The sequence below is a fragment of the Heloderma suspectum genome, chromosome 1 (genome assembly GCF_057233095.1).
Source record: "Heloderma suspectum isolate Gila_16-S chromosome 1, 16-S_ref, whole genome shotgun sequence".
Lineage (NCBI taxonomy): Eukaryota > Metazoa > Chordata > Lepidosauria > Squamata > Helodermatidae > Heloderma > Heloderma suspectum.
In genome coordinates, this window is record NC_139458.1 from 318,398,710 (window position 1) to 318,542,888 (window position 144,179).

The following is a 144,179-nucleotide window of genomic DNA, read 5'->3' on the forward strand; positions in this document are numbered from 1 at the left end:
TGTACTCGAGCTCCCCACCACTTGCCAAGCCACCTGCACTCACCCAGGAACTGTCGAGTGCCACGCTCTCCATTTTGCAAAAAAAAAAAAAAAAAAAGGGCAATCGCAATATGCGCACATCTAGTTGTATGCAAAATGGCACTGTGAATAGCTCATATACACAAGATTACAGGTGTAAATGGGCCATTTAAGCCTGTTATCTTGCATACATGGGCTATTCACGGCGCCATTTTGCATACAGTTAGATGTCTGTATATCACGATTGCCATTTTTTTCCGCGAAGTGGCAAGTGTGGCGGGGGGTGTCAAGCGGTGTCAGAGGTTTAGCGGGCATGGCTCAGGGGCGTGGGGCACAAGACTCCCAGACCAAATTGGGTGCCTGCAACATCCCTAGGTGCCAGGTCAGAAATCCTTAAGCTAGTCACACTACACAGCATTAGCAATCTGCCAGGACATGTCAAGTGCTCAGGCTAATAATGGCCAAGATATGTGGAACAAGTCTGAGGAAATCTTGTTTTCATATATGATCTCCCAGCCACCGCCACCGCCACCACACACACATACACACACACACCACACCCCTTTTGAAGGGCAGGGTTGAAGTATGCCCTCAGTTTCAGTCCAGAAAGAGCATGCCACAGGTATCTGCATTGGGGGATGGGTATAAGAAGCTTAAGAATCCATTTGCTGCCATGAATTACACCAGGGGTGCACAACATGTGGCCCTCCAGATGTAGTTGGACTGCAACTCCCATCACCCCTCACTATTGTCTATGTTGGCTACAGCTGTTGGGAGTTTCAGACCAGCAACATCTGGGGGTCACAGGTTGCCCACCTTTGAATTACACTGATGCTTTGGATACCTAGAAGCCTCAGAAGCATGTTCCTTAGAAGGTCCACTAAGACCCATAAACCCTGAACTGGGCCTACTTGAAACAAACATGCAGATTCCTTGTGAATGGATTCACATCAGCTTTCAGGCAGATAAACAATAAATACAATTGATACCAGTGTTAAGAACAGAGGAAACTTACATGGAATATCGATAACTCCATGATTAGTAACAGAGCCGCTCTGTTAATGGCAGCCTGGGAACAGATTCCCGGCTCAATCCCCAGCTTCAACTATACATGCAGACACCTTCTGACCACTTTACCTCTCCCCGCCACCCTCCCCGCTGCCACAAAGCCAATCTATCCACAAGACACAAACATTCAGTGTTAACAGACACCTCTTTATGTTCCATTGGCAGCACATTCCATGGCAGAAAGGGTGGGAAACTGGAGTCGCAGAAGCCTTCACTCTATATGCAAATACCAACCCGTCAGGAAGATCATTATACATGCCAGAGATGAGCAGTTTAATTTTCTGTAAAAGAAGTAAACAAGGCTCAGATGTTCATGCATGTGCCGCACTTGCCTAGATAGGAGAGAGAGCATCCCTTTTGCTGTGATCATCAATAGGTGCCTATGTATAAGGGATGGATTTGAGGAAATATGTAAAAGGGAGGGATCTGAGGAAATTGGTCACATTTTTCCCCCTAATAAAAAAGGCAAGCCAATACAGAACGGGAGAAATGTAAGGATCTTAAAGCTGCCACAGGCAAAGAACAAACTTTCCAACGCCATCCTTCAACCAGCACCTCTCAAAAAGTTGACTCCATTCATTTTTACATATGAAATATGCTTCCATATTCTTCTTTACCATTTCCACTGATGTGGTACTCTTCACATATCAAAAACATCATGTGTGAAACAAGAACAAAGGATTGTGATCAGTGTATATTGGACCTCTATTTTCACTTCTTCGGTAATTTTTTTTAATCCATTGTGGAGACACTAAAAATGAATCAAGCTGAGAACAAAAACAAAAGGCCCTTTCAGTTGTTGTCTTTCTTTACATGTGAACACATGGAAGATGGAGTGGAACTGCACTGGCTGGCCTGGCCTCTGATGCCGCTGTGCCCTACCAATCCCGCCATCCCCTGCAAACTCCAAGCGTTAGCCAGATTGTGCATACAGCTGTGGGCGCCCTGGGAACCCTGTGCCTTCACGGTTTCCCAGTTGCATGGAGTACCTACGTGCCTCCAGGCACCTCTTTCAGACTTCCCACTAATACAAAGAGGTCCAAGGCAAGGCCAGTGGGGCACAGCCCATAGGACACAGCGACATCAAGGAAAGGGACTGTAGATGCCATTCCATTGTTCCTTCCACGCTTTCACTGTACATACAGAGCAAATGACTGAAAGGAAGTAAATAGAAGGCATAGCACCAATTTGGGGATTATTGTATCTCCTACAGAATCAGAAGGGACCTCAGAGATCATTTAGTCCAGCCTGCTGCTCAAGGCAGGCTCTGCACTGCAGAATGCAGCTACAACATCCCTGTCTGATGGCCATCCTGCCTCAGCTTAAATATCTCTGGCAAAGGAGAGCCTTCTGCCACCCAATAAAGTCTGTTCCACTGTTGAACAGCTCCTACTGTTGTTAGTGCTTTCCTCCCAGTGTTTTCCCTGCTAAATCTATTTCCCCGAAATTTCCACCCATCCTGATATCCTTTAACGGAAGACAACCTTTTTTTTTCCCCCTTAAAAGCTTTTGATAATGCATTAGAACAGAGTGGCCACATTACTGTAATGTAAAAACTTCTAGAAAATTGGTTTCCATTTTTATCTTATGTAAATAGCTACCAATTTCTAAATGTCTATCAGTTGCTCCATCTTCTTTCTACATAGAATGCAAAACAATTGTAAACCATTGCTCATTGGAAAATTGTGCCTCCTCTGATTATTAGTGTGTGTACCTCCTTTTCAGCATGTGAAAAATGTTGATGTTAATTATACACGATAGTCCTCTTTGGAAAGTCAATTTTACGATTGAAAAAAAATGAATACAAGGTACCAAAGAATGTATAAAAGTTAGTTTATTAATAAATTGACTGCATTTAGCCTTTCTTAGAACGACCTATTTGCAGGCCTATGTTAGACTGTATGCATTATTCTCTAGGAATGATGATTTGCGATTTTTAAATTGTGCTCTCTCACTTAATTTAGGGTTGTCCATTTAAAGTACAGAAAAACAGATGAATCAGTTTATTTCCAGTCTAAGAATGGGTTCAGACAACATGATAACCCACACTCAAGGGTTGAGTATGGGTTGAGTGTCGGTTGTCGTTGATCCGTGGTTTGTTGTTGAACCATGAGTAATCATGTTGTCTGAACCCGGCTGCACTAACAAACCATGGTTTGTTAATCATGAACAACCCATGAAGAGAACCCATGGTTTGTTGTTGGGTTGTGAACTGTGGGTTGTTCATGGTTAACAAACCATGGTTTGTTAGTGCAGCCGGGTTCAGACAACATGATAAATCATGTTTCAACAACAACCCATGTTTCAATGACAACCCACTATCAACCCATACTCAACCTTTGAGTGTGGGTTATCTTGTTGTCTGAACCCAGCCTATGTCACTTTTGCGTGTGTTCACTCATAAACCTGTTCCATCCCCTTACTGCATTAATTTGTAGATTATTTTCTAAAAGGCATTTAAATACTTTTAAAAATATTTTTTCTCTTAAAATATACATTTCTAAACATATTTAAATCTCAAAAATACACATTCCTAAATGTATTCTCTCTCAAACTACACATTTTAAAACACGTATCTTCACTGATATCATCCAGAATAGTCCATATTGAATTGTAAAGGGGGAAGGATGTTATTCAAGTACTTGAGCCTATTCTTAAAGACATTTCAAAAGACATTTGAAGTTTTCACAGTAACACTCCTGATTTATTTTCTCTCACCCACACACATGTATTATCTTATTTTATATATGAACCTTTGAGGGAAAAAAGCCAGCTTTAAGATGAGAGAAAGCAAATAAATTACATCTTGTATGCAAATTGTTATCTCCACTGCTCTCCGATTGCTGCTATATTCCCTTGTATTTGTTATCTGAGTAAAAATGATATTCTACTCAGTCTTTGAAAAACAAAAATATCCTCCACTTTTTAGTTCTCACTTTTCACCCTGACAGCAGTCTTTTGTTTGATTATGTTATTAACTTCCCCACCACCATGGAAAACAATTACTTTTTATTACAGTAACAAAGGGTTCTGTATTTCAGACAGTACTAAGATGGATACCTACTAAGACAGTAAATATATCATAGTATTTTTCCTCCGCAGCTTGTACAGGCAAAACAATATTTCCTCACAGCTATTCAGACCAAGCTAAGGAAGCCAAAATCTGCACCACCAACTCTTAAATATTATGTGCTCAAAATGTGCGCGCACACAAAAATCAACATGATACATTACGCTTTGTGTAATTTCCCCTATGGGCCTGGCTTATTTTTTTTAAAAAATCTACTTTGGGCACATACTATTTTATTTATTCATTAAAATTTCTGCCCTGCCTTTCAACCCTTTAAACAGGCCCCAAAGTGGCTTCCCAATTAAAATCATAAAAATACAATAAAAACAAGATTAACAATGCATTGATTAAATAATTAAAACAGCAGCAAGACATATGAAACAATAGGTTTAAATTAAACAAATCAGTTTAAATATATTTTGCCAAAGCAAGAGGTGGGTAGATCAACCCTATGGCTCCTAGACAGCATCTGGAGTGCCATAGGATGCTGTGGATCTCCTCCTCCGCACCCATAGACAGAGCTAAGAGCACGGAGGAGATTTGACTATGGATCTCCCCCCCTCCCCGCCCAGCTGCTGCAGAAACCTCTGCAGAGGCTCTGCTTGCATCCTTGGAAGAGATTGGGAGGATGGAAAGGGGGTATTCTGTTGGGTGGGAAGGAAAAGTGGAGAGGGAGGCATGGATCTGCAAGACCCAGAAGCTTCTCCATCACCTGCCCCTGTGTCGAGTGCCAGGCCTCGGATCGTCTTTGTAGTCACACAGTAGGCTGACCATACTGTCCATTTTAAACTGGACAGTACTGTTTTTTTCATATTTCCCAACTGTCCCGTCATTTTAATATAAATGTCAATTTTGTCCCATTTTTAATTTATTGTAAAAAAAACTGAACGTGTTTATCATAAGGCTCTATGCTAATCAATGCGTGCAGTAAACTACTAGTGTGACGAAAGAGAAAGTTCCATTTCCTTTATCCAGCCAGGGCCAGGCTTCTTGAGCTAGCGACGATCAGGTGCCGCCCCCCTTGCTTGTCTGCTGTGGCAGGGAATTCAAGAGGCAGTCGCTAAGCCCCATTCAGTGTGTGGGAGCCAGGAGGATGAGTCTTACTGTTTTTTCTACCATCATTCCACTGATATTCTTTCTGCCCTAAATTCAGTTTGATTCGGAATTTACAGTCTCATATTTCGGTTCAACAGGCTGTTAGCTATTTTTTTATTACAGCAGAACCCTCTGGTGGGACATTAGCATATACCGGCTTATGATAGCAGTCGGGGTGTTCATTCCTTTTTCTTTTTCTTTTTGGTGTATGTTTATGATTTTTTGCAGTCTGGCCACTGCAGTCCTGCATTAGAGTGTTCAGTGTGGTATGCCATACAGATTTGTTTACTGCGCATGTGATATTTTATAAGTATTTTATATATGTATATTTATGAGTGGGGCGGTTTTGCGTATATGCAATAAATTAGTGTTATTCATTTGCGCCCCTTTCCATGTTCTTTTGCAGTGAGTTTAGGTTGTTTTTTAGGTATCTTATAGCCTGAGAGACCACAAAGGGAGCTGCAGTTGTTTTGTTTTATTGTGTAGTACACAATAGGAAGTACAGCACCTGTTGAGAGAATATTTTCTGTTATGAACAGTATATGGTCAAAGGAGAAATCTAGATTAAGTGTTGAGACAATGAGGGCTATGTTAGTTGTAAAACAAAATTGTGTCATGGAGTGTGAGAAGTTTTATGATAAGGTGTTGAAAGACCGAAATTTGCTGCGTTAAGATTACTTCATCGGAGAAATATTCATGGTACGATCGTGATGAAATACAGTCCCCCTCTACGTCTACCTAAATTTTTGTATGAGTTCTGTCACTGAAGAATAATTGTTAGCTCAATATGTTCATGTAATAAAACTTTTATCATCTTGCTTTTTCATGAATGTCAAATATTATTTAACCCCGCCCCGTTCTTGTCATCCCAATATCCCGTTTTTGTCTCAAGGAAATATGGTCAGCCTATCACACAGTGAAGATGATATCTTAGTAAATAGCTTTTGTTATGCAAGCCAGAGCCAGATCAGCCACGCTTCAGGTTACAGAGGTAATCCTCATACAGCAACACCGAACTAAGTTCTCTAGTCAGCTCTAGTCATAATACTAATTAGACTACAAGATTCAACCTTTGCAGAATACACTATGATAGGACATTGCCACGAAACTGGTACCAGCCAACAGTACAAAACCTGAGTAGCTTTTCCAGCCCCACCCTCAGGGAGGGTCTTCCCCAGGGACTGCTTTTGAGCAGCCAACCTTTTAGAATGCCTCACGTCCTGAACTTACTCCTCCCTCCTCACCTGATATCTGATTCTTGGGTCCGTCGCTCCAACTCCTCCACCATAAGATCTTGCATTCCCATGGATGGAGAGGTCTCTGGCTGGCTTTGATCCAGCTGACTAGCCGGCATCTGGAAAGACTCCTCTCTGCCACTGTTACTGTGCCCTATCTCTTGCGACCTTAGTATTTCCACCACCCTTTCTCCCTCTTCCTCATCTGACTCTGAATCTGTTCCTACACCTTCTTAGAGTGTTTCTGCAGAGATGTTGGCCCAATCTCTACACCTGACCCATGGGGAGATAGGGAAGCTAGAAGGGCCAAGAGTCCTGTATAGTTCAAAACAATGAAATTGGAGGAACAGGAGGCTGCAAAGACCGCCATCCTACTTCCACCCTGCCTGGCTATTGCTGGCAGGTCTTTTGATAGACAGAGAACTCCAATCTCGGAAGCCCTCTGTCTATTGAGATAGCAATCCATGGAATTGCTGTCTAAGAGAGATTAAAAGCATAGCAAAAATTTTAAAAAGTCTTCACTGCCTTTCTTGTTGGTGACCACCCAAACGTCATGGAATGGAGTCCAAGTCAGAAGGGATGAGAATGATTTTATTGGCAAGGGGTGGAATCCACCATCATTTGAGCAGAGGTCTGCTCATATAATGGGACTATCTCCTTCTCTCCTCTGCCCGGTAGCCCAGTACACTCCTTGAAAATTTGCTTTGGAGGGTCCAACAACCACCTGAAGCAGATGCTGAGGGCATGTGAGTGGCTGCAGAGGGGAGGAGAAATCGTTCCCCTTCCACTTCTGTTGATGGAAGCCGTTCCATCAGTGAAAAAACTTCATTGGATTCCACCCCAAGTGTTTAACAAATTGATCCCTCAGGGGGGCACTGAGGGTGTCTTCTCTCCATCCTTTGAATTTAGATGTTAACATGTTCCTTCACTATTCGAAAGCACTCCACTGGCCAACAGCAAGTCAATGCAATGGCACAGGCAAAGTGAGATTTGTTTGCCCCCATCATTACCACAGGGTAGAGCTTGGTATACCCATTAGAATTGGTTGCCTTGCTCCTTTGAAGAGATGGCATCTGTACTATACCCACAAATGGACTTTTGAAAACCCCTTCAGCTTGCCATGTTGCAAAGAAGACTGCTGGATCAAAAAACACATGTTCTACATTCACTTGAGTGTGTGTGGACCTAGTCACATGGTATCTTGGATCCAAGCTAAAATGCATACATATGCACAGTCCAATTTATCTAAAAACCCAACATTTGATGGGAGTGTGGGCTGGGCTTTTGGACAAGGATTCAAAACAAGCATCTATATGGCCAGTCAGACCAGCCCCAGGTGATAGCCCAAGGGGTAATTCTGTCTCCATTAATCAGATGTGATGCTTCAAAGGCCTAGATTTAAAGTTCAATCCATAATATTTCTACCACACAGTTTTCCAAATGAAGTCATTGACACTAGTGACTAGCTGAAAATGAAGAGTGAAGGTTGCCTTCCACAAGCAATAGATTTGTCAAATTGTGGCCGTCAAGAGGCTCCTGTTGTTTAGAAGCAATGCAGAAGGGGAAAGCATTTAAAAGTTTGATTAATAATGCTACAGCAGTCTGATTGCACCCCACATATCTGCTCTAAATATAATATTCTACACTGTGTGGCAAACTAGAGTTTCTGGTAGGGCTCCTACCTTTTAAAGTTGTTTAACAAACAGAAATACAGCTGGTACAGGTTTTCCCAGCAGAGAGATGTAATGGTGGTGAAAGCTTCACCAGCTGAACTTCTACTTATCACACAGCTTTTAAAGACACAGGTCAAGACCCTGCCAGAAACCCTAAAACCAAACCTACTCAAATCATGACCCACCAAGGTACTGGGCTATAGGGCGAGAAACACAAGCCATAAATCACATGTTGTGGCCTGCCCTGAGTCAGATTGATAAACATCTCCATTTTTTATGCCTGGATTGGCAGGCCGCCGTACATGGAGAGGGGGCTGTGTTTGGCTTAATAAACCACAAGCCAAACAGGCCTGTAGTGCACCTGCAGACCCCTTCCCTTCTCCACAGAGATGTTCAAACAGGGATTGGAGCCCACGTCCAGAGCTTTAGCCATCTTTTAAGGCAGCCTGCCCCACCTTGTTGCCCTTCACAACTCCCTGAGCTAGCTAGCTGAGGATGATGAGAGTTGTAGTCCAACACAGCTGGAGGGTAACAGGTTGGGGGAGGCTCTTTTAAGGACTGTCAGCCCAGTCATGCATCTCCATGCATGAGGAGGTGAGCAGATTCCAAACCCATTGACTGTGGCATCCTTTGTAACTATAACCTAATGTCCTACCATGGTGCTAAAAGGAACTGAGGTGACAGTCCTGACCAGCAGTATGGTTGCTCTTCTGAAAGGCATCCATTCTTATGTGGCCCTGATTAAAATGACTTAAAGCAGCTCCTACATGCCTAGAAACCCCAGCCCACACAGATGCCTTGGGCTCCTCCAGGGAGTGGGGCTTGGCCTCCTGGAGGAATCCCCCACTTCCTGGAGGAATCCCTTCCCCTGGAGGAATCCCCACTGTCATCACTGATCTGAGATTGGAGATAGCAGCAGGGATGCAGGTGGTGGGAGACTCAGCCGGCGCTGGGAGGAGTGGCTGAGTCATCCTTTGCCGGCCTCTTGCCACCCCCGGTGGGAATGGCGAAACACTGCAGAGGAGGCGCCTGGTTCCGCCCGCCCTGAAAGGAGGAGCTGCTTTTCCCAGCACTGACTGAGTCATCCTTCACACACCTCTTGTCATATGGCCCGTAGAGGGGCCGGGGTGGGGGGTGGGGGGGCAATTTGGCTTCTCCTCTGGATTTAGTTCTGCACTCCTGCTATAAACCTATGAACATTTACCTATTCAAACCTGCATTTTAGGAAGGGCTGGCTGTTTGGGGGATTTTAACTGATCATTTCAGGATTTTAAGCAATGCCGGCCTATTGCAGCAGTCAATTGTATATGCTAAAGTGTAACTTTCAACAAGTGTCTTTCAAAAGGCTCCAATACCCATCCTATCACCTCATAGGTGTGATGAAACTAGAAATGCTAAAGAGGAGTGGAAATTGCACTGAAAATGATAGTAATGAAGCAGTAGGAAAACAGTTTCTTCCGCAATTATGTGCAGAAAGGCTGTCAGCAAGAGTGACCTCTTTAAGTTGTCATGTGAAAAGCCTGATTATGGCTGTTTTCCCTGTTCTACCATTGATGAGAGACAAAGCTGTCAAGCATCATTTCTTTATTATTGTCATTTGCCATGGATTCAACCACTTTGCAGAGTGAGTAAAGATTAACAAACAAACAGCTGGGCTTGTTTCATCACTTTGTTGAAGGTTAAAAGAATTGCAACCTTGATCAAACTTTGTTTTACTACTCAGAAGAAAGCAAGTCAGCTAACAAAGGGTTGTATCCGATGCTAGTTCTTCTAATGGTAGACCCATTGAAAACAATGGGAATTAACTTAAGTCCCATTCATTTCAATGCATCTCCTCGAAGAAAGACTAATACCGGATACAACCCAAAAGGCAGTTTCCTATACTACCACTGTGCTACCGCTCATTCTGTTACAACACCAGGACCCACCATTAGCAGAATGGGGAGACAGCGCTTCATAAAGGAACCCCAGAAACAAGTGAAAACCCTCTTTTCACGATCGGGACAGGTCAGCAGCACTCCTTCTGCAAGCTCTGCTGACCTGCCCCATTCTGGGAAGGAGCATTACCGCTTACCGAGTGCTAGCTCTCCATTGCACGAATGGTGGGTTCTGCTGGCCAACAGGCAGCACAGAATACCTCCCAAAGCTCTTAACTGATATGGAAGGGCCTATGCCTACCATAAGCTCCATACAGTCAGTAAAAACAAGACCTGGAGCTGACTGTGGCTCAGATCATGAGCTGCTTCTTGCAAAATTTCGGCTTAAATTGAAGAACGTAGGGAAAACCACTAAACCTTTCAGGTATGACCTAAATCATATCCCTGATGAATATACAGTGGAGGTGAGGAATAGATTTCAGGGATTAGACCTGATAGACAGAGTGCCTGAGGAACTATGGACGGAGGTCTGTAACATTGTTCAGGAGGCAGCAACGAAATCCGTCCCAAAGAAAAAGAAATGCAAGAAAGCCAAGTGGCTGTCTGATGAGGCTTTACAAGTAGCTCACGAAAGAAGGGAAGCGAAAAGCAAAGGAGAAAGGGGAAGATATACCCAACTGAATGCAGAGTTCCAGAGAATAGCAAGGAGAGACAAGAAGGCCTTCTTAAATGAACAATGCAAAGAAATCGAGGAAAACAACAGAATGGGAAAGACTAGAGATCTCTTCAAGAAAATTGGAGATCTCAAGGGAACGTTTTGTGCAAAGACGGGCATGATAAAGGACAAAGAAGGCAGGGACCTAACAGAAGCAGATGAGATTAAGAAGAGGTGGCAAGAATACACAGAAGAACTATACAGGAAAGATCTGAATGTCCCTGATAGCCATGATAGTGCGGTCACTGAACTTGAGCCAGACATCCTTGAGAGTGAAGTCAAGTGGGCCTTAGGAAGCATTAGTAACAACAAAGCTAGCGGAGATGACAGTATTCCAGCCGAGCTATTTAAAATCCTAAAAGATGATGCTGTTAAAGTGCTGCATTCAATATGCCAACAAATCTGGAACACTCAACAGTGGCCACAAGACTGGAAAAGGTCAGTTTACATTCCAATTCCAAAGAAGGGCAACGCCAAAGAGTGTTCAAACTACCGCACCATTGCACTCATTTCACATGCCAGCAAGGTGATGCTCAAAATCCTACAAGCTAGGCTTCAGCAGTATGCGAACCGAGAACTACCGGAAGTACAAGCTGGGTTTCGAAGAGGCAGAGGAACTAGAGATCAAATCGCCAACATTCGCTGCATCATGGAGAAAGCAAGAGAATTCCAGAAAAACGTCTATTTCTGCTTCATTGACTACGCTAAAGCCTTTGATTGTGTGGATCACAACAAACTGTGGCAAATTCTTAAAGTGATGGGAGTACCAGACCACCTTACCTGTCTCCTGAGAAACCTGTACGAGGGTCAAGAAGCAACAGTAAGAACCAGACATGGAACAACCGATTGGTTCAAAATTGGGAAAGGAGTACGACAAGGCTGCATATTGTCACCCTGCTTATTTAACTTATATGCAGAGTACATCATGAGAAATGCCAGGTTGGATGAATCAGAGGTCGGAATTAAGATTGCCGGGAGAATTATCAACAACCTCCGATATGCAGACGATACCACCCTAATGGCAGAAAGCGAAGAGGATCTCAAGAGCCTCTTGTTGAGGGTGAAAGAGGAGAGTGCAAAAGCTGGTTTGAAACTCAACATTAAAAAAACTAAGATCATGTCATCTGGCCCTATCACTTCCTGGCATATAGAAGGGGAAGAAATGGAAGCAGTGACAGATTTTACTTTCTTGGGCTCCAAGATCACCGCAGACGGTGACTGTAGCCATGAAATTAAAAGACGCTTGCTCCTTGGGAGGAAAGCTATGGCAAACCTAGACAGCATAGTAAGAAGCAGAGACATCACCTTGCCGACAAAGGTCCGTCTAATCAAAGCTATGGTTTTCCCAGTAGTAATGTATGGCTGTGAGAGCTGGACTCTAAGGAAGGCTGAGCGCCGAAGAATTGATGCTTTCGAACTGTGGTGCTGGAGAAGACTCTTACGAGTCCCCTGGACTGCAAGGAGGTCAAATCAGTCCATCCTAAAGGAAATCAACCCTGAGTGCTCATTGGAAGGACAGATAATGAAGCTGAAGCTCCAATATTTTGGCCACCTAATGCGAAGAGAAAACTCCCTGGAAAAGACCCTGATGCTGGGAAAGACTGAAGGCAAAAGGAGAAGGGGACGGCAGAGGATGAGATGGCTAGATAGCATCACGGATGCAATGAATATGAACTTCAGCACGCTCCGGGAGAGAGCGCAGGACAGGAAGGCCTGGCGTGCTATGGTCCATGGGGTCACGAAGAGTCGGACACGACTGAACGACTGAACAACAACAACAACATGCCTACCATAGAAGGAAGCAATTTTATAAGGTTATGACGTTTAAACTACAGGGAAGAAAACATCAGGAGGAACTTACATCTCTTAGGCTGCAATGCTATGCATGTTTATACAGAAAAAAGTGCCACAATCCCACGCTAGGCATGCTAGGAATTGTAGGACTTTTTTCTGTCTAAACGTGCATAACATGTGGCCTAAGATGAGTTTAGCAAGCAAACTATCTGTATAAAGAGCTGTGGGATCTCATTCCTTTGATGTTTCAAGAAGAAAATTGAAAGCTTACCCAGGATATTTTAGCGGTAAGCCAGACCATTGCACACAAGTGGCTCGACTGCTAGATAACCCACAGGGCTCCTTCTAATTCACATATGCATGTTCATAACTTGAAGACTGCAGCATCAACTGTGACCTGCATTTCTCAAGCGAAGAGTGGCGAGCTGAGTTCCGCCTGTGGCATGTTTTCTCTTCAATCACTCAGCCGTGAGATATCAGTAAGTGTTAGTAATTAAGATATGAGAGATCAAGTGACATACATAATGTATGTTCTGGCCTTATTCTATGAAACACTGGTGGCAGATTTGCCTTGAGCTTCTCATAGCCCAGGAGAAGTCAGCTGATTTCACAGCACAGTTCCAGGTGGATCCCATTGTTTGGGACTGCAAAACAAAAAAACACCCAGGGCGTGTTTCCACGTTATCAGCTTCACTTTTTTTACAACTTTGTTCCAATGTTTCCCCAATCACATCTTCTCCTTTTCCTGTTTCCACAGCCCTTAAAGACCCAGCTTATCATCACTGTAGCCTGGGGCTCTGTGCTGTTTCCACTGAGCTCTAATCAAATTATTTTCTTGATGCCTGGGTGAAGCCTGGGTTGGGTCTGATTACCACATCAGTGTTCCCACCTCCTCGGCCATGTTTCCAGGACAATGGAAGGAGAAGCTAATGGAGGAGTACCGGATTTTTTTAAAAGAATCAGCTTTGCTGTGACAAGGCTTTCCCCTAAAGTCCAGATGCACATGCATTTCAAGAGCAAGCCTCATTGAGCACAATGGGAGTTACTTCCAAGTAGACACACATATGCTTGTGCTGGGAAAGGGGGGGGAGAACACAAAGAGGGAAACCAGCCCCCATTTTAACCCAGAGGACCTCATTGACCACAATGGAAGTTACTTCTGACTTGACAGTAATGGGTTTGTTGGGGGAAAGAGAGCAGCAAACACAAAGACAGAAACCGGCCCCTGTTGTAACCCGCAGAATATCTATAACGAAGCTGTGGAGTACTTTCTTCACAAATTCATCAGCACCTTGTAACCGCTTGGTCACTTAATTACACTTAAGGAATTGGCCTTAAAAGTGTGCCATTTCAACTGAGGGGGAATTTCTGCAAGTTCTGATGTGGGCATTCAAAGGCAAGCCTCATTCAGCACAATGGGAGTTACTTATGAGACATTAATGGGTTTGTTGTAGGAAAGAGACTGAAACCACCCCCCATTTTAATGCACAGGATCTCTATATGGAAGCTGTGAAGGAGTTACCTCCTAAGGCAATGGACCGGAACCTCAAGATCGCTCTTAATTGCATTGAAGGAATTAAGGGCTTTAATATGAGCCGTGTCAATTGAGGGGCTTCTCTGTTATTTCTGTGGTCATTGAGAGGGCAAGCCTCACACAGCACAACGGGAGAAAACACCCCTTGACTGGTGTCATGGGTTGTGTTCTAGTGCTTATTTTCAATGATGTTTTAAAAGTTGCTCCCTTGGCATCCTGCTCCAAAATGGCAATGAAACTTCTGGAAAACAGGGAGGGAAAGAGTTGGGTCACTGAGATCAGAGTGACACACCCACAAGGGCCGGGCTACACACCCCATGGGCAGGACTAAGATACCAACCCCAGTGCAGTTGTGGAAACAGGTCAGTAATAGAGCCGAAGTAAGCTGGAAAAGTCAGACTATAACCATTCTCAGAAAAAGCGGTTTTTCAGCGATAAAACGCAGAGCTGGTGCTGAATGGCCCCAACATCATGGGAACACAGAGGCCTCATCAGGTTGGAGTAAATCGCTGGTGAAACTTCTGAATTCTGTTTATCTAGTGCCCTTTTGTTTCAGGAAAGAATTTACCACAAATAAAAGCCTCTGTTTAAAAAAATGATGGCGTCAAACAGCATAGACAAAGCAACTCATTTTATGACCAGTAATAGTGTTTGCAGTCAGGATGGCTGCCTTAGATTCTAGGGCATCCCTGACAGATTTTTACAACCTGTTTCCAGGAACAAAACAGCCATTTCACTGTTTAGAAGATAAGATCCAAAGAACTCTGCAGGCTGACTCTATTGTAGCCCATTACTGCCATGCTGTGTGCTGTTAAGAGCGCAGTGGGCAAAAACAAGTCAAAAAGGAGATCAGGGGCGGGGGGTTTAAGTAGAAGTAACATTACTAGGACCAGCTAAATAGACCCACCAAAATTAATACATATCTGTATTCAGGATTTCAGCTCTTCTTGGATATCGATCTTCAAGCACGTTACTATGCCCAAAACAACCTTTCACTCTCTGGATCTTGAGAGAAGTAGGCAGTTTAACAGCAGCTTCCACTGGTACTTTGGCAGGTTGTTTCATCTTCACCCTTTCCCCACTACTCCCTTACCAGAGCCTTAGTAAATCCTGTTCTGTTTGTAAGACTGTTATATCTACCAAACATTATTTTTCTATTATTGCTATTGACGGATGGCGATTTTTCTGGAAATAGGGTTTGAATGTGCTCACATACTACTAGTAGTAAACAAAATACAGTTATAAAAAACTGGAATGTGGATTTGAAGGGATATCAGATCAGGCAATGGCTAGGAAACAATCAACAACTGTTAGCTATTGTTCCATTTCAAGTTGGCAAATAAATGATTTGGGTCAAATCAACTGACCACAGAAAGACCAGTAGAGTGAGTTCTACATTATAAAAAAAGGATAAACAAGTACTGATTAAGTTTGCACAGTAGCTAGTCAGGTCGACCAGTGTTTGTAAACATATAAAGTATTGTAATGAGTTTTCCTATGAGATTTCTGTGAATAAGACTACCACTGTGGATTGCCTGAAGGAAAAAAAAACCTCAGGTAGGCAACCCGGTGCCCTCTAAATGCTTTGGCCTACAACTCCTATAATCTCTGATCATTGGCCATGCTGGCTTGGAGTTATGGGAGTTGTAGTCCAAAACATCTGGAAGGCACCAGATTGCCTACCCCAGCCTTAAGGAAATACCTGGCCAGAGTCTTGAACTTGACAAAGGAGTGTTAATAGCTTGGGATATTCAGGTGATGTGTCTCCTTGGGAGATGATCTTCCTTACATCTTCTGAATGGCTAGGAAATATCTGAAAGGGGGCATGCCTTTCTCCCTCCACTCCCAGCTAAGGATGACGTAATCTAGGTGCGTGTCCAGGGAAAAGAACAAAGGTAACAGCTTCCATTTTTTTTCAAATAGAATAGGGAATTGGGGAAAGGCTGAGTTTTGAGGTTATGTAAGCCAATAGCATTTTGGGGTGCTGGCTAGCTCTTTTTGAGATACAATATGGATTTGGCTGTCTGTTGGAGCATTCAACCTGTGCCATCACTTCTGTGCAACCTGCATATTTGTAAATAAAAACAAATTTTACAAAATGCCATAAGCCTCTCATGACCCCTCCTAAAGGATACCAATCCTGGGTAAAAGATTCACCTGGAGCTTCTCACTGCTCAGAGAAATGGGAAAAACAAAAAAGTATGAAGGTCAGTACATGTCTCCAAACTCACCATGAGCAAGAAGCAAATGACCAATTATTATGACTCTGAATATGTTCTCAAGTGTTTAGTGATCAGAACTTACATGAATTTTTACCCACAAACCTTTTTTTATTAAGTATTATAATCTCATATCAATGAGATTATAATACACTCCAATATTCGGTACCTGTATCTGACACCCAATTACATATAATTTCAGTGCTTGATATCCAATATTTCACAGTATTTGATAGCTGACATACAATGGTATTCAGTATTTGATCATATAAGGTACAAACAGGCAACTGCTAAGGCACCACTCTGCGGTGGATCCTAGATGGTGGAATGCTCTTCTAGGTGAGATCTGTCGGGTCTCTTAACACTATGCTCTTTTAGGCACTTGGTTAAAAAGATGGCTGTTCAAGAAAACATTTAGCTGAATGTTCTCCTGGCTTATTATTTTAATACTGTTCCCTTTATGGTTGAGTTTTATGTTATGTCTGTAATTTGATTATTTTTCTGTTATTATTATGTGGCTGTATTTTGTAAGCCACCTTGAGTTCACCTAGTTAAAAAAAGTGGTGTATAAGGGTTTTTTAAAAAATCCAATGAAAGCCACGGCAAGGAAAAAACAGCATTGTCACCATCTCAGGCCTTGTCTAGCAGATGAACTCATGACTTCCCATATTCAAAAGAGGAATCACACACTCAGATGTCATTGTTACATCAGTGTCACAGCTTCGTTGCTTTACACATTTTGCTGGAGTGTCCTTCTCACCCCTCTGTGAACATTTGCTTCAAGTATTCTGAATACCTATGGGTAAAAGCTTTTTCCTAAACCTTAACAGAGCCAGATGTTTGGCATATATATCCACCTGGCTAACCTACTGAATGATTCTGCTAGCTCCCAGCTGAAGACACCGAAGTTCCTTTTCGCAGGTAATTTGCTGCCGCCTATAACTTATATTTTCCCATGAATGAGCAAAAGTCTTCCTGACCTTGTCAGAGTTTTGATGGCTCTAGAGGAAAGAGGAGCATCTTACATTTTCCAACTACCTAGCAAGACTGCCGTTATCTCCTCCAAAGCTGAAAGTCAGAGAGATTCTGAAAGGCTTCTTTCTAATGCTATAGCTGGTGAATAACGTGTCTCCGATCAGATTGGTACTTGAAGGAATGAACATATATCACAGGTTTTGAAATAGCTGCTCCATTTGCTTACTATTGACATTTAAATACGAGTATGTGGAAGGAGTTCTATTCCTGTGTTTTATCCACAAAATTAAATGTATTAAGAACAGGATGCTATGTTTTATATTAGGGTTGGAATTAAAGTGTCTGTGTTGTACACCCTGTTGTACTTCTCCAAATATACGGCATTTTAAAAGTGTTACATGTGTATTAAAAAGAGGATTTTGCTCTGCAAAAGGGATATGCAAATGAATGTAAATGTTCTTTCCATCACTCATTGCAGAGATAGAACTACATACATACCTAGGAGCTTGGTGAGTCCACCAAATTCCTTAATGAGTTTATACATAATAAAAGCCACAGAGCTATAGTTTTTAGTGCCTTTTGCAGTCTAGTAAGAAAATGCAAAGTTATTGGATAATAAATCCAGTCTTTTTCCCTACTATGTATATGACCATGCAGGGCTGAAGATCTATTATTAATATAATATTGCACTGAATAGCCTAAATGTAATAAATAATAATAAATCAAACCACAGTATTAAGGCAAAATCTGACAGTGGATTTGAAAATCATAAATTTCATTATAACATTATCACAATTAATACACAAATATTATTTCCAACCACTTTACTTTGGATAACACAGTCATACAATATCCTAGCAGTGCTGAATTAAAAGACAACCACCTCCCCCCAAAAAAACAAAACATTTCATCTAGGTTATTGTGCCACGATCAATACCACCAGAATATTTTCAAGGAGACGAAGATTCTAATAATATCCATATTAAGGTCAATTTCCATTAAGGGCACAATCCTATGCATGGTTAGATAGAAAAAAGTCCTACAACTTCAAGCATTCCCCAGCCAGCCATACTTGCTGGGGAGTGCTGGGGGTTGTAGGACTTTTGTCTGCATAAAAATGCATAGGATTGCACTCTAAGGGAGCAATCCTATGAGATGAGGTGGCCACCTCCAAACTTGGGGGCGGCCACCTATCCAACACACGGTGGGAGGAGCACAGAGGGGATCCTCCCCTCCATGCTCCAGCCACCCTGCATTCATGGCTTGAGGGGTCTAGCCGTGGGACCTCAGAGTGTGGGGTTGGTAGGCTGGATGATGCATAGGAAATACTGTACCAGCATGTCCACACTCCCCCCCCCCCGGGAACCCCCCCCCTTTGCCTCACTCCATGCTGCTCTTACGAGCCCAGAGATGATCTGCACCGCCTATGAAGCAGTGTGGGTGGGGGTGGGGAGGCAGTTCTCCAGGAACTGACCCTGCAGTGCAGGCTCTGAGGTCGATTCCCGGAAAATGACCAATCCTATGGCCATCTAGCTGCTGATTAGCAGCCATAGGATCGCACTCTTAATTAATTAAAAGAAATTAATATATGTTTGACTTTAAAATATTTAAGCTTGGGGCTCTGAATGTGAATTATGCAGAAAGATTCAGAATAGATTCACTCCTCCTTCCAGTCAGGGCAGAGTCATAGAATCATAGAATAGTAGGGCTGGAAGGGGCCGACAAGGCCATCGAGTCCAGCCCCCTGCTCAATGCAGGAATCCAAGTCAGAGCATCCCTGACAGATGGCTGTCCAGCCTCGTCTTGAAGGCCTCCAGTGTGGGAGAGCCCACCACCTCCCCAGGTAATTGGTTCCATTGTCGTATTGCTCTTACAGTCAGGAAGTTTTTCCTGATGTTCAGCCGGAATCTGGCTTCCTGTAACTTGAGCCCATTATTCCGTGTCCTGCACTCTGGGATGATCAAGAAGAGATCCTGGCCTTCTTCTCTGTGACAACCTTTCAAGTACTTGAAGAGTGCTATCATATCTCCCCTCAGTCTTCTCTTCTCAAGGCTAAACATGCCCAGTTCTTTCAGTCTCTCTTCATAGGGCTTTGTTTCCAGTCCCCTGATCATCTTTGTTGCCCTCCTCTGAACCCTCTCCAGTTTGTCTGCATCCTTCTTAAAGTGTGGTGCCCAGAACTGGACACAGTACTCCAGATGAGGCCTAACCAGTGCTGAGTAGAGGGGAACTAGTACTTCCCGGGATTTGGAAGCGATGCTTCTATGAATGCAGCCCAAAACAGCATTTGCCTTTTTTGCAGCCACATCACATTGTTGGCTCATATTCAGCTTGTGATCTACAACAATTCCAAGATCCTTCTCGCTTGTAGTGTGGTTGAGCCACGTATCCCCCATCTTGTAACTGTGCATTTGGTTTCTTTTTCCTAGGTGCAGAACTTGGCATTTGTCCCTATTAAATGTCATTCTGTTGTTTTCTGCCCAGCGCTCCAGTCTATCCAGATCACTTTGAATTTTGTTTCTGTCTTCCAAAGTATTAGCTATCCCTCCCAATTTTGTGTCATCTGCAAATTTGATCAGCATTCCCTGCACCTCCTCCTCCAAGTCATTAATAAAAACGTTGAAGAGCACTGGGCCCAGGACTGAGCCCTGCGGTACCCCACTCGTTACCTCTCCCCAGTTTGAGAAGGTCCCATTGAGAAGCACTCTTTGAGTCCGATTCTGTAGCCAACTGTGGATCCACCGGATCATTGTTTCATCTAGCCCACTTTGAGCTAGTTTGCTCATCAGGATATCATGGGGCACTTTGTGGAAAGCTTTGCTGAAGTTGAGGTATATGATGTCTACAGCATTCCCATGGTCTACAAGGGAGGTTACTTGATCAAAAAATGAGATCAGATTTGTCTGGCAGGACTTGTTTTTGACAAATCCATGTTGGCTTCGAGTAATCACGGCATTGTTGTCAAGGTGCTTCCAGATGGATTGCTTTATGATCTGCTCCAGAATTTTCCCAGGGATTGATGTCAGACTGACTGGTCTGTAGTTCCCAGGTTCCTCCTTTTTACCCTTTTTGAAGATAGGGACAACATTAGCCCTCCTCCAGTCATCTGGCACTTCCCCCATCCTCCATGATTTCTCAAAGAGAATAGACAGCGGTTCTGAGAGTTCTTCTGCCAGTTCCTTTATGACTCTAGGATGCAGTTCATCTGGCCCTGGAGATTTGAACTCATTCAAAGTAATGAGGTGTTCCTTGACCATATGCCTGTCGATCTCAAGCTGCAATCCTGCCCCTTCAGCCTGTACTTCGCCTTTGCCAGGGGGGTCATAGACCCTCTTTGGGGAGAAGACTGAGCCAAAGTAGGAATTGAGCACCTCTGCCTTTTCTTTGTCATCTGTTATTGTTTTGCCATCCTTATTTAATAGCTGAACCACCATTTCTTTCCTCTGCCTTTTACTATGCACGCAGCTGAAGAAAGCCTTTTTGTTGTTTTTAACATCCCTCGCTAACCTCAGCTCATTCTCAGCTTTAGCCTTCCTGACGCCATCCCTGCAATTCTGTGCTATCTGCCTGTACTCTTCCTTTGTTACTTGGCCATCTTTCCACTTCCTATATGTGTCCTTTTTTGTTTTCAGGTCATCCCTAAGCTTATTGTGAAGCCACACTGGCTTCTTCTGTTGTCTTCCACCTTTTCTTCTTGTTGGAATTGCTTGTGATTGTGCCTTGAGAATTTCCTTTTTTAAAAGCTCCCACCCATCTTGGACTCCTTTTCTCGCTAGCATTGCTTGCCATGGGACCTTACTGATCATTGTTCTGAGTTTATGAAAATCAGCTTTCCTAAAATCCAGGGTACGCATTTGACTACACTCGGCTTTTGCTTCCCTTAGAACCAAGAACTCAAGTACAACATGGTCGCTTTCCCCCAGAGTTCCTGTAACTGCTACTTTATCCACTAAGTCATCTCTGTTGGTTAGGATCAAGTCAAGGATAGCCGATCCTCTAGTTCCTTCCTCTACTTTCTGTAGGAGGAAGTTATCCGTCGCACAAGTCAGGAATTTCCTGGAGGGGCCATGTTTTGCAGAATTTGTCTCCCAACAAATATCGGGGAAATTGAAGTCCCCCATTACTACTACATCATGCTTCCTTAAAACATTGGCTATTTGCTTTTCAAAAGTTTCATCCTTGTCTTCTCCTTGATTGGGTGGCCGGTAGTAGACTCCGACCACCAGGTTCCTTTTATTCTTTGCTCCATTTATTTCAACCCAGATGCTCTCGATGGGGCTACCAAGCTCCTCCTCCTGTATTTCTGTGCAGAGATATGTATTTTTCACATACAGTGCAACCCCACCTCCCTTTCTGTTCCTCCTGTTCTTTTTGAATGAGTTATATCCTTCAATTGCTGTATTCCAGTCATGAGAGTCATCCCACCAAGTCTCAGTTATACCTATCAGGTCATAATTTCCCTCTTGTATTAAGAGTTCAAGTTCGTTCTGTTTGTTTCCCATACTCTGGGCATTAGTATATAGACATCGAAGACCATGTGCTTCATAGTCTGGCTTTCTTCCTACATGTGTCTGAAGACTATTATTGGGTGCTATCAGAGCTGTTCTCTCCATTGCAGTGCATGCGCCTATGTCCACTGTTACCCCCAACATTACATCTCCCTTCCCCGTAGGATTCAGTTTAAAGCCCTCCTGATGAAGTTCTTCATGCTGTGGCCAAACACATTCTTCCCATCCTTTGTGAGGTGCAACCCATCCCTAGCCAACAGCCCATCTTCCAGGAAGTATAGCCCGTGGTCCCAGAATCCAAATCTCTCTCGTCGGCACCACCTTTATAGCCAGTCATTCACCCGGAGTATTTTTCGTTCCCTTTCTATCCCTCTTCTAACTACTGGAAGGATGGATGAGAAAACTATCTGGGCCCCAAAGTTCTTGAGTTTCCTTCCCAAAGCTTCAAAGTCTGACGTGATCTCTTCGTAGCTCCGCTTGGCGGTATCATTTGTTCCCACATGGATGAGAAGAAAGGGATACCTGTCAGTGGGCTTTATGAGTGCAGGCAACCTTTCAGTCACGTCTCTAATCTGTCCTCCCGGGAGACAACATACCTGGCGAGTCCATGGGTCTTCGCGACATACTTGGGTCTCGACCCCACGCAGCAAGGAGTCTCCCACTACTACCACTCTTCTCTTCTTCTTCTTGTAGGCCTGGGTTTCATCGCCTCTGTTTGACTGACCTTTAGCCTCTTGCTCATTCTCATGCAGGTTCCCCTGTGATTCTTCCTCTGCAGGCTGTCCTCCAGTCTCATCTGCAAGTACCTGGAATCGGTTCCACAGCTCCACTGCTTCCACCAGTGCAGAGTGGCGTCTAGTTCTTCTTCTCCTAACTGTCACCCTTTTCCAAGGAGTATCCTCTATTCCATTTTTCTTCACCTCAGCATTTCCCACTGCCTCATCTTGCTGTTGCTCTTCAAGCTTCTGGTCTGCCCTTTGCTGCTGTAGTTCCCCCATTCTGTCCAAGAACTCTTCGTGTTCTCTTATTCCCTGGAGGGTCGACAGTCGCTGCTCCAGTCCACTTACTTTTTCCTCCAGCAGCGTGATCAACTTGCACTTGTTGCAGGTGTAGGCCATGTTGTTCTCCGGCAAGAAAACAAACATTGCACACACCTTGCAGGTCACCACCACTGGAGAGTCTTGTCCTTCCATAGCCTCTTTTCCCTTTTTGTGTCTAGGTTTGTGATTGTTCTAGACTAGCCTGTGCCTGCTCCTCTACTCAGTAGAGGTTAAAAGCAGAGTCCCACTGGCGTGGAAGTGTGTGTTACAAGACAAATAAATGGAAAAAAGTTAGTTAAAATAAAAAATTAAAATAATTTTAAAAAAATGTTAGGGGCCTCCCCCTTGACCTCCCTTGGCCAACTCCTGTTTGCTCCCCTGGTCGCTCGCTCTGTTCGCTCACTCTCTGGGAGCTTGCCTGCTTCTGTAGTCCCTGGACCAGCTGGAGCAGCTTGCTCTGCTCTGCTCAGCTGGGAGGCGGGAAACAGACTGAAGCTTCCCGCCCAGTCAGCTGCTGGGAGTACTCAGGCCACACCCCTCTAATTCAGTTGGAGCTCTCAGAAGCACCTGGTGAGCTCACAGCCAATCAGAAGGATAAAGGGCAGCCCCCTGGGCTTTCTGCAATCCACTTACCTCTTAGCCTCTGTCTCCTTTGTCTCTTCAACCCCTGTAACTCCCCTGGCCAACTCCTGTTTGCTCCCCCTGTTCGCTCTGTTCGCTCGCTCTCTGGGAGCTTGCCTGCTTCTGTAGTCCCTGGACCAGCTGGAGCAGCTTGCTCTGCTCTGCTCAGCTGGGAGGCGGGAAACAGACAGAGTCCCTCAACAGAGTACAAAAATCAATACATATTACACCTATATGTGATGTGTCTATGAGTCTCCTATAAGGCCTCAGTCCCAGATGTCACTGACTTTCCCTAGGAATCCTCAAAAGATGAGCTGCCGCCACCTACTGACTGACAAAGAGCAGAAGACTCCCTCTTTAGATCCTTGGCTGGGTAATTCAAAGTCAGAACATAGGGTGAGCTAAGTCAACCTTGAAAATCTGCCTATACCAAACCCTGAAATTTTAAACAATAAACATCCATTTATTTATGTAATGGATTAACATTCAGATAACTGATAAATAGTAATAATGGCTCTAAAAACCCAACTCCAGATCTCTGATCTCAATAACTCCTCTCCCTCTCTTCTCATCCACACCCTCTGATTCTACTCACTAAGGGCACAATCCTATGTGTGTGCTGGCTGGGGAATGCTGGGAGTTGTAGGCCTTTCTCTGTCTAAACATGCATAGGATTGTGCCCTAACTAACTTAACTAGCTCTGGCCCCTAATTCCTCTCGCTGTCTCCCTCCATCCTAACTCTACTAACTAACTCTCTCTCTCTCTCTCTCTCTCTCTCTCTCTCTCTCTCTCTGACCTCTCACTAACTCTCTCTGTCCTACTTCTGGCTTTCTCCAACTGACACTAACTCCACCCATTATGCCATGCTTGCCTCTGCTGTCAATCATTCATCCACTTCTGTAGGAGAAAGATCTACCTTAGAAATAACTAGGTATGATGAAGGCTGCTGCCCCAAACAGAAATTGATGGTTAAGTTCTTTCTCTTCTTCCTCATAAGTTCTAGTAATGGAAAGCCAGGATGTCTAATGTTTTGTCATTCTCCATCCACTGGCAGAAAGCAGCAGTAAAGTTTCTAGGTAATCTGAGAGACAGTAACAACAAAGCTAGAAGCTCTTTTCCAGTTGGCTGCAACATGAAGCTTTTTGCATCAGCAACCACATTTTAACTATTACTGCGCAAGCCTCCAATTATACGACACCAGCTAAAGCAGAGATACCTGCTTTACTTCTGAGCCAGAATACACAATTCCAATCACCCAGAAGCAATTTCCATCAGCTGACTTAAGCAGCCACAGATCTAACATGCAGCATTACAATACATGAGCAAACTAGCCCTAAGACTCTCTTGCTTGGGTGGACTTTAAGGGTGGTGTTAAGCATGTGGGTTACTTTTAGTTTCTTTTTAGTATTCTATATAATCTAATGGATTTTTAAAATCTCAAACTGTTTTATCAGTTTCAACATATGGCTGTATCCAATACTGTCTTTCCTTCCATTCATGGATGGCTGCCTGATCTAGCAGGGGCTTCCATAAACAGAAGGGGGAAGGAGGCAATTTTCACTAATTCCCACTTCCCTATGCAACCCCCTGTGCGCGCGCACACACCCCATCTGATCCATTCGAACAGCATGAGAGGGGGCATAGGGGCTGCAGGAGAAAGAGGCAAGTTGCGAAAATTGCCTCTCACTTCCATTCACAGAAGCCTCTGCAGGATCAAACAGCCTTCCATGAACAGAAGGACAGCACTGTCTACAACTCAAAGTTATCCACACTGAACTATTATGGTGGTACAGATTATACACCAAAATCAATAAAGTTCTTCCATAATAATGAACCGTTTATTTAAAAAAACATTCTTAAAAAAACAATACTACAATATTTGCATAACTCTATATACACACATTCACACATAAATTTGTGCTGAATGATTATCATATGTTACTATTCAATCAATTTACTTTCCAACCCCATATAATTTGGTACTGTGGTTTTATATACCAAACAGTTCTAGGGTTCTTTTTCCTTCCTGTGAAGTGTTTAAAATTCAACCAGACAGTAGCAATTTTCTTTTAATCTAAGCAAACTGATGTGTCAAAGGCAATCAGTATACTGAACGTACCCCCAGAGAATCCTAATAATCCTGATGAATAGCTGTGCTCTCCAGAAAACTCAGCCACTGAACTCTTGGCATTGAATGTCACAAGTACTTAAAGAGGAGAAGGGCAGAGCAGCACAGGTCTCTTGCATACAAACTGCAGAGCCCACCATATATCAATTAAAATATTATAGAGGGTTGCCCCAGAGGGGCATACCATCTAGATCTCAGATTAAGTTTTTGGGATTCTGGATTGAGCAGACTATTTTGTAGAATGAAGGTACAGAGGCCTAGGGCACTTTCTCATATTCCACACCACAAACATAAGCTGCCATACCACATCTTTTCCCTGTACTGCACAGGTAACACCAGATGTGTTGGGCCTGTCAAGGGCTCCTTGGAGGCCTCTCTCAGTCTAATCCAGTAGCCAAGTCCAGACACAGACAAAGGGATTATTTTCAAAGCTTCATTCCTCTTTTACAAGTTAACAATTCTACTGTTAGCAACTAGATATGAGCAGCAGAGTACCTATGCCCTAAGTTGGAATAGTTGGTCCCCATTTGAAAGGAAAGCACTGGCAGACCCTGAACTTAAGGGCTAGGGAGAGTCCCTCCCCTTTTCCCTTGGATCCTCTGGGCACAACTGTTGTTTACGCGCCAACCAGGCACTACGCCTCCTTTCCGCGCCCTCCATTTGGTGCCGCTCCCTGCGTCAGCGTCGCGCATCCAGCAAGTCTGCTTCCCGCGCTCTGTCACTCCCAGGACTGCTATCTAAGCTAGGAATGCCAGTGGGAGGAATCTCTGTCAGCTGTTGGCCCTGGGAAAAATGAGTGCGCTCCTCTCCCAGGAGCGACTCCTCTTCCTCAGAATCAGAACTACTCTGGGATTCTATGGGCTCAGTGTCCACCCTGACAGGGCCACAGGGAAGAAGCACACTTTACAGCTCTGCCTGGTGCCACCATCACTTATCCTGGAGACATGGACCATGTTAGCAAGGGAAGGAAACCCAGTGTGGCCTCCTTTCATGCAGGAAAGTCTGAACCCAGGTAACCCATGCTTCAGCAGCCTCCATGTGAGATAGGACCCATAATTAATTAATTTCATTTCTACACTGCTCAATAGCTGAAGCTCTCTGGACAGTTCATAAAAATTAATGGAATCTACACAAGTTCACATTGCCCCACAAATGTCTGTGGCCTGATTGTGGGGATCAGGCCCTCTGACATCATTCAGTGCATATTCTCAAAGCCATGCAGTTAGCTTATGACTCAACCAGGATTTGAAATGACTCAAGAGTCCCAGCATTCTATCCAGTGAACCACACTGGATATTTTCTTTCCTTTTTTACTAGAATATTCTAGCCAAAGTACTAACCAATAGATACCATGAAACTGGAATGCTGGAGATCAGGCCCCAGATTACTGCACTGTCCAAGTCTTGATTCCTGCTATGGCATGTAGAACATAAGTCATTAGGCTATAGTGGTTTGGCAACATTAGATGCACATAGTTTTCAGAACTTAACAAAATGTTGATAACATTTTAATAAAGACAAGAAAAATTAATTCGTAATCATGATTTATGAACTAACAAGACATTTCTTTCTTTTCTTAGATAAGACACAGAGGAAAACAAAACTATAGTAACCAATCATTCTGAATAATAAGCTATATATTATGTTTTCTCAACAGGCTTGTTGTCCTTGGTTGCTAATAGGATGCAGGTGTTCTAAGATAGCCTTTTCAACATCTTATATCCCAATTTCATCATGTGTCAATATCCTAATACACGCCTGTTTCTGCATGGCTATTAAATTACCAAAAAAGCTTCACTGATAATGTATATTTGTTTGAAATTCTAAAGACTACAGAGGAAATCTGGGTTGCCTAACCTCTATTTTCTAGTTTGTATTTAGATAAGTCTTTGTAGGTGGGAATAAAATACCGATTTATGGGGAAAAATCTCACCTGAATTAATTCTCAGGGAGGTTCATGCATCCACTGTACGAGCAGACAGCTGGGAATAGGATCTCCTGATGTACACATCATTTGTGCTTCTCATCTGCTTCTCATAGGAAAAGATTCTGCATTCCTTTTGAAAAGGAACAAATCAGGGACTTCCCCAAACGCAGTATTTTCCCCCATCAGTGCAGCACTAGCTTTCTGCAAAAGTCTAACACAAAGCCAAGGGGAAGGTGGGAGGAGCCCACCCCTCTTTTCACCAAAGTTTTCAGTAATTCATAAAAAACATGGGGGAAAGGCTGGTTTCTCTTCCTGCCCCATGGGCAAAAACAGCACCACATTGTTCTGATCTTTGCAGTGAGGCAAAGGCAAAAAAACCCTACCTCCTTTCCGTTCCTAAATTCTCTATGTATGCTGGTGGCAGCCACAAATTGCTGGCTAGTAAGCTAACCCAAAATGGTAGATGGCTGCCTGGTAAGTCCCAGTGTTTCCCAGAACACAAAATGCCGAGGGAAAAGAACATGCAAGGATAGTGTGTCACTCTTAGCGTATGTTCACACTCTGTGTATGTTCATTAAAATAGTTATGAGAATCTAGCCCTATTCAGTTATTCTCATCATGAGTAAACTCTACATGTGAGGAAGGGAAGCAGGGATGAGCTTGCTAGCTCCACCTCCTTTCTCGCCATTATCATCATTTTTACATGTGTAGGGCAACTGTCTGCAGAGGACAGCCTCCTCAAATCTGGGGAAGTTCTCCTGATTCCTGAAATTAAATCATGATTACCACTAGTAAAGAATTTATAATCCCATTTATTATATAGGTAAATTTGCAAGAAAGCAGATTCAAATACATTGGGGAAAGGGTAGGATTGCCAAGACTATAATTATAAATTCCCTTTTCAAAAACCAGGGAAATTGAATGATCAAAATCTTGCCCGTTTAAGACCAGAGTACTAAGCCAGGATATTGGAAGCAAAGGTTCATGTCTTAACTGACATACCTCGTGATCGGTGATGATGTTGTGCAGTATCACATATTGTACTCACTTACAACTTACCCTCCATGCACCCACATTTTTCCTTGGACAGCAAAGATGCCCCATGCTGTCCTGGTCCTGTATTGCCTTATGAAACATCTAACCTTACTGCTAGAAGAAAGCTCCATCTCACTGTTTAACCCATCCTGCCAGCTACTGGTTTGAGCAACAAACTGGCATGAATCAACTTGCTGCCATTCTGGGCCAGAGGATCATGGCTCATGCAGCTACCCTCTCCCCTCCCCGGGATGCTGCAATGCATAGATGGGAAGGCAGACATCATTACATGATTTTTTTAAAAAAGTAATTTTAACAAGTGCTTGGCTTACTTTCTCAAACCATAGGGATGTACGAAAGTCACTTACCTTTTCGCGGATTCTGTTCATGGTGGGGGTGAGGTGTTATGTCCCTCCCCCCGGAATCCTCGACGGGGGGGGGGGAGGCGATCCGGTCCTCCCACACGGAATCCTCGACGGCCGGCTGTGCTCTGCGGCGGCTCCGCAAAGTAGCCAACCAGACCCAGGCCAGGGCCGTCCGCAGCCAGATTTCCGGCCGTGGAGGGCTCTGGGTAAAAAAAAAAAAAGTGTGTGCAAATGGCAGCGGCTATGGCCGCCGCCATTTGCGTTCCTTATTTTTCGCCGTCTTAGTCCACGTAAATATTTACGTAGACTAAGACGAAGAAAAGAAAGGGGAATGCAAATAGCGTAGCGGGCGCTATTTGCGTTCCCCTTTCTTTTCACCGTCTTAGTCTATGTAAAGATATGTTTTATATGTAATATGTTTACGTAGACTAAGACGGCCAAAAATAAAGAACACAAATGGCGGCGGCCATAGCCGCCGCCATTTGCATACATGTTGTTTCTTTGTTTTTAACCCAGCCGTGATAGGCTACGTAAGTCTTTACATAGCCTATCACATCTATGTAAAAAAAAAAAAAGACGAGACTGCAAACGACGGCGGCGGCAGCCGTTCGGAAGACCAGCCACCGCCACCGAAGCCGCCGCTGGAGCCCCTGCCGTCCGGAACATCCGCCCCAGGTAAGTCTCATCCTGGAGGGGATCCGCGGGGGGTGGGGGAGGTGGCTGGCCATTCCACCATGGATTTCGGGGGGCTGAATGCACTGGCATTCGGCCTCACCGAGATCCATGGCATAATTCTCTGACATCCCTATCAAACCATCCCCATTCCCAATGGTAAGGACATAAGGAATGTCCTGCTGGATCAGACCGAAGGGTGATCTAGTCCAGCACTGTCTTTCCAGCACTAGCCAGTAAATTCCTCTGGAAACTCAAAAGCATGGGATAGTAATGTATGTTTTTTTTGTTTTTTTCCTAATAATTTTTAACATAGGATTTGCCTCTTGCACTATACAAAGAGTTGGCTTTTTCTCTGAGAAGTTCTAAGAACTCCTGCCTAGTTAGTCCCAGCCCTCATCCCAGTGATCCTGCACAAGATCACTGGGGTGCAGGGGAGGCTGCTTCAGGGTTGCTGAGGGAGGGGGAGGTTAAAGCTGCCTCCTCTTCCAGAGACCCTGACGGGCATTGCTGCTTCCACACAGACAGAATGAGCATGGAAAAAAGATTGACAAACACAACTGATCAGTAATAAGTTACAGTAAAATATTTAACTTTAATGCATACTTTTCACACAGCTCAGGCATGAGAAAATGCATCCCCTAAATAAAGGTTCTATTCCTTTAAAACATATACAAGCTTTGAAGGGGCATGAAGTCACAAATACTTCAGTGGCACTTGAATTGGATGTACATTTGAAATGTATAATATAAATTATCTCATTTTTTTCTAGAAGTTTACTTCTTTACTGACAAAAGAATGCACTATTTAAAAGGTTTAGATATTAAAATACTATAAAGATAAAAAAGCTCTTTGTAATTTTTTCAGTCAGGTAAGCAAGGAAAAAAATACATCACATTTGGTATTTTGCATACTAATTTTGAGCTGTCTGTACAATGCTCCCAGGAGGAAAAAATAAATGGCACTTTTTGCATGCAAGGTAAACCCGTGGTTAAAGGCAGTGGCTGCAATCTTGCACCAGTTTCCGAAGCTTAGTATTATCTTCATTTCAATGGAATAGATGGGGCTTAACACAGTGGCTCTCCAACTGCTCTTTAACTGTGGCTGCAGGCAAGGCCATAGGTCATGCATATTCCATACGAATCAACAGAGCAAACTAATGATTCTGCTCTGCGGTGGCACAAGTTCCTGGTGGCCATGTTCAAGAAACCCTGACTCAATGGGTGTTACAGTGTAATTGTCCTTTGTGTGGGAAGGCAAGCACAAAGTTGCAGATCTCTTTAAATAAAAACAGCTAGAGTCATACTGGGGGGAAAATCCTCTAATTAGAGGATAAGAATAACGTATGCCATGTTTAATACAAAACCACCATTTTAAAAACTGAAGTTACAATGTACTTTGAATTTATACCATGAAACAGTATCTCATACTCAGGATGACATACAGGAAGAGGAAACAGTGGATCCTTCATAACTTGTGAAAATCAATCCTACCTGAGGACTACAAAATCAAGACTATTTTCCAGTCACAACCACCCTACTATTGACAGGTTGCTAAATTACTTCTGCCACTTGGAATTGCACATCAGTAATCAGAGGCATCTTCTGACTTCATTATGCCATTGTATAACCATAGCTCCCACAGTGTAATGCCACAAGAAGCCTGTCCTTAAGGATTTCTTTTTGGGGGTATTCAGGCAGCTTCAGCATGTTGATACTGAAATGGAGAAAAAAATGTATCCGCATTAAAAAACATGGTATCTGGGAGTAAAAATTTGTTTTGTGCAATGTAATTAATGTGAAACCATACTCTCAAATCTGCATTCAGATTCAAAATGCTTGAAAATGAAATATACAGGGAGAAAATGTGTTGCTGCATTGCAGTTCCCTTTAGTATTCAGATGTTCTCCAGAAAAATACATTTCTTTTCGCTTTAAGAAAGCAATATAGCAATTTAACATGAAGTGTCCTTTACTGATACTGTACTGCTGCCCATTAAAACTATACTATAGTATTTAGAACTCTTTCTTCAACGCTATGGAAGAAATAATTGAAGTACCTATAGAGTGTGACTAGAACAGCCTTCCCAATCCTGGTGCCCTCCAGATATTTCAGACTAAACTCCCATAATTTCGTCTCCATTGGCCATGTTGTCTGGAACTGATGGGAACTGCAGTCCAAAACATCTGGAGGGTACCTGGTGGGAGAAGGCTATGCTAGACCAACAAATCCAGCATTGGCCAATGATACTGACCAAAGGCGTTTCTCCAATGAGGTTTATGCAATGGTGTGCCAGTGATCTTAAAGAACTCTTGCCTTCTCCCCCAAAGAAGAACAATGAAATGAATTATTAATGCATTTAAAATGAGGTTAGTTAACCTACCATGTGCTTGAAGTGGGTAGAAGATTTGGTGTATATGGCACTGCAGCAACTGTAAAATTTTGCAATCCACTACCACCCATTATGTGGGCAAAGCCACCATGGGGTACCCTGGAACTGAAAACATGCACAAGTAAGGCATTAAAGGGGAGGTTACAAACGCTGTTAAGGCAGTAATTAGCATAACCTGTCAGTCTTCCTCCTACTGATTAACGGATTTCATCAGGATATACCAATTTCCAGTGTTAAAAATTCCACTGAAACTAGATCATCTTCATTTACATTAGAACAAAACTAGAAATTTTCAAATGCATTGTGTACTCAGCTGAACTCTATACCAACCAGTAAGTGTTTATACTATCACTTCTACTTTGTAGAATCAGTCATTTATGACCAATGTCAAATTATGATTGCTGCATAAAGGAAAGGCAGAAACAAAAGCTAAATGGTTACATGTACAGAGTTTTGTACTAAAATCTACTCATGTTACAAAAGCAGAGAATACACTTGGATAAGTCACTGTCTTGGCCTCAGTTTTCCAAACTGGAAATAATGCCCTTCCACCACACAGAATTGTGGTGAAAAATGACCTGTAAGTTACTTTCACCCCAGAGAAGTGCTTCAATCATCATCACTAAGACTTTTTTCTGCAAGATTCAAATGAGTACTTGGAGTTTTTCCAAAGGCAGTGAATTTAACTCTGTACTGGGGGGGGGGGGGGTAATGCAGAGCCAATGTTCACTCCCAGCCTTCCTCTTCCCTTTCCCCACAGCTATGCAGGACCAACTTAACAGCTTCTGAATGCAACCTATTTCAACAAATGAATTAAAGTGCCTGGACCAGAACAACTAATAACAGAACTAGAGTTCCAGATCAAAACAGCAACCCCATCTCTAGTTTCCTCTCATCTTTCCCATTAATGTGCAGTAGTTACAGAAGAATGTGATGCTGTATCACATTGTGTGTTTTACCATCCCTTACAATATTGCTGAAAGGGGGGTGGGCTGGGAAACACCAATGTGACAGTGTTATGTCACACTTTCCCATAACAAATTGTTTCAGCAGAGAGAAGGGGAAATGTCACAAGATGGCTATTTTTGTTGACAACCTTGTGTTCCTTATCACATCTAGGTCATTACCCCATTACACAGATGCTATTCAGTAGTTTTCTAAATTGTATAAATGTCAGAGAATCTTAGACAGGAAATTACTACTCTGTAAAGACCTCTGTAGCAAAGTTTTATATAGAGCTAGAATTTAGCTTCTAGTGAAACTATTTAAAGAAGTGAAACATACAACTATCCTTTGCAAACAAGGAATGAAGTGATGCATTAAAATACTACCCAAGAGAAGCAGTAACTAGTAAGCCACATCCAATACAATTGCTTTATATGCAATACGTATCAAGATTTTAAAGATTTCCAGATTTCTAATCCAAATGGGCTTTGAACTGCAAAGATGTTTGAAATTGCAACATCTTTAAACAGTGATAGCAACAAATACTCTCACTTGCAAAGCTTCATTTAGGAACATGCCATATATTAAATATCACTACTTGGTATTGGTTTTTGTCAGTATTCAGGAATGTTTGCATATATAAAGAATAGAGTAACTTATTTTTCAAAAGACAGAACACATGCTACTTTATCCACCATGGAATCATCAGACATTATACTCTCAAGTTAAAAGGAAGGGAAGCACAAGATATGCTTAGACAACTTCTGCAAAATAACACCTACCATAGTTTTTGTTTTACTAGATCAATAAAATTAATTTGATGGTGTCTGCCTGAAAAAGGAATATTTGATTTTTCACTCAAGTGGCACTAAACATTTGTCCATATTTTAGAAGAAACGTATGATCAAAATTCTGAAAATACAGAGCCAAGCAGCTAATACCGAATCTGAACACAATTCCTTATTACATACACACAGCTTTTACAGAGCAATTTAACTGGGTTATAGAAAGGCAGATTTGACAAACATCAAGCAAGAGGTTTTATATGAAAATGAACGTATGGGATTTACAAATAGGACTCAAGCACAATTTAAAATTACATTTAAATAAAGAAGTCTAATCTCTGCTTAGACAATTCTGCCAGTCCACAGTAATGGTGGCTTAAAATATTTTTAGATTACTGAGAGGTTGTAATTTTATTTATCAGTTATCAAGACATCATAAATTAAATATATGCCTATTTAAAAACAGACATCCAGTAGTGACTTCACAACCTCATCAAGACTGATCAGATGTAACTTTCATATCTGAAACAGAAAATAAGACCCCCAGACCCCCTTTTGATCTCTTAATCTTTGTCTTTAAAAAGAACAATAAATAATGAATTTACGATTGTCTGGCTCCAAACTTCAATAGTTATTTCATTTTCAGTGGATCTAAGGTCCAGTGAGTTCTCATTCCAGTTAAATCTAGCTGGTCTTTATTCATCTCTAGTCTTTTTCTTTGAATGTAATGAAGAGCTTTGTGTCACCAAAGAAAGATTTTAACATGGTTTTAGGTTAGCAAGTAGGAAACTGACCCCCACCCGCAAAAGAGGAGTTATATCATAAAAAATAGATATAACTCCTCTTTTGGATTCATCCAAGATGATAAAGGCAACATGTATAAGGCCTGATGAAAGGATATAAATAATGTAGGTTATAAAGAGCCACTGGACCTGAGCATCACCTTTAAAACTTTATCACAAGCCAGGACACTCTGGTGGCAAAATACAAGAGCTTACGTTTTTGCTACGTCATAAAAATGATGCAGGGAAGCCTCAGACTATGTTCAGGGCATAGTCTGTGGGCCCACAATGCAGCCATTTTACTGTAAGCAGCTCTGGGTCTGATTAGCACTTGGATGGGAGACTGCCTAGGAACCTCATGTAAGCTGTCTTGGATCGCATCCATGATGGAATTAAGGCAAGATAAAAACATACTTGTCAAGAAAGCTGTTATGTTTGTTAAGATTTAGCTGCCTGGAAGGAAGCTCCATTTCGTGAGGAGGGGCCTGCATGCAGCTGCGTGTGTTATCACATGTTGTTCTAGTCTCCAGGCCTGCCAAGGCCAGAGTGGAACTCTTGCCAAAGTAGATCGAACAATGACGGCGGGGCTGTGGTAAGAGCTTTTCACTCCTGCCTCCTCTCCTGGAGGCTGAGGAAGTTATCCAGCCCATTAGTAATTGGCCAAAGGGCCTTGACTCTGAGGAAACTATTATGCTAGCCAGGGATTGGCTAAGGAGGCTCACTTCACATCTCTCAAGGGCCAGCGAGGTATAAAGCATGGGGGCTACTGCTGGTCTTTGGACTTCATCTTTGTCCTGTATTTGTCTGCCTATGTGAGCTGGCTTTTGGGCCTGTGAGCTTTTGGATCTTGAATCAGGCATTGTCCTATTGGAAGACCCTTACTTAGGTAACGTATAACATAGGGTTAGGTATTGCTTTGTTATTTTTGCCTGCAGCATTGTTCCAAAAGGCTTCCCGGGTTTATTTGATTTCTGTACACCTTTTTAATTCCCCCCCCCCCGTTCCCTACGTAAATAAACTTAATCTCTACCTTTATTGTTGTGTGTGGTTTCTTCCAGGTAAAACCTTAGCACTAATTCCAGAGCTTTCTCTTTGGTCTTGCTACCATTTAAAGTTTTAGGCCTAGAGCTTAATAGAGGGTGTTGACCCTTATTTCTGAAGCCCTAGGAAGGTCCTGTACAGTCTGAAAGTCCTCTGGCTCAAGCTGAGGTGGACGTAGAGGGGTGGTGGCAGTCTATCAGGTAACTGCTTGCCCACTACCTACACTGCAGGGAGTTTGGGCACCCCCCCCTTCACTGTACTAATGTAACTCTCCACCCACCTGCAAAAAAAGACAGTTTGAATCCCCTACTAATGGGAATACTCTTTCACAGGGTGATGAACATTCCAGCAAATCTTCTCCACCCCCAACCTAATGGTTTTATCTGGCTTCCAGTAGCTCCTTTATGGTATATTAACCTGCTTGCAGCTAAGAGCCACCTGAGGAGAGGGTTTCAAGGAAGATGTCCGGAGGCATGGTAGCCCCTTCCCACCCCTGACAAATCTCTCAGGGCACAGAAGTCTTCAACCCCCACCCCTCTCAGATCAGTAGTGTTTCAGAACACCTAGGTTCCTGGGAAGTGAGATGCATACTAGTATAAAGCACTTGAATATAGGAAAATATTAACACAAAGATAAAGAAAGCACTGAACACAAGAAAGAGATAAAAAAGCATCAAAGACAGGCAATTGCTTTAAAAAACTATTAAAAATGCATCTATATACAGACTTGTCTGAGTGATAGTATAAGCCAGCCTTACGTTACTACTAAGCAGTCATACTCCTGTCTACAGACAAACAGAACTTCCTCAGGAATCTGACACTTTTTCTATAGGCAGCCATGAGATTTTGAAAAGGGTCCTAGGGAAGGTGAGGTTTAGTTTCTGGGGCACTGGTCATATCCTATGGATACTAATTTAGGATCAGCCAAAGTTAACAAGATTCTTACAGACAAGTACATCAACAGTAGTTCTTTTGAAGCTTGATTTCACTTAATATGCTAAAACGGTTTTCCAGCTGGTTTCCTTAGATTACAGAGTCTAGACTTGCAGACTTCAAAAACGTACCTATGAGGGGCCCAAGATAAAGGTAGTGGAAATGTGTTTGGCAAGGGACAATCAGTTACAACTGATTTCAAGACCAAAAGATAAGATAATAATTACTGGGGAAATCTGACACTTGAACAGGCATATTTACAAAACCATGTATGTGATTCTATCAGCCTGCCCTTATGGAAGCAGTTTGGTTTTAAAGATTTTTTTTTAAATGAAAAACAGATCCCTAAATGAAATACCTCCACCCTCCTAGATTGGATCAAATACAATGGGATTTTGAAGTATGGAAATGTTTCAAAGTATTATGGCTGTCAAAATCAGTTAACATTTGATGTTCAAGTTGTTGTTTCTTTTCCAGACTTTGCCAATTTATGTAGCAAAAGATGATGCAAAACTTTCACTGAGGAAAAAGGTGGATCTATAAAAAGTGTTTCCATTACATGGTATATTTAAAAAACATGCCTTTGAATCATACTGTAGACACTCACATGGAAGGGATAACCTATTTGTTGTATTCTAGCTCATTGATGTAGTAAGCTAGTCATTTCAACCCAAAGAATGGGAGATCTCATGGTATTTTAACAACAAAAAACACCTAGCCCCTGCTTCAGCTAGGGGCCCTGCTGTGCCCAGTGCTGGGCAACGAGAAGAAGAACAGGGCTACCGAACATGGCTGATGACACTCTTGTTGTGTTACGTTGGCCATGCGGCAAAAGCCAAGGCTCCATTTATTTGTCAGTGTGCATGCAAGTTGGCCCTTTAGAGGGTGGGACCTTGGGGTGGAATGGAGGGAGAACCTTGTCCATTTGGTCAGCTCTGGGGCTATAACTTCAGGGCCCCGCCTGGACATAAGCCAATGTTTTCCTTGCCTGTCCTCCCTAAGATTCAGCTGCTTTATTTATTGCTTGCTTCCTCTGCTATGAGTAATCAGTAGTTGCTGGTTGAGAGGACTAGGAAGGAATTCTACTGCTTTCTGATAGGCTACTCACTTCTGGGGTTTATGCTTTTCTCTTAGGAAACATCCACTGGTTCTTGTCCCTCCTTTGATTTTACAATTTTACAATTTTCTTATCAGTACCCATCACAACTTGCTTTGATCTGGTACTGAGGCACAGGGCAGGGAACAGGGAACAAAGGGAAGATTGAACGGTGCACTGCCGGTAGTATTATCGATGATATGCTAGCGCAATGGGTTTCCCGAGCTATTGACATTGCACAGACGTCAGTTTCTGCTAGTGCAATGTCAATAGTGCTAGCAGCAGCGCACCACTGGATCCTTCCCATATCCTGGGAGCAAGCAGCAAGCAAACTTCGTCTACTGAATCTGGCATAGGTTGCACAGGTTTCTCATGTCCCATCTTGCTACCAACCAAATCATGTTATCAAACAAATTTAAATAAATGAATAAATTGTACACCAAGAAAGAGGCTCTAGAGCACTTTTTTCCCCAAGCTGCCATAATACTACAACTATGACATGGTTTTGTTAAGAGAAACAGCATCGGTTAGAAGCCCAAAACTAAAGACGCCATATGATCCAGAATTAATCTATGGGAACCACAAAAACTGATAAGTGAAAAGATATATCCACTTGGCCAACGACTAACCAGTCCCTGAGGCTGACATAATAAGGGTAAGGTTTTTACACTTAAAGGCAGCCTAAAAATAATTTTAAAACTAAATTAAATAAAGGTAGTGGACATTTCAGACTTTACTCACTCAAATGAGATACTGACTGTATATCTAGGTAGATGATATGACAGATTTTGTATTACAACCATCAGTATTGGTACAACGTTTGCACTGAATTACTATCTTCACTGTTACAAATACATACCACAAACAAAATAAAACAAAAAATACTCACCTCCCAGTAACAAACTGCAATAATAGCACTCTTTCTTCCTGAGTCAATTCTTCTACAACTTCCCAAAACCACTAGAAGAAAAATAAATCAGCTTACATTTTAGCTGAATTTTCTTTCACTAAATACTAACCAAAAGATATACATGTGATTGAAGTTATGGAAATTAATTTCCACTCGATTCAAACAGCTCTGTTGTGCCTCATTCCCATGATACAAGAGTACTGAAACAATACTGGTCATATTTTAAGCCTAGACGAAGTGAAACTCTAAAATACTTATTCAGCTGCACCCATCCCATACAGCAGCATTTTGTCCAGCCTGGTGCCCTCCAGATGTTTTGAACTACAACTCCTAGAATTTCTGACCATGTGCCATGCTGGCTGGGGCTGATGGGAGCTGAAGCCCAAAACATTTGGAGAGCACCAGGTAGGGTAAGTCTACCATAGAAAGATTACCTGAATAACTGGGTCATCTCTTTCATAACCGCTTGTGTATTCTGTATTTTTTATCCAGTCACTCACATCAATTTCTGGCATGCCTGAAAGCAGCAGTTCCTTCAAAAAAGAAGACAGCAAACCAAGATTGTGAAGATGACACATACACTATTCACAATTTTAAACCTGTTGGTGTTGATCTGATGTAATACTAAACAAGGTAGGACTTTGTTTTTTAAAAACAAAAACAAAATCAACTTCACCACTATTTCAACAATTGTTACCATGACCCCAAACAATAGGAAGTATAAATCAAAATGGTGCCTGCCCATCGTTCAATACAGAAAATTGAGAGTCACCTGCAGTCAACCAGCTCTTGGGTGTTTAGATTGAAAACTGAGTCACCCAGAACATCCTACCCACCGCCAACAAAATAAAATGAAAAACTTTCCCGAATTAACCCCAGAAGTTGAAAATCACTGGCTTCCATACCACCTAATTATAGGAATTAATGACTGTTGTATCACACTGAATGCTATCTAACATAACTGAGGCAAACTATTTTACTTACCAGTTCATATTCATCAAATAGCTGTATCAGAGAAGGTGGAATGAACATATGGAAGCCTTGTAGAAAAGCATTTATCTGAGGCTGAATGGCTCTCGTCATTCGAAGCTCAGTAACAAGTTGGACATATTCAGCCTGAAAAGATATTGTTATATCACACACTCACATCCAGTTTGACTGGGGTTTAAAGCTTTATTCAGGGTTTCAATGATTTATTCACTTATTTAAAACTATTTCTAGTCAAATTGGAACCCAAAAGGTAGGAATTTTAGAAGCAAAGAAAGAAATTGTATGGTACGGGGTTTCTAAGAAAGATCACAAAATACTTTGGGGCTAATGAAGTATTATTAAGCCCACCTCCCTGGTGTGTGTGTGTGTTTTCAAACTGATTTTTATATGGATATTTTTGTGAGTACACACTAATTTAAGAATACTAACAGTGAAGTAACTACTATGGCTATTATTCATTCATCCAGGAATTGAAGGGAAAGTTCTTTGTGTGTTGTGGTAGGCAACCTGGTGCCAACAACCTGGTGCTTTCCAGATGTTTTGGACTACTACTCCCATAAGCCCCAGCCAGCAAAACCCATGGTGAGGGCTTACTGGAATTGTATTCAAAAATATCTGGAGGGCACCAGGTTGCTGTGTGTGTGTGTGTGTGTGAGAGAGAGAGAGAGACAGAGAGAGACAGAGAGAGAGAACACGCGCACACGCACACACAGAACCAGGTTATAATTAAACACCAAAACGGCAGTTATACACAAAATGCTTTTCAATGGAAGAAAGCTTTAAAAATTATTCTAGCAATATACAATAAAAACAAAGAACAATGACCAAAAAACCTATGATTAAGTAAATTGGTATCATTAGAAACAAGAGTTTTGAAACCCACTAATGCTATGTCTGTACCAGTGTTCCCGTGATTCTTAGCATATTCTCCATCTCCCAGTGCTATTTTTCATGTTTCCTGTACATATGGGCTTCCTTACTCTATAACTGAGGGCAACACTTCATTTTACTTTTAATAAAAAGATAATTGAATATGCATACATAAACGTGGAATGAATATTTAAAACAGAAAAAGAGTTGGAAGGTGAGGAGAGGCTTCCCTGTGGAGCATCTGCTTCACATAGCAATGTCATTTCTCCAAGAGAAACAGATGACATATCTAGAAATACATGGTATAAAAAGATACTACAACATCGTAACAAAATTATCACTGGTCTGTACCACTTTATAAGACAATTATAATGTTCATCTATATAAAAAGAGATTCCTTCTGGATAAAACATTTGCATGAGAGAAGGATAAAACAGAACATTTCTCTCCAGCATGTTTTCTTTTGTGCAAGGTGTTCTTCATAACTTGATTATATTATCATCATCTACCTGCAGTCTGAATCAGTAGAGTCTATAAATAGTTTTAATATATCATCTCCAGTTTGTCCATAGCAACTCTCTTACACAAAGAAAGAAGCAGCCTAGGTCATGATACAATCTGGATGAGTTGCCCCAGTTATTCAAAACTGCAACTGCAGATATAGCCTATACAAGCCATACTATTATAGGGAGCAGGTTATCAGATGAAAATATTAGTGTTCACGTTGATTTTATATATAAATGGAATTAAGTAATTTTGTAAGCACTTTGCATTCATCACTCAGTGATGGAACAGCAGCATGTGGTGTTTATGGCATTTCCTTTTCAAGTTTGTGAAGAACTGCCACACTATGAAAATGGCTGGCCAGAAGCCACTAAGATGAATCCTTCCACCTGTGCCCTTTAACGAAGGCTGATTTTATGGCCATTACAAGAAGCATACAACTGACATGTGAGCATACCAGATTATCTTGTGTACTGAGCAGAAATTGGTTCCTGAAAGGCAACTATAAGAACTTGACAGGAGATCACATGACTTTCCTTGCTATTCAGATACTGGAGGATGAAACTGGCATATGCCTGCATTGGTGCAAAGCTTTTTCCTCCTCACCTTGATACACACTGTCAATTATGTTAGTATAACCTCTTCTACATGGGGACATGATCCTTGGCTAAGTTTTCTTTTTTAATTCAGAATGTGAAGTAACCTTATCGAAGTTTTAATTTCCAATGGGGCATGATTGCTAAAATGCATTCCCACACCAATAAGCCTGGTTTAAATGAGCTCTTAGTATTTGTCGCCTCAGAACAACCATCGCTGGGGCTTGTTCTGGTTTTTAGTAGTATTGTCCATAGGATTTTTTAAAGTCTACCTCTGACTCTAGATTTTGTCACTGCTCTCCACCTAGTCCTGCTTCTGCTATTCCCTGTTCAATCTTTGTTGTTGTTCAGTCATTAAGTCACGTCCAACTCTTCGTGACCCCATGGACCATAGCACGCCAGGCCTTCCTGTCCTCCACTCTCTCCCAGAGTGTGCTCAAATTCATATTCACTGCATCAGTGATGCTATCTAGCCATCTCATCCTCTGCCGTCCCCTTCTCCTTTTGCCTTCAGTCTTTCCCAGCATCAGGGTCTTTTCCAGGGAGTTTTCTCTTCGCATTAGGTGGCCAAAATATTGGAGCTTCAGCTTCAGTATGTGTCCTTCCAATGAGCACTCAGGGTTGATTTCCTTTAGGATTGACTGATTTGACCTCCTTGCAGTCCAGGGGACTCATAAGAGTCTTCTCCAGCAACACAGTTCGAAGGCATCGATTCTTCGGCGCTCAGCCTTCCTTATAGTCCAGCTCTCACAGCCATACGTTGCTATTGGGAAAACCACAGCTTTGATTATACGAATCTTTGTCGGCAAGGTGACATCTCTGCTTCTTACTATGCTGTCTAGGTTTGCCATAGCTTTCCTCCCATGGAGCGTCTTTTAATTTCATGGCTACAGTCACCGTCTGTGGTGATCTTGGAGCCCAAGAAAATAAAATCTGTCACTGCTTCCATTTCTTCCCCTTCTATTCAATCTTACCTAACCCTATTCTCAAAATTGACACCATTACATGAAGGGGCTGAGACAAACAAGCCTCTCAATGCTCCCTCAAAATTCAGCACTCAGGTCTAGCCTAATATGGGCAGACTGGCCACCTCTGCCTAATGAATTTGCGATTTCAATTCCATCTAGAACACTACTTATTGCCAAAGAAACGGAAAGATACTTGATTTGCAGCAAGCAATATACCAATTTGCGGAGCTTCACTGTGCTTTTAATAAACATCCTGTATACCGAAAACCCTTGCTATGAAGAACAGTAACTTCATAGTTCACTTTACAAGTGCTAAGGGCAAGATGTGCTTAATATACAATAAGGCCCTTCATTTTCAGAGAAGCAGATGTCCATCCAATGCATATTTAACCTCCATAGTCCAGATGTGTCCACAGTGTTATCCTGTACTAGTCCCCTGCCTGTAGCTGCCCTTCCATACTGCAGTCAAGGACAGTTATAAGGACAGTGCAATGTCCATGGGGAGTCATAATTTCAAGCTGCATAAAAATAAAAAACCTGCCAGACTCAGTCCCACATACTACCTTTCTGGTTAGACTACAAAGAGAAACTCCTAAGGTAGAGAAACTGCTATATAGACATGCCTTTCAATGCCTCAAGCTATTCAAGTCTTGCTTGCTATCAGAACTGAGCATGCACCATCTGAGTGTCAACAGCATCTCCACAGTCCCCAGACCAAATCCTCTGTTGATATGCAAGATGCATCTACTTTAGGAAAAAATGCTATGAAAGGAAACCTTAATAAAATACACAGCACTGCAGTGTCTTCATTAGAGTTCCAAATACTGAATTATGCAGTGCATTTTCTATACTTTTCTTCTCAAAAACCTGAGGCATGTAAAGTTACAATATGTTCTTGTCCACACGTGTTTTGTGTGCCTCTGTACTAAAGTCATGGTATGCTGCAGCAGGAACTGGGATGCCCAAGTGGGGAAGAGCAATCGACCTAAACCTGGGGCCTCTAAAGTGGGGAATTAGCAATGAGCCCAGAGCCAATGAGTAGAATAATCAAATATAGCTTATTATAAACAAAGAAAGAGTGTGCACATTTTGAGTAGCACCAGCCACCATTTAGTAAACTGTATGAAGGGGTCTAGGGGTGGAGAAAATGAGTAAGATAGATGGAGCAGCATGTGAGGGGTTTTGAGGCTGCTCCAAATAAGGAGACAGGAGGGCACAAGCAGTTTGATAGCGTCTAATTGGGATGGTGATATAGAAATGAATGCAAATAATCTGACCCATGGGGACACGAGTAAACCTTATTGGCACTAGTAAGGAGAAGGAAGAAAAGTTTAAAGGAAGAAAAAGGATTGAAATACAGATATTACCTATGCTAAAGCAAAGAGAACAGAAGGGGACTTTTCCTACATCGTCTACTGTGATTTAGGAGTTCGTTACTTAAACATTATGGATCACTACATATCCTAGCCTTCAAAGTACACTCTGTTGAACAAGGGTGGGAAACCTATTTTGGGCCGGGGGGGGGGGGAGATCGCTCCCATAGACCAAGATGGCTGGCTGGATGCCGTCAAGCGGGTAGGGGTCAGCCCCAATGTCCCTCCCTCTCCCATAATGTAATCTGGCCTCACCTTGCCCATTTTTTTCCTTTCTCCAGGCCTTTTTCTTCATGGAGAAAGGAACTCAGATGGCACTTGCAGGAGCCAGTCCTGCAACAGCCTGCTGAGTCCCTTTCCTTCATACGCTACTCACATCAGAATTGGGGCATGAGCAGCACATGAAGGGACTGGGAGGCACTTGCAGGACCAACCTCCCCCACAGGAATCTGTGATCAAACATAAAGAAATTCCCCTGCGTGTTGCTCATCCTCCGCTGGGAGCAGGAGTGGTGCACAGGGGAATCCCCTTGTTATTTCCAGTCACAGATTGGCGATAACAAGGGGATTCTTCTCCCTGCCTTCTCCCCTAGCATCTGGTAGCCACTAGGCCAGGGGAAGCTTGGGGAGGGGGATAGGCCCCAAAAGGGTGCCCAACCCTCTGCAGGCTGGTCTGGGAACCTTCATGGGCCGGAGGTTCCCCACCCCTATGTTAAAAGAACTGAGGCGATAACTGGGGACCAAAGACTGGTAGTCCCTTGAGCCATAATTTGCCAAGTACAAAATAAAAAAAACATCTGGAGTGGGGAGGAAAACTAGGGAAGGTAGGAAGGAAGATTGTGGAACAAGCTGACTATGGGGAATCAACTCTCTCAAAGGGGTAACCTGAACTGAACATTTACTGGAAATTATTCCTTTTTAAGACCTTGCTTTAGAGGTGGGTTCCTCCCCCCAGATCAAAGAAGAGTAAGGGCATATCTAGGGTTCACCAAGCGTGATGGGTAAAAGTATAGAGTATAAAGGGTGAGGTCCATGTGCATATACTGGGTGTAGATCCCTAACCTTCACAGATGCTAATGAATCTAAGGAAGCAATCCTCAGCCACCTCCAAATTTGAAGGCAACCACCTACCCAATGCATGGCAGGAGGAGAGCAGAGAGGATCGTCTCCTCCATGCTCCAACTGCCCTGCATTCATGGCTAGACAGCCAATTTCGACTGTCTAGCCATGGGACATCAGAGCGCAGGGTGGGGAGGCCAGACAACACATGGGAAGTGTCATACCGGTACTTCCACACTCCCCACCCCACCCCCAGGACAACCCCTTTTGCTCCACTCTGCACTGCCCTTACAAGCGCAGAGTGCAGGGACAATCCGCGCCTACAAAGCCGCAGTGGAGGAGGTAGGGATGCAGTTCTCCAGGAACCAACCAATCCTATGGCTGTCTAGCTGCTGTCTAGTGGCCATAGGTTTGTGCCCTTAATATGTTTATTGGCAGTGGCAATTCTTTGACATGGAAGTTTCCTTCTTTAGGGGTCTGGATAGTCAGTCAGGAGTATGAAAATGGATTAGGGACTGGGCAAGAGGAAGGCCTCTGCATATTCTGGAGGTTCCATGCCCATTGCATAGGAGTGAAAAATCCATCTCTGGTGTATACCAGAAGAAGACAACCATCTGCTTTATTGCTCTTTATGTCCAAACATTTACTGACATACCTTGCTCAGTTCCTAGAGTCAAGGCATTAGGAATATACTTAAAAGAGCACCACTGCAATAACCAGGGGTCCACAAATTATGTCTGGGTTTAGTAGTCAAAAATTATTTTTACTAGCCAGCAAGAATATAGCATAAATGCCTGAATACAAGCAGCATGCATGTGTTCCTTTTCCATCTAGCAAGTGACAGCCTGCCCCTCCCACAGAATTGAGGAAAAGGGCTAGTAGCACCAATGGCCTTGTTCCTCAGAAGCCTGAGTACTCTTCAGTTCTTTTTCTGAAAATTAAATTACAACTAAAACCAGCAAGCCACAGCACAGGAATGTTTTCCAAACCAGAATTCCAAAGGCTAGTACACAGTCTTTCCCTCTCTCCTAAAGTATTCCAGATTTTCTTCATTCCCTGCGGCAGCTCCCCCTCACAACATTTTTAAAAAATCTTATCATAAATCAGCCTTTCATCTTTCTGTGGAATAGGGGAGTGAGAGCCAGTTACAAGTTGGGCTTGGGAATGGGAAAAGGCTGAGAGAAGTAAGAGGTGGTTTTGAAATTGTTCTCTGTCTTCTATTCAGATAATATGAAGAGAATATTCATTTTTCTTCCTATTCTGAAACTATCTATTAGCAAGAGGAATGAAATGGCAGGAATGTGTTGACTGAAAGGTATTTGGAAGGAACATATTCTCAGAGTGAGCGGTGGAGGATGGGACTGCAAATGTTCTTTAGGAAGAGGGCAATGTTGAGGGAGGGAGGCAAAAGCGACTGTGTAGGGGAAGCAGCTTTGCACATGGAGGGAGAGAAACTAAAACACAATACTGGACAGCACCAGAGAGAGACTGAACATAGTATGGCCACTCTTCTCCCCCTTAGCCCACCAATCAGGTCTGCAGTGTTCCTAGAAAAGGAACGGTGGGGAAATGGAAGAGACCCTTGCCAATACCACTCAGATCTAGTCTCTCTCTCAAAATTCTATTCCTGGTTTTTCTGACAGCCTAATTTAATTGCTATAATGCATCCTCCTTCCTTCTCTAAGCATTCTTGCTCATCAAGATCAAAGACTTTCTCACCTCTTCCCTGTTGAAGGCTGGCAATAACAATACCAAAAACAAATCACAGTATCAACACTTCTGGAAGACAGCTTTCATACCCATGCCTTCATACAAAGCAGGAATACAAATTACATTGTAATAAGATGCAGTTTATTTTATTTATTTACCCATGCCCATAAATGTACTTGGTGGGCCAAGGGCACATGTACATGCACGCACGCACACACACTTTTGTGTGTCCATAAGACTCAGTCCCCTTCATGGATCACTGCCTTGTTGTGGCGAAGGGGCTTGCGTAACTCAGTGAAGCCATAAGCTATGCTGTGCAGGGCCACCCAAGACGGACAGGTCATGGCAGAGAGTTCTGACAAAATGTGGTCCACTGGAGAAGGAAATGGCAACCCACTCCAGTATTCTTGCCAAGAAAACCCCATGGAACGTATCACAAGGCTAAAAGAGATGACGCCGGAAGATGAGCCCCTCAGGTCGGAAGGTGTCCAATATGCTACTGGGGAAGAGCAGAGGGTATTTCCAAGTAGCGCCAGAAAGAGTGAAGCGGCTGGGCCAAACCAGAGAGGACACTCAGCTGTGGATGTGTCTGGTGGTGAAAAGAAAATCCGATGCTATAAAGAACAATATTGTTTAGGAACCTGGAATGTCAGATCAATTAATCAAGGTAAGCTGGAGGTGGTCAAACATGAGATGGCAAGATTGAACATCGACATCTTGGGAATCAGCGAACTAAAATGGACAGGCATGGGCGTATTTAATTCAGGTGACCATCATATCTACTATTGTGGGCAAGAATCCCTTAGAAGAAATGGAGTAGCACTCATAGTCAACAAAAGGGTGGGAAAAGCAGTACTGGGGTACAATCTTAAAAACGATAGAATGATCTCAGTACGAATCCAAGGCAAACCATTCACCATCACAGTAATTCAAGTCTGTGCCCCAACCACTGAGGCCGAAGAAGCTGAGGTTGATCGGTTCTATGAAGACCTGCAACACCTTCTAGAACTAACACCAAAAAAAGATGTCCTCTTCATCATAGGGGATTGGAATGCTAAAGTAGGAAATCAAGAAATCACCGGGATAACAGGCAGGCATGGCCTTGGTGTACAAAATGAAGCAGGACAAAAGCTAATAGAGTTTTGCCAAGAGAACATGCTGATCATAGCAAACACTCTTTTCCAACAGCACAAGAGGCGACTCTACACATGGACGTCACCAGATGGTCAATATCGAAATCAGATTGATTATGTCCTTTGCAGCCAAAGATGGAGAAGCTCCATACAGTCAGTAAAAACAAGACCTGGAGCTGACTGTGGCTCAGATCATGAGCTCCTTCTTGCAAAATTTCGTCTTAAATTGAAGAACGTAGGGAAAACCACTAAACCGTTCAGGTATGACCTAAATCATATCCCTGATGAATATACAGTGGAGGTGAGGAATAGATTTAAGGGATTAGACCTGATAGACAGAGTGCCTGAGGAACTATGGACGGAGGTCCGTAACATTGTTCAGGAGGCAGCAACGAAATCCATCCCAAAGAAAAAGAAATGCAAGAAAGCAAAGTGGCTGTCTGATGAGGCTTTACAAGTAGCTCACGAAAGAAGGGAAGCGAAAAGCAAGGGAGAAAGGGGAAGATATACCCAACTGAACGCAGAGTTCCAGAGAATAGCAAGGAGAGACAAGAAGGCCTTCTTAAATGAACAATGTAAAGAAATCGAGGAAAACAACAGAATGGGAAAGACTAGAGATCTCTTCAAGAAAATTGGAGATCTCAAGGGAACGTTTTGTGCAAAGACGGGCATGATAAAGGACAAAGAAGGCAGGGACCTAACAGAAGCAGATGAGATTAAGAAGAGGTGGCAAGAATACACAGAAGAACTATACAGGAAAGATCTGAATGTCCCTGATAGCCATGATAGTGCGGTCATTGAACTTGAGCCAGACATCCTAGAGAGTGAAGTCAAGTGGGCCTTAGGAAGCATTAGTAACAACAAAGCTAGCGGAGATGACAGTATTCCAGCCGAACTATTTAAAATCCTAAAAGATGATGCTGTTAAAGTGCTGCATTCAATATGTCAACAAATCTGGAACACTCAACAGTGGCCACAAGACTGGAAAAGGTCAGTTTACATTCCAATTCCAAAGAACGGCAATGCCAAAGAGTGTTCAAACTACCGCACAATTGCGCTCATTTCACATGCCAGCAAGGTGATGCTCAAAATCCTACAAGCTAGGCTTCAGCAGTATGCGAACCGAGAACTACCGGAAGTACAAGCTGGGTTTCGAAGAGGCAGAGGAACTAGAGATCAAATCGCCAACATTCGCTGCATCATGGAGAAAGCAAGAGAATTCCAGAAAAACGTCTATTTCTGCTTCATTGACTACGCTAAAGCCTTTGATTGTGTGGATCACAACAAACTGTGGCAAATTCTTAAAGTGATGGGAGTACCAGACCACCTTACCTGTCTCCTGAGAAACCTGTATGAGGGTCAAGAAGCAACAGTAAGAACCAGACATGGAACAACCGATTGGTTCAAAATTGGGAAAGGAGTACGACAAGGCTGCATATTGTCACCCTGCTTATTTAACTTATATGCAGAGTACATCATGAGAAATGCCAGGTTGGATGAATCAGAGGTCGGAATTAAGATTGCTGGGAGAATTATCAACAACCTCCGATATGCAGACGATACGACCCTCATGGCAGAAAGCGAAGAGGATCTCAAGAGCCTCTTGTTGAGGGTGAAAGAGGAGAGTGCAAAAGCTGGTTTGAAACTCAACATTAACAAAACGAAGATCATGGCATCTGGCCCCATCACTTCCTGGCATATAGAAGGGGAAGAAATGGAAGCAGTGACAGATTTTACTTTCTTGGGCTCCAAGATCACCGCAGACGGTGACTGTAGCCATGAAATTAAAAGACGCTTGCTCCTGGGGAGGAAAGCTATGGCCAACCTAGACAGCATAGTGAGAAGCAGAGATGTCACCTTGCCGACAAAGGTCCGTCTAATCAAAGCTATGGTTTTCCCAGTAGTAATGTATGGCTGTGAGAGCTGGACTATAAGGAAGGCTGAGCGCCGAAGAATTGATGCTTTCGAACTATGGTGCTGGAGAAGACTCTTACGAGTCCCCTGGACTGCAAGGAGGTCAAATCAGTCCATCCTAAAGGAAATCAACCCTGAGTGCTCATTGGAAGGACAGATAATGAAGCTGAAGCTCCAATATTTTGGCCACCTAATGTGAAGAGAAAACTCCCTGGAAAAGACCCTGATGCTGGGAAAGACTGAAGGCAAAAGGAGAAGGGGACGGCAGAGGATGAGATGGCTAGATAGCATCACCGATGCAATGAATATGAACTTGAGCACACTCCGGGAGAGAGCGCAGGACAGGAAGGCCTGGCGTGCTATGGTCCATGGGGTCACGAAGAGTCGGACACGACTGAACGACTGAACAACAACAAAGACTCAATCACATCTTTTGTTTTGACATAAAAACAAACCACATTCTGAACACATTTGGAAATCCCCAGAGGCCCACTTCCATAATCAACAGGGTGTTCACATTTGAAAAACATCTGTATTTCAAAGCTGTTTGCAAAGTGTGTATGACACCTCTGCTTCTTATTCAGGCTTCACAGATAACTACAATTTAAAATTTCTCAACCACTGTGAATAGAGCTACTGCTCCCGTCAGACAATGACATAACAACAGCCACCACATTGGGAAAATTCAGTGGTTAATTTCAAATGAGCATGGGGGGTCTTTGTACAGACGTTGCCCCTCCTAAGATGGATACAGCATATTTATAACTACATATGTTTAATAAACAGACTGAACATTATATAGATCTAGCTAGCCTACAACTATCACATCAGTTCTCACAGATCGAATGACCACCCAAGTTATTCTAGGATTCCACCAACTACCTGCCCTTGACCCTAAGCGCTAAACCAATGACCCAAAAGGAAAGTAGGCAGACATGTGAAGAACAAGAGATTAATTTTCAAATCTGCCATGAGACTAAAGTATATGGGAGTAGATAAAGGCAATTCCTTGTTATCTTTTAATGCCGAGAGTCCCCCTACTAACATATCCTAACAAGTACATGTAGATAGACATTCAGAATTTAAGCACACCTTTGAATTCTAGTTGTTGCAGGATGCATTGCTTCTGCTGTTCCTCCCAAACATTCATATAAAAAATTGGAAGCAAGGATAATATTTTCATATTCTCTCACAGGCCTGGTACAATACAATTCTTCAACAATCTGAACTTTTATTTTCATGCAGAATGTGCTATTATCTACCTTAAAATGTTACAACTATCAAGATCAAGTCACAGATTACACACATTTGTTATCCATAAAAAATATTCTACATTCTACATTCTGAAAGTACTAAAAGTGAAGCAAAAAAATAAAGTGACACCAAGTGGCCAATGGCTAACATGACAGGTTGTTATTCTCCTAACAAGATTCAGTACATACATGATAGACCAAAAAGGACATCCATGAATAGGGATCTTCCTGAAAAGACATTTAATGAGAGTGGACTATGAAGGAGACCTCACCAGCATTCTGTGCCAATTTCTATGTCAGTGCAAACTGCATTGCCATAAAGCTCAAATAAATACGACTATGGGTATTTAACTTCCTATCTACAATTCATTCACTTCCTTTCCACAATTCCACACTTCATAATGGCAAATTTAAAAATTAAGTTCATATATGCTAGATGATTTACCCTTACAGATCATAATACTGGGAAAGTTAGGGTGCAATCCTATCCCGATGCTTGTAAGCCTCCAAACTTGGAGGCTGATAGGCATCCAATGAAGAGCAGGAGGACGGGCAGAGGTGATCTTCACCTCCACACTCCTCTCACCCTGCATTTTCACTAGACCAGCTTTTTCGCCCATTTAGCTGGGGTGCTGTGGAGCGGAAGAGAAGGAGGATGGAGAGGCCTGTGGATACTTTGTAAACCATTCCAGACCTCTCCCCCTCCCACAGAAACGCCCTCTTTACCTCCTCTCTGAACTTTTGCAACCTCAGAGAGGCAGCCAGCATGGTTATTTCCATGCCAGCTGTGAGGCAGGGCATTGTGGTGTTGGAGCACAGTTCTGGATCCATGGTTGGAGCACAGTCTCTGACCTCAGATCCAGGAATCTGAAATATCCTATCCCCACCCCCCACCCAATACAGTTTAGGGGCCATAGGATTGCTCCCTTATACTTGGTTGGATTCAGACTTAACCATGCTTAGAGTAGACCTATTGAAACAATGGGACAAGGTAATCATGAATAACTTAAGTCCCATTGATGGCAATGGGTCTATTCTAACCATGACTAAGTCTGGATCCAACCTACTCTGTTCTCAGTTTATGTTACACAGATGTTACTGCTAGAAATGCAATGGTATCACCAGAAATAAAAGTAGACAGACATGAACTTCTATTTATTTATTTATTTATTTATTATTAAATTTATTAATCGCCCATCTGGCTGGTCACCCAGCCACTCTGGGCAATGTACAGCATATAATAAAACAGTTTAAAACAATAAAATTCTACAATAAAAACGTTTTCTAAAATACCCTAACCCACCCCAAATGCCTGCCTGAACAACCACGTTTTTAATGCACAGCGGAAGCTCATTAAAGAGGGGGCATGGCGGAGTTCCCTAGGGATAGAGTTCCACAGAGTGGGGGCCACCACAGAAAAGGCCCTCTCCCTCGTCCCCACCAGTCTAGCTGTCCTGGCTGATGGGACAGAGCGAAGGCTAATTCTACATTTGATAATAAAATATTGAAAACTGGATATGGTCTAACGTCCTTAGCCTTACCACTCAGGCTGCATGGAGACAGCAGAATCTTGTGCTCGTGCTTCAGTGTTTGTATGTGAATGCAGAAACCAAAGTACTGAGTGTGATCAAACTGTAGAAACCTCACAGCTCAAGTTCTGATGTGTGGACTGGATGCCCTGTGCTGATCATTTTTATTTAATCTATTTTAAGATTTATATCCTACCAAATATACTACCAAGGAGCCCTCAAGTTTGGTTAACAATATAACACAGCAATAGGTAAACACAGAAGCACACTAGGTTCATGCAACACAACAACCCACGCTCAAGGCTGAGTATGGGCTGAGTATTGGTTGTTATTGAACTGTGGGTTGTTGTGTGAATCTAGCCCCCAGCCATTGTCTCTTGCAGCAAAGACAAGCAGAGAACATGAGCACAATATAGAGCCAGTGGTAAGGATGGAGAATAATGGCTGCATTTTATTTTTATTTATGTTACATATTGCTTACCATTTTTTTTTTTAATCTCTTGAACACACCTGTTTTCCTTCAGAATTGTTGTCTGAATACAACTTCAGTCTTAGCTGGAATATGAACACAACCACTCAAGCAGCTAGTATTAAGGCCTGTTCATATGCTACCTCCATGACATAACTGCTGCTTCTGTCCGATTACATCCCACATTGCTTTATTAATATCTATAACAGGAAATTGCTATAACAGTGAGCGAGCGAGCGAGCGAAAGAAAGAACGAAAGAACGAACGAACTCGTGTGAAAGGGATACTGGCCCCGGCAAACACCCACCACCAAGATGTGGCCCCTAAAGCACTGCCTATTGCTGTATGCAGCCCTCAGGGGCAAAAAGGCTGCCCATCCCTGCCTTACATCACACAAGTACATGCTGCTCTTCATTTTGCAACTGAGAAACACTAGTATTCAAGTCTGCCCAGGATGGAACTGTTTGACCTGCAATCTCTATGCCTTAATCCTATAGGTATGAATGTGTGTTATGGTTATTCAATAGCAAGGGAAAAAGACTCTGCATATGCTTATAGGTCCTTAGTTTACATTAAGCTCGTGAACAGGATCCCCAAATAAACCCTGGCTGAATTTAAGCCCTTTATAGTGGCAACTGCTACAGGCTCTGCTGGTCAACTTGCTGCAAGAAGATTAGACCTTATTTAGTACAGGTATGACCAGGTTCTTCAGATGTCACTTTATTTTGCTTCGTTTTCAGAAAGGCAGGTCAAAATAAGAGATCGACAGAATTGTTGTCCCAGGGCCTGTTCTGCTGGTGTCTCATTTCACCTTGTGGACAACAAGGCTACTGCCAGAGGTCTCTGTTGGAAGGGGTTATCAGAATTATAACATGCAAATATATTCCAAATGACTCACCTTGTTTTCCTGTGTGACAATTATACTTGCACCCCCTGGTTTCAAAGGCACTTCCTCCATTGCTCCAAATACATCTGTCTCAACTGAGAAGGTCAGCTCTAGCCCTAAATCACTGATATCATTATCTAGAATCCACTGCAAGTTCTTTGCATACTCTGGATCAATAGATGCCACATCCTGATAGTTTACAGGAATACCTTGGAGGAAAAACGAAACAAAAATATTTCACGCATATTAGTTCAGGAATTGTTTTGCCTTCTGCTTTATTTGTAGTAAAGGACTGCCCTCTACAGATACAATGAAATAATGCAGGGGGAAGGGGGAAACTATCATGGCAACCCACAAGCATGTATTTTCAAGAAAGCAGTGATTTGTTATGAGGTGCTCTATTGCCACAAAATGATGTGTGTCTTACAGAACCCTAAAGCTACACTCATAAAGCTTTGTATGCTGTGGTTGCGAACATGAGTTATGCCCACAGGGAGGTCCCCACTTCAAATCGTAGCTAAGCCATCAAGTCAGGGTGGCCTTTAGAGCAATTCATTCACTCTCAGCTTCCACAGCTATCCGTAATATCGAAGTCATACTGGTCTGCCTTACAGAGTTGCTGTAACATCTACATGAATGTGTTCTATGTGAATGCTTTAAGCACTCTGTAAAAGCACTATATTAACGCTAACTTGCAGTGTCAGAAGGTTTGGTTACGCTGTAGATATACTGAAAGACTGAACTTTTTTTCGTTTTTGAATAATGCTTTGGTTCCTGCTTTGCTCAGGAACAGAGTAGGAAACAAATTTAAATAATATAATGCAAATAAACTTCTGAACTAGAGCCCATGATATACTACACATCTTAACAGAACAGATTAAAGCCTTTATGGAAACTTACCAAGGATATGTTTGTAGAATGACCTTGTGAAGTAAATATTGACCAGCTGTCTGTGATTCAGTGCTAAACCCAAGATCTGTCCAGCAAATCTAAAGTAGTTCAAGTGATCAGGATTTACAGAAGAGTTGCTATTTGGCTGGAAAGTTGTTCCTACAAAAACAAGTAATATTATCTTTTACTTCTTGGCTTTCAAAACTGTTTAGAACATTAACCTTCGATAACTTTTCTGTGATTCAGTGTCAGAAACAAAATAGAAAGTGGCAAATATTCCAATTTTCCCACAAAAAATGAAGTTAAAAAGGAAGCAAAATACATCTTAGAGGTATAACTTATAATAAAAATGAATCTTCCTCTGAAGAGACTTTTTATTATAAGAAAAGGATGCTAATTGCTAACATTTAATTCCACTTCTATACTGTCATTTTCACACTCAAAAATCTGACTTTAGAATAGCTCAAGCAAAATTCTCTTCCAAATGTCTAATTCATATTATTTGCTATTGCTTTCTGTTCTGTTTACATTACTGAAATATTTGTCAGATCCACACACAAAAATGCCAACATGCAGAAAGAGAAATAAAGGGGTAGATTGGCACTTCCAAAGTTTACATTCTTGGCTTGGAACTGCAATGGCAGAAACCATATAGGGGGAAAATAAACCTGGCACCACTTACAATGTGTGAATACTATGGGCAGTATCCAGCACCCTCGCTGATTCTGTTATGCATTCACTGATTCAGTTCCACAAGCAGCCGTCCCAATCATTACATTGTGGCGACCTGCCACTAGCACAACAGAGATTTAAAGGCATCCTAGAGGAAGCCCCAAAATGAGCGGAAATGCTCCACTGACCTGCTCCATTCCAGAAATGAGTGTTTCTGGTTGTTTCCAGTTGCTCCCGGAAGCACTAGATCTCTGTTACACAAATGGTGGGCACTGCTTGCAGAATGGAATTGGTAGTGCACAATGGAATTCGTAGGGGCATAACCCCCATTGGATACTGCCCAATGAAAGAGTATCACCTTCCATGGCTTTTTTTTTAATACAGTTTACATCTTTTTCAGAGTAGAACAAAAAAAATATTAAGACTGCAGTTCTAAAAGAACATAGCTGGGAGTAAGCTCTATTGGACAGAGTAGGACTTACTTCCAAGTAAACATGCCTAAGACTGCTGTGTAAATATGTAATATGTGAAAATAACTGGATTTCTATAGTTTCCAGAGGGGAAGCTATATTCGTCTGCTGTAGCAAAACCAATGAAGACCAACCCATTTATTATAGCATAAGCTTTCATGGATAAAAATACATTCTGTAAGAGTCTCACCACAATAATTCACACAACAAATAAACAGACTTACTTTATTAGTTGTGTGGATTATATTTATTTGTTGTGTGGATTATATAAGCTTTTGTGGAATTTACTCCACTTCATCAGAAGCATGTTATGTCATCCTGAGTTGGCTGGTACATACACACATAACAGTATAGGGAAAAGAAAAAAATATTAGCAATGAGATCAGGAGAAATGAGATGCAAGAAATACAGACACTGATAATTATGTTAAAGCTTAGATGTATACAAAATGATTACAGTGACAACAGACAAACTAGTGTTGATAAACTTCCTGGCACTGGTAAACTAATTAACAGCTGTACTGGGATAAAAATCTGTAATCTCAGTTCAAACTACAGGTGATAGAATCAGAAAGTTCAAGACTTGAAGGTCCCACAAGACTCTTTGTTGGCTTTTAATAATTTCAGTTTATAAATTATATTGTTCCACCTCAAAGCTGCTTCCAAGTACTTGCAAAGCAGCTGCAGTTTGCCTGCCTCCTCCTATGCAATCCCAAAGTTTAAAAGACTAATGGGTGAGAGAAGAACTTTTTTTTTTCCTTTGGAAAATTCAGTATTCTGGCCTTATATAAGGGAATCACAGCTGGTCTCTCATGCATCTTCAGACTGAAAAGACATAGGCCAGGACAGTTCCATGAGCTAAATGGAGTTTTGGGCTTGCTGCGTGGCAACTTGGTTTTGAAACTGAAGGGCAATAAAAGCAGCAATTTTCAGTATAAGATGGTGGTTTGCCATTTAAAGAAAAAAAAAGGCCAGACATCTAATTGAGTTCCTGCAATAGTTTGAAAATACAGGTCTAGCACAGCAGAATTTTAAATCTCAGAACACTTTCTTTTATGCACCAGGAACTGAACTCTTTTAAAAAGCTCACACTTGCACTTTGAGAGCCAACGTAATTTTTTGTACAGATTCTATTTACTGTTCTAGATTAATTCCAAAACCACTATTCATTCCAAAGCTATTATAAGATAAAAGGCGATAACGTACCATCAGCTGACTGAGTAAAAAGGGCATAGTCTGGGTTAACTATCTCATTGGATAGGATATCAAACCATTCCCGTACCACACCTTGACCCTAGGTGCAAAAAGCAAAGAGATACAAAACTATAACTGAAGAATTTCATGTTGTATATTCTTTTTTTTTTCAGTCCTACGCAGGTAACTGTAAACTACAATAGATATCAATTCCTATTATAAAACAAACAAATTTCATGAGAAGTCAGGTGATCTTTCCTAAGAAGGCATATCCCAAGCCTTATCTATACACAGTACTTTTTTCTGCCCAGCATGTTTCTGTCTGTCTGGGGATAGTAAACAGAATATCAATACTCCATTGTGAAGTAGAACACTTTGACAAGAACAATGCTGAGGCTCATCATCAACAGCAAAAGGCCTTAAGGTGACACACTAGTCTCGCAGGCCTTTCGCTCCAGCAGTGGGTCTCCACCATCAGAAACATTTGTTTTAGTCTAACTGCCTCAGGAACTGGTATAAGAGGGAGCCAAGTGGCCCAGGCAGGTTTTTCTTCTCAGATTATTATTATTATTTATTATACTTATTTATACCCCGCCTTTTTCCCAGTACTGGGGACACAGTACTGGGGACACAAGGCGGCTTACAAAAATTAAAACATACACAATTAAAACATATAAAAATATACAAAAGTTAAAATATAAATTAAACAATATAATTAAAATTATATTAAAACATTAAAACAGCATTTTAAAACGTTTAGCAGCTTGCCCCCAGGTGCCAACTATGTCCCGAAGCCCTGCTGAAACAAGAATGTTTTAGTCTGCCTCCGGAAACACATCAAGGAGGGAGCCATCCTAGCCTCCCTGGGAAGGGTGTTCCACAGCTGTGGGGCAGCCACCGAGAAGGCCTTTTCCCAAGTTCCCACCAAACGTGCCAGTGACAGAGGTGGGACTGGGAGAAAGGCCTCCCCAGAAGATCTCAGGACACGGGCAGGTTCATAAGGGAGGATACGGTCTTTCAGATAACCTGGACCAGAGCCGTATAGGGCTTTATAGGTCATAGCCAGCACTTTGAATTGTGCCCGGAAACAGACTGGAAGCCAGTGAAGCTGTTTTAACAAGGGAGTTGTAAGTTTAGAGAGGCTTGCTATGACAGTTTCAGAACTTCTGTCCTACAGAGACTATTTTTATATGCATCTCATAAAACTACGTTTTACACATTAGGCAATATGTAATTACTCACCATGCCTTCTTCACCATGGAAACGCACAGCAATTCCCTGTTTCAGCTTTGCACAATTTGCTTTAGACACAACTTCACAGCTGCTCCTAAAAATAGAATCTAAACATGAAAACCAATTAATTTCTTAAGTTTGTCAACACTGAAGAGCTTCATGTGAAAAGAATGGATCAGGTGAAGTTCCTTACCTCTGTGGACCAAGAGAATGTCATTTTCATTGACCGGCCTATGAACCATGTCCGAGTCCGGCTGTCCTGAATGCAAGTGCTCATAAAACCATTCACAGCGATCTTTAAAAGGCTAAGGGGAGGGAAAACGTACACAAGACCAACTGTGTCATATGTATTATGAGCCAGGTTTGAAATGTGTTTGCAAATTCAGTTCAGGGCTAGCATGAATACACGTGAAAGATTACACCATGGTTAAAGTGAGAAAGGTAAAGGAAAGAGTACATTCATTCAGTACATTCAGAGCCAGTGGGGTCTAGCGATCCGTGCCAGATTCGGACTGAGGAGATCACAGATTTAAAATCACTGTCAATGTATGGCCTTGGGTCAGTCACTATGGGCCGGTTCACATGACACGGCAGGCTCAGCGTGGGTTATTTAACCGACAATGAGCCACAGCACGTGCCAGGTGCGTGCACCTGCCGTTTTGAATATGTAACTGCCGATTGGGGCGATCAGGGTTGTGGCATGTCATGTAAACCCAACCATTCTGGGTTTTTTGAGCATTCAACAACAATGGCCATGTTCGCATGACATGCCACAATTCCCGAATGCCCCCACAGGTGGTTACATATTCAAAACTGCACTTCTGTTTCCAGGCCCTCCTGCTGAGCAGTAAAACAGTCAGAGACTCCATTTACAATCCACACTCTTTTACTGAGCTAACAGCTGCTCTTCAAACCATTAGAGTCAGTAAAGGCTAGGGGCTGCCCTCAGGGTCTAAGTAGTTAAGCTGATAGAAAAACTTCAGTAGGGAAGATTGCTGCTGCTAAACAAACTCTGCGCTACTACACAGTACTGGAATGGCTTTGAGCCCCTCTTTCAGGGTGGGTCCTCTCTTCCTTGCCTCTGGGAGGGGTGGTAGCCAGACTAGCAGAGCGCCTCCCTCCTCTCATAACGTCTGCCCTCATGGATCAATGGCAGACTCTGCCTGCCAATTCATGTCCTTCCTCTCCCTCTGAAAGAGGCTGATTTTCCATGGGGGGAGGGAAGGTAGTATCTGTCCCTAAGCCTCCTGACCGATATGCCCTTGGGAAGGTTCTTTTCTGGTTCCTGGAGTCATGGGGAATTTCCTCCCCTGCCCTCTGTCCCAGTTGTTCTTCTCCTAGCCCCACCTCTGAATCTGAATCTTCAGACTCAACAGGGAGGTTGGGCCCAATCCTGACACAGCAGCCGGAAACAGCTGGCATACACTACAGCTCATCATGGATGAAACAACCCACAATGACCTGGCTGTGCTGTGGAAACCAGATCTATATCTCAGTCTAACCTACCTCACAGGGTTGTTGGAAATATCAAAGGGGGGGTAGCAAAAGGGTGCCTTCTGGTCTTTGAAAGAAAGATGTGATATATGGAACAAATCAAAGGGAAGAAAGATTGAGAAAGCTTATAAACATTATATTTGCACCAAACCAGTGTAGGACTCTACCACTGTGCACTAACCCAAAAGTGTATGCACTCCTCAAAATTATTTGAGAAAAAGCAAGACCAAGCATACATGTTTTCTAGAATGTATTTACATTTACAATATACCACTGATAAGACAAACAATGAGTCTAGGTCAAGTATTACTGAATTAGAAAACAAGAACGACTGCATTTAGTTTACTTCTGAGTTTTATACAATACAACCCTATTCTTTGATCCCCTCTTATCTTACAAACAATGGAGTTATATGAGAAAAGATTCTCCCTTTGGAAGAGATAGAACAGGAGAAAAACAAGTTATGTGTCTACCTTCACACTTCACTTAGCTGTTTTAATCAAGAGACCATTTATAAGATCTTCTAAGGCTATTTTGTCTATAGTTAGCCAAGGTCTACACTGCAGTAAATAGTCATTTTGATCAAGGGGCCCTGGTGCACATTTGAGTGTGGTCTGATATGCATCCAAACCTGCAATGATAGTACCACACTCACTTCACCATGAATGAATTTTACACATATGCAGTAGGATTTTAATGACTTGAGGGATAACATCCCAATACATCAGGCAAGTAATCAGAGACCAAAGAATGAAACATCATGACAAGTGATTTAGCATACCATTAACACATAGAAGAGTGGATTACACTATACTGCTTTGGCCTCAAATCTATTGATTTAAGAGATAAGACAATATTGTCAGAGACAGCATTATGTATGAGTGATGGATATGTTTATATTAAATTAAGACCTCCTAGAGAGAAAGTCACATCAGGCCAAAATATATCTGACACAGATAAATGAGTGCTTATTATTTTTAAGTTCTCCTAGAGTTATGGTCACAGGCATTTAAGATATGGAGCATTTTACAGACACCTCTTAAAAAAGAGTTTGAAGTTACATAGGTGAGGAAGAGGAGTTTATTTGTTAAAGTTTTGAGGGGCCTCCATGAATGACATATCAGTCCACCAGCTGTCTTCATGTACATGAACATGCATTAAATTTCAGCACACATACACTTATGACCACAGGCACACCAGTAACTCAGACTTTAAAATAAGCCCAAAGTGCTCAAAGATTTCAAAGTTCATATAATGAGACAATTGTTAAGAGCTTTGTCTTGACTGTCAGTGAATTAAGTTTTTGTGTCTTTTACACTATGATTCCATATTGCTTAGATAGTATTTAGCAGAGGAGAGCAATATGGTGTGAGAGAAATCACAAACTTTTGAATAATACAGATAGAGAACAGCCATGCTTACTCATGGTGTTGGATCCAGATTTACATGCATGCAACTAGATTAGGGAAAGCTGACTTCCTCCCCACAGCTTCCCCTCCAGCCCCCTAAAAATGCTACACAGAGCATCAGGGAACTTGGATGAATGGGTGAGCTGTGATGCAGGAGGAAGGGGTTCCAAAAAACCAGGTGGAGGCACCTTCTATGAGCGGACCCCTTCCATCTACAGAAGGCAGATCCTGGATTCAACCCATGGAGCACAGGCCACCAGGCACAACCAAGCATGGTCCAATACAAAGAGAGTGCTATATTCAGGATTAGAGATTTTAGCTGAAATCCCCACTTAGTCATGGGTATATTGGACAGTGGACTAGGTGAACAAATAAATCTAAATTATGACAAGGACCATAATTTGCAAACTTGACGCAAAGGTTTCTGTAACATACTTGTTTTAGCAAACTCCATTATGTATTCTAATTATTTCTAGGAAGCCTATGAAACTTAAATATATACTTTAGAAATAGTGTATGCTTGAGCCACATATTGGGCCAGTTCACATGACATGACAGCCCATTGTGGGTTCATTAATCCTTGGGGCATCATGGCATGTACTGTCCACCCTTATGAATATGCAAGCCCCAGCCAGGGACTGAGGCAGCAGGAGTCCTTTGGGTTTGGATGACACAACAAGCCATGGGGACCCCCAGCCAGGGGTTGCATATTCATAAGAACAGACAGCACATGCCACAGCACCCTGAAGTGTAATTAATCCACAGTGGGCTGTCATGTCGTCTGAACCAGGTCAATATATCAAACATTCGAGTAGGTTTTCAACACTCACCTGTGCTTTTATGATGTGCATGAATCTGGACATAAGCTCGGGACATTCAAGAAGAAAGTGGAAGTGATCAAATATAATTTTTGGATTTCTGGAAGGAAATACAATGCAAGATTAAATTACAAACACACTGTTTGATTCAGGCAGTATACATGACCAAACTTTGAATCTTGTATACAAATAGGATGTGCAAGTATCACATGTATTGACTCCTCTATTTTCAAAGGGGTAACATCTCACAAATGAAGTAGTATCATACAAAGAGAATGAAGTGTTTTGACCACATTATATGGTTTGCTGAATATAAGTAGCTGTTCAAATATAACAAGATATATCCAACAACAACAAAACAGATATGACCGCTAATGTTGGTATGCGTACTCCAAACACGATGGCTCCCACATTCAGAGCTGCCATATGCTGGGCTATAATGTACGAAATAGCAGGGGAATGTGATGTATGGCATTTTATACATCATGTCAAGTTTATTTTATTAATAAGAGTACTTCTAACTGTAGGGATTAGGCCCAGCACCTCTGCAGATGTGCCCCAAGAAGACATGGGAGCTAATTCTGAGTCAGAGAGGTGGAAGGAGCTGTTGAGGCATCAAGGTTGCAGCCAGGGTGGCCCAGTGAGAATATCAGTGCCAAAGAGGGCAAAGCCCAGCTGCAGTCTAAGCAGCTGGATGACAGGCTGGCCGGAACCTCCCCTGAACCCGTGGGAATGCAGGCTCCTAACAAGAGGAGGAAGGGGTGGGAATAAGAGACCCCAGGGTGAGACATCAGATGAAAAGGGAGGAGCAACACAAGCAAGGGGGGAAACCCCATGGAAAGATCCACCTTGAGGGCGGGATCCAGTAGGCCACTGGGTCTGAGAAGGGGGTCTGTAGCAGCAGCGGCAGTTTAGTAGCAACTCTCATTCATGGTAACCCAGGCAGTTACCTGAAGGCTACTGTATTATATAAAGCCTGCTAGGAACACTTGCTGTCAATTGCTGCATAAGGATGCTGTCTGTAGCCTGAAGCAAGGCCTGCTTGTAGTTTGCTTAATAAAAGTAACTGACTGGAAACACAGCTTGACAGCTTGACTACAAAGTAAGCCATTGGCTGGGCACCTGACACTCACCCCCCTTTTGTTTAACAAGGACACCGAAACTGGTGTACAACTGTACACTAAAATAAAAATAACAATCACTAAAACAAGTTTAGACATTTTAACGAAACTAGCGGGGATAGAGATGACAGAACTTCAACATCAGACTTAACCACCATTAAGAGCCAGATGAAATAAAAAGGTTTTTACTTTTTATTTTTACCCACTGAAAAACCATTAACAGATAGCTTAGGCCAGAGATAGGCAACCTGGTGCCCTCCAGATGTTTTGCACTCCAACTCCCAGAAGGTCCAGCCATCATGGCCAATGGGAATTGTAGTCCAAAACATCTGGAAGGCACCAGGTTGCCTAACCCTAAATTAGGCCATACTTTACTGAACATGGAACAATTTTTTTTAAAGGGTGACAAGACTCTTCTGGATGAAAGAGGGCTTTGAATTCCAGAATTTACTCAAAGACACCTTTGTGAAAGCACAAAGGATCAGTTTAGATATCATGCCAAGCCATGGTTTGTGCTAACCATAGTTTAGAACAGGCTTCACCAACCTGGTGCCCTCCAGATGTTTTGGACTTTAACTCCCATCAGCTGTAGCCAGCATAACAAATGGTCAGAAATTCTTGTAATTGTAGGTCAAAACACATGGAGGGCAGTAGGTTGGGAAAGGCTGGTTTAGAATCGAAAAGAGGGTTGAACTTTCAGACATATAACTTAGTTTAGAACTGCTTGCCTGCTTTTGTTTTCTGTCCATTCAGCATTTTGCTTAATAAGTTCACTTCTGCTTCCATGATGCAATTGCTAGAAGTGGAGTGATCACTGGAATTACGATTTCTCAAGTCAGACCTCAAGCTAGACTATAGTTTGTCATGAACCACGGTACAATTTTAATTTTCCAGTGAGTCACAAACCATGTTTGTCAATTAAGACATCCATGTCAAACCATAGTTTGTTTTCTTAAAGATTTACTTTCTTAACCTATTTTATGAGTTTATATGCTCCTCCTCTAATAAAAATATTTTCAGGTTTACCCAAATAAAATAATACACAAAATATATAACCATGAAATCAAAAGACTGCAGTTACAACCAACATAAAACAGAATAAATACAAGTAAGTTAGAAGGTATTTGCCTGAAAGAAGGTATCAGAGTAGGCACCAGCCAAGATTCCCTGATGAGAGCATTCCACAAGTGGGACACCACCACTGAGAAGGCCTTTTCCCCATCACTACCCATCTCCAAATATGATCTGTATGTACAGGTAGGTGATTTTGATATGGCATGAAGTCTGACGTGGGCAGCTACAAGTTTAAGCACACTCTCCCTAACCTTACATACATTCTTAGCTAGATGCCTGTGAACACTTGCCATTAATTTCAACTGTTATATCCAATTAAGCCTCAGATAAGTTTACTGGCTAGATAGCTGCTTCATCTGACACCACACACTGAAGTTAACAGTGTTAACAAGAAACATTACGTAAAATATGTTAATTTCCAGTGACATACCGGTTAACAAAGCATTTAAGAACATTGTCGTGTTTGCAGACAAACTCTATGAAGCGAGGAGATGTCATTCTGCAATAAAACATTCAGTCAGATTAACGAGGTCTGCAAATCTAAAGGCAATAGCTCACTACTGGTGTTCTCTTTCCTAGGAGGCAACCCCAAAAATTTACACTGGAGTAGCTTCATTAAAAACACTCCAGATTAAATGATCTGCGCTTAGTGTAGGCCTACCACTACTTCCATTCCGTGAGTGGACAGCCCTGCCAATTCCATCACGTAGGTGGCACCCACTGCTTGCGCAATGGAGATTTAGCACTTCTAGGGGCAAGCCCCGAAATGAGCGGAAATGCTCATTTCTGGAATAAAGCAAGTCAGCAGAGCTCCCTCGCGTGAGCTCCGCTGACCTATCCCTTTACAGAAATGAGCATTTCCACTAGTTGTAGGTTGTCCCCGGAAGCACTAAATCTCCATTACACAACCAGTGGGTGCCACCTAGACAACGGAACAGGCTGGGCTGGCCACTCGCAGGCGGTCACCATTGGATACTGGCCCTAGTGCCTAAAATAGGATACCAAAAAATGTGTGTGCATGATCAAACATCACAATGTAGAGGTTGCAAAGGACTGCAATAGCACTCAAGTATGGAAACTGAGCAACGCTCAACCACGTGCAACAATATAATGCAAGTTATAAGTTGAACAGGCACCAGACCATGGGCCAGTCCGGTGCCTATAGAATTACTGCTGTACCCTGCTTACTGGGCATCCTCAGTATCAGTTTCCCTTAGTACACAGCTTGCAAGTTTACAGCAGTGTTCCCTTTTGTTTTGTTTTAAAGGAAAGCACAAATTTAAAACTTTGTGACTGACAGCATATTTTATTTATTTCTATACCACCCACTAGCCAAAGCAATCTACTGAAAGAAGCCATATGCTATGTAATTTATGATGGCAATATTGCTACGTATACCACACTATCTCGTCAGGAAGATTTAGCTAGAGGCTTTTCAAAGACGAAACTTTCATTCCCATTGTACATACTTATTCTAAGACAAAATCATCTTCTTGATTTGTTGCTTTATTAGTATGATTGCTCTCGAAGACTGCCATTTCAAAATATATATAAATACTGGATATGAATACAACCCATTAGCAAACATGGATTTTAAATGCTCATCCGCACTGTTGCCAAATTATATATATATGTGTGTGTGTGTGTGTGTGTGTGTAAGAATGATCTGGAAGGCAGAAATGAAAGGGTCAAAAAGTTAGATCCACCTTACCCCTGAGGCATCTGACAGGAACAACACATATAAAATGCTTGAATGACAGCACTCAACCGGTTTGCCGTCACAGAAATAACATCCTGACAATCTGCATAAGTTTCCTGTGTGCTGCCAACTTCATACATTTTAGAGTCCCCTGTGTCTGAAGATAGTGTTCTGCTCTTCTCAGATGGAACAACGTCAAATATATGTGTAGGAGTGCCATCTTGTTGACTGGGTGCTTTTTGCTTCAGTAAAATGGAAGTGATATTGGCAGAGCTCTGTTTGTTTTTCATCAGTTCTGCTGATATTAAAGCTAACCATTCATCTAATGAGTGCCAGAGTAATTCCAGAGGCTGCAAAGCACAAGAAAAACAAAGAAGGGGGGGGATCCTTAGCTGAAGATGTAGCAAACTATTAGATGTATTTATAGATGACAAGATTGAAATTATTACAATTCTAATGTTATCTAAATGAAACAAGATAGGCCTTTTCTCCTATTTCCCATTCCCTCTAGCACATACAGTTATACATGAAAACAGCCTATTTGATTAAAAGCATAAACACAGGAATGCTGACAGAGCAGTTGTGCCAAATTTTAATTTCATTTTGTTCTTAAAAGTTACTATGCAGACACCCACAGAAGAAAAGGGCTGCAGTGGCCCCCAAAGATATATAAATCAAGTCCTTCGCTCTAGGGCCATGGTGCTACAGTGTTTTAGGAGAACCCCCGCTTGCACTATAAGGCACCCAGGTTCTAGTTATTGACTCTCCCACTGCTCTACTCCATTTTTTGTATTAAAAAGTGTAGTGCTACAGAACGGTTAAGGGATGGGCCAAGGAGCAGCACTTTAAGTTAGCACAAGAAAAAGAGTGACTGTAACTTTGTACTGCAGTGTCCCACAGCACAAGCTTCAGCTCCTAGCATTTAGCAGGTAGAGTATCCAAGATTTCCCTTTCCTTCTGCGAATAGGTTTGAGGTTTCACATCAAGAATGCCAGATCAAAATTTCAGAAGAGGTTATTTTAAAGGAAGTGATGAAGTAAGCAAGCTGCCAATTAAATATGGAACATGCATAACTATTATATACCTCAAATTTTTTAGCAATTTGTTCGTGAACAAAATTCAAATCCTTCTCTTCAGTTTAGTTTCCACAAGCCATGTAAGTCAGAATTTACTTTTGCTTCTTAGTTACCATAAAGAATACTGCTGAATAACAAATCTCCTTCCCTTTCATCTCTTAACAATTGGCCCTATGGTCTAGAGATGGGTAGGAGAAGCAGCTAGAGAAATCAGAACTATGCAACTTCATAACGCCAAAGTGGTCAGATATGACCACAGGAATTGTGCAGGAGCCCCCGGTGGTTCCTCAGCTGCCAGTTACATACCTGCCAGTTTCATCTATTTGTTCCAGCACTGCATAGATGTTTAACGCCATCCATTATCAGCCTACGAACGTTTTCTAGACATGTGTAAATAATTTAGGAAGACCTTCAGTCTTCACTGGCTAGGGATGCAAGACATCCGACTAAATCCTTGCTTGCATCATCACACTAAGAATATAGCAAGCTAGCTGACAAGTCTTTTAGGTCTTAAAAAGATAACAGGCAGAAAAATCACTCAATACATAGGAATAGTAGTGCCATGACAAATGACTAAGAACAAAATGAGAATGGTCTAAATGGTCAAGAATGGTCAAGCACTGATGGAATCTCTAGTAAGTTTAGCCACCTAAAAAAAAGTTGTTCAGCAACATTTTTTCAGTGTCATACTTAAGTACCTGTAAAACAACACAACTTTGGATAATCAGAACAAAACATTTAACTGTACACACTCAACGAAACTCACAGAAACAAGATACATTTCAATACAGTGTGAATGCCTACCATTTTTTGCAGCGATTTCTACAAGAATATAATCTTGACAATAGCAATGCTAAATCTGAGTTATTTAATGGCTGGTCAGAAAAGCTATTTTCCATATCCCATTTATAGGAGAGATAACTCTATATTTTCCATTAATACACCACCATGACACAAATTTGTGATCTCTGACAAGTCAAACACTCTGAAACTCATCTTCCCATTTGGCATATAAGAGTAATTATGACCTTGTATTGGAGGAAAATGTGAAAAAGACTATAAACAACTTTTATTTAATCAAAGACGTTGTAAAAATACCAAATATCATCATCATAATGAGCCAAAGAAATCTAACAGTGTACTGTGTATTACTCGGAACCATAATTATGCCTCAAAGTGGGAAATTCCATTGGCATTTCTAAACTTAGCCTGAGGAAATCATTTAAAATTGAAATGAAATGCAACAGTTAAATATCGTCAAAGCTAGTGGAACCAAAGTCAACCGGGCTAGCTGTATGAAGATTACTAAATGATGACTATAGGAGCAGTATACTGCAACCACAGCCAATGGTTGAAAAATACGCCCATGTAAGTGATTGTACCATTCAAGGACATTGCGCCCTTAGGTAGCCATGCCCAATGGAAGACTGCCTGTCTCAAAAGTGCTCTGTCAGATATCTATTCAATACAGTCTGCTATATCTTTTGAAGATGTCTCATGATGCTCTTGTTTTTCCGTATTTTTTAAAACCAAGCTTTGATTTTGTGCAGTGTAACCTCTCCTGTTTCTCTTTTCCTTTCTCTCGCCCTAGCTGAGGATTTTTTAAATATATATTATAAACAAGGACTTTTTATTTTAGATTTGTTTTTCACAGTTCCTAGGCTCTTAGGCACTCAAGAAGCAACAACTATTATGAGGATGGATACTGCAGTCTACCTCAAATGGGGTTTCTATTATCTGGTCTAGAAATCACTCTAAATGAAATCAGTATAAGCGAAATATTATATCACTCCAATATTTCAAGGTATTACGCAACCTTGCTGACTTGATGACAAGCTTTATTTCTCCTATAAAAGACTAACCGGACATAAACAGTTGTTTGGCATAACAAGCCTTGATAGAGGGTAATTAAAAAAACCCTCCAGTCTACATTGTCAAATTTGGCAATTCATTTTAGAGTCAGGAGACTCTAATAGCCACTTTAGTAGGCAACAGTGGGTATTATTATATCCTATAATAATACCATACGATACGCAATCATAATGGTTGTATGAAGGATTGTTATGGTTGCCATAGTTGTACATTATTATGTGTCATTAAATGTAACAGAAGAAATGGGCAAAAGAGGGTTGATTTACAACATAGCCAACAGTGGTAAAGTATCTGAATCCTTTTAGGTATTAAGACACATGTCTGTCCCACCCATGCAGTTGTGATAACTTCACACTTTCCAGCAGCATGAGACTGCATCAAGAAGCAGTTCTCATGCCATTATGCATGTGTGTGCGCGCATGTGTATGCATGCACACACATGTATGAGAACATTTTGTTCAAAAGGGAGAGAACGATCCATAACTAGAAAGGCCAAGAGCTTGGCACCAAGGTTTCATCCCCAATAGACCCAGTGTGCTTGTTCACTCCTAACAATATGCCAGAGTTGTTGTGAATTCTGGCTTATTGGTAACAACCAGCATGCTACCCAATCGCTTGCTGCTTGGTTCCTCCTGCCACCAGGAGTGACAAAAAAAACCCAGGAAAACTCCAGTGCTGGTTTGTTTAGCATTATGTCTAAACAGGAATTCCTGGCTTGTTGCTCTCTTTACAAGCCAGAACCTGAAGCCAGGGTTTGTTCTTGGCTTCTGATTCCTGGCTTGTTAGGAGACCAACAATTACTTGGATGCAATGTTGAACAAACCAGCACTGGAGGTTTCCTGGTTTGTTTAGTGACTGCAGCTGGAAGAAGGAGCCAAGTGGGAACAATCAGGCAACAAACATGAATACACTGCTCATAAACAGTAAGCCAGAATTCACAGCAATTCTGGCTCACCATATGTGTAAACCAGGCCACTATCTCAGTCTCTGTAAGCCCAACATAGGAGTTTTCCTGAAAATCAAGGACACAGAATTCTCACAATATTTCCAAAAATATAGCTATCGTGCCAGCTATAGTTAGGTAGAAGTGATGAAATTAATAGAAGACTTGGGTACGCAGTCTTTAACAACTCATCTTCATACTAGACAGGATGAACTTGAGAAATAAAAGAAAAACATTTTGAAAGATAGGTAATCTTATGTTAGAATTGATTATAAAGAGAGGGATAAAAAGATGGTCCCAACTTAAAAGGGGTATCAACCAAACTTACGTCCTCCTCATGAGATGCCTGATTAATGAATGCATGCTTTGTGAGATTCATCTCTTTAAGGTCTATCTTCCTAATTACGTCAATTACTTTTCTGACCTTGAACACTTGACTTCTTGGAGTTTTATTTCCATTGTACCCCATGTCATTTCCATTATTGGGAGTGGATGGGCCAAGGCGAAAGACATGACAAAAAATCCTTATGATCCTCAAGAGACTCTTCATTTGAGCTTCATAATTACTTGATAAGCTGGAAGGTACAGAACATTAAATGGTTAATGTAGCAGGAGACTATCCTATGGCCTGGGTTTCAATTTATGCAGATTTTGATTTTTTTAAACCAAAGATCCATACAGTCCATTCTCTGATGGATCTGTGCTGTTCAGCTGGCCATAGCCCAGACATCCATTTTTGTCATCTTACCACTGAATTGCACACTTTCCAGCAGATAATTTAGACCATGGGTGCAGGCCACCCAATCAACTGCTATGCCCTGTTCCCCTTACAAATGATGGGGATGGGCAGAGAATATGTCATGTAACTGTGCACATCAGGGGTGTTGAACCTCTTTCAGCCCAAGGGATGGATTCCATTTCAGAGAAGCCCTTGGAGGTCACATTCCAGTGGTGGGTGGGGTCAAAGGCAAAAGGGATGGGGCCAAAAATATCAGCATATTTTAGCTTAAAGCTCTTACTGCTAGTAACCTTAGGAGAGTCTTTTCAACATGTTAGAATGAGTGGAAACTGCATAAAAATCAGGAAAGTACCATACAATCAGTGGTCAGAAGAAAGGGGTGGTGGCACTAGGCGAAGGGGGTATGGTCATCTGGGAAACCCCTAGAAGGCTGGATCAGGATCCCAGGCAGGCTGGATTTGGCCCCAGGTCTCAGATTCTGCACACCAATAAATCAATGCTACCAATATAATTGCATATTCAACTCATTTAGCTCAACTTTGTTTCTTCCGGCAACTGTAGCAGTCTCTCTTTCACATAGAGTTAAGGGGGGAAGTCTTGCCATCTTAGCTAGCTACCTTCAAATTTATTTTAGAGCAAGTTTATTTTGATGGCAGGTTTCTATTCCAAGAGAAAATCAACAAGAACAAAGGAAACCTAAAGAACAAATATCTGTGGTGATGTCTCAGTTACCTGAGCAGTTTATGACCATTTGTTGTAGCCACCTCAGCAAGACTAGTCAAGATTTTAAGGTACTGGTTTTCATTCTGCTGAGATAAGTGTTCTAGGACTTGCCGCAACTAAACAGAGAAAAGGCAGTTACCAAATTTTGACCACACCACATACAAATATAAAATGTTAAACTCATGACTAACAATATTTAACACAAGTAAGGCTTTCACCAGATTTTTTAAAACTGTTATTACATTTATATCCTGCCTTTGTCCTCACAATGAACGCAAGGTGGATTACGTGACTCTCCTCTCCATTTTATCCTCACAACAACCCTGTGAAATAGGTTAGGCTGAGAGTCAGTGACTGGCCCAAAGTCACCAAATGAGCTCCTGGCTGAGTAGGGACTAGAACCTGGATCTCCCAAGTTCCAGTCCAGCCTAAAGCTACAAACACTGCATCCTTAGTTGGGTCTAAGTCATTGTGACTTACTTCCAGGTAAACATGCAGAGGGTCAAGCTATAAACATGGTCCACTTCAGAGATTTGTGGAAGAAGAAACACATCTGTTCGTAAGGAAAGCACTGGTTTTGAGGTTTATTATTAACATTTAATAAGAAAATAACTTACCATATTTTCTCTGAGATCTTCATTTTGTGTCATTTGAATAATTGTTTGGAAAAGTCTAGGATGATGCTGTATTAGAACTTCACAAGTCTCTCCATAGCCACCCTGAAAAGGAGAGTATTTTTTATGTGAGCAGCCATTCTAAACTTATCAAAAATGGTTTACTGAGAGCATTCTGGCTCATGTGGACAGCCTCCATGGATACGGGAGGCTCTGCTCTTCAGACAACTGGCCTCCATGCATTGAGGGCAACAGCAATGCACAAGGAAGGAGAAAAGCCAGAGCACGTCTTCACCTTGCATGTTCAGTAAAAACAAAAATGGAATGCCTGAGTAGGGCTAAAGTCATCAATGGGACTCATTAACATGTAAATTAATGCTCTATGTAAATTAATGCTCTAGCTCAGATCTCAAAGTAAAATTTGAAGTCTCCTTTTACAATTCTTAAATTTAGATAAATTCATTTGTAAAAGAGAATACGGAGGCCCAGAATAAAGTATTTCACACAGGAGAGGGGAGGCAGGACCCACTGTGGGTAATTTGCTCTGGTACTTATGTGATCTGGCTTTGAATCTGAACCTTATGCTTGCACTATTGTGAAAAGTTTAGTTAACGTAAGTGCATTGAACTTCACCCCCAGCATGGCATTTTAAAATTAGCTGATGCATTAGTGGCTTGAACATAGGTTAAAAAAAAAAAATGCTGGTCTACATGTAATAATTTCTTTCACAGACTAGGATTAGGTGAAATATAATTGAAGGCAGAACAGTATGTACAATTAACATTTATCTACAACTGTACAGATCCAAGTTCTAAGACTTGCTACCATACAAATTTAAGATTTTTCAGATTCAGTAATATTCTAGGTGCCCAGAAGATAAAAGCCCCTGTCCAGAGGCCTTTCATCTAATTGTGGCTTTGTATATTACAGCGAAACCGTAACAGATGATACAGAAGTGATACCGAACACTCTTTTCCATGCTTTCGAACTAACATAGGAGAGAAGAAGTCATGCATCTTCCTGTGGTACAATGCAGTGTCCTTGCATCAGAAACACCACACATTTTGTCTGGGCAAATGCGAAAGCAGAGGAGATGCACAGAAAGAGGATACAATAGTCACTCATGTATCTTCCACCAGCACCTGCATACGATGGAAGATGACACCTTCAGTCAGATGGGCAAAGATGATAATCACACTAGACAGCACTTTTAAGCAACACATGTAAAACTGAAGCCAGTTTGTACCTGTACACAGAGATCAAGTGGAGTGACTCCATTTTTGTCTGGCAAATATTTGGCTCCTCTCATCAGAAGGATTTGTGCAGTGTCTCTTTGGCCATGGCTATATGGAATACAGAGTGGTTATAAGACCTGTTCAGTACATGTTCTGCCATCAGCCAACTCCTTCCGGAATCCATAAACAGAACAAGTTGTTCTTTATAAACAGAACAAGTTGTCCCTTAGGGTGTTCTTAACACAGAAGTAGGAAGATGGGAAGGGTGCATGACTCATGCTCTTTTTCCACACTTCCAAATCTGACATGAAGTAGATCATGCTTCGTAACCAATACAGTAAAAGCATGTTCTTCTATCTGCTTTGTGCAAAATCTTGAAGCATAGCTCAGTCATGCTTCCTCTCTTGCTACTTCTGTAGAATGTGTGAAGTAGCCTTGAAGAGGGTGTCTACTCTATTCCCATTGTTGTTTAAGTCATAGGACAACTAAATTGTGCTGAGGTTACTGCATTATAAAATAAAAAGTTTTGAGGCACCTTAAATACTAACAAATTTATTATGACAAAAGCTTAAATTTACTATGGCATACTTTCATCCACTTCACAAAAGCTTATGCCATAATAAATTTGTTAGCCTTTCAGGTGCCACAAGAGTCTTCCTTGGTTTTGCTACAACAAAAACATAGCTACCCGTCTGGAAATTGGTGCACTATAAAACTGTTCTCACCACTACTTAAGTGGGGAGATATGCAAGAAGAAATTTATCATGTTTAATGCAATTACAAGTAAAAGCAGAGGAAAGAAGTGACTTAGATTCAAACAAGAACAGATTTCCTTCTTCCAGTTTTATGACTTGCATAATTAGCACATCTTTCATCATAGGTAAGAAACCTCAGCACTGATCAAAAGAGACTCTCTCACCATTTCTATCAGGCCACTGCATAACCCTATCAGCCTTACTAATTGGCTATCCATCCTGACTTTGGTCTGGGTTCCATCACACCTCCATTGGCAGAGAAGTGAAGGAATGTGAGAAAGCATGCATGTATGCATACATAAGGAAGTGTATTTTATTGGGGAAAGCCTAAACAACAAACTTTTTTAATTCTTGGTCATTAAACCATATTTAACCAGAAATGTGTGCCATGCAGATGAGTCCTTATAAAACACACTGCCTTGTGTACCTGTATATATACTCCAAAGAGAGGCAGCATTGTGTAGTGACCACACCATTGGCTTGTCTGGGCCAGATTCCCTCAACATAGTTCAACTCACAAAGCTATCATGAAGAATGAATCTATGTACATTGATCTAAACTCCTCGGAGGAAGAATGGAATACAAATCTGACAAATAAAACCCAGAAACAAACCCCTACCACAGCAGGCAATATTTGGATCAGCAGACAGAAGCAAACTGTTTATAAGTTTTGTCTAGCTTTCACAGATAAAGACTATTGTTATTGTAAAGTAACTTGTCTACACGAAATAAAAGTCATTTTGCACTAACCTCAATTATAAAAACTCAAGTTGTAAAAAAGATTTTTTTAAAAAGAAGTCTTCAAGATGTCATGGATATGGCATTATTGGAATACTAGTACTTTTGATTGCTGGAAAGAAAGCCACCCACACACCCCTTTGGGCATTTGAAGAGAGTTTAATGAAAAATACTAAATGAGCACAGATATCCACTGAAGTACTTGCTTTGCTAATTCAACATTTCCAGTGTTTACAAATCCTCAATCCTGTTGAAGGTTCCTTGTTACACTTTCTGTTTATAGCATCAAATAAAAATTAAGTTTCAGCCAGGAAAGGCCACATTTCAGTTTCTTTGACATTGGCTTATGGCACAAATATCAACTTATTCTGAAGGATGACGAGAAAGGGCCATAGCTCAGTGGCAGAATACCTGCTTCACATTCAGAAGGCCCTGGCAGCAATCCCTGGCATTACAAGTTGAAAGAAACCCAGTTGGCAGGGCCAGGAAAGATTTCTGCCTCAGAAAACCACTGTGAACTACAGCACATAGTACTGGCCTATCTGGGCTAATGGTCTGAATTAGTGTAAGGTAGTTCATATGTTCAAGCAAACAGAGATTTTTCTCCAAGGTTATCCAGTGAGTTTTGTGGTTAAGACCTAAACCAACATTTTTCCCATTTCCTAATATGATTATGAATTTAACATTTAATACATTTCATATAGTAGTTCAAAAATGAAACAAGCCATACCTGCAAGCAAAGTAGAGTGGAGTTGCTCCTGAAACATTGGGCCTGTTAATGTCTGCACCACTGTCTAAAAGACACTGAACTGTCTTTTGGGAAGAAAAAAAACTGAATCAAGTAAACCTACAAATATGTATGCCTTCAGCTGCAACTCACCTGGGACTAAGACCCACTGAACTCAAGGAAACTTACTTTTGACTGGGCACGTACAGAACTGTATTGTCAGCCTCTCTTTAGTTACCAAAAAAGTTTCATATACTGAGAAATGATTTAAAAAGAACAACAGCTAAGCTTATGTACTTAGACAGTGTCTGGGGGACATAAGATTGTTTGGTTTCTGGGATCCAAGATCAGAAACAGGGCTCCCCCTCATAGCCAGTGCATTTCTGGCTTTGTCTCCATGCTCGGAGCACAGAGACAGGGAAAAGGAGGTGGTCCCGGGGTAGGGCAGGGAGGGGACAGGGGAAGCTGCATTACACAGCTTCCTATGCTCACCCCAGTCTCCTTCCCTCCTGGGAAGTGCCACAGCTAGACAGGCAAAATCGCCCATCTAGCAAAAATGCAGGGCGGCTGGAGCACAGGGGCAAGGATCGCCTCCATGCTCCAGCTGCCCTGCTTTGGATACTCAGCAGCCTCCATCTTCAGAAGCTCCCACTATCTCTGTAGGACTGCAGCCTAAATGAATTCTGAAGAAGCAACAGATAAACTATGCCCCACATGTTCAATAAGGTCCATTGCAGGATATGTATGTGTATAAATATATCATATTTAGGTTCAGTTCGAAACTAAACTATATATTCCTGATATAATCTAAGATCAGTCTCAATTGATTAACTTTTGCAAAATGCATGCATTGCAGAAAAACATATAGTCTCCTGTGTGATTCATAAGTCTACTACTGAATCAGATACACTATTAAGCCCTTCGTTTCAAGTCGCTTTCTGTTAGGTATTAGGCACTGTTTTACATGGGCTGAAAATAGTTTTAACTGTGCTTATTATGCTGTGTTGTAATTGTTATTGAAAATGTTATTGTAAACAACATGTTTTATGGTATGTTTTGATATGCTTTTCACCTTGTTGATGGGTAGTGTTTCATAAACTGGAAGATGCCTTGTGAGGGCATAGCCCTAAAGGCATCCCATACCCTACCCCCCAAAGATCTATTAAGTAAGTTCCTAAGTAGAACTGAAAGTTACATCATTCCCCCAAGAACAAGCAACTATTCCTTGATAGTTGAGATTCAATCATACATCAAAACTCTTGATGTTTCCTGTTAACGGGCTTCTTTATCACAAAATGCTTACAGATTTATTACTATTAAAAGCCTTAGCATCCATGATCAAAGTCCGTTATGTTTATTAGCCTACCGTCTTGTGGCCATTTTGGCATGCCACATGAAGCGCTGTCTGCCCCATTGCATCTTCTACATCTACATTGGTAACATGCTGTACAAGATCATGAAGCAATTCTGTTCGCCCATTAACAGCAAGCCAGTGGATCTGAGTACAGAAAGCGACAGGGAAAAAAACACATTCAGCAAGCAAATTCAGTAAATAATTAAATGTTGTGGGTTACTGCTCAATGTGAGAAACTGCTGATTGGAAAGTGGGACCATTCTCTCACAGGTTTCCATATGTGCATTTCATTGGTTAGCAGTCATGACTTTAAAAGGTAGAAAGAAAATGCAAATTCAGGTGGCAAGACTCGTGATGAATGGGAAAATTCTGCTGCTCAGCTAGTGCTCATGCCAAAACTACTATTAAACTCTTATATTTGAGATAACACACTGGACAACTAAGTGGAAAAGTAAGGAAAGGCAGATTTTAAAAACATTAAGACCTGTGATGTTTGGATGGTGCATAACTGCTACACCAATGTATCGTAACGGATCATGTTACTCTCGTATCACCTGCCAGATCAAATGTTTAGTCAAAGCCACTACATTATACTGCATTTTAACAGTAAAATCCAGTGTGTAAAAACGTATTACATTATACAGCAATTCAACATCTCAATCTAGTACTACGGCCATTCAGAATCACTAGCCAGTACAATTTCCAGAAGGCAAAATGTGTTGTTTCCATTAAATATTGAGGACTACCAGAAAAAGACAAAGCAGCAAAATATGAAAATGTAGGGGTGTTCATACAATAGCATTGTTTAAGTGCAGGGTGATAAAAACAAAACTGCAGGACTTACTGCTGTCAGGCCTTCATTATTACAAATGTTGACATCAGCGCTATATTCCAGCAGCTTGCTCATACATTTCTTCTGGCTGTGTAGAAAATAAATTAAGTATCTGTCTTGAGTCCAACAAAACAAGACTTCCTCAGCTTCTCTGTTGGCTTCTTAGGGTTGGCTCATACTATTATTAAGCAGGAAATCCTCTCTGTGAGGTGTAGTACACAAGAGTTCTTCCAGCACACATAGTAATCTGCTAGTTAGGCACTCTACATTGTGGTCTGCACACATGAAGGCTTAATTTACATGATCATTTTCCATTTAAAAATATTACACTAATTGAACTTCTGCATATCATTCTCTGTATGCAGTACCTGCCTCACATGTACATTCCATGTATGACTACCTCACCATGCAAAGAGATGCATGTCTGCACAGAAGCACAGACACTCCCAGGTAAGTGTGTATATAATTGTAGGCTAAGGACGCAATCCTATGGATGTTTAGACAGAAAAAAAATCCTATAATTCCTAGCATTTCCCAGCCAGCAGAGCTGCTACGGAATGCTGGGATTTGTAGGACTTTTTTCTGTCTAAACTTGCACAGGATTGTCCCCCAAGTGTATGAATTAGATTACAGGCCGCTTATTTGCAAGCTTTGCTCCAAAGTTATGAACTCCTAGTTTTTAACTTAGTCTAAATAAGTAAACCAACAGAGGAAAGGTTTTCAGGATACCAAATTCTACATGGTTGCTCTCATGACAGTCCCAGAAGACTCGCATGTTCCAGTGCAGAAAGCCATACACATTTGTATGGATTGGGCTCACAATATATTCCCATGTGGAGAGCAAACAGGAACGTACACAGACAAGCTCCCAGCCTTGAAATTAATGAGAAAACTCTTCCAGGCAGAGAGATCACTGTGCACCTCAGAGCTCCTATGCCTAGAACGTGTCCCACAGCCCTGTTGATGCCCATTACCAGCACTGCCTTACCTATCATAGATAAGAGATAAGGCAGTGCTGGTAATGGGCATCAACAGAGCTGTGGGGTGCTTCTAGGCAAGGCTTTTATTATGCAATTGCACTGCCTCATTCATGGAATTCTTCAGAGGGGCAGGCAGGTCCAGACAGTGATATCTTCAATTTGCAGCTTTCCTGTGTTTTCTCACTGTTTCTTCCATCTTTTTTTCTCACCAGAAGGAATTTTCTTAAGAAGGAATAGCTGCACAATGCCTTTTGATTGTTAGTGATAGCAGCTCCCCAACTAGAAGCACCTTAAGATCTATGAAGTACTGCTAATTTGTACTAGGCAACTGCAGGGCCTGCAGCTTGCCAACAACTCCACAGAATAGGAAGCTAATGTACGTAGGAACATAGGAAGCTGTCTCACACGGCTATTGGTTCATCTAGTCAGACAGGAGTCTTCCAGACAGAAGTCTTTCCCCGTTCTACCTGGAAATGACAGGGATTGAACCAAGGACCTTTTGAATGCAAAGCATGTGCTCTACCACTGAGCTATGGCCCTTCCCTTTAATACCAATGTATTTTTTTTCCTTTGAAAACATGTGATCACTCACTATTAAACTAGTTTATATGGGTTCTGCTCATTTTCTCCTTATGTGTTTGTGCAGAAGCCATTGATACGCTGATCCTAGGGATGTTTATTTGGAAGTAAATATTACTGAATTCACTATATCGTACTTCTATGTAAGCGCATATTGGATTACACCTCAAGCCTTTAAATAACTTTTTTTTAATCAGCCTCAATTCATAAACTATCATAAGCTAATCTACAGGCCACATTAGTAGGAGCAGAAGTGAAATCATGGAATACTGAGCCACAAAACATTTTTTTTATCTGTTTTACCCATTTAAAAATAACAAACCCTAGAATAACTTTTCTAACACTTCCTTTTAACACTGAATTTGATTAAACTAAAATATCACCCAAAAACTTCTCTATATATTATTTGGGCATATTTTGATACATGACGCCAACTATATTCTTAGATTTAATCTAAACAATGGTTAAGTCTGTATTCTTCAAAAAAAACAAAGTATGTTGTTTTACATTTTAGTCCTTGGTCATATTTACATATTTATATTTACACTGGAAGGACAGATACTGAAGCTGAAGCTCAAATATTTTGGCCACCTAATGCGAAGAGGAAACTCACTGGAAAAGACCCTGATGCTGGGAAAGATTGAAGGCAAAAGGAGAAGAGGATGGCAGAGGATGAGATGGCTAGATAGCATCACCGATGCAATGAATATGAACTTGAGCACACTCCGGGAGAGAGCGGAGGACAGGAAGGCCTGGCATGCTATGGTCCATGGGGTCATGAAGAGTCGGACATGACTTAATGACTGAACAACATATTTACATCATACTTAGAAGATGAAAAAAATAAAATGCTAACCCAGAAGCATTATTCTGAAGAGCAATCCGACAAGCATGGCTGCTGCATAGCCTCTCCATATCATCTGAGCTTCTGCATGGGTCCTGTTCAAACCTTACTAAAAGACCAGAGCCTGCAGTACAACTTATCTTGGTAGAATCCTCAATTTATTTAACCTCTCAGGAGTAAAAAGCTAAATGTAATAACCACATCTCTTACCCATTTCTAGCAGCCAAATGAAGTGGAGTGCATCCTGAAATATCTTGGTAGTTGGGGTTTGCACCTTTCTTTAACAACAGAACTAGGCATTCAACTGACCCACAGCTGAGGAAAAAAATTGGAAAGATCTTAACAAAAGGCCAAAGAACCTGGAACAGAAAATGATCATTTCCAGAAGAACCAACAGCATAATGATGCTATATCAAACTTGAAAATTATAGCTTGAATCTTCAAGAACTCTTTTGAATTTGAACTTTTTGCAGTAGTCAATGTAAAAAAAATTTTTTTAGTGTTTTACTAATTTGTTACTGAAACCTGGTGTTTTACTGATTTTACTGAAACCTGAAAAGCAAAGCTGAACATGTTAAACAAGTTGGCACATATTTAATTAACGGTGCAATCCTATGCATGTTTAGACAGGAAAAAAGTCCTACAACTCCCAGCATTCCCCAGCTGTCAGATTTCCTGATCCCCCCAGCGCACATGCTCAGGCAATCCGACACCGGAAACCGAAATCAGTGAAATTTCTTTATTGCAGGAAATCCCACAGCAAAAGCTGAATGGTTACACTCTTCAGAAATCATATAGCTGATAGTCAGTAGCTATAGGCTCTACGTAATTCCAGAACAGTCCAAAGCTAAACACTACTACCGTGACCGAGATCCTCATCAACGTGGTTTCCCCGTTGTCATTCTCTACGGTTCTGAACACAAGGGAAGGGACTCTGGATTCCTGGGTAGCTAACCCAGGTAATTCTTTCACAGGATGCCAACCCCAGACATGGAAAGGGAATGCTTCCTGGAATGAACCCATCAGGCAATCAAGGGATAACTTCTTGAAGGACCTAAACAAACCACACCCATAGAGAGTCCAACTTTGGATCTTTTGTTGATAACTCCAGGTTACATGGTCAAGGCCTAACAAGATCAAAGGAAGGGTAAACCCAGACATGCAGGGAGTTCTGTGCTACCGCTTTCACATTGGTAACTCCACACTGCACATGTCCAGGCAGAGGAAAGTCCAAAAGTCGTAGATCAAACCCAGCCTGCCATACACTGAATTGGTAACAGACACACACAATCCATAGCAATGAGAGTTCAAGTCTATGAAGAGCCTCACAGTGCTTTTTATGGCAAGTCCTTAACAATCCAAAGTTCTAGTCCATGTGCAGAGTGCCTCCAAAAGCCCAGATGATGATGGATCCAAACACAGAAGGCTTCGGGCAATGAAGATGAGATGTTCCTAGCAAAGGTTCTTCACCTTTGCATCAGCTTAAAAGGGAAGGTGTGACTGTAACACACCCCCTCCGGATCCCTTGACAGACGAGGGCCTTTAGCCTTTCAGCAAGCCCCCTGTCTAAATAGGGTGGCACTGCTCAGCCTGCCAGCAATGATGCTTCAACCTGGGCGACCCTTCTGCAAACCCCATCCCACCTGTGTCAGGTTCTCACAGACAGCTTCCAGCCTCCCTGCCTGCCAAGACCAGACCACAGGTGGACAGGGAGTTGGGTGACTCCCCTTGGCTCTGCTCTGAGAACACCAACAGAGATAAGCTCACATAGATTCTGACATTCCAGAGGCTGAATAGACCCAAGCCCTTCCAGGCTACTTCTAATCAAATCCTGGCTATAACCTACAAGGCCCTGACACCAGCCAGCACAGCAGCCTGGGGAATGCTGGGAGTTGTAGACCTTCTTTCTGTCTAAACATGCAAAGATTGCGCCCTAAATGTATTATTTGTTGAAGTTATTTTGCTTCCAGTTTAATATGTTGCCTGTCACGCTGAATGCAATGGGGCATAACGGTGCATTGGAAAGGGCAGATTTTGTCCATATAATACCTAGACAACCTGCAATACCTAGCCAGACTCAGAAGACAGAAACTGCCTCCATGAACAAAAACACCATTACTTTCCATTACTTTCAACATTATAGGCAAAAAATAAAAATAAACTGAAAACAAGTATCTTCAACAAAGATTTGGAGAATATAAATCTTTATTACTGCAATATTTCCCAGGCTTCTAAGGTTGTCTTACTTAGCTGCAATATGAAGCAAGCTCCTCTTCACTCGTCCAAATGCATAATTGACATCAAACTTTGAATTTGACAGCAACTCTGAAACAGATCTGAAACAAAGTAAATTTAAGTTAGCAGGAAAGCTGTATTTTCAGCTACCTGTAATAGTGGATTGATACTGCTGTGTAGGTCACGTACTGCAAAAGAAAAATACAGTACAGCCAACTTACCACCCAGTTTAAACATGGATAACCAGTTGAACTCTCACAGCTTCAGTGGGAATACTTGAAAGTAGGGTGGCCAGGTGAAAAAGAGGACATGGCTCCTGCACTTCTAACAGTGGTATAGAAGAGGGAATTTCATCATATGTAGCTTGTCATGCAAACTACACCTGGCTGCCCACTTGCAAGTAATATGCTTAAGACTGGGTTTTAAGCCCCCAGGGATCTCGGAATTTATGTTCATGTACTGTAGTACATTTAAGATGAGAGTGTATGCCCACTTAAATACATATACTTCTGCGGATGGGGATTAGATCACAGCTTTGTAAAAATATATATATATATATTTTCTTCTCACTATTGTGTATATTGCTAACAGAGCACCTGAAGTTTAAAAACAGTCCTAAAAGAAACGTCAGCTTTATGTCCATACAGAGAGACATAAGATAATTAGTATTTTTATTTTAAACTTATATTTGTTCTTCAATGTATTATTTACCTCTATCCAAGAAATTGAGAGTGTATTATTCTCACAGGAATTCAAAAAGTATCATATGCTAGGTAACTGGGAAAGAACTATACTGTTCTGACCTATTGCCAGTTACACAACTTTATCAGATTATCATCTTAACGAACAAGAATTGCCATGTTTTCAAGAAGTATCATGAGAGAAACACAGTTTAGCATGTATGTTTCTTCCATAACTATATTAGCCTAAAGACTGTTTCAACAATAGTTTGGATCTTGAGCAAGGAACTATCAGTGGCCATCACATTCTTTCAGGCCTGTCACCATCAGGACAAAAAACTTTCCAATTTTAACAGTAAAAGCTGTATTTCATAGAAGATGAAGAACAGCCTGGAGGCCAGGCAAAAGCACCTTAGGAAGCAAATGTTGCACATCTCTGTATAGTCCTATACTAGAAGTGGTCCTACTTTAAATCAAATATTTAGATCAGGGGTCCCCAGTGCAGCATCCGCAGACACTCCAACAGCTCCCACAACTCTCCACTCCTTTCCCCCTTTAAAAACTTACTTTTAATCTTTAAAAAAACTTGAAAAACATTAGGGTACCAGGTTCTCCTTCCTGTTCCTGAACCTGCCACTTATCAGCGATTTGGCAGGGAGGAAGAGAAAGAAAAAGTTGCTTCCTGGTCCTGCCCAATCTTCTTCCACCCACACAGTCCTTTTCCCTTTGCTTTCTTTCTCCACTCCCAGCCTCTAGCCTCCTGCAAACCTCTTCAACTCGCTATTTCTCTTCCTTACCTTTCTCTAGCCCTTTTTCCCTTCCTATCCCCTAGCCTTGCTCTTTTGTCCCTTTATCTCACTGTTTCTCCCCACTCCCACTCTCAAGCCTTGATCTTTCTCTCCAACCACTTGTTTATTTCATTGTCTCTCTCCCCTCCCAGCCCTTAGCCTTGTTCTTTCTCTCCCTTTTCTCACTCTCTCACACACACACCCTTCCTCGGTGGGGGCTCTGATGGCAGAGGGGAAGGTAGGAGTGCCAGGTGAGGAATGAAGTGACTGAGCCTGGTTTCAAGGTAGAGAAAACTTTTTCTTTCGTTTTGGACTAGGGCATTTTCCTTTCCTTTGGGGTTTGGAAAAGGTTTGTGGGTGGGGATAAGATGAGCAGATCAATCCTATGTAGGCCTACTAAGAAGTAATTCCCACTTAGTTCCATGTAAGCATGCACAGGATCGCAACATTAGAAAGGAAAGATGGGTGGGATAGAAGACAGCAGGAACTGCTCTGTGTGTGTGTGTGTGTGTGTGTGTGTGTGTGTGAAAGAGAGAGAGACAGACAGACAGACAGACAGACTGGATCTCAGATGAGAGATTAATTGTCTCTCCACCTCACTAGTTTGTCGTTGGTGAAAAAGCATTTTGCTGTGCTTCTGTGGGGTCAAAAGTGTGGATGGCTTTGGAGTTCAGACCATTCCTCTTCTTGTGCTGTTACTTGGCTGGATTAGGCTGCAATCCTATGCATGTTTAGACAGAAAAAGTTCTACACCACCCAGCATTCCCCAGCCAGATGTGCTGACTAGAGAATACTGGGAGTTGTAGGACCTTTTTTTGTCTAAACATGCATAGGATTGCAGTCTTACTTGTCCTTTCACTAGCCAGGCTCCAATGGCAGCCACTGTGTGACTAGCCAAATCCTATGTGGGAGGCATTTTGTGGTGGTGCAAACAGCAGTTTCTCAAATTTCCAAAAAGTTTGAGGACCCTGACTTAGATGTACTGAAATGTGCATCTTCTTCCATGTCTATAAATGAAGACTTACCTGTGCTGGTCAGCCATCACCATTGGCATTAAAGTGTAGACAGCAGTTTCATTATCTGTGTAGAAATTAAATTATAGTTATGATACAATATGAGGCATAAACATAATCCCAATATTCTTGCACCACCATAGAAGCATGTACAAAAATTCTCCACAGACAGAAATAACAAGGTTTGTCTGGCTACAGTCAGTAAATTCTCACATCAATCAACTGCTGTTAATTAGATTACCAAATAGTACAGAATGCTTAAGGGAGCAATCCTATGGCCGCTAGTCAGTGGCTAGACTGCCATAGGATATGTGGTTTTCCAGGAACCAATCTCGAAGCCCGCGCTCCAAGGTCAGTTCCTGGAGAACCGACCTCCCCCCTCCCTCCGCACTGCCTCGCAGGCAGCGCAGAACAGCCCCACGCTCAGAAGAAGAGCGCAGAGCAGCCAAAAAGGGGCGTTCCGGGGGGGGGGGAGGCAGAAATGCTGGTATGACATATCCTATGTGTCATCTGGCAGCCTTCTCCCCTGCTCCGCCTTTCCGCAGCTTCCCTTCCCGAAATCAGCTGTCTAGCCGCAAACTCAGGCCAGGAGAAGCATGGAGGGAATGATCCCCTCCATGCTTCTCCTGCCCTGTACTGGATAGGCAGTCGCCTCTGCGTTTGGAGGCGGCCACCTATCCCCATAGGATTGTGCCCTAAATTAATGTTAAAACAAACAACTTCCTCGCCACTACATTTCCAGAGAATTCTTCAAATAAATCAATTCACTTGAGACTACCTGATTCTGCAGCTGAATAACATCCTTAACTCCAGAGATTTCTGAAGTGGCTATGGAATGAGACTATTACATTAACAAGAGGGAAGTAAGAATAGCAAAGCTATTCATCAACAGAAACAATCTGAGTACAGGTAGGAGCTGTGAAGTTGTCACTTGGAAAGGATCTTCTTTTTTTCAGAAGCCAACTTTAAAACAAATGGAAACTGGTAAGAAAAGGGATATGAAGGGAAAGTTAAAAGTTTCCAGTAAACAGAAAAGAAAAGGGCAGAGTCAAGGGCTGTAATTAATTCCCCTCCCCCCCGCTACAATGCCATATTCATTGACAGTGCAATGTTATGCATGTTTGCTCAGCAGCCTGTGTTCAGAAGAGCATAGGATTGCACCCTGTGTTACTTAACATATATTACGTACACATACATACAGTAAGTGCAGATAGTAACGACTGAGAAACACTCCTGGTAATTCAGAAGTAAAACTTCCTCTTTCAATATGTCATCATTTTATTTTTAGTGCCATTGCACCCCAAGGCGTGTATGTTTTATTGTCACTACCACACACACCCCTAGTCATTTGTCACTCAATTAGGCTAACATGTTTACATATGAAAGGGATGCAAGACAATAAAACGGGAAGGAAGCCACAATGCTCTTACCCTGAATTCTATTATCCCCTTGCCTTCTAACCTACCAATCACCCGACTATTCCAAAGGTCTCTTATAAAAACCTTACTTCATTGAAGACCTCTGCAAGGAACAAGCTTTATTTTTGTCAGTGGTCATACTACTGAATATAAAAGTGGTGCTAGAAGAAACCCTAGACTACATCCTTTCAAACTTTTTCCCTTACACATATTCAGTAAAAAGATGACAGTACTTGCTTTCCAATGTGAGTAATGCTAGGGTCAAGCCCGGACATGACACTGCTGACCAGGAAGCCCTTCTTCTAAAACCAGATGAGTGGTTACCTACTGCTGAAGGAAAATGAGTCTGCATATTCTCAAGGCACCATTTTTATTACTTTGTATGGATCTGCTTTATACTGAGTCAGACCACCCCTCAGGGATATCAGGGATGGGCAGCTTGTAGGCCAAAACGTGTAGTGAGGGCCATGATTTGCCCACCCCTGGTCTAAATGTACAAAATAAATAACTATCTAGCCCACTATTGTTTTACTGACTGGTAGCAGCTTTCCACGGCCTAAAAGAGGGATGGGCAACCCTGGACCTAAATTCACATGGCTCTCAACCTAATTTCAAAAGTCTTCTGCAAAGGATCAGTTCAGACCCAAAGGATCAGTTCAGACCCGCCAAAAGTAACTTGTGCCCCCTGCCCTTCCTGGCAGCCTGCTGGGCAGGAAGGGAGAGAAGTGGAGGTGTTAAAAAAAGAAAACAAGGAACAGAAAAAGGGGTAACCCCATCCACATTTGGCCCTGGTCCTGCCCACCTGACAGCTTACCCTCAAGAGAATACAGCCTTCGATGTAAAGGAGGTTCAGCACTCATAGCAGGGATTGAACCCAAGGCCTTTCGTCATGCCACACATTGAACCTACCACTTCGCTACAGGCCCTACTTCACACGGGCTATGTTAAACCTTGGCACTAAAAACATACTCCAAGCCTAAACCCTGGTAAATATATGGAATAAGTCCCCTGAAGAGAAACAGCACGGAAAAATCCGTCCTTGCTCTAATTCCCAGCCGCCCTCACGCGCGCTTGACACACGCACTTCGGCTCTGCTCAGCCGGACAGCACCAGCCAGAACCGTGGATTTAACACCACAGCTTAGTCCAGGCACGTGGCCACAAGAGTACCTCCGAGCATGCGCCGACTGCGGTTCCCTTACCAACAAGTGATGCCTACCCCAAGTTCCCCACCCACTCGGGACCAGGGGAAGAGGATTCCAGGCTGGAGGCCGCACTTTGCAGGAAGCCTTGAGCCTTCGCAGCTCGTGGCGCGGTCGGCAGCCGCGCGCTGCCGCCCGACTGCCTCGCGCCAGCCTTCGCCTAGCCCCAGGCGTCCCACAAATGCCCCCCCCCCCGCGGTCTTCCTAGCGTCCTCAAGCCTCCCCTCCGCAGGGGCTTCCCGGCCCACGGCCTCCCCCACGCAAGGCAAGGCGGCACCAGCCCGCGCCCGCGGCGCCCTTCCCGCCCGCCTCTTACCCTCGGGCAGCTCGACGGTGCGGGCACGGCGCAGGGACCTGGTGAGGCGGTTGAGCTGCTCCATGGCTCTCTCCATCCTCGGGGAGAAGCCGCCGCCGCCGCGTTGCCCGCTGCCCGCCCGCAACTGCGGACTTTCCCCCTTCAGCCCATCGCGGCCAGCGGCGACGGGCGCCCCGCGAACCAGAGCCCAGCGCGGCGGGTCCTCGACCGCGTCATCTTCAGTACGCACGCGCCAACTTCCTGGTCGAGGAAAGCCATAGGGTGGGGACCCCATGGAGAGGCGCATGCCCAAACGGGCAATGCCGCTGGAAGTTAGCTTCCGCCCTTAAGTTGCCCATACTTTCCAAGGTGTCTGGAGAACTGCAGCGTTCGCCACGCTGCTGTTCTCAGCCTGCCTCAGCGCTGGCCTCGCGCCTCAACTACACCTTCCTTCCTTCCTTCCTTCATTCGATCATTCATTCATTCATGTATTATATTTCTATACCGCCCCGTAGCCGAAGGTCTCTGGGAGGGTCACAAACATTTTGTTGTTCAGTCAAGTCGTGTCCGACTCTTCGTGACCCCATGGACCATAGCACGCCAGGCCTTCTGTCCTCCGCTCTCTCCCGGAGCGTGCTCAAGTCCATATTCACTGCATCGGTGATGCTATCTAGCCATCTCATCCTCTGCCGTCCCCTTCTCCTTTTGCCTTCAATCTTTCCCAGCATCAGGGTCTTTTCCAGGGAGTTTTCTCTTCGCATTAGGTGGCCAAAATATTTGAGCTTCAGCTTCAGTGTCTGTCCTTCCAATGAGCAGTCAGGGTTGATTTCCTTTAGGATGGACTGATTTGACCTCCTTGCAGTCCAAGGGACTGGTCACAAACATTAAAAACCATTAAAACACATTATATGAAATGCAAAACCATTTACACAAAAATATATAAACAGCACACAGATGGACAACATGTATCTAAAACGTTAGTAAAGACTATTTTCCCACCTAGTGTTTGTTTGTGTTAACCATTTATATACCGCTTTTCTAGTCAATAACCTCCCAAACAGATCGCAAACTGTTGACACTGTACGGTCTCAAGATACAACAGAAGATTGTATCTTGCGACAGAGCGCGACAGAGGAACACTTAAAGTCAAATAAACTCACCAGTTGAAGTAAAGAGCCTAAACTTACTGTGCAATCCTATGGATGTCTACTCAGAAGTAAATCCCATGAAATTCAATGGACCTTACTCCCAGGTAAGTGTGTATAGGATTGGAACCACAATCTCACTACGTGGATTAACTTTGTCCAATTATTGTGCCATATTCTCGGATCTGAAGCATCAGGGATAACTATGGTTAGATCTATAAACAAGAGAAGAGAAATGACAGGGTCCAAGCAGGCTAGAATTCCATATGAGTATGAGACAGACTGTGGTCCTTACTTCTGTAAAATGGAGACAGCAGTTTGTACATGCTCAGAAAACCTCTACTATTATTACTTCTAGAAGTGGCAGTGACCCTTGAGCTTAAAAGTAACACCTTGGTTGGACCTGGTTTACAACAGTTAATCCTAGTCCTTAACATGTATAACTGGATGGTATATACATCCAGAAGCATTTATCTGTCGTCTGCATACATGATATAAAATGTACTGTGTGTATCCATAAAAATGCAGTTGTGAAGTAGGCATGAGCCTGCTTTAGTAAAGAAAAAAAATCCCTGTCAAAGTGTGGCTGGGCAAGGAACACTTAACTTGACAGGCACAGAGTCCAGCGCTATTCTTAGGGAAGTGCTCCAGATTACAAAAATAAAGGACTACAGAGGGGGGGAAATAGATTGATGGTAGGCATAATTCTTTTAAACCAATGGGACTGCTCTGCATTTGATCCAGACATGCCATTCTCATCACAGCTGAGCATTGCTGGTGGGGAGGAACGCTCTTTAAGTTTCAAGCAGAAATCCGCTGTGCTTGGTACTGATCAGTTTGCCCTTTTAATGGCCCCCACAAAAACCCTCCACATCCTCCATCCTTGGAGCAGTGTTTTTACTTTAAAATAAGGGGGGTTTCTTCTTTTTGAAATTAGTCAATGAATGAATGGACAAGAGTATGCACATTTTTATTTATTTGTATTTATACTAAAATGGATATTATTTATTTAATTCATTTGTTACAATTATTTATATCCCACCTTTCAAGATACAAATCCTTTCAAGGCAGCTTACAAGTAACAAGAAGATATGTTAATAAAATCACAAATAATATTAAAATATAAATATAATTTATATTTTATATTTTATTCAAATCTAATAAAATATAATTATAAAATATGATTATTCTCCTCCCCCCCACCACCTGTGTGGGGATGGGAATGTGCAGGTGAAGCAGGCTTTAAGGTATACTTCACCTGCCTCACTCACTCTCTCCTGGAAACTTTCCTACAGGGCAATTAGTTGGTGGTAATGGTCCATTATTTCTATGTAATGTATGAACTAACTCTGCATTCCCATTTCCTAGTCCCCCTGAATCCCCAGGTACAGCAATTCCCAGAACATGTAAACCGGGAGGAAATGTGGTCCTGCAGATCCCATCAGCCCCTGCCAGCATGGTCAGAGATTATGGGAGGTGCAATCCAACAACTTCTGCAGATATATTTTGCTTTCCCCCTCAAAGCAGCTAACAATGTACAACAAATAATATCAAATATAAAAACAACATTAATCCCTATCAGTTAAAATAATCCAATAACACATCACCAGACTAAAGACAGCATTAGAAGAACTCAAAGAGCCAAATGAACAGATAGTAACATAAACATCAACAGAATTAAAGGCTTGTTGGAAGTCTTGAAATGACAGAAGAACGCAAATGAGGATCATCCAAGCTCTTGGGACATGAAGTTCTACATATGGGGTGCTGGCACCAGAAAACCCTTCTCATGCGTTGTCACCAACGGTACCTCAGATGGCCGTGGCATGCATAGGAGGGTTGCATCAAGTGATCTGAGAGGATGGACAGCTTGCCATGGGAAAAGATGGTTCATCAAGTACCCTCATCCAAGCCATTTAGGGCTTTAAGGGTAATGATCAGCATTTTGAATTAAACTCAGAAACAGACTGGAAGTCAATGCAGTTTGGTACAATAAAGAGGTTGCATGATCTGATCTCAGTGCTGGGCCCCAATCGAGATTTTAGCAGCAGCATTTTGCACCAACTGATATTTCCATGTGGATTTTCAAGCAGTGTTTTAAAAATACAAAAATGAGCGTAGGGCAAGACAGATGGCCAGTGTTCAGTTTACTGGTACATATGACTGCCATTTCAGTTTTGAAACCAGGAGAAAGCTAGTCTCGCACTGCCTTTGCAGGACACACTGTCAGCTCTTCTCAAAGTAGCTGCACTGATTGCAAAGAACAAGGTAGCTGCCCTACTGTCCTATGGCACCATCAAACACAAAGATGATATAAAGTGATAGATTCCCCCTACCCCGCCACTCCTGCACTGCCTTTCATTATTTCATGTTGCCATTTCTACCACCTCACCCACATAAATGAAATGGAATGGCATGTAACATTTGGACTGAGGTTTCCTTTTTATGAACGCTTGATGACTTCAAATATTAAATTGACATGCCTGCACCCTCTAATCTGCATGCCTTCATCCATATTTGTTTGTTGAATTTTCAAACATAAAAATCATTATTTGGGTGCACATGCAGGTAATTTAATGGCCTTGCAATAAAACATCCAGGACTGCTAGCATTAGACAGCCAATCACAATTTGTACAGTCTGCTCAAAAAGGATGAACAAAGTAATGTCAATAGACAATCCTCTCTTTTGCCTTGCAGAAGCGTCAGCAGTATTTCATATTCCATTTCATTAATGGCCCCCGCGCTCTATCAACAGCAAAGATAGATATCTGAAAATTATCCCAAGCCCAGTTATTATTAGAATTCTCAAAGTGCTCACCAGATACTATTTTTAAAGAGGAACAAACAGTATTGTGCCATCTTAGACTAATCATTTATTGTCACATCAACAAGTGTTCTCCCGTTATCAGCCTGCCTGCACTTTGAAGTCATCAACAGAAGCCCTTCTCATGTCCCCGCCAGCAAGGGCAGTTAGATTGGTGAGTACAAGGGAGAGAGCCTTTTCAGGAGTGGCCCCACATCTCTGGAATCAGCTTCCATTGGGGATTCATCAGGCCCCTTCTTTGCAGGTCTTCAGGAAAGCTCTGAAGACCAATCTGTTTTCATTGATTCACTATGGTGTCTTAGGTTTTATTGGTCATTTCCATTTTATTGATTTTTATTTTATCCACGTTGTGTAGTTTTGATCTTGTACACCGCCTTGAGAGGGTTCCATCCTCAAAGCCAGCCTAAAAGTAACTTGGAGGGAACAGTCCTATGACTGCTAGATAGCGGCTAGACAGCCATAGGATATCCTGTTTTCCAGGAACCGACCTTGGAGCCCGTGCTCTGAGGTCAGTTCTCAGAGAACTGACCTCCTCGCACTTCCGTGCTGCCTCGGAGGCAGTGCGGAACAGCCCCGCCCTCCATGTTCACAAGAGGAGTGCGGAGTGGCGAAAGAGGAGAGTGTCTGGGGGCGTTCCAAGGCAGGGAGGGCGGAAATGCCTGTATGACACATCCAATGTGTCATACAGCAGCCTCCTCCCCCACTCCATCCTCCTGCAGCTAGATAGCCACAATCAGCTGTCTAGCTGAAAATGCAAGGCAGGATGAGCACGGAGGGAACAATCCCCTCCATGCTTCTCCTGCCCTGCTTTGGATAGGCGGTCGCCTCCAAGTTCGAAGGTGGCCACCTATCTGGATAGGATTGTGCCCTAATTTTTTTTTTTAAATGAAGTGAGCTCTAGTCTATGTCCTGGTTCACACATAAATGACAACCCAGAGTATGGGTTGTCATTTAAGTGTGGGTTGTTTTTAAATTATGGATTGTCATCACATGCAAACCCTGCACTATGGTTTAACTATGGGTTTTTAACCACAAACAACCCAGGAAGAGAACCCATGATTTGTTATTGGGTTGTGAACTCTGGGGACTTCTGTACATTATGGAAAAATCCTGCAGCCTTACCAGGGCTTCCTGCTTCCATTTCTGTGGCACGATTAGGATGGACTCCTTTAGACACTGAACATGTGACATGGAATTGAAAATACCCTTTCTCAGCAGCCTTATGGGGACTTTTCAATGAAACAGCACCTAGTGGCTGAATTATAGCACTACACTGGTGATATCCCACTTAAAAAAAAAAAAATCCATCTTATCTCCGATCCTTTTGAAAGCAGGATAAATGGGGGAAAGCACAGGAGACATCCTGGAGGTTGACAACATCATGTAAAGGACCTGCAAACTTCTATGAGTGGCAATCATGAGCATGCAATAAATCACTTATGTAGAGACACCCTGGGTTGTTTGTGGTTAACAACCCATAGTTAAACCATAGTGTAGAGTTCCCATGATTCAACAACAACCCACGATTCAACAACAGGCTATACTCAACCTGTACTCTGGGTTGTCATTAAATGCAAACCAGGTCTATGAAATATTATGCCATAATAAATCTGTTAGGTGGCACAAGGTGCTAAGATGTCTTTCCTGTAACAGCTTAACACAGGTGCCCTTAGGGTGCTTCTAGCTATGGGCACATGAGCCTGAGCCCTGAATTTATTTGAGCCACAGTTCTCAGAAAGTTGCCACCACTCAAAGAAAGTGAGCACGCACCGCAAAAAGCTAGGTTCCAGCTGGGTTGAGCAGCTGGTCAGGGCTGCGGCTGCAGCTTCCCTCAGTGCTCTGATCTTCCCGGCTCCTCCCAATTGGCCTGTTAGGAGTGGAAGTGGTGGCAAAGGAGAAGAGCTTACTGGTTGCAAAGGACAAGTCTAAGCTGTGTGCTTGCCTGGCCATGCAAGCCAGCACACCAGGCATGGAAAGGGGGAGTCAGGCTGGGTTGAAAGTAAGGGCAGGGAAATCATGGATGGGGAAAGGTGCTGCCTTGAGCATGGGATAACTCCAAAGGGTGCACACAGCTGTCTGCAGCTGGGGCTAAGGGATTGGTGGGAGGGGGAGAGAATAATGGCAGTTCCTAGCCATGCACACAACATGTCACACCACATAGCCACAGGTGAACAGCCCACTCACTCACATGAAGCATCAGTCGGAAAGATGCTGCCTGTTGCTCTGGGTGGCACTCCTGTTCCACACACACCAGACACACTCTGGGCCAGCGTGACACATGGCCAGTTCCTGCCTGCCTTCTCCATCCTGTTTCCGCAGCAGGGACAGCCACTCTCAATCCCCCACCTGCAGCTGGCAAGAGCAGCTCAGCACCCTAAAGTGCCCTCTGCTTTTGTGCTTCTGAGTCCACCCTAGTTGGCAGCTGGAGCTTCCCCTACTGCAGCAAACCCGGCACCCTCCAGATGGGTTGAACTGCAACTCCCTGCACCTCCCAGCTCCCATAATCCCCCAACCAGCTATGCTACAGCTCCCATAGTCCTATAGCACCACCCCCAGCCACCCTACAGCTCCCATAATCCCCTAGCTCACCTACCCAGCACCCTCTCCCAGCCAGCCTACAGCTCCCATAATCCCCCAATCATGTTGGTTGGGGGGATCATGCTGGTTGGGGGATTATGGGAGCTGTAGGCTGGCTAGGGGGTGCTGGGAGTTGTAGTTTGACACATCTGGAGGACAACAGATTTGGGAAAGGTGCCCTACTGCAATTGTTGTGATGCACCCCACACATGGAGGGTCTGGAACCTGCAGCACAGCAATACTGAGTGGGGCATAAAGAGAGCTTAGACTAGATTTAAAAATACAGAGGAATTATGTAAGGAGCTGAGGCGTTCTGTTCCCTATTTTTCCTGATGGAGGAATGTGAGATGTTGATGATGACAACCAGTTTAATACAGAAGATTAAACTAATGTATCACTGGGGAAACATCTTGTGTGTGAGAGTTGGCTGGCTACTTGAATGAATACATACATGGTGGGACTGGGAGTCATTAGGAACTGGAAGATTTTTGAAACTGAATCATTTGAGCCAAGATGCAGTAAATCTTGATTTTGCCATGTGTGCATCAAAGCTATCAAACGGCCACTTACCACAGAAACACATGCGTGCTCATGCACGCACGCACACACACACACACACACAATTACCCCATGATTACCTTACTGCATCAAACTATTCATCTGAGTCTATACAGAAAATAACTGGTGCAGTTTTATAAAAACAAAAACAAAACACCCACACCCACATATTTAGTTTTAAAAGTTCAAAGAATATCTTTAATTTTCTTTTTGTTAGTATAAAAAAAACAGGGAATTCCAGGAGTTCATCAGCTCTTTTAAATAAATGGGTTCCTCTCCCCCTCCCCTCACAAGGTCATTCAGTGAACACGGAATTTCTTATCTCCAAGAAGAGGTGGCTTTTTAGTAAACAACATCATTGAAAAGCAATAAAAATAAACTCTGAAATGACAGTCTTCTTCTTCTTCTTCTTCTTCTTTTGCCCAGTTTCTTTCAAATATAAAGAGCTTTACACAAGTAAAAGTATTTTCTCCTATTTAGTCTGACTTTATGCTAAATATTTTGATTCTTTCAATGCCTCATCAATTCAAGAGTCGGAAGCAGCTTTAAAACATAGACGGCTTCTCTTTGGAAAGACATAAAATACATCTTTAACATGAGGTTAAAATGTTGCAGCCATTGATTTCACATCCAGAATATTCTGAAGAATATTGTGAATTCTTACACACCCTTTAAAAAATGAGAAACATATTATCTTTAAAACCTAAGGGTTTTGTATCACCTGAATATATAGATTGCATATCAGTGGGTGGGTGGCTGTTGGCCAACATTTTATAAAACATTTTTCAGGAACAAAATGCAAAAATGTGATCATGACTTGTATATGAACAAGAACTCTATAAGTACACTAGATATGGGTGCATATATCGAGCATGCATTCACATTGCATTGTTTTGAGTGTTTTTCATGGACATATATAAGGAAATGTTCTCAGTTATATAAACTTGATACCCTCAACTGTTATGCAGTTCTTTGTTATTCCAGATGGGTTTCCTTCCTCTTCAAAATCTGCCTTTAATCTTGCAGTCAATAATATTGACCATCTGAAAAACACAACTTCAGCTCTTTTTCTTTTGCTTAGCCCACCTAGAAATCAATTGACCCGAAATATAATCAATGCCATTTCACTCTGATGTCAATGGGACCTTTCTACACAATTAACTATTCATATGGACTATGTTCATGTCGATGGATACTGCTAATTGCAATTTGATTGTATTCATTGCAAGACTTTAGTCATCGAACCCTGAATTCAGGAAAAGCCACCAAAGCCAAGGGGACTGCTCTAAAAGTCAGAGGATTGAGAAGTGCACTTCCAGTTTTTGGAATGAGTGCGCCAAGTTCTTTTCATTACTCCAACTTTTATACTAAAACTATTGTCCATAGTTGATTAGTCTATTTTATTTCATTTACAGACTGTATATATATACTTGGCATACTTTCAAGACCAATCGCTTCCTGTCGTGTCCCATTAAAATGTCCAAGATCCACCAGAGGACAGCCTCTTAATGTGTGAGGTTCAGTCAGCAAAGGGCTTGAAAAGAGGTGTTCTCAGTGACTCTGACCCGAAGTAACAGAAGTCCCTCCTACTGCAAATTCACCAGACTCCACACCAGAGCACCATTCAAAAGTGTTATAAGCTCTATATGTTTCATCTAGCATTTAAGGGTCAGGATTAGGTGAGGAAATCATGGACTGGGTAATCACAATTCTTATTAGGTGATCATGAAATTTCATCTAATTGGATGAAATTGTACTCTGTTTTGCTGACTTTGCATATGTTATTGTTGTTGTTCAGTCGTTCAGTCATGTCCGACTCTTCGTGACCCAATGGACCACAGCACGCCAGGCCTTCCTGTCCTCCGCTCTCTCCCGGAGTGTGCTCAAGTTCATATTCATTGCATTGGTGATGCTATCTAGCCATCTCATCCTCTGCCGTCCCCCTCTCCTTTTGCCTTCAATCCTTCCCAGAATCAGGGTCTTTTCCAGGGAGTTTTCTCTTCGTATTAGGTGGCCAAAATATTTGAGCTTCAGCTTCATTATCTGTCCTTCCAATGAGCAGTCGGGGTTGATTTCCTTTAGGATTGACTGATTTGACCTCCTTGCAGTCCAGGGGACTCGTAAGAGTCTTCTCCTTGCATATGTTATAGGCAGGCTATAAATCTAAATCAATGCATTTGTTTAGGAGACGCTGAATATGCAAAGCAGCTTGGGTTTAATTTGAAACATGACTCAGACACTGAACTTGTGTTTAATGCCAGAACTTAGCCCTAGAAGCAATAAAGTAAATGATCATGCCTCACAACATATGCATAGTCCCTGTTCCTCACTGCCAAGTGACTACACCACTCATCTTGCATCTGTGTTTAGAGGGCAGAATTTCTAGTTAAGAAAGTGGTTCCAGCTTTGGTACATCTCATTCTGGAAATTAACTACAGGACAGAGCCCAGAATTAGACAGAAAGCTGTTGCTGCTAGTTACTACTGCTCCCAGCTGGTCAAGACTTCCTACCAACCTTCCAAATTGTGGAGATCGTAGGGCAGGCTTTGCCTCAAAAGATGGTAGAGAAATATTTTTAATAGATTAAATAAATAACATTAATTGTTCTAGCATGAATATTTTCACAGTGAAACATTATTTCATTTATTTAAATGTAGGAAACATTTCAGCTATGCTAAGCCTTTCATCATAAGATCTTCTTGTTAGATGTCATGAACTTTGCAGGACACATTTTGGCTGCTTTTCTTGATCTTTAATGGTATTTAATTTATATTTTCCCACAAAAATATTATATTCTGTGGGAAAATATCAAATAAAGTCATTTCCTTGGTTTTCTAGCATACACCACTGCAGGCTAGTTTTAATGAAGGGAGAAGAGAGACTGATGGTGATCCAATAATTGATACCAATCTACATTGCTTTAAATAGAAAATGTGTATCACTTAGTATGCCCCACCTGAGTCTGGGGGATACATTGCCCCTCTGCAACTGTTTGCTGCTGCTATTCAAATTTATCTCCTGATAGCACTGAATGCTGGTATGGATTTTGAGGAAGAACAATGCACTGATATTGGTAAAGGATACAAAAAACCTATCTCGAGAACTTCTGTGGTAGAAAGATGACATTTTCCCCATTATAATCTTGTACAGCATAAGATGTGATCCAAAAAAAGCTAAACACAGAGGCCAAAGTACACATAGTTAAGCTGTAAGATTTTGTTGATTTCAATGGGACTTAAGAACAGTCAGCTTTCTCTGTAAAATATGCAGATGAGCTACACCCTGGGCTACACTCAATGCACAATCCTATGCATGTTTAGATAGAAAAAAGTCCTACAACTCCCAGCATTCCCCAGCCAGCATGGGAATGGGGAATGCTGGGAGTTGTAGGACTTTTTTCTGCCTAAACATGCATAGGATTGTTCCCTTAGTCTTCTTGGGATTTTAATTTATGCAAACGTGTCACTCAGTTTGTGCTGAAGAAGCCAGAGTCTTCCTTGTTCTCATACAGATCCTATTTACCCAGTCTGAACAAGACAGAGAGAAGATATTATGGTATTACTGTGCAGAAGAATGAACAAATGAGTCAGTTAAAATGTATCATTTGTTTTTCCTTCAGGGTTTGGCTCACACACACACACACACACCATATCAACACCTCTCTTGAAGCAAAATCCTGCAGTAACAGGATGTCTCAGACTCTGGTTTAAGGGCAATGCAAGTTCCATCCTGGTGTCTAAGGAATCAATTAATACACAAGCTGAAACAAGTGAAAAAAATGATGAGGGATTTGTGTCCCTTTATATTTGCTCTTTTATATTTGCTATTATTGGTTAGCTTGATGCACTTTCTATGTCTTTTAAGGAGTATGCCTTATAGAGTATTATGTGCAGTAGACGGTGCCTACAGTATGATCAGCAGCCATGATCCATGTGTTTCCAGCTGCTCCTCTGTGGGATTGCCAGCCTTCTTTTTCTGAGGGACTCCTATACCTTTGTGACCTGCTCAACAGCCATTACGTATGGGTGAAGTCATGTGCAGTGTGGAGCACAACACCTGTGACTACTCTGCCATCTGTCACAAGGCACAGGAGCCCTGCTGAAACAAGAAGGTAAGCAACTCTGTCCCTCTGGTCCTCTGCTCTATTCCATTAAGCTCCATCCGAGTACTCCATCTGAGCTCCTTCGATCTACTCCATCTCTGATGCTATTCAGTAAAAGCTGTCACTGTGTAAGGGTTGTTTCTCTCTACCTGAGGTTCAGCAGGTAACTAAACTAAACTAACTAAAAAGGGCAACTAAAATGATCAAGGAGCTGGAGCATCTCCCTATCAGAGACAGTTAGAACAGCTGGGATTGTTTATCTTGGGAAAAAAGGAGGGTAAGGGGAGACGAGATAGAGGTCTACAAAATTATGCATGGTGTGGAGAATGTGAATAGGGAGACATTTTTATCCCTCTCTCCAAATACTAGAACCCAGGGTCATCCTATGAAGCTGATTGGTGGAAGATTCAGGACAGATAAAAGGAAGTACTTCTTCATTCAGCGCGCAGTTAAACTATGGAATTCGCTACCACAGGATGTAGTGATGGCCACCAATTTGGATGGCTTTAAAAGGGGGTTGGACAAATTCCTGGAGGAAAAGGCTATCAATGCCTACTCGTCCTGATGGCTATGTGCTACCTCCAGTACCAGAGGCAGTGAGCCTATGTACACCAGTTGCTGAGGAACACAGGTGGGAGGGTGTTGTTGCGCTCGTGTTCTCCTTGTGGGTTCCTGGTCGACAGCTGGTTGGCCACTGTGTGAACAGGATGCTGGACTAGATGGACACTTGGTCTGATCCAGCATGGCTCTCCTTATGTTCTTATGTTCTCATCCTCCCCAATCCCTCCATACTCACTACAGCAGCCCTCTGGGTAAGATTCCGGATGGGATGGACCCCCAGGAATTTCACTGTGGAATTTTCCCACCCTCTGACCATTTGTTTTAATGCAAGTCAGAGGGCAAATGCAGAGCAACCCACAAGCTGCCCGTGGTCACTGCTGATCTGATGAATGTTGCAGTCAGTTGGTGTGGGGTCACACATGGTGAGCTGCAAGGATGGATAACAAAGTCCTCTGGGACAATAACCAATAGACTGAGGCAATCAAGCAAACAAGTGGGGCTAGCGGAGGTAGGGGTGAATGGGATGGCCAGGGAAAGGTGATGCAAAAGGCAACATAGATCACAGGAGAGTCAAGCACTGAGCCCATGCAGTGGTCCCTGACTGGGTCTGACACTCTTAGGGGCGCCCCTGTGGGTCCATCAGCTCAGCCTTTCCTGTTGGGGGATAACATCCAGAGATTGAACCTAGGACTCTCTATGTGCAAGACTCTATCAGTCTAGGACTATTTAAGCAACCCTCCAGGACATGTCAAATATAGTTGCATCTGTGGGCTCACCACTGAGGAAAAACAAATCCCCCATCTTCTGTCCACTGCTTTGGCTGAATGGGGAGAGAGCTGCACTGTGGGGTTCTACCCATCTGCTGCCCACCATGTTGCCTCTTGCACTAATGCTGCTGACTGTGCATGCAAAGTTTGTGTTTGGCCTTAAGTCAAACTTCACCCCAGGGGTGCTCAGACCTGTAGTTCCTGTTTCCGAACCCAGTTCTTTGTCCCCTGTAAGCTAAAGATAGTTTGTCCTTTTAAAAGTGTGGCCAAGGCCTCCATTATTGTCTCTTCTTGTTCCTCCTGGCAAAAGGTTCCATCTACTGCCATAGCTGTGGTTTCCTCCATGCACTTGAACCCTTGTCTCCTGCGGAGTGTATGCTGTGGAGTTTCCTGGAGATTCTTCTGGGTGCCTTTCCTTTCTTCTCTGTGTGTCATGAAGTCAAAAGAGTCCTTATGTGCAGAGTGTGTGTGTGTGAATTGAAGAACCCATGTGCAGGGATGTGTGGGACCTTTCTGAGTCTGTGCTGTTACTGTCAGTCCCACACAGAGGCTGGTATGCCAGATGGTGCTGCTGTGGTGTCTATATTGTATCAGTGAGATTTAGCCTTGTTTATGTGGTTGAGTAAGGAGATGTCATGGGGCATGCCCCAATCACCATGAATGTATTAGTTCCACTGATACCTGGCTGCTGGGATGGGAATTGTTGACATGCTGCTCCATGATTGGTGCTCATCAGCAGTGTTGCCATGGACACAAGGGGAGCGGCTGTCAGTGTTGCTATGCCCTTTGTTCTTTGATGCTTTCATTTTCTTCTCACCTTTTCTGCTGGGAGGACATAGGATCCCAACTAAGCTACACTGATTTTACACTGGTCTAAGCTGGTTGTCCTCTTAGCTTCGTAGTAAGATGCTGCACCTGGTATAGAATTGATTGAATTTTGTACTTTGTACAAAAATTTTAATTTTCTTTAAAACACACACACAAATAAAACAAATAATCCAAAGTCCATTAACACAAATATTCTCCCCAATATCCCGTTACTAAAGTAAACATTTGCTACTTATGTGCCAGAATTTAATTTCATTTTTTAAAATGAAATATGGGAGAAGAGGTATCATCATGGAGTCTTTGTTCTGCAACCCACCACAAGGTGTCAGTGTTAACGAAGTACAGCAAAGTGTTTTTTTTTTTTATTGAAAACCACACAGAGGGAGCTATAGAAATATATATATATCTTCCCCTTCTCAATATTATATTCCAGAGGTATGTGATGAGAATGCCAAAAAAGATACCTTCTTTGTGAATCACAAACAATAAAGCCATCAAACAAAGCAGCCTACAGCCGGCTGCAAAGGTAGGTCATATACATTACATGCATGGGATACAAAAGCACAAAGAGCCATCCCTGACATTTCTGTATAGTTCCTGAATCATCCATCCATAAAATGTTGTCTATACATTTGTTCATGAAAGATGTGTCAGCCCAGCTGTTGTCAACAATTCTGCTTCTCCTCATGTTCAATGGGACTTCTCATGACTCAGAATTTTAGTAATACTGGGCATTGTTCCTTTCACAATTCAACTGAAATCAACAGTTCTAAGCTATAAAGGAAATGTTTTACCCCAGCAAACAAAGGGATGATATTGGCTTCGATGGAATAAACAACGTCAAATAGCTCTCGCTTTAAGTGCTGCTGTAGGATGATTCATATATGTTTCTAGGTTTAACCAGTAAGGCTATCGGGGCCCAGTGAAATTATAGGGTATTCCACAGTGTTTCTTTGCTCAGCTGCCTAGAGAGGAAGCAGCCATTCTGTTTGTGGTGAGCTGGGACATTTTTGGAAAGCTTTGAGCCACAATTTTGTACGGGGGCAACTTGTCACAGACAAAGAGATCAGGTATAGAAGGAAAAACATGTAAATGTGAAATGATGCTTCTGACTGTATTTTCCCCTTCACTGAGAACAAAAAGGTGAAGTTAAAATCATGCTAAGTATTTGTGGAACTGAAGTAGCTTTGTGGCTGCAATTCTAAGCACACTTATTACATTCGGTGATTTTATTTTATTTTTAATGTATGGAGGAGCAAGTAATCATGTGAACCACCAACAGCAAGCTAAAATCGTACAGCCTAGACCTTCCTTCCCCAGCAGGATGTCTTCCAGATGTTTTGGACTCCAACTCCCATCAGCTCCAGCCAGCATGGACAATGGTAAGAAATTCTGGGGCTTGTATTCCAAACATCTGGAGGACATCAGGTTGGGGAGGCTGAGCTAGATACAGGCTGACCTCCTCAGAAAGCACTAGCTGTTTGTGGCTGCTAATAGCAGGCTGCTGTAAGTTACCTACTTCTTAACCATGAGTTAGTTTTGCTCCTTTTTTGTGGGTTGTACCTACAAAGTACGTTAGCAAACCAGCACATATTCCAGTGCAGTAGTAACAACAGGAGCATCTGTTCACAGCTTCGGTGTGTATTACTAAGGAGATATAACATCATTTACACTAGCTGCGGGTTGGATAAGTACTAAATATCCAAGAATAGCTCGGGCTGTTGTTTGAGGTGAGAGTTTTGCCTCAAAGAAACAGGATTAGGTTTACAACAGAAGGGAAATAAATGACAACAAAGTCTCAGCAGCTTTTATGTGAAGGGATAATAGTACTCCCAGGCTAGCTCAGTTATTACTTGTGTAACCAATGTATTGGCAACGTGAGTAACTTTTTAAAGGCTGCAGTATTTTATGCACTTCCAGACCAGTTCGTACATTCATTAGAATCAGGTGATAAAGCTTTTCCTGGTTGGGGGTGTATGTATATTTGAATATTTTCCCAATTAAAATAAAGCACTATACATAAAAACTATCATACGTGGATAAAGCCTTCAGCCTAGGGACAAACAATTTAAAACACAAACATGCACAGCAGCAGCTAAAAAGAAAAAAAATAAAGTACCAAATTAGACTGGAATAAATGTGCCTTCAGCATTTTTTAAAAGCCAACAGTGATGAGGCCATACATATTTTCCTTTGAAGATACGTTTGAAAGATGTGGGGCCACCACTGAGAAAGCCCTGTCCCTAAAACCTGCCAACCTAATGGTTCTCGTAGGTGACCCAATGAGTAGTACCTCCAATGCTAATCTTAATGCTTGGATAGGCTCATACAGGTCTTGGTGGTCCTTCAGATAAAGTGTCCCAAATAATTTAGAACTCTAAAATCCAAAAGCAGCACCTTGAATTGGACTTGGAAAGTATCAGACAGCCAATGTAAATGATACAGTAATATGATCCTAGCACCTCGCTGGCACAAATGTGCCAGCTGCTGCATTCTGTACATCTCGTCTGGCTCCTAATCTTCTCCCTAGCCTAGTAGTTCTCTATGTGCAAGGATTTATTATTATTTTTAATGGGAATGCATTCGACTATACAATCCCTCCACCTCACTGCAGTATGTCAATGAAAAGCTTGACGAGATGATCCTCTAAAGTGGCTATTATTTGGGAGTAAGTTCATTGAATGGGCCTTACATCTGAGTAAATAGGGCTGATGAAAAATTAACTATTTTCAAACTCCTCTCTCCATTTCAGTTCTGCCACTCAAAGATGTGCATGTGCTGTTGCTTTTATGTTATCTGTTATCGTTACTTGGGCTATGTGATCCTAATAATATTTACTCAGTGAATGCATCCCAGTGAGTTCAGTGAGACTTGGGGCGCAATCCTATGCATGTTTAGGCAGGAAAAATGTCCTATAACTCCCAGAATTCTCCAGCAAATGCTCAGAGTTGTAGTACATTTTTCTGTCTAAATATGCCTGAGATTGTGCCCTTACTACCTAGTAAGTGTGCACTTAATTGCAGCCGTAATTCTAGAATCAGAGATACCTGAAAATGAACATTATCAGCCCATTTATATTCATTCAAGTGAAGGGTATTTTTGTTTTACTTGAATGGTAGGTTTGTCTGAGATACATTTATTTCTCAAGCATGCTACACATTTTAAACAGGGCTGTATGTATTCTGTGATTTCTCTTCAAGAACACAGAATGTGGTACTGGGGCTGGATCTACACTTACCGCCTTTTTTCACTTCCAATGAGGTTTCACCACCCATCTTTCACACTACGCAGTACCCGCCTCGAATTGGAACCGGAATTTCCCACTTCCGTGCTCCCGCTTTCAATACCCTAATACCCCGGTATTTCCCCTTAATGTGCTCTGATTTTCCGCCTTCACTACCATATCTGGTTGTAGTCCCCTCCCCCGCCTGTCCATATATGGCAGTGTTTGTATTTCCCTCCTGTCCAGTCACAGCTCTCGACGGCCCCATGTCGTCTTCCAGCTACTGATCACATAGCTTCCTCAGCAGCCCCCATTTCCTCAGCAACAAGCAAAGGGCTGGATGTGCACGCACTTGTCTGATCGCGGAAGCTAAGTGGGATCAATCCCGGTCAGTGCTTGGATGGGAGACTGCCTCGGAATCAGGCTTCCTGCACTGAGAAGGGGGTTGTTCTATCCCTTCAAATGAGACTAAGTTTTACTCCCTCCTATCCCCTGCTCAGGATGTGTGTTTTTTTAATTAAGGTGTTATCCTCACAGAATCGAGGCTTCTCGGTGATTTTTTTTTTTTTTTCTAATTGAGGCATGATCTTCAAAGATTCGAAGCTGTGAAGCTTCACAACTTCAAAGCTTCAAAGATCATGCCTGAACTAGGGGGGGGGGGGAATCACAGAGAAGCCCCAATTCTGCAAGGATAATGCCTTAATTTAAAAAAAAACATCCTGAGCAGGGGATAGGAGGGGGTAAAACTTAGTCTCATTTGAAGGGAGAGAACAACCCCCTGCTCAGTGCAGGAAGCCTAATTCCCAGGCGGTCACCCATCCAACTACTGACCGGGGCCAATCCCGCTTAGCATCCGAGATCAGACAAGCGCGCACAGGAAAACAGCACAGCGCTCGAGTGTGAACCGAGCTCGCGCATTCGATGAAGCACTGCAACGGGGAAAATGGGTGATGGTGAATAATCACATATTAATGCAAGAGCGTTTAACCCGATGGGACACCGAATTCATTGCGATGGCGGGCGCAGTGTAGATCGTCCCTGGATATAGAATTCAGCATCTTGAGAAGCTCTGCTTTTCTTTTTGAAAAGCATGTTCCTAGCCCTTATGGCTAAAAGACAGGTCTGAAAGCATGTGGGAAACAGCTGGAGAAGTCTCAAAAGCCAAGATACAGCGGTGACAGGAACTGAATAGGATTTCGAGTGGTGAGGGGACAGTGCTTCACTGTCTTGATAGCTCCTTGTCCCTCCCAAGTACTAGCAGAAGCAGAATATATTACACACAGTAGGGCAGCCTTTCCCCAAACTGGAACCCTCTACTCCCAGGTATTTTACAGCGTATAATAAAGTTTTACTCTTCACTATTTTTCAAGCTGGAGCCAGTTTGGCTCCAGATGCCACTTGGGGGCCTTTCCTGGGCCCTGGGGGGCCTCTCCTCTTGCACCACCCTGGTCAAATAGCAGTGCTGTGCATCGGACTCAGATCAAGACCTTTCCCATCTCCTCCACATTCTCCAAGCAAGCTGACAAGTGGTAGATCTCTTGACTTCCTACCCCCGAAGCCTCCTCTGGTAGCCCAGATCACAGCAGCTGGCCCACCGCTAAAGCAAGCAACAAAGCAAAGCTAGAGGGCCCCTCCTGAGATTAGCAGCTACTATGAAAAGAGAGGGAGGGAATAAATAAGGGGGAGAGGTGGAGAGCCGCAAATGAGGTGACTGGGAGCTGCGAGGTCCCTCAGGCACTGCAGTGAATAACACTGTTATAATGGGTCCCAGGATTTTTGTTGTTGAGTGTTTTAAATTGTTTTGTATGTAAATGGTTTTTATGTTTTATATTGTATTTGTAAGGTTTTAATCATTTGTCAACCTCCCACAGAGCTTTGGCTATTGAACTGTATATAAAAAATAAATAAATAAATAACCCATTAAACTGGTCTGCCCTAGGCATCTTATGGATCCAAATGGATTCCTGAATGTGCTTGGGGATTCTTTGGAGCACGCAAACGGCCACTTGGTGAAGACCCAGGTGGGTGGACTGCCGCAATCACTGGGGCAGTAGATTGGGTGGCTCCGAAACGCCCTCTCCCCCGTGAATAGGGTTAGAACTGCACCATGGTTTAATCCGCAGTTACGAGCTCTGAAACACGAGGTGAGACAGCTAGAGCACTGGTGGCAGAAGTCACTCCGAAGACGATCGGACACGGGTTAGAACTGTATCTTCAGCCTATCATGTGGCGATGAAGGCAGTAAAAAAGGAATATTATGCTGCCTCTATCGTGTCCACAGACAGAGTGCTGTCCCAGGAGGCTGTTCCAAGTGGTCCGAAGCCTAGTCAGTCCAGTTGCTCCAGAACCTCTGGAGCATTCTAAGGCCTCCTGTGAGGCCTTGGCAAGGCACTTTGTGGATAAAATTGATCGGATCAGGAGTGTTATTCTGTGTGCCGTGGATACAGTTAGCAAGCGAGAGGCAGCCTGTGGCAAACCGGTTTTATGGGATCGGTTCCAGCTTCTTCCTTCTGATGAAGTGAACAAGGTGCTCTCATCTGTAAAGCCAACCAGACCACCTGCTTACTTAATCCTTGCCCATCTGGGCTCTTTATGAGCTTCAGAGAGAGGCTGGGTGAGGGGATCAGGGTGGTGGTGAATGTCTCCCTTGAGGAGGGAGTGAGGCCATCAGCCCTCAAGGAGGCAGTGATAAGACCGCTCTTTAAAAAGCCCTCCTTGAATCCCCAAGTTTTGAACAACTTTTGCCCAGTCTCAAATCTGCCATTTTTTATTTATTTTTTATTTATTTATTTATTGCATTTATATCCGGTCTTTTTTCCTCTTTCAAGGAATGCAAGGTGGCTTACATTCTCCTCCTCCTCTCCATTTTATCCTCACAACAACCTTGTGAGGTAGGTTGGGCTGAGAGTCTGTGACTGGCCCAAAGTCACCCAGTGAGCTTCCATGGCTGCGTGGGGACTAGAACCCGGATCTCCCGCCTCCCAGTCCAACACTCTCACCACTACAATTTTGGAGCAAGATCATTGAGCGGGTGGTGGCGATGCAGTTGAAGGCACACTTGGAAGAAGCCGATTATCTACATCCATTTCAATCGGGCTTCAGGCCTGGGCAGGGACAGAAATGGCCTTGGTCACCTTGGTGGATGATATGAGGAGGGCTTTGGATAGGGGTGAATACTCCTTCTTTGTTCTCCTCGACCTCTTAGCAGCTTTTGATACCATTGACTACAGTATCCTCCTGGACTGCCTGGAGAGACATGCCTGGGCATTGGAGACATCATATTACGGTGGTTCCTGTCCTTCCTCTCCGGCAAGTACCACAGGGTAGCACTGGGAGAGGAGGTTTCAGACCTGTGGCCACTCACTTGTGGGGTGCCACAGGGTTCCATCCTCTCCCTGATGCTATTTAACATCTATGTGAAGCTGCTGGGGGCTATCATCAGGAGGTTTGCGGTGCAGTGTTATCAGTATGCGGATGACACGCAGCTTTACCTCTCATTCAAATCTTCACCAGGGTTGGCCATAGAATCCCTGTCCAAATGTCTGGAGATGGTGAGTGGCTGGATGGGGAGGAATAACCTGAAGCTGAACCCTTACAAGATTGCGGTACTTTTGGTGGGAAACAAGAGGAGGTTGGGGGATGTTGACCTGGTGATGAATGGGGTACGGCTACCCTTGAAAGACCAGGTCTGCAGCCTGGGGGTCATTTTAGATTCCCAGCTGTCCAGGGAGGCTCAGGTGTCAGCTGTGAGCTGGAGAGTGCTATACCAACTCCATCTGATATGGCGGCTGCGCCCCTACCCTCCCAACCATCTGCTCCTATCAGTAGTACATGCCCTGGTCTCCTCTCCTCTAGACTACTGTAAGGCAGTCTATGTGGGGTTACCCTTGAAGATGGTTCGGAAGCTGCTGCTGGTACAGAACGTGGTGGCTTGCCTGATTAAAGTGATGATCACATCACTGATGTGATGATCACATCACTGCAGTGCTGAAGGAGTTGCACTGGCTACCAGTTGTTTTCCAGGCCAAATTCAAGGTGTTGGTTTTGACCTCTAAAACCCTATATGGTTCCGGCCCAGCCTATCTTAAGGAGCTCCTCCAGCATCACCAGACAGGCCACTCAACAAGATCAGCCTCAGATGGCCTTCTCTCTGTCCCATCAGCCAGGACAGCTAGACTGGTGAGGCCGAGGGCCTTCTCTGTGGTGGCCCCCACTCTGTGGAACTCCCTTCCTAGGGAACTCTGCTATGGCCCCTCTTTAATGAGTTTCCGCCACGCATTGAAAACTTGGTTGTTCAGGCAGGCATTTGGGGTGGGTTAGGGTATTTTTAGATGATATTTTAATGTGTAATTTTACTGTTTAAAAACATATTGTTGTACATTGCTCAGAGTGGCCGGGTGACCAGCCAGATGGGTGATTAAGAAATTAAATAAGAAATGAATGAATAAATGGGTGTTGATAGCCATCATTGCATAAGCTAACCACTCTTTCTAGTCTTCTAGGAGAAAGACATCTGGTGCCCTCTAGAGGTTTTGGGCTACAGCTCTCAACATTCATAACCATTGACCATGCTGGCTGGGGCTGATGGGAGTTGAAATCCAAAACATCTGGAGGACACCAGGTTGGGGAAGGCTGAATTGGGATGCAATCCTATCTTGACAGTTGGCAGCTTCTGAAGTCAGAGGCTGCTGAGTATCCAATGCAGGGCAGCCAGAACATGGAGACAATCCTCGCTTCTGTGCTCCGACTGCCCTGCATTTTCCCTAGATGGGCAATTTCACCTATCTAAGCATGGCTTCAGGAAGGGGGAGGGAAGGAGGCCAGGACACATATAGGAAGCTGCATAAAGCAGCTACTGCGGTCCCCTCCCCACCCCCAGGATTGCCCCGTTTTTGCCATCTCAGTGCTCTGTTTCCAAGCGCAGAGACATAGCTGGTGCGGAGAGAACCATGCCAGCTACAAGGGGGCAGGGAGTGTGGTTTCTGAGCTCTAAGGTGGAGCCCAGGTTCCAACCTCAGATCCCAGAAAGTGAATGATCCTATGTCCCCTTGAAGCTGTCTAGGGGACATAGGATTGTGCCCTAAGGGAATGGATTTGCCAGCTTTTCAACTAGCCATTGTAGCAGTGGCATTACCACAAACATGATCTGCAGGAACTAGCAGGCAAAGCTTTTTACAGCATGGAGGTAAATGTTCACATACTAAGTACTGCAGATTGAGCTAGTGTTAAAGGCAGTTTAGTCACTGGCTGAAAAAAAGGTAAACCTGAGTAGATTAAGGGGAAGGGCTGATTAGGTCTATGGCAAGAGCCATTTTGTGGATCTTTTTTTCTTGAAAATACTTTTTAAATTCTATTTTTTATCTTTATAAATGAAATAAACAGTATCTACAGTTTCCAACAATACAGTATTCTGAGGAGGACACAGCAATAATGGGGGGCGGGGGGAGAACAGAAGAAGGAAAAGGAAGAAGAAAGCAAGAAAGAAAAAGAAAAAATATTAAAAAGTTACTTAAAAGGATTAAATTTAAACTGCATTACACACAAACTTCAAGTATCATTCTACTTAAAAGTTATACCTATAACAATGCCAATATTACAATTCAGTACAGCATAGATAATCAACCTTACATTTCAATATCATATCTTCAGTCTTATAGCAAGGGAGCAAGCCTACAATTCATTTCTAATAACCATATATTGCCCTTCAGTTAACATATAATAGTAAAGCTTAACAATTTAACCAGCCAAAAATATTACTAAAAGTCTCGTAATAATGGTAGTAATAATAATAAAAAGGAAGGAAATTAAAAAGAATAAGTAATAATAATAACTTTATGCTATCTATATTTTAGATAGTGTCATTTCTAAATCTATATATGAATGTATACATATCTAAACACACACAAACAGGAATTTTATTATACAGTTGTTGTTGTTGTTGTTCAGTCGTTCAGTCGTGTCCAACTCTTCGTGACCCCATGGACCATAGCATGCCAGGCCTTCTTGTCCTGCGCTCTCTCCCGGAGTGTGCACAAGTTCATATTCATTGCATCGGTGATGCTATCTAGCCATCTCATCCTCTGCTGTCCCCTTCTCCTTTTGCCTTCAGTCTTTCCCAGCATCAGGGTCTTTTCCATGGAGTTTTCTCTTCGCATTAGGTGGCCAAAATATTTGAGCTTCAGCTTCAGTATCTGTCCTTCCAATGAGCACTCAGCGTTGATTTCCTTTAGTATGGACTGATTTGACCTCCTTGCAGTCCAGGGGACTCGTAAGAGTCTTCTCCAGCACCACAGTTCGAAAGCATCAATTCTTCGGCGCTCAGCCTTCCTTATAGTCCAGCTCTCACAGCCATACATTACTACTGGGAAATATTATACAGTATATCATGTCTAAAAAAAAAAGAGGAAGTAAGAGAGAGAGAAAAAAGAGGATATATATAAATAATCTGGACTGGCATATTGCCTGGACCTTATAACCCAAATAAATCTGAAACAGAATAATAATCGAAAAGTTCCCAGATCATGAGGCTGGGGAAGATGTCTCCCATGCCTTACTTTGAACGCCAGTGGATCTTTTTTTTCTAATACATATTAACTTATTCCCCCCAATATGTTCAGAGAAGCTATATGTTAGAAGACTTGATTGCTGCCTTAGATTTTGTAAGAGTTTTACTTAAGAAAGCAAGCCAGAAAGATGTGCCTAATCAGCAATTCCTACCCCTTTAATCCTTGCCCTTCTTAATAGGCAATAGTGCCAGGCAATGAGAGATGCATCATTTCAGCTTTTTTTTTTTTTTTTACCATCAAGCCTCAGGAAGTGAATTGGGTCTCAGTCAGATGGAATTCGCATCTCTACAGAACAGGTTCCTTTTGATGCCAGATGTAATTAAAGTGTTAGTTAACCCTTTGTCTACCTATGTTCCCTGCCTTATACTACCTTATGCCTTAATGTCTACTTACACAAAAGGAAAAAGAGAGACTTGCTTCTCTATGGACTGGCAGATTTGTCTGTACAGCTGTCACTTGGATGTCCTTAGGGTCTTGCTTATTACAGCAACAAGATGGCTCTCCATCATTATTTGAAACCTACCTCTCTCTCCTTATTAGGTTCCAGTTCATGGCTGAGTAATATAATAAAAGGATTTCTAAGTGTTGTTAGATGTAAAGAACCAGAAAATATTTTGATCCAGTTAAGGAGAATGTTATTTATTCAAGATGGAGGCTGGGTGGGTGGGAGATATACAAACATTTTTTCCATTGAGAAAATTTAGTACGTAATCATTATATTTGCTAGTAAGGTATGCTATCAGGTTGATAGAGCTGAGCCTTAATGTTGTTGTTCAGTCATTAAGTTGTGTCCGACTCTTCGTGACCCCATGGACCATAGCACGCCAGGCCTTCCTGTCCTCCACTCTCTCCCAGAGTGTGCTCAAGTTCATATTCATTGCATGCTATCTAGCCATCTCATCCTCTGCCATCCCCTTCTCCTTTTGCCTTCAGTCTTTCCCAGCATCAGGGTCTTTTCCAGAGAGTTTTCTCTTCGCATTAGGTGGCCAAAATATTTGAGCTTCAGCTTCAGTATCTGTCCTTCCAATGAGCACTCAGGGTTGATTTCCTTTAGGATGGACTGATCTGACCTCCTTGTAGTCCAGGGCACTCGTAAGAGTCTTCTCCAGCACCACAGTTCGAAAGCATCAATTCTTCGGCGCTCAGCCTTCCTTATAGTCCAGCTCTCACAGACATACATTACTACTGGGAAAACCATAGCTTTGATTATACGAACCTTTGTTGGCAAGGTGATGTCTCTGCTTCTCACTATGCTGTCTAGGTTTGCCATAGCTTTCCTCCCAAGGAGCAAGCGTCTTTTAATTTCATGGCTACAGTCACCATCTGCGGTGATCTTGGAGCCCAAGAAAATAAAATCTGTCACTGCTTCCATTTCTTCCCCTTCTATATGCCAGGAAGTGATGGGGCCAGATGCCATGATCTTCGTTTTTTTAATGTTGACTTTCAAACCAGCTTTTGCACTCTCCACTTTCACCCTCAACAAGAGGCTCTTTAGATCCTCTTCGCTTTCTGCCATTAGGGTGGTATCGTCTGCGTATCGGAGGTTGTTGATAATTCTCCTGTCAATCTTAATTCCGACCTGTGATTCATCCAACCCGGCGTTTCTCATGATGTACTCTGCATATAAGTTAAATAAGCAGGACAACAATATGCAGCCTTGTCGTACTCCTTTCCCAATTTTGAACCAATCAGTTGTTCCATGTCCGGTTCTTACTGTTGCTTCTTGACCTTCATACAGGTTTCTCAGGAGACAAGTAAGGTGGTCTGGTACTCCCATCTCTTTCAGAATTTGCCAGAGTTTGTTGTGATCCACACAAAGGCTTTAGCGTAGTCAATGAAGCAGAAATAGATGTTTTTCTGGAATTCTCTTGCTTTCTCCATGATCCAGCGAATGTTGGCGATTTGATCTCTAGTTCCTCTGCCTCTTCGGAACCCAGCTTGTACTTCCGGTAGTTCTCGGTTCACATAATGCTGAAGCCTAGCTTGTAGGATTTTGAGCATCACCTTGCTGGCATGTGAAATGAGCGCAATTGTGCGGTAGTTTGAACACTCTTTGGCATTGCCGTTCTTTGGAATTGGAATGTGAACTGACCTTTTCCAGTCTTGTGGCCACTGTTCAGTGTTCCAAATTTGTTGGCATATTGAGTGCAGCACTTTAACAGCATCATCTTTTAGGATTCTAAATAGCTCAGCTGAATACTATCATTTCCACTAGCTTTGTTGTTAGTAATGCTTCCTAAGGCCCACTTGACTTCACTCTCGAGGATGTCCGGCTCAAGTTCAGTGAGCGCACTATCATGGCTATCAGGGACATTAAGATCTTTCCTTCCTGTATAGTTCTTCTGTGTATTCTTTCCACCTCTTCTTAATCTCATCTGCTTCTGTTAGGTCCCTGTCTTCTTTGTCCTTTATCATGCCCGTCTTTGCACAAAACGTTCCCTTGAGATCTCCGATTTTCTTGAAAAGATCTCTAGTCTTTCCCATTCTATTGTTTTCCTCGATTTCTTTGCATTGTTCATTTAAGAAGGCCTTCTTGTCTCTCCTTGCTATTCTCTGGAACTCTCCATTCAGTTGGGTATATCTTCCCCTTTCTCCCTTGCTTTTCACTTCCCTTCTTTCCTCAGCTACTTGTAAAGCCTCCTCAGACAGCCACTTTGCTTTCTTGCATTTCTTTTTCTTTGGGATGGATTGAGTTGCTGCCTCCTGAACAATGTTACGGACTTCTGTCCATAGTTCCTCAGGCACTCTGTCTATCAGGTTGAATCCCTTAAATCTATTCCTCACCTCCACTGTATATTCATAAGGGATATGATTTAGGTCATACCTGAACGATTTAGTGGTTTTCCCTACGTTCTTCAATTTAAGCTGAAATTTTGCAACAAGAAGCTCATGATCTGAGCCACAGTCAGCTCCAGGTCTTGTTTTCACTGACTGTATAGAGCTTCTCCATCTTTGACTGCAAAGTACATAATCAATCTGATTTCGATATTGACCATCTGGTGATGTCCATGTGTAGAGTCGCCTCTTGTGCTGTTGGAAAAGAGTGTTTGCTATGATCAGCGTGTTCTCTTAACAAAACTCTATTAGCCTTTGTCCTGCTTCATTTTGTACACCAAGGCCATGCTTGCCTGTTATCCTGGTGATTTCTTGACTTCCTGCTTTAGCATTCCAATCCCCTGTGATGAAAAGGACATCTTTTTTTGGAGTTAATTCTAGAAGGTGTTGTAGGTCTTCATAGAACCGATCAACCTCAGCTTCTTCGGCCTCAGTGGTTGGGGCACAGACTTGAATTACTGTGATGCTGAATGGTTTGCCTTGGATTCGTACTGAGATCATTCTATCATTTTTAAGATTGTACCCCAGTACTGCTTTTCCCACCCTTTTATTGACTATGAGTGCTACTCCATTTCTTCTAAGGGATTCTTGCCCTCAGTAGTAGATATAATGGTCACCTGAATTAAATTCGCCCATGCTTGTCCACTTTAGTTCGCTGATTCCCAAGATGTCACTGTTCAATCTTGCCATCTCATGTTTGACTACCTCCAGCTTACCTTGATTAATTGATCTGACATTCCAGGTTCCTAAACAATATTGTTCTTTACAGCATCGGATTTTCTTTTCACTACCAGACACATCCACAGCTGAGTGTCCTTTTGGCTTGGCCCAGCCGCTTCACTCTTTCTGGCGCTACTTGGAAATTCCCTCTGCTCTTCCCCAGTAGTATATTGGACACCTTCCGACCTGAGGGGCTCATCTTCCAGAGTCATGTCTTTTAGCCTTGTGATACGTTCCATGGGGTTTTCTTAGCAAGAATACTGGAGTGGGTTGTCATTTCCTTCTCCAGTGGACCATATTTTGTCAGAACTCTCCGCCATGACCTGTCCGTCTTGGGTGGCCCTGCACGGCATAGCTTATGGCTTCACTGAGTTACGCAAGCCCCTTCGCCACAAGAAGGCAGTGATCCATGAAGGGGATTCATGAGCCTTAATACTTCTTGTTTATACTGGATTTAAAAGGGGTTCACACCCATTTTAATAAGCAGCCAGGCTACAATCCCAAACAGCCTGTCACCAGCGTGGAGACATATTTCAGTAGCAGAGCACATGCTTTGCATGCACAAGAAAATATTCACCAATCCTATGCAGATCTACTGAGAAATAATTCTCATTGTCTTCAATGGAGCTTACTACCAGGTAAGTAGGTTCTATGTGGTGCAAAACATTTTTCTCCCCAAGAAAGACTGATGTCAAACATTCAATATAGTATAAGAAATGATCATGTTTTGAGCACCTGTTTGACCTTTCCTGTCTTTTTATACCTCAAGCCCCATAACCAACTGTCACAACATGTGCCCCCTCTGCCAAGAGGAACAAGTCCCTCTGTCCTCTTTCCATCCCCAAATAACTATGCACAAAACTGCAGAGATTATAGACTTTATTAATTCCTGTTACAGCACAGGATCAGTCAAATCAGTAGCTGCAGGATCAGGATCTCCTTTCAGTACATGTAGTTCCAGGATAAGGCATAGAGTCTCTTGATCAATAACAGTAAGTATCTGCAGGGTCCTGGAAACCAGGTCACAACATGAGGTAAGTATCTGCTGGAGCAAGCTGAAGGTCTACAAAGCAGGTAGCTGTGAGTTAGAGTGCATAACTCCAGAGCAGTAGGATCTGAGGGACTGCTTACACACTGCTGCTTGAGGTTGATGAGTCAGGAGGACCTGCTCCTGAGCTTGCTGGGAAATTAAGCCAGTCTTTTCTCATCCACCACTTCCTGTAGGTTTCTGACTGCAGCTGACTGAACAGGTACATCTCTTTTGGGTTTGTTAGCAGACACTCCTCTGCTGTAGGTCCCTGGTTGTTCTTCTCCCCTTGCCCTTCTCCCCTTCTTTACCTTCCAGTCTTTGTGACTTCTAGTAGCTCCATTCAGCCACTCTTCCTGAGCCTCTTAACTCCAGCTCCTTCTTTCCTCCTCCCTTGAGCTTCTAGCCTTCAGGCTTTTATCCTGTGCTTCTGCCCCACCTCTTCCTCCTCCCTCAGAGTCCTGGACCCATTTAAAGAGCCCTTGTCCTGATTCCCTTTTCTTCTGTTTAGCCAGCCCTAGCTGTGGTTGGCTACTGCTGCTAGGCAACCTGGAATACCTAGGGGACTGTACAGTGACCCCTGATGCCTCCTCACACCAACACGGTATTTCTGGCTACTGGTCTAATGAAGCCAATGCCTACAAAGCTTTACTGGAGAACTGTTATCATGGCTGATGCCTGCTTTAAAAAAAAAAAAGCTTGATTTTTCAGTGTGAAATGTACTTCTAAAAAATGCCTGCCTAAGCAGATAATCTGCATTGCATTGAAGCAGTGAAGCCTCTAACACTGACTGTCTGAGCTGATGTATGAAGCATGCAGTTGCTCAAGAAACGTGACAATATGATTGGGGGTGAACCATAGCAGCAGGAAAGAAGTGGACAAATACAGCACAGTTGGGAATTGTAGACTGAAGGGAGCAGGGGATTGTTAGGTCTGGAGAATCTTTGCCAATTGTGGCTGATAGTCTAATTAATCACAGATATATCACAACACTAAGTCATTTTTCCAAAATGCTAAGGGTTCTGGCTTATCTAAGCAGTATCCCATATAAAACATGGTTATATACTGGGAAACTAAATGTTCTTCCATTTCTAGGGTTTCTTCCCAAATCAAATTGGGAAGATATTTACCATCTGCTAGTTCTGACAAGGGTTTCAGGAGGTTCATAAAATTAGATTTCAAGGGCTGTCAAATTTTATTTAGAAACATTAGTGGCAAGTTAAAGTCTTCCTTGCACCATCAGGCTGAGGGAAAGGGTCACTGTTCAGTGACAGAGTAGATGCTTTGCATGCAAGAGGTCCGAGGCCCAAGCCATGGAATCTCTAGGTAAGGCTGGAAAGGACTCCTGTCTGAAACCCAGGTTCCTCCCTGATCTTCCAGAGTAATGTAATTAAGTAATGCAGTTCCTAATACATATTAAAGTGACCAACTATGTTCGGTCACTTTCAACTTTCCCAATCCAACTGATCTAATACCCAGTATCAGCTGAATGGAAGGCAGACCTCTAATGCAACACCAAGTCAACTCAGACTACAGGGAAATAGTCAAGCACCCTAACAACTGGTACATTTTTCCTTTACTGAATTCACATACTGCTCCATCAACATTTGCGTTGGTTTATGTTTCTGCAACACCAAGTAATAGAATACTTGGTAACACTGCACTTTTATGGCACCACACACACATTCCTTCCTTGATATTTATTTTCTGGTGCACCATAAGAAAAGACATCCAAACAATGCAGATAATTTTGCTGTGTCTTTGATGTCATAATAAATTATTTCTTGCCCTCATTTCACTGTTCTCATGGTCACTTGATCTTCAGAGGATATATATCAATCAGTAGCTTGATAGATTTCCATAGGAAAGTCATTACTTGTGACAATTTCCACTTGGATGACATAGACATGGTTATGAATGAAGTAAAACTTAGATGGTCATCATGAGCTAGTTGGCATAAGTCTGTAGAAGCCATTTTCCAAAATGTCCACCCACCATTCTCCTGCAGCATCTGTCTCATGAACTATGGCACCTACATCCAGGAAATGTATTAATTCTGAGACCTTGCTGTATGACTTCAAACTGTACATTGATATAGCTTTGGGAGTATTACCACTGACTTTGTTACACTGAAAAACCATTACTTTGGCATACATTTTATGGACATAAGTGTCATGATTCATGAGATAGGTGCTATAGAAAGATTGCCAGGTGCCATTTTGGAAATAGTTTTCACAGACTCATGTCAGTCTGCTCATGATGTCTTCTCAGTTTTTTTCTTCATTTTAGACCATGTCTTCTATGTCATCCAAGTTGAAACTCTCTCAGTAATTATTTTCCTATGGAAGTCTATTACAGGGAAGTATTATTTACCATACTTTTAATTTCCCATGAATTGTATGCAGACTTTTCCATTACTATTTTGTTCTGCTTAGGTTTTCTTTCCCCCAAGGCTGCAATTCCCTTTCTGTAACAATCAAATGATGACTCAGTTATTTATCATTTTATAAATAATCAAATCATTTACCTATAATCTTACTACAATAAATGTATAATTAACAATTGAAGCAAATGCTTCAGCAGTTAGAGGTCATGACAACTGAGGCTGATTCCATTAGGCAGCAAAACGAGGTTATTGTTATCAATGAAGAAATCTATGTTCAAATGAGGATAATGCATTCATGAAGGTGGGCCACGGGAAATGATCACTCTTCCATTAATACTGGGTGACCTGCAGGTATTAGCTTAAATGGAAGGTCATTGCACTGCCAACATGAAAATGACTGAAGTGAATCAGGAATGTGGTTTTATTAAAATAATAAATTAAACCTAGATTTTTTCACCCTTCATTACTGAGTTATACTTTGCTCAAGGCAGAGAATCTTTGTTGATTTGTAACATTTTCCTCCTCTCCTACATCTCTCTTGCTTTAAAAAAATTAATATAATAAGATAATGCAACATTTCTAAAAAATACATCATGTTAAATTATATTGTATTCTGACACAATTTTACAGTGAACACTATAATTAATCTTATTGTCACTGTCTTTAATATGCCCCTACCAACTTCATACACAAAATTTCATAATTAAACTATGTCGTAGTCCAATTTCAACTGCCTTGCCCATTATATTTATGCCCTACAAGTTTCCATTTTCAAAATCTCTTTTCTTCAACCTCAAACCCTTATCTAATGTTTAGGGGGGGAAATATATAAACCCTTTGATAGTATTATTTATTTATGGGTAACACCACCACCCCCAGCAACATTAGAACTAAAAATCATTCCCTGGAATCAGACCAATAATAATATATGATGGAGGGAGCAATCCTATGGCTGCTAGACAGTGGCTAGATGGCCATAAGATATCTGGTTTTCTGGGAACTGACCTACCTGCACCTCCACGCTGCCTCTGAGGCAGTGCGGAACAGCCTCATACTCCGTGCTCACAAGAGGAGCGCAGAGCAGCTGAAAAGGGGCGTTCTGGGAGGCATTCTGGGGTGGGGAGGGTGGAAATACCTGTACAACACATCCAATGTGTCGTACAGAAGCCTCCTCCCCCGCTCAGCCCTCGCGCAGCTAGACAGCCTCAATCAGCTGTCTAACCAAAAATGCAGGGCAGGAGAAGCATGAAGGGAATGATCCCCTCCATGCTTCTCCTGCCCTGCACTGGATAGGTGGTCACCTCCGAGTTCCAAGGCAGCCACCTATCTGAATAGGACTGCACCCTAAAAGGTACAAAATATTTTTATTTACCCAAAATTTTAAGCAGAAGACAACCACAATCCAGCATGTAAACACACTTAAGCCTGGTTTCAGTTATCTTAAAGTGGCAATCCTATACACGCTTACCTGGGGAAAAGTCCCACTGAACTGAATGTGCTTACTTTTGAGTAGTCCTATATAAGATTGTACTGTAAGCATTCTTTTTTCATTGTGCAGAATACTTTACCAATAGATCAAGCCTAAGGAGCCTTAAAAGCCAGATGTTTTACAAAATATGTGTTGATAGATTAAGGTCCAAATGTTTTTATCAACACGAGTACTTGAAGACACTTGTACATCTTTAGAAATACAGCAGAATTCCAGCTGTCCAAATAACCTGGCATTTTGGAAAGCAGATAGGTAAGTTCATTTTATGTTATTTCTGTGTTCCATGGCGCAGGGGGCTCTGTGACAATGGTACTCACACATAAGATCAATAAAGTTACTGCTAGTAAGATGGGAAGTTGTATGTAGTCAATACATGGCGACCAAAAGCTTGTGGATGTGGATGTGTCTCCTGGAATTTGCAGGTAGAATAAGATTGCCCAAATCCTCAGCCTTTCACACCTTTCCCATCTCTTCCTCGTATATGAATGACAAGAGGAGATTTTAAAAACCTCTTTACATTTTGAGCTAAATACAGTTCCCTGTTACATCCAAACCTGGGAAACTATATTTTGTTCTAACTGTGGTTAGTTGAAACAAACCAGAGTCAAACTGTGGTTTGATATCATAGTCTGTTAAAGGACTAAACCACAGTTCCCCATGTTTGAATATAATGGGAATACTGGTTAGTTCAACAGTGAAAGTGGAAGCTTTCAATCTCCTTTTGTGGACCAAAGAAGTGGGTAGAGAAGTGGGGGGGCATGACACCAAGGTTCTTACAGGTTTATTCTTGTAAAGACAAACCATGATTTGTCATTACCTCTGACAAATCATTACATCTGAGCTGAGCCAATATATAGGAAAAACAACATTTTACATTGTAATACAGGTGGGCACTTTAGCAGGCTATTAAAAAAAAATCACTCCACAGCTCTTAATTGTCAGTTTATGTAAACCATTTATCTGTTTCTCAATAAATAAAACAATGTACTCAGGTCAAGGTCTAGGTCTATGAAGCCCCTGATTAGCATGACCTGAAGAGTACATGTCCTGTTATTAGCCCAAAATGCAGGTAAATGCATTCAAGATTAAAGTGGGGTGGGGGTTGTGTGTAAAAGCATAAGAGGCACTCCAAAGTGAAATTTATCTTGCTCTCCTAATGACCCCCTATATTTGAGGCAGAAGTATACCTACTGGAGTAAGTCCTATTGAACTCAGTAGGACTTCTGAATACACAATATAATCTTATTATTGCAATGTTTGGATTTCAGTGTCAATGATTGGGTTCAGATGTCAGAATATCCCATGATGAGTTAAATAAGCCACAATGACTTATTTAACCCATTGATGGTTATTGTGTCATCTGTCAAGAATTTATAATCTATGATGGCTTACTTGGCTGAAATAACCCACTCTGATAAGCCATGGTCTGCCGTAAGGGTTTTTTAACCCACTGTGGGTTATTGTGTCATCTGGCATTCACCGTAGCTTATTCTGATCGCTTACAGAGTTTGCTGGCAAGAGCAGCCAAAACTGCTGCCACTGCTCCACAGAGCCCTTTTTCTGAAATCGGACAAGCAGCTCAGTGACAACTGCAGCCAAACAAGCACAGCCTTCCCTGATACCGTGCTATGGTTACAAAATGACAGCTTTCCCTAGTACAATGACATCCTCACACTATCATGTTACCCCGCTACAGCTAAGTTACACAATGACAGGCTTCCCTGATAGTTACTTTGAAACTGCGCAACTTGGGAAATAGGGGAAAATAAGGGAATAGGGAAAGAACTGCTCCCTTTTCCATGAAGAAGCACAGTTCCGCAATTATCCACTGCAGCCTCTGGAGGATCCCCATGAAGGCACCCCACCTGTGCAATTTCGTGCCATTCCAGCAAACTGTCAAGGAACTAGACCTCCCACTCCCTTTTTCCTTTTCTGGCCAGCCTTCCCTGATCATGTGAACATGCAGCAGCGGAGTAACACAATGCCAGCCTTGTATAAAAGAAAAAGAAGAAAAGAGGAAAAGATCCCTGTTTGCAACTCTGAAAATGTGCACATTTGGAAATGTGCAATGTGCAGAGGAAAAATAAAAAATAAAGAGGAACAGAGACAACCACAGAATAGAGGAAAATCAATCAGGGAGTCCTGTGATTGTGTAGCTTCGCTGTAGCGGGATCACGTGATCTGGGAAGGTTCACATACTCATCCAGGGAAGCTGTTAGTGTGTTTTCGCTACTTTGAAAGTAGTCATGCCGGGTTTTGACAGTGGACCAGGTGCCTCCCAACTGGGGGAGGCTGTGTATGAGGTTTTGTCCCGACACTGCAAACCCCCAAGGCTTTATAGCTGCCACCCCTTTTTTGGTGCACTCAGGATTTTTGCTCCTTAGTGAGTAGTCTTGCAGGGTTTTGACAGTGGATTGAGTGCCTCCTGAGTGTGGGAGGCTGCGTATGAAGCTTTGTCCCGATTCTGCAAACTTCCAGCACTTAAGAGGTGAAACAGTGCCACTGCTCTGGCAGAAGGACAGCAGCAGGGAGCAGGGGATCAGTCAAATTACACAAGGTACCTTAATAAGCTACTCACATCATATTACTAGCCCACTCAAGTGGTGGGGCACTATTTCAAAAATAAGCTACTATGAGTAGCTTATTAAGCCACCATGGCTTAAAGTAATGTCTGAATGCAGCCAACAGGTCTTTCCTTTTACAGCAGCCATGCCTGGTCACTTTAGTCTTTTTTCAATATATATTTAATAAATAACCAATTGCGGGCAGGAAAAACAAGCTACTAGTAATGCAGATGATATTGAAAACACAAGCTAATCCCCCTATAGACAAATTCTTATTTTAAGGCTGCAATCCTATGTATGCTTCCCATTGAACAAAGTGGGCCTTAATTCTGGATAAACATGCATAGAATTGTATTGTTAATGAACAATTAGTATGAAGTCCTAAAATAAGCATGTAGGTATCCCGTGCATATTTCCTTGGAACTAAGTCCTCTTGACCCCTTCATGGATCACTGCCTTGTTGTGGCGAAGGGGCTTGCGTAACTCAGTGAAGCCATAAGCTATGCTGTGCAGGGCCACCCAAGACAGACAGGTTATGGCAGAGAGTTCTGACAAAATGTGGTCCACTGGAGAAGGAAATGGCAACCCACTCCAGTATTCTTGCCAAGAGAACCCCATGGAATGTATCACAAGGCTAAAAGAGATGACGCCGGAAGATGAGCCCCTCAGAAAGTGCGGTCACTGAACTTGAGCCAGACGGAACACCCAGCAGTGGCCACAAGACTGGAAAAGGTCAGTTTACATTCCAATTCCAAAGAAGGGCAATGTAAGAAGCAGAGACATCACCTTGCTGACAAACGTTCATATAATCAAAGCTATGGTTTTCCCAGTAGTGACGTATGGCTGTGAGAGCTGGACTATAAGGAAGGCTGAGCGCTGAAGAATTGATGCTTTCAAACTGTGGTGCTGGAGAAGACTCTGGAGAAGTCCCCTGGACTGCAAGGAGGTCAAAAATCAGTCAATCCTAAAGGAAATCAACCCTGACTGCTCATTGGAAGAACAGATACTGAAGGTGAAGCTCAAATATTTTGGCCACCTAATGCGAAGAGAAAACTCCCTGGAAAAGACCCTGATGCTGGGAAAGATTGAAGGCAAAAGGAGAAGGGGACAGCAGAGGATGAGATGGCTAGATAGCATCACCGATGCAATGCATATGAACTTGAGCACACTCTGGGAGAAAGCGGAGGACAGGAAGGCCTGGCATGCTATGGTCCATGGGGTCACGAAGAGTTGGACACAACTTAACGACTGAACAAGTCCTCTTGAAGTCAGTTGGACTTATTTGGACCTAATGCATTGGATCAGATGGCACTCAACTTCTGTAGCGGCCTTTTGTACCCTGGTGGCCTCCAGATGTTTCAGACTACAGCTCCCAGCATTCTTGACCACTGGCCATGCAGGCAGGGGCTGATGGGAGCACAAGTCCAAAACATCTGAAAGGCACCAGGTTAGGGAAAGCTGTTCTATACAGATTGTCTAACAGTTGCACTAGAATGAACATCTGTGTGTTGTATATTCTTTCATATGGAAATATGTATAGAGCATCAGTTATTATATTATCAGTTACTAACAGCATTGATCCCTTCATGGATCACTGCCTTGTTGTGGCGAAGGGACTTGCGTAACTCAGTGAAGCCATAAGCTATGCTGTGCAGGGCCACCCAAGACGGTCAGGTCATGGCAGAGAGTTCTGAGAAAATGTGGTCCACTGGAGAAGGAAATGGCAACCCACTCCAGTATTCTTGCCAAGAAAACCCCATGGAACGTATCACAAGGCTAAAAGAGATGACGCCGGAAGATGAGCCCCTCAGGTCGGAAGGTGTCCAATATGCTACTGGAGAAGAGCAGAGGGTATTTCCAAGTAGCGCCAGAAAGAGTGAAGCAGCTGGGCCAAAGCCGAAAGGACACTCAGCTGTGGATGTGTCTGGTAGTGAAAAGAAAATCCAATGCTGTAAAGAACAATATTGTTTAGGAACCTGGAATGTCAGATCAATGAATCAAGGTAAGCTGGAGGTGGTCAAACATGAGATGGCAAGATTGAACAGTGACATCTTGGGAATCAGCGAACTAAAATGGACAGGCATGGGCGAATTTAATTCAGGGGACCATCATATCTACTACTGTGGGCAAGAATCCCTTAGAAGAAATGGAGTAGCACTCATAGTCAACAAAAGGGTGGGAAAAGCAGTACTGGGGTACAATCTTAAAAATGATAGAATGATCTCAGTATGAATCCAAGGCAAACCATTCACCATCACAGTAATTCAAGTCTATGCCCCAACCACTGAGGCCGAAGAAGCTGAGGTTGATCAGTTCTATGAAGACCTACAACACTTTCTAGAACTAACACCAAAAAAAGATGTCCTCTTCATCATAGGGGATTGGAATGCTAAAGTAGGAAGTCAAGAAATCACCGGGATAACAGGCAAGCATGGCCTTGGTGTACAAAATGAAGCAGGACAAAAGCTAATAGAGTTTTGCCAAGAGAACACGCTGATCATAGCAAACACTCTTTTCCAATAGCACAAGAGACGACTCTACACATGGACATCACCAGATGGTCAATATCGAAATCAGATTGATTATGTCCTTTGCAGTCAAAGATGGAGAAGCTCTATACAGTCAGTGAAAACAAGACCTGGAGCTGACTGTGGCTCAGATCATGAGCTTCTTCTTGCAAAATTTCGGCTTAAATTGAAGAACGTAGGGAAAACCACTAAACCATTCAGGGATGACCTAAATCATATCCCTTAGGAATATACAGTGGAGGTGAGGAATAGATTTAAGGGATTCAACCTGATAGACAGAGTGCCTGAGGAACTATGGACGGAGGTCTGTAACATTGTTCAGGAGGCAGCAACGAAATCCATCCCAAAGAAAAAGAAATGCAAGAAAGCAAAGTGGCTGTCTGATGAGGCTTTACAAGTAGCTGAAGAAAGAAGGGAAGCGAAAAGCAAGGGAGAAAGGGGAAGATATACCCAACTGAATGCAGAGTTCCAGAGAATAGCAAGGAGAGACAAGAAGACCTTCTTAAATGAACAATGTAAAGAAATCGAGGAAAACAACAGAATGGGAAAGACTAGAGATCTCTTCAAGAAAATCGGAGATCTCAAGGGAACGTTTTGTGCAAAGATGGGCATGATAAAGGACAAAGAAGGCAGGGACCTAACAGAAGCAGATGAGATTAAGAAGAGGTGGAAAGAATACACAGAAGAACTATACAGGAAGGAAAGATCTTAATGTCCCTGATAGCCATGATAGTGCGGTCACTGAACTTGAGCCGGACATCCTCGAGAGTGAAGTCAAGTGGGCCTTAGGAAGCATTAGTAACAACAAAGCTAGCGGAGATGATAGCATTCCAGCTGAGCTATTTAACATCCTAAAAGATGATGCTGTTAAAGTGCTGCACTCAATATGCCAACAAATCTGGAACACTGAACAGTGGCCACAAGACTGGAAAAGGTCAGTTTACATTCCAGTTCCAAAGAACGGCAACGCCAAAGAGTGTTCAAACTACCGCATAATTGTGCTCATTTCACATGCCAGCAAGGTGATGCTCAAAATCCTACAAGCTAGGCTTCAGCAGTATGCAAACCGAGAACTACCGGAAGTACAAGCTGGGTTTCGAAGAGGCAGAGGAACTAGAGATCAAATCGCCAACATTCGCTGGATCATGGAGAAAGCAAGAGAATTCCAGAAAAACGTCTATTTCTGCTTCATTGACTACACTAAAGCCTTTGATTGTGTGGATCACAACAAACTGTGGCAAATTCTTAAAGTGATGGGAGTACCAGACCACCTTACCTGTCTCCTGAGAAACCTGTACGAGGGTCAAGAAGCAACAGTAAGAACCAGACATGGAACAACTGATTGGTTCAAAATTGGGAAAGGAGTACAACAAGGCTGCATATTGTCATCCTGCTTATTTAACTTATATGCAGAGTACATCATGAGAAACGCCGGGTTGGATGAATCACAGGTCGGAATTAAGACTGCCAGGAGAATTATCAACAACCTCCAATATGCAGACGATACCACCCTAATGGCAGAAAGCAAAGAGGATCTAAAGAGCCTCTTGTTGAGGGTGAAAGAGGAGAGTGCAAAAGCTGGTTTGAAACTCAACATTAAAAAAAACTAAGATCATGGCATCTGGCCCTATCACTTCCTGACATATAGAAGGGGAAGAAATGGAAGCAGTGACAGATTTTACTTTCTTGGGCTCCAAGATCACCGCAGATGGTGACAGTAGCCATGAAATTAAAAGATGCTTGCTCCTTGGGAGGAAAGCTATGGTAAACCTAGACAGCATAGTAAGAAGCAGAGACATCACCTTGCCAACAAAGGTCCATCTAATCAAAGCTATGGTTTTCCCAGTAGCAACGTATGGCTGTGGGAGCTGGACTATAAGGAAGGCTGAGCGCCGAAGAATTGATGCTTTCAAACTGTGGTGCTGGAGAAGACTCTTACGAGTCCCCTGGACTGCAAGGAGGTCAAATCAGTCCATCCTAAAGGAAATCAACCCTGCGTGCTCATTGGAAGGACAGATACTGAAGCTGAAGCTCCAATATTTTGGCCACCTAATGCGAAGAGAAAACTCTCTGGAAAAGACCCTGATGCTGGGAAAGACTGAAGGCAAAAGGAGAAGGGGACGACAGAGGATGAGATGGCTAGATAGCATCACCGATGCAATGAATATGAACTTGAGCGCAGGACAGGAAGGCCTGGCGTGCTATGGTCCATGGGGTCACGAAGAGTCGGACACGACTGAACGACTGAACAACAACAACAACATCATTGACCATAATTTTTGTTGTTGTCAATGCCAATGATTTTTTTAAAAAAAAATCTATTGTTAAAAAAAGCTCAGGTTTAACTTGCCTTTAATTCTCTAGCAGTGTATTTTGCAATGTCTTCATTTTCATTTATTTATTTAGGTTAGTTGACACTGTCTTTTTTCTATGCAGGCTATTGTGAAGAAATGAAACGTCCATTTCTGTATGATATTTTATCCATAGTTGGATATTAAAAAGGATTCTAAATCTCACCAGCCTTCTTTGCATGCTCCTCTAGGGATTTCAGAAATGCTGACTTAAATGGCTCCAATAATTTTGCAGTGATGAAAATGACTGTAGCAGATGACTCAGATGAAAAGCAAAGCTAATTTATTGACCAGCACTGGTGTACCACCCACAGACTCCTAAGAAGGCACCTTCTGTCTCTCCTCCCTCCAATAATCACTTCCCATCTTAATTACTGAGTACTCTGAAATGCATTTTCCTTGCCAACTAGCAATGCAGCCATTTTTAAGCAGGAAGTTCCCCAAGGCAAGTCGCTTATTCTCCTTGAGTCAGGCTATAAAAGCTGTTTGCATTAAACAATTTTATTATGTTTTAATATAATAAAATGATACACATAATAGACTATAGCAACATAAAATTAATTAGTTTTAGTAAGCTAATGTTTTCACATGGCTATCAAGTATAACCAAACCAAGCTCACTCTAAATATCAGGAAATTTTAAATAACTACAATGTAAAAGCTGTTTTCCTTATGGAACACTTACGTAAAAAAAAGATGTAACCATTACCCTGTAGCATGGAGGATGAGACTGGAGGAATAAATCTCTCCCAGCTTTTCCCACCTGGGTTCTCTGTGTTGCAGCAGGCAAAACCTGGGAGGTAGGGCAGGGAGGTGGAGTCACCATGATCTATTGTGATTCTATCCTTCTGTCTAAATGCCCTGTCCTGCAGTCTTCCAGTTTCGTGTGTGCATGTATCTGAAGGTGGGTGTTCAGGACAGAATAGGGATTCACCCCACTGTCCAACAGTCTCCCTGAGCTAGCCAAGGTGGTCTTGGGTTTGGTGCTGGAGTCTTCGTGACTTCTTGTGCCGGGGTATCAACATACACACTGAGGCCACCTTGTCAGGAGTGGCTCAGGACCTCAAGACCTCCATGGCAACCATGGGTCTGTCCCAATTAGAATTTGGCCCCACTCATTCAGTAGGCCACACTTTGAATCCGGACTTTTGTGTAAGATAGGATGCTGGTGATCTGGGGATGGAGGAACTTTCTGTAGTTCCATTGTCATGGACAGATCCCTACCTGGTGGGGTTTAGACTTGCTGGGACTTGCAACCTCTGCTGGGGTGGGGCGCCAAATAAGATGGTCCACCCCAGGACATTTATAGATCTGCTTTTCTAATCACTTTTGGGGACTTTCCTGCCACCTTGGCAGGCGATTCTGTCGAAGCCCTGGTTGACCACTGGAATGGAGAAATGACCCAAATGGTTGACGTGATCACTTCTGAGCATTCTTTCTCACACAGTGGAGCCCAATGTGCCCCTGGTTTTACAAGGGCACTATGGATGATTAAACGAATGGGATGTCAACTAGCCTGGTGTTGGTGGAGAACTTGGAATGAGTCTGATAGAACATGGGCTAGAGCTCCCTTTAAAGCCTACTCCATGGCAATGAGGGTGGCAAAGAAATTGCATTTCTCTGCCACCATTTACCTACACAGAGTCACCCAGTGGAACTTTCTTGGGTGGTGAGAATCCTATTACGCTCTGGCTTGCAAGAAGAAAAGATGGACCACTCTATAGCCCACTGTGAACAATTTTCACAACACTTTGCAAATCAGTAAATCAATTGTATCTGTGTCAACTTGAATGCCATAATTGATACAGCTCCAGTGGATGTAACTTTGGCCTCTGCTTGTCCAGTTACAATGGATACTTTTCAATTTGTACAGCCTGAGGACAGGATCCTTGGAAAAGTGGGGCCTACCATGTGTGTGCTGGATCCTTCCCCTTTCTGCTTACAAAAGCAGCCCCTGGAGAGAGGGGGTAAGGTGAACATCTCTTTATGGCAAAATGGGATTCCATCTTGCCTAAAAGAGGCAGTGGTAAGACCTTTGTTTAAAACAAAAAGCATCTCCCTGGACCCCACTGTATTAGAAAATTTCTGGTGGGTCTCCAATATTCCATACTTATATAACACAGTATATATTTCATTTCTTCATAAAATTGCTTTATATATATATATATATATATATATATATATATAAAATTTTAATCAAGAAAGATCAGTCACCTGCTTTTTTAAGCAAAGGGATTTGAGTCCTTATTATGCTGGCATCCCTAATTCATAGGTCAATTTAGGCTGCAATCCTAAGGAAAAAGAAGAGCCCTGCTCTTCAGAACAGATCAGAGGCCCATTTAGTCCAGCATCCTCTTTTACAGTAGCCAAATTAATAGATGCATATGGGAAGTAATCCCCACTCAACCCAATGGGACTTCTATTGCAGTAGTCACTCAGGCTGCAATCTTAAACATACTTACTAGGCTGCAAACCCCTGTGAACACAATGGGACTTACTTCCAAGTAAGCATGCAAAGGATTGTACTGTCACTATACAGAATCAGAACCATACAGTACATAGTTAAACTATGGAATTCACTACCACAGTATGTGGTGATGGCCACCAATTTAGATGGCTTGAAAAGGGGGTTGGACAAGTTCCTGGAGGAGGAGGCTATCCTGATGGCTATGTGCTACCTCCAATATCAGAGACAGTATGCCTGTCTACACCAGTTGCTGGGGAACATGGGTGGGAGGATGCTGTTGCACTCATGTCCTGCTTGTGGGTTCCTGGTCTGTAGCTGGTTGGCCACTGAGTGAACAGAGTGCTGGACTAGGTGGACCCTTGGTCTGAACCAGCAGGGCTCTTCTTACGTTCTTAGTTATATATTTGCTCAAGGTTAAAAAAGAAAGAAGAGTGGAGGAACTTATTGAAATAATTATGGAGGGAAGCAAGGCTCCCTACCTCTTTCTAAAATGCTACCCTACCACTTCCCCTCCTTCTCTCCAATCTGTCCTCAAATCTCACCTTTTCCATGTGGCCTTCGGGTCATCCCTAATAGTAACTAACCATTAAGTATGTGTAACTGCCTTTGCCCCCCATTTGTCCCTCCCTAGCTTTTTCTTTCCCTCACATTATCACTTCCCCTGTTGTTTTCCCCGTGACTACTAGACTGTAAGCTCCTTGGGGATAGAGACCAGTCTATGTTTGCCTCCAGAAGACCCCATCTATCCATAAAAAATTGCTGTTGTAAATAATATTCACCACCACCACTGACAGGAAGAAACAGGTGCAGTTTGATGTCACGTGTGTTTTTTCTTAAGTAACCCCACTTTATTACACTACGGTTGTAATCCTATACCCACTTTCCTGGGAGTAAGCCCCATTGAACTCTGTGGGACTTACTTCTGAGCAGACATGCCTGGGATTGTACTGTAAGAGTACAGTGCTATTTGCCTACTTAGAAGTAAGTCCTCTTGAGTTCAATGGGCCTCCCTACTGTGTATACCAGCCTTTTCCACCCTGGTGCCGTCCAGATGTTTCCTGACCATGGCCATTAGCCCTGCTGGCTGGGGCTGATGGGAGCTGAAGTCCAAAACATCCGGGCGACACCAGGTTGGAGAAGGCTGGCTAGCATTGCAGACTTCTTTCTAGCCGCGGGTAGAGTTGTTGCAGCCTGCAGCACCGCGCAGCCAGGCAACTGGAGGGCAGGGAGCGCTTAGCGGGGGCAGAGAAGCCGCTTTAGTGGAGGCGTGGCTTCTGAGACACGCGCGCGCGGGGGGGGGCGGGGGGAGAGGAGATGCTCGGAGAATCCCGGCGACGAGACAGAAACGCGCCCGGGGGGCTTTTGGGGCGCTCGCCTCGGCGCGACCAATGGGACGAGCAGACGGGAGGGCTCAGGCAGGTGAGCGCTCGCGGCGGCGCGAAATAAGTGGCTGCGGCTCTTGCAGCCGCCCCTGCGTTCCGGCTCTGCCCAGCCCCAGCCGGGCTTGCGAGCGAGCGGAGCCTCCCTCTCGCGCGCGCTCTTCCCCTTCCTCTCTCTCTTTGCTGCTCCCCCGCCCCCCCCCACCCCACGCTGAAGCCCCGCACAAGCCCAGCGCTGCTTAGACGAGCGAGGGACCATGGCGCGCGGGAGGTAAGCAGCCCTTTCGCCGCTCTCCTTCGCTTGCCTCACGCAACGGGGGGCGGGGTCAAGGCGAGCTGAGGAGGCGGAGTGGTGGAGGCGGGCGCTATTTCCCCGGCAGAAAAGTTGCTGGCGGGAGCGGGCTTTGTGTGCCTGGGTGGCCGCTGGGGCGCTGAGGAGGTGGGCATACTTCCGGGCCCACCCCTTTGTTTTCCTCCTGTCAGCCCTCCAAGCGGCCTGAAGACAACCGCGGAGTCCTTCAATTTATTTACTTGTTTTTTATTTTCCAGCCCTGAATGGGAAAGCCACAGAGCGCCCAGCCTGTGACGCCAAGTCTTAGGTTGCTTCTAAACGCAACGCAAGGTGACTTGCTTGCGCCGAGGTTAAAACCCCGCACAAAAAAGCAGCGGCAGCAGCAGCTCAGTGATGCCCGCAGGTAAAGCTGCAGCAACCGAACGCCAGGGGGCGTCTCGTCCCTTTTCTCGTATCTCCCTCCGCTCCTTTGCCTCACCCTTCTACGCCTTGTTGCGCGTAGACCGTCTTTGTATGTGCAAAACAAAAACAAAAAACCCCAAAAGCCACCCAGGGAAGAATCTTGCGTTGGTGATGGGGGCAGGAGGGAAGGGAGATGCTAAGGGGAGCGGGGAGAAACACACCCACGGCCCAGAACTTTGCAAGAGAGAGTGAGAGGCTGAAGCTTAAGGTTGCGTACGTGGAAACCCAAGCGAAGGCGGATAAAGGAGATGGACAGCTACGTTGTTTGCTAAGCAGGGCGTGAGCCTTATACCGACTGCAAGAAGCAGAGGATGGAACTGCTCTTTCACCGATTTGTGCCCAAAGAGACTATTTTTTAAAAATGCTCCTTGGTAACTATTCTGCCCTTTGCGGCTTTTGTAGGGGAAGTGAGGGAGAGAGGCATATCGTGTTGCTTGATATCTTGTATAAATCGGGGGAACTCTCTATGGGATTTTAAAATGTAAGTAATAGGCCGCCATCTTGAAGTGGTTCATGCAATAGAAAATGAAATCCTAGGTCTTACGCTGTTTCTTTGCTGCCCGCCCTCCTAGTGTTCCTATGTACAGGTTTCTCTTCTGTAGGTTGCTGCAATACTGTGTAGGGATAACTCTAATTCCTTGTGAAACTGGATGTATTGATGGCATGTAATGAAAGGGTAAATAAAGAACCTAGAGTATATAACCTCTTTAGCTTACTTTATAATAACGTGTAGAAATCCAGTTAGATCGATTTGATGAGCATGAATAAGAATGCTTGGTACTGGGAGAACAGTGGAATTCTGTTTGATTATTTATTTACTTTAGTCAGGGAAATATTGGTGATTTAGCTCTATACTACAACTCTGGCTTCTATACAAGGCTGTCTTTTCTATTTTGGTTATCATCCTCCTGAGAGATTGTAATTACAAAGTCCTCTAGCCATTAAAGTTGTGTATAGCCAATTTCTATCTTGTATAATCCTCTGTCAGCACAATCCTATACATGTCTATTCAAAAGTAAGTCCCACTGAGGTAAGTGAATATTACAGCCTCAAACATAATTAAGCCAGAACTAAGTGAACTATTTTCTTAAGGTAACTTAGCGAACATTTCTAAAGACTCCTGCCATAATACTAATATATATTGATCTATGTTATAAACATAAGCTCAGTTAATACATAAGTTCAATTAAAACGGTAAATGGTGTACAGCAGAGTTTATCTCTAACATTTGGTGAACCCTTTCTTGTTAAAGGTAGACAAAGCTTAATGTATGTAATATATGTATTGGCCTTGACTTAATTTTAGCAAGTATCCTTCCCCTTTCTAAACAATTGTACTTGTTATCAAACTAAAAGGACTGTTTTCAGGATTATGCACATCTAAAAACAGCTATGCAGATGCTATTATCTAAATAGTTACAGTGTTCAATAACAGTCCTACTTAATTATTGAAATACCAGTCAAGCAGATTGAAATACCAATCAATCATTTGCATTGGGCAAGTCCATTGGCTGTTGAGTATTAGCTACTGATAAACTGTAAATGTAGTAGTACCACATAGAAAACATTGGGGTGGGTCTTGTGTGTGTGTGTGTGTGTGTGAAAGCAATATCTTAAGATAACTGTGATTTTCAAAGAAATGGTTTGTTTATAGTAATATTGGATATTGAGCACCCAATAGGGAGCTTAAATGTTGGTTAAATATATTTTCATTTTCAAGAATGTGCAATACACTCTTCTTATCTGATCTTGTATATTTGGCTGTAACATTTTTATTGTGAAAGAACTGGTTGAATAGAAAGAGGCTTCTTTTACCATCTTGCTATTTAGTATTATGCTTGCATGTGAAAATAAGATTTGAAAAAATTAGCAACTTGATGTGCGTATGAAGTGCATGATGAAAAGAGTTTCAAAAACACTCTTAAAAGATTAGCATTTTAAAAGGTGATGTGGTTAAATATAAAAACAGGAAAGAAGAATAATCGCTTATGTTAGAAACCAAACCCTTGGTACTATGGTTATTGATATAATGCAATGCTACTCCTTCTAAGCAGGATCATAGAACACATTTCTTGTACAGAAAATTAGTTGTAAGGGCTAAATACTACCATGTTTTCTTCTTGTTTCACTTTGAATAATTGTTTTCATATACCTTACTTAGAAAATGTGGCCTAAAGTAGTAATTTTGTCTGACTGCTTAAATGCATATCAGAGCATCTCGCTGTTTACAGTATTTAGTATTGGAAGGCAGCTTCTGGGGCCATTTTAAATAATGATTTTAAAGCTCTCAGTCACAGTTCCTAACCCATTAAGCAGAAATATTGTTACATATTGTTTAATGTTAATATATAATATGTAATGTTAAACTTGTTTTGCTTCACCAAGTATATAAAACTAATAATGGTTTGCAGAAATATTTCTGTGTATGCAATAGCCCCTCCTATGGCATGATGCTGTATGATGTCGCTGACCGAAGTGCTGAAGCAAGACGGCCATCTTGATCATTATTAAATCCAATTGAAAATACCCTCAAGTTCTGAAATGCCAGAACTGTTGGAGTAAGCTGCTGTCTTTTGTTTTATTCCCATGCTTTTTATATTCACAAATAGCATAAGGCTGCTTTTGCAAAAGGCAGATCTACTTGCCCGCTGCATCATGTCTTACAGTTGGATTCTGAATTCTGTCCCCTATCCATATTGATATTTAGCTTATCATAACAATGGGCACTTCTAAAGTGTTTTAATCCATCAAATTAAAATCCTAGTGTGACAATAGATTTTAGGTATGAATGACACTTGAGATTTTGAAAGGCCGTCATGAAAGCAAATATCAAGGCTTCTGTTCAGTGGTAAGGAAAATCAGTCTGTAATTCTTCTGAAATATTTATACATACCTGAAACAATAATAGAGTTGCTTAAAGATGGAGGAATGAAGTAGTTCACAATGCAAAGTCATTTAATTTTGTCTCGTTGTTGTTGTTGTTGGGAAAGCTCTCAAACAAGCAGAATAGACCAATGGTGTGTTCCCTTTTTTCAGCTTCCCCCAGACCTCTATGGTAATTCACTTTAATTTGCTTTTACATTTCTTTCTAGTTTATAAAATATAAATACTTAACACAGGGCTTCTTGACATCTTGATTCTAAAAATAGAATGAATTAATATTCAGGATCTTCAAATTAAAGGCCAAAGGTGATGAACCAAGACAAAGGTCACACAGCTCATTTTCAAGCAATTGGTTTTAACTTTGCTTCATGCCTCAACAAAAGCTTAACTATACAAAAGGGAGAGATGTAATGTCAGTCTTAACTGAGAAATACAGGTTATCTTACAGTTTCTCAAACAACAGATGCTTGCAACTAAGGCTAAAAGTAATGAATTTGTGCAGATTGTCTTGCAACAACAAGTATTCATACATATATATATATATATCACACTGAACTTCAATATTTCTACTCTAGCAATACTATATCTAAATACATACTTTTCTAAATGTTTGTATTATCATGCCATGTGGTTGTCTTTACAGATTTCTATATTATAACACAGGTATTGCCACAATATCCCTCAGTTAGAACAGGAGGTTTCAACTTGGTACCTCAAATTTAGTATACTAATACTTTAAAAAAAGAAGAGGGTTTCTTGTTTTTTTAATTAAAGGGTTTTTTGTTTAGCACTGACTTGTTCCTCCCCCCCCCACCATCCACACACACACCAATTACTAGCAATTAAATACTTCAACATTGAAATAGGCACTAGTCCACAAAAGCTTAAGCTTCAATAAATCTGTTAGTCTTTAAGTGCCACAGAATTTGTTTTTTTTTTTGTAGCAGACCACACTGCTGCACCTTTCAAATTTGCTGTTTTCCTCCAAATAAAACGTTGTAATTATTACTGAATTACAATTTGCGATCCATAATGTCTTAAGTCATTATCTAAACTTTATAATATATCAAATATTTCTCACTTTAATTTTCTGATACTAGATTTATTAACAAATTAAACATGCTCACAAACTATGTGAGAACAATGTGTTTGGTAAAACACACCCACCTCCACTAACTAAACTGGAAAAAGTCAGTATTGTAGGATATACGTTTTTCTAATAAAGATGTTAGAGAAAATATGTATGACAAAACTTTTGAATTCTTAATCTTTATGAGGAACAAATTTCAGTTGTTCAGAAGATATGAAATATTAAAGTGTGTGAATGCAAAATACTACATACTTTTACCCTTTCAGTTTTTGAGTGGCATGAAAATATTTATAGCTAAATGAAGACAACTGAATCCTGTATTTATGCAATGCTATATCTTTAAATTTGTTACCATTCTGACCAAAATATATAGCTACAGATTAGCTGCCTATTTCCCATCTGTAAAACATTGTTGGAACAATAGTTAAGTATTAGGATAGTTTAGGTCTTCACAAAATTTAATTTGAACTTGCTATTTAACTCCTTAAATAAGAACTAATGTTATAGAATTTGTAGTGGGTCATATACATAGGAAATAAATATGCAGCTATTAAGATTAAAATACTAGATTCACCTTCCAATAATGTATAGAACTATTAACGGTGCTAATAATTACATGACAAACTATGAACAGTTTAATCAAACTTCTTTAAAGCAGGATAATAGCTGAGCAAGTTTCTATCACAAGCCAATGAAAATTTAGTCTGACAAGTTCCACGTTTGTCAGTGGGGCTTACTCACTGGTGGGTGTGCTTAGGGTCACACCAGAAGACCGGTAGCTGTCATATCCACTATTAACTGTAATATAGTAGAGAACTTGACTGTAAACTAGATTTTGTAGATAAGATTAATTTGCTTCCACATTTTAGCATTGCTTGTATCTTTGCAAGAGGCAAACTAGAAAACCAATCCATAATACAATTTTTAAAATTTGTACATAGATGCTCCACATCACTAGAATTGTACTGATAACTTGATTAATCTCAGATCTTTAAATGTTTTCATACATAGCTGATAAAACCAGAAATAATTTTATATGTTAGTTTAAGTGGTGATGCATATTAGGTCAATTTAAATATGAATGTTTGCTAATATTAATACTCTAGGTTACTTTCCTTATTCATGAATAATTTGTCTCCCTCCTAAGACCATGCTGTGAACTAAAAGAAAATTGGTTGTTTGCTTCCTTTTTAGAAAAATTAGAAGGAAACTTAATGCAGCGAGTAGACTTGCGCTATTATAATGTTATAATAATTGAATTGATTACACTAACTGTTAAATGTTAATTCAAAGGCTGTTTAGAAAAATGCAGAAAATTTGAAGTCAAATGTGGGGCCAAGAAATTTAGGTTGCTATTATGAACAGGCATTGAAACGTAGCAGAAAATGTGTTTGATCTTTAAGTTCTACTTGAACATAACAATCTGTATTTGTAGCTTTGACAGCAATACCTGAATCCAGTTTTAGCCTCTCATTAAGTAAATGTAAATTGGATCAATTCTATGGAGAGTGGAGAGCTATAAATTGAGTAAACTGTATAATAAAATTGAATAGAAATATTGCTTTTGGAAATTGCATTAGTCTCCTTGGTTCCAGTGGTATCAATAGTCCCATTGACAGTAGTACAGATATGAGATATGGATCTTTTGGCATCAATAACAAATTGTATTTGACATTATACATATTGATGTTAATTAACTTTATAATGGATCGGTGCTCTTATCTAGCATACATTCAGAGTATAGCTTCATTTTGGCTTAAATTTGCCAGAATGGCTTTGATATCTTATCTTTAATTTTTGTGAACCGCCCAGAGAGCTTTGGCTATTGGGCAGCATAGAAATAAATAAATAAAATAAAACAAGAAGCAAAGGTGATCAAACTTGGTTCTACCACAAACCAAAAGAGATACAGCATGAAATTGTAACCTAATTAAGTTCAGTGGGAAAATCTCAAAGACAGAACGGTAGGCATTCCAACCTGAGCAAGTAAAGGACACAATTCAGTCAAACTGAAGAATGTTTAAGTCCTATTAATTTCAGTGGGAATGTTAAGAATATATATAACTCTCCATGCTGTTGAAAACAAATGAGTTTAGGATTGCTGGACCCATACACTACAGGAGAATACTGATCACCTTAATTTTTCAGTAACCTGCCGGTGGACTTGTATTCTGAATATCATTTAAAATGAGAGAAAACTGATACTATTGCCTCATATTTAAGATTACTTCATAAAAACTTTCATTTCATAAAACCTTTGACTACTTTGAAGTAGAAAGTGGCTAAAAATGGTAATTGGTTCAATTACACAGATCCTTCACTAAATTACTAAACTAGATCCTTCAAGCTGAAGCCCTACTATCATTCATTGTATTACACTTATTACAGGCTTGTTTGTTTTATACTTTTGAAAAAAAATAAAGCAAGTCCTTTGTTCCAGGTTATGGGTATTATTAAAGGTGGTTCTCCTGCATATTATTTTAAATATATTTTATTTTAAACAATGCACTCGTGCACGCGTGTGTGTGTGTGGTTTGAGTTCCTTTTAACAAACTGCTAAAACATTGAAGTTACTTTTTAGAGAAATGTATTTTATAAAAACACTGGTAAGGCTTTATTGTAACTTGTAAATGGGAACTGTATTGATGCAAATAATGAAAACACTAAAGTACCCTTTTAAATAGATGAATTGACATTTTTCCACTCAGGAATAAGACTGAAAAAAATTAAACAGCAAGTTAAACAAATGCAACAGAACAGGATGATTAAACCTTGGCTAAACATAGTTTTAAAGTATAGGTTGAGTGTTTCATATTTCTTGGAGACCTTGTGATGTGTATTACATTTAATACTATTTTTAGTATCTTAACTATCAAGTTTTAAAAAATGAGAAATGGTAAAGCAATTTTTAACTGAAGTTTAGGTTGAAGAAGAATAACCTTTCAAATTGCCTTTTAAAGCTTATATATAATATTGCATAGATAAAGTCATCGTATATATGTGGATGAAATTTTGGGACTGGACCCTCTAAACAACTAAATGATAATGTAGATTTCCTATTTTACAATTTCCATTTGGTATTGGAGGAGAGACTATATCTGACGGTTTTCTTTCAGAATGTTATAAATAAATTCCTAATGTCTAATACTATTTACATATTTTGCCATATCAGCCTGTATAATTTGAAAGAGCAAAGAGTTTAAACATATAACACAATTTAAAGTTATGCTTGGCTGTTCTTTGTAAAATTGTCAGAGAAACACTTTGCTGAATGATCTAAACATCATGCTAAATATATTGCTATCATGACAATCCCTTGACTTCACAGGAGTTGTCTAATGCACACATTCATACAGACACACACACACACACACACACACACACGCTGCTTTTCTTGCTTTACTATTTATTTACTTATATTCTATTATTGAATAAGTATTATATCTCAAATTGTTTCAGGAGAAGGATGAATATATGGTCAGAATATGCTGCCTACTAGTACTGCATTGCCCAATAACACAATCAAGATATCTGCCTCATTATTAATGATTCTGTCTCATAATTCTTCCTAAGTTGTTCATTTCTGTGAGAAGTTATGGTTGGAGAAACAGTATAGTACTATACTGTATAGATACAGTATAGATACTACAGTATAGTATATTGGAAGACCAAAGAATCTGCACTTGCCAATTCATCTCTTCTCTCTCTCTTCCCCCTGTCCCCCACTATTGACCTGCTGGTGCTAAGGATTACAGTGGCCTATTAATCTATGTAATGTCATACAGTACCAAAGCATAATGCAGATGTAACAGGGTAGGTAGAGACTGCCCTGACAAGAAGATGGGATGACATTTAGTAAAATAAGTATCCCAGGTGTTATATTTATCCTCTAGTGATAACTTTGGGAGGGTTGCACATAATTCAAACAAGCAAGCAAGCAGCCCCGAAACTGTGTAAAGTATCTATTATTTGGCAGTTTTCTGTCTTGATCTCTTAGCTCCCTTTTGAATATGGAAAGGTAGACTTTAACCTGCTAATTGAAACAACTATTTCATGAGAAATAGGAACTTACTTTAAATGATTCATAATAGGACTTGACTACTGTATATTAGATTTGTAAATTTTATACAGAGAAGATGAATTGGTCCCTTTGATGATAAGAATAATTTTAAAATTCTTAAAAGAAAAACATACTCCCCCCAAGCATGGAAGAATCTGAAGAAATACACTCAAATATGACAATTCTGATCTTTTACTGTTAGAAGAAAGAGGGAAAATAGCATTGTCTCATTAATAACTATTATATAGCTGAAATATGGTCCAGTTCAAGGTGGCTGTGACTTGTCAAAACTAAAAATAAAATTGCTATTGCATTTGTACAATGCAATTGCAACATGTTCATATCTAGTTAGATTTCTATAAATACTTGTCTGTATATTATAGTTCTTTATCCCAAGGTAGTATTGCATCCTAATGTGATTCAGGAATTATAAATTCAACCATAAAAATGTATTTATTTTACAGATATGCAGCTCTTTGGAAGGATTTACAGAATATTGAATCTTTAGTACAAGAATTCTTGTAGTTTCCTCCTGTTTTTCTTGATAGATTTTTTTCAAATGCAAAGTTAGTTTCCAGTGCAGCATGGTTGAAAGAAAGCTTTTTAGAAAAATAACAAAAGAAAAGTGGTTAAGGCTTGAGTTATGGATGGAGCAATCCTATGGCTGCTAGACAGTGGCTAGACAGCCATAGGATATGTTGTTCTCCAGGAACCGACAGCCCTGTCCTCCACGCTCACAAGAGGAGCGCAGAGTGGATGAAAAGGGGTGTGGCTGGGGGCATTCCAGGGCGGGGAGGGCGGAAATGCCTGTATGACACATCCTATGGGTCACACAGCAGGCTCCTTCCTCGCCCTGTCCTCCTGCAGCTAGACAGCCACAATCGGTGTCTAGCCAAAAATGCAGGGCAGGGGAACCATGGAGGGAACTATCCCCTCGGTGCTTCTCCTGCCCTGCTTTGGATAGGCGGTCGCCTCTAAATTCGGAGGTGGCTGCCTATCTGGATAGGACTGAGCCCTTAAACTATCAACCATAAGGTGGGCGGGGACAAGGTTATAGCAACAGTTACCTTCTGCACAGTCTAGGAAAAGTAGAAATGGCTCCTTGGAATGTAACCTAATCTATCTGAACAAACCAGGTAACACTGGCTTTTCTCAACATACAGGCACTAAACAGACAAGCCAATTCCCTTTTAGTTTGAACTAAGCCATGAAATGTAACACATTCACTCCATCCAAGCAACAGTGCTTCTTAAGGGTATATATTCCTATATAGGAATACACCTTGGCAGACAGAGTTTATTTGCAATAGAGAAATGTGTCACATGCCTGAAACATACGTTAGTACTACACTTTGTACTTCGCCAGAATGTATTCCAGGGTATTTCATCTGTGTTTGTCATTATTGTGGCTAAACAACTGCATTTTATATTGTATACTATGCAGTGTGAATGATAAATCCAGAAACCAGAAGACTTTGAGTGGCTTCTGTAGTTATTAAGTGAATAATGCATTGTGCTATCCAGTTACCATTAGGTAACTTGCATGTGGAGGAACCCAATTACAGGACAAATGCTATCATAAAAATGTGGACAACTCCCTCCCTTCTGTGCATTAGACTGATTAGAACACCACCTGATTATCTAATTCTGGTTGCAATGAGCTAGGTAAGTCTCAACCTGTTAAAAAGTTTACAGGTCACTTCATAGAGTCAAGAGCTGGCATTTTATGGCCTTCTAATGAGCCATTAAACTGGAGAAGAGATAATTAAATACAGTGCTCTGCTGGAATTAACATAGTAGTGACTGCAGCTCTCTGATTTCTAGGTGCTTCAGAAGACTATGAAATCATTCTGGAAAGTCTCTTCAAGTGCAGGTTAGTCCTTACTTTGTGTCTGTCTTGGTTGTTTTTTATGTGACTGAAATTGATTGGGGGAGATTCTTTCCTAATAAGGTTGAACTTAGTTTTCCTGAGGAAAGAGTGAATCCAAGATGTACAGTGATTTACCAAGGTGTGACTACCACTTCTTGAATTAAAGTGACATCTGAATCCAAAGCAACTTACTTGTAAATAAAAAAGCATTAACTTCTTTAGTCCAGTGCAACATCAAGGGTTTCATTAATAATGGGTTGGATCCAGATTTTTCTTCTGGTGGCAGCAGCATCCCTTGAATGAATTTAACAATTTCCCCCTTCCCTTTCAAACCTTTACATCCTTCTAAACTATTTTTTGGGGGGTGGGAAACCTTCCAGAACAGTGTGGGAGGTGGTACCTTAAAGTTGAGTGTTCCATAGATCTCATACCATGTCATAAGGTATTTGGGAGGCACTTCTTTTGATTCTGCCACCTTCAGATGCATCTGCGGTGATGACACGAGAGAGGGCCTTCTCAATGGTCACTCCCAGGATGTGGAACTCCCTGCCAAGGGAAGCTAGGTTCACTCCCTCTCTGTCAGCCTTCTGCCACAAAGACCATTTTGTTCAAGCAGGCCTTTGGCATGTAAGCAGGCTTATTGGATTGGGTGCTGTTTTTATTCCGTTACTGTGTTTATATTGTATTTTAATTTATTCTTATTGTTTTAATCAAATTTTATTTATTTCTGTAAGCCACCTCAAGTGCCATTTTTCTTGGCAGAAAGGTGTGGGGGGGTACAAATCGAATAAAATACTTCCAAAAAAGTTTGAACGTTTCTCACACAGGATAATTTGACAGTTCCAGTTGTTTAAAAGATTAAAATAAACTCCAAAAATCAATATTAATAAAATGCAACATAAAAACAGTAAACAGTGGCTTGTGGAAATATGCATTGTTTTTGAAAAAAAAATGGAATAACTACATATAGGTGCCATGCCTTACTTCTGGATCATCCTTTAAACCTCTTCTGATGGGTGTGAGGACCTACCCTAACAACACAATCTTATCTGTTTTTTGTGTAGGATTTCAGTCTTATAGGGCTTTTTTCCAGTTTTCTCCACTGATTTTTTTCTTATTGTGTTCTACTACCCTCTCTATTAAGGAATCCAGGGGCAGGGCATTGGGGAAGCTGGGAGGTATTGCTGGCAGTGCTTTAGTTTTAGATTATCTCAGTTCCGAAAGTTGCCCTTTCCATCTGTGGTCCAGGCTCCACTGCTGCTGCTTGGTTAATGGCTGCTGAAGTTAATTCCTTTGTTCTCTGCCAGATACCCTCTTGTTGGGGTGGGGGGGTGGGGGTCACTGACAGAAGCACACTGAACATTGGTAAGGTGTTTCTGACATCACATTGCAGTGAAACCTTTACTCTCCCCACCTAAGATGTATTAATTAGATACTGTCAAATCGAGTAATTCATCTCCATAGGAAAGTTAAAACTACTAGAGATGATTGACATGTACGACCCAAACATTTTATCAGGTATCTACTAGAATGCCTTCAACTAGACACCGATCCTCTTTTCTTTCCGTTTGGGCAGGCTTGTTTTTACAAGGAAGAGAGGTGGCTCGAAAACATCAAGGGGGAGGCAGGAGGGGATCTTACCTGTATTCTGAAAAACGAAAGGCGGGGCTTTCAACTTCGCCCGTTTCTGGAAGGAGAAAAGATCTAAGAATAATCCCCCTCTTTGCCTTTCCTTTCCAAACCCAGCCTTCACGTATACTGCCTTAAAAAAAAATCCTGTAGGAATCTACCAATAGTTGCGAAAAACGATTTCTGTCTCCCACTCCTTCGAGGAGGTCTTTTTTTCTTGACTGCGGTCTTCTCAAAACCAGTTTAAAGGGCCAAACTCATTGTCGCTCATCTATTTTCAGACTTTATTGGCCAATAAACGTAAAGAAACCCGCGGCCAGTTTTCCATTCTAAGTCTGCAATCCGATATATACTTACCTGAGAATAAGCCCAATTAAGCACAGTGTGGGATAAACTTCCATAGGTTTGCGCTGTTAATACTGAAGTCTCTTTGCAGCACGCCATTAACTATGTTTACTCGGAAGTAAATTAATTTATTTCAATGAAACCTGCCCCACCTAAATAGATCTGGTATTGCAGACTTCAAGGTCTGGATTGCGAGTCTCCTTAAATCGCTCACTAAAGAGTGTTTCTCCCCCCTCCCCGCCCTTGCAAATCCACAAGTAAAAAGCTGCCGATGTATACAAGGCCGGCTTTTGTAGGGCTCCGTGTGGTCAACGCGTCCTAGTGCCCTCAAGTTACGATTGCATCGGTCGCTTCAACTAGGGCTAGTATACATGAATTTACATGATTTCTGGCAACAGACGCTACTGTAAAATGTTGTGTGTGAAATGATGAACGTTCTGTGATGTTGCATTTTTGGCTTAGTCCTACCTGCAACACATTGGTCGACGAAGAGGACGGCTGAAAACTTGGCATAGTATTTTTCTAGCATGTTTTTCTGCTCTCTTCTTTAGCCTAACAAACCAGATCCTATGAATGTTAAATTGCGTTCAATGGGACTTACTTCCTCAGTGAGTGTATATAGAATAGCAGCCTATGTCTACCTAGTTTCTTGGAAGTAAGCCCCATTGAACAATGTTACGTGTTTTTGAATAGATTTATAAAGTGGTTTACTGTGCAATACTATACGTTTCGCCTCATAGACCCTTATGTCTCTCTTTCCTGCCTGACACCACCACAAGTTGTGTGTATATATATATATATTTTAAAGGTAAAGCATAACATTGCTAAAATCCGGCTTCAATTCTGTGTACTCCACTACTGAAGGAAGTGGAGCTTCCGAGTGGTTACTTGTACTATAGATAAAATTGTTAATTAGGTTGCAACAATAGACCTCCACAATATTATCTATGGTGTAGGAATTATTCGAAGTCCTACTTCGTTTAATAATGTGTACATAGGGTTAAGGGCGGAATTTAGTAACATGTGTCTTGCGGCTCTTCTTAAGACCTAACATCAGTTGGTGAAAAAGCCTTCGCTGATCTATGAAGGCATCCCCCCACGTGCTCTAAAAGAACCAACTCGGCTTCTGGGACTCTGACCTATCATTTGAAATACGACACTTCCGCGAAGCCGGGTGTGGGATGGGGACCTGTGAGAGGTGCACACAAGATTGGCCATCCTTTAGGGCTTTCTA

General features: G+C 42.1%; 1 protein-coding gene across 5 annotated transcripts; it reads right to left on the reverse strand.

Annotated features, from left to right (window-relative positions):
- Positions 1-29,878: 29,878 nt before the first annotated feature.
- Positions 29,879-87,674, reverse strand: HACE1 (HECT domain and ankyrin repeat containing E3 ubiquitin protein ligase 1). 5 transcript variants are annotated; one of them, XM_084827191.1, is made up of 24 exons: positions 87,441-87,674; positions 84,518-84,572; positions 82,036-82,125; positions 80,000-80,104; positions 77,399-77,474; positions 76,567-76,698; positions 75,204-75,286; positions 72,992-73,088; positions 71,749-71,850; positions 71,141-71,247; positions 70,094-70,244; positions 65,917-66,128; positions 64,510-64,578; positions 61,897-61,984; positions 58,357-58,468; positions 58,173-58,270; positions 56,943-57,030; positions 54,605-54,754; positions 53,717-53,913; positions 39,436-39,567; positions 38,886-38,984; positions 38,431-38,501; positions 31,952-32,065; positions 29,879-31,285 (listed from the first exon to the last, which is right to left on the reverse strand). In XM_084827191.1, the coding sequence occupies exons 1-24, from the start codon at positions 87,514-87,516 to the stop codon at positions 31,183-31,185; spliced, it is 2,607 nt and encodes an 868-aa protein (XP_084683317.1). In that variant the 5' UTR covers positions 87,517-87,674; the 3' UTR covers positions 29,879-31,182. The 5 variants fall into 5 exon arrangements, with proteins under 5 accessions (XP_084683317.1, XP_084683315.1, XP_084683316.1 ...); XM_084827189.1 differs by having other exon boundaries at positions 65,791-66,128; XM_084827190.1 differs by having other exon boundaries at positions 69,998-70,244.
- Between the last annotated feature and the right edge of the window lie 56,505 nt (positions 87,675-144,179).

Excerpts from the sequence above, each read along its gene's own strand:
- HACE1 (XM_084827188.1), bottom strand. The coding sequence starts at position 87,516 with ATGGAGAGAGCCATGGAGCAGCTCAACCGCCTCACCAGGTCCCTGCGC. Across the intron at positions 71,248-71,748 it reads AAGATCTCAGAGAAAATATG|TTGCGGCAAGTCCTAGAACA; the intron begins GTAAGTTATTTT and ends TTCTCTGTTTAG. Across the intron at positions 58,469-61,896 it reads TGCACATCATAAAAGCACAG|CCTTTTAAAGATCGCTGTGA; the intron begins GTGAGTGTTGAA and ends CCCTCCCCTTAG.